The following is a 144,179-nucleotide window of genomic DNA, read 5'->3' as shown; positions in this document are numbered from 1 at the left end:
AGGTTAGTTCAGTTCTACTATTAGTTTAAACTAAAATTTAAACAACATATTCTTGTATGTTCTAAAGCATAACTAGGTTAGGATTTTTTAGTTAAATTCATACCAGTTCATGCTATGAAGAAGATGGAAGTTAGGGTTTTCTTTTTTAGTTAAAATAATAACTAGTTCATGCGATGAAGTACATAGATGCTTTAAATCTGTAACTTTGAATGCATAGATGTAGCCATGTGTGTTGAAATTATAAGTAATTCTTGCGACACAACTATGATGATTTGGTTTTGCTTGGTGGAACTGTAAATATAATTATATTTGGAATATAACCATTTAAATTCCTGCTTACACTTGCATGTACATATTTGGCCCAACTGCTTTAGTTACATAATCTGAAATGTATATATTTATTTGAGTTATCTTTGATAATGTTGGCTTGTTTGATTATGTGTAAATGTAGATGGGGACTGACTATAGTGAGACTCTGAATATGAATAAAAAGGATGCACCGGTCATTGATGTTGATGATGAAAACTCGAAGGAACCGTTCGATAGTGTTGATGAGCAAACCGTGGATCAAGAGAAAAATGAGGGTGGTACTAAACGATCAAATGTGTGGGATCATTTTACATTTGATAAGAGTGCTAAAAAATAAAAGTGTCATTATTGTAAGAAGCTTATTAAGGCTGGTACAAAAGCAAATGGTACGAGTGCTATGTGGACTCATTTGAAGCAAGCATGTAGTAAATCACCAATTTACAAAAAAGATAGATAATAAGAAACAATCTAAGTTAGCTTTTAAGCCTAAAAGTATGGGGGAAGATAGTGGTAGTTTGGCTTCTCACACTTTTAGCCAAGAAAAATGTAGAAAGCTTCTTGCTCGAATGTGCATAAAAGATAACCTTCCATTTAGTGTGGTTGATGATGAGGGACTTAGAGAATTTGTGTGGGAGTTGAATCCATTGTTTAAGTTTCCTTCTAGATGGACGGTTGCGAGAGATTGTTTGTCAACATATGAAGAAGAGAAAAAGAAACTAAAACATCTTTTAAGAGATCAAACTGTATCTCTTACCACCGACACATGAACATCGGTTCAAAATTTTAATTATATGTGTCTTACTGCACATTGGGTCGATGAAAATTGGGTTTTAAGGAAGAAAATTCTGAACTTTTGTCAGATATCAAATCATAAGGGTGAGACGATAGAAAAATTAGTTTATCATTGCTTGCGAAAATGGGGTATTGACAGGGTTTTCACGGTAACCGTAGATAATGCTTCATCAAATGATGGAGCAATTAAGTATTTAAAAAAATATGCTTAAGGGTCCTCATTCTGTGCTAGATTGCAAGTATTTGCATTTAAGATGCAATGCTCACATTATAAATTTGGTTGTAAAGGATGGTTTAGAAGAACAAGTTGATTCGATAGCTCGAATTCGAAATGCGGTAAGGTATTTGAGATCATCTTCTTCTAGGTTTCAAACCTTTAAAGATTCCGTTAAGAAAGAAAAGATTGAGTGTAAAAGGAAACCATGTCTTGATGTAGAAACTCGATGGAATTCAACATTTCTAATGTTGGAAACGGCGCTTAAATTTTCAAAAGCATTTGATAGGTATATCTTATTGTTGTTCATAATTATATTTATTTAAATTCATACTAATATGTTATGTTTTTTTGTCAATAGGATTCAAGATGTGGATTTCAGTTATAGATCATATTTTCATAATGAAGTTGCGGATGAAGAGACGAGTACAAGAAAGCGAAAAAAGAGTGATAAAGTTTTGGGGGCACCCGATAGAGAAGATTGGGAGAATGCGAGGTAATTTATATTATTTTTATTATATTAGTATATATATTGAGTTTGGATGTGATATATATTATTGGTTTGTTCTAATAGGCTATTTATGGAGTTTTTGAGGATCTTTTTTAATGTGACAAAGAAGATTTCGGGGTCTAAATATGTGTCAGCAAATTTGTTATTTGTTGAGATTTGCAAAATGCATTCAAGTATAACAAAAATGTCTTTAAGTGTTGATAAGAAGGAGAGAGATATGGGTGTGTCTATGAAAACAAAATTTGACAAATATTGGGACAATTTAGACAATATGAACTTCTTGTTGTACGTGGCACCGGTTCTCGACCCTCGAAATAAGATGTCTTATCTTGGTTATTCACTAAGTTTGATATATGGCAAAGGTTCCCCAAAAATCAAGCAAGTCACGGTTCAAGTGAAGGAAATATTATTGGAGTTGTACTATCATTATAAGTTAAAAATAGACAAAGCAAAGGACCGAAAGAATGCATCGTCTTCCACATCTAATTTAGTTGATGATTATGATTATTTAGAAGATGGTTATAAAAAGTATTTGGAAGAGGAAGAAGGTGGAGAAGGGGTTGATGATAATGATGTGGAAATATATTTGCGTGATGGGACGGAAAGTAGAGACGAAGAACTTGATGTTTTAGGTTGGTGGAAGATAAATTCGGTAAAATTTCCTATTCTCTCTCAAATCGCTAAGCATGTTTTGGGAATCTCAATGTCAACCGTTGCATCCGAATCGGCCTTTAGTACCGGTGGTAGGGTCATTGATAAATATAGGAGCTCTCTTACTTCTAAGACCGCCGAGGCGTTGATTTGTGCACAAGATTGGATACGGTCTACACCAACGGATTTGCAAGATTCTCACATGCATGGTCAACAATTGGAGACTTTCATCGAAAATTTGGAGAAATTAGATTTGGTAATAATGTTCCTTATTTTTATCTTTGTGATGTGACTTAAATATTTACATCAATATATGTGTTATTTTGTAGATGTTATGCCCGGAAACAAAACACCAAAAGGATTTACTGTTGAAGATGATGAAGACGATGAAGATTGGGACTAGATGATGAAGATTGGGACTACAACTTTGTGTGCTTATGATTAAGAATTTTGTTGAATTATAACTCTAGCCACTTTGTTGCATGTAAAACTTTAGCAACTTACTTTTGACTAGGACTAATGATGAAGATTTGCATGTATGTTTCTACTAGACACTAGATGATGTGTACTTTTGGTTTTTGATGAATAGAATATGCGTGTGTAGCTATATAATTTTACAAGCTTTATATTCATTATTTTGTATTTTTTTCAAGCTTTATATACATTGGATAATTAACCGAAACTAACCGAAACCGACCCATAACCAACGGTTAACCGAACAACGGTTAATCGACTATCGGTTACGGTTATGGTTAACACTTTTCAATTAACCGAACCCTCGGTTAACCGCTCATCGGTTAACCGAACCCACGGTTAACCGCCTTTGCACACCCCTACCGGTACCGAATACACCGGTTCAGTACCGGTATTTACCGGTGTTTTACACGTAAATATCGGTACCGGTACCGAAAAATAGAGAAAGTGGGTACCGCTACCGAATATACCCGGTACAGTTCGGTACGGTACCAAAAACTCATCCCTACGTGTGTGTATATATTGCGACAGGTTTTATCCAATGATGTTAAAAGACAAACAAAAATTATAATATATTAGTTGAAAACAAAAAGCAAATGAAATAAAAATAAAAAACACCTATTTTAATAATTATTTTTCAAAACACCTATTTTGATAAATATTTTTTTCACTAACACTAGTTTAGGAAAAAAAAAAACTCGTTTTTTAACTTGGTTTTTCATTCATCAATTTCAGATTTACATAATAAGAGGGTCTATATGTACTTTATAGGAAATAGAAGGTCAACATAAAAATTGAGATCTTTTTCTTCTAGCTGACAGTTTTGTCCTGATTAATTTAAGATTTACACTTTACATGATAATCTGCAAAACGTGTATATCCAACCCTACAACTCCAGTCCCGTCAGTTTTAGATATTTTGAAAAGCGTGAGATATTATCACGTTACATGATAATAGAGTGTGTTTTTTTGAAAGACTGAGATATTTTTGAATTTTTCTTCTACTTTCTTCTTTTGGAAAACAAAAGTATCCGAAAATATATTATGATATTCTCCAATACTCCATTATTTGGGCCCCCAACTACTTACCAGCCACAAATAAATTCTATTGGTTAATAAACAAACCACATATGTCATATGCATCCAAAACGTTTATAAGTACCCACATAAGCATCCATAAACTTGCATGGCTATCCGTACACACAGCAACTCCACAAATGATATTAACAACCCTCACACTCATGCTCCTACTGCCGGAAGCCGACACCCGATGTATCATGGTATCAGATGCAGGCTTAAGACTGGAAAATGGGTTTCTGAAATTCGGGTTCCACACACGTCCACCCGCATTTGGTTGGGGACGTATCCCACACCAGAGATGGCGGCTGCGGCTTACGATGCGGCTGCATTGACTCTCAAAGGATCTCATGCATTACTAAACTTTCCCGACTCAGTTCTGACTGATCCTCTTCCTGAGTGTCCCTCTGCTGATGACATATGTGCGGTAGCTGCACGCGCAGCAGCTGCTCGACGACATCCGTCAAATAAGGAGGAGACTGGAAGCAGTACACGTGGAGAATTTATGGACCATAAGGAGGAGACTGGAAGAAGTACACGTGGAGAATTTATGGACCATGACGCAGTATTCGACATGCCAAATATGTTATCCGACATGGCGGAGGGAATGCTGCTGAGCCCACCGAGAATGAACTCTATCCCGCCACATGAGAATCAGTACGAAGATTGCTACGGTGGATGGAATCTATGGGACTACTGAAGATAAGCACAATATCAGAAGCTATGCATGAATTAAGCTCTGAATATTTGTGCAAAGATATATTTGTAAGATGTTGTATTTTCGGATTTTCATTGGTGCATGCAACTCAATAGCTAGGTTGTATCCAACATGTATTTGATGTCTATTATTATTATATTAATTTATTTATATATATAAACAAGAGCACCCGTTGATTGAGTATTGATTAATGTCGATCGGTTTAATTTTCTCCTCCAGTCTACCAAATTCGTCCTCCACTCTTTTTTGATTTTGAGTCGGCTCATCAGGCCACATTCGAGCTCAAGTTTTCAGTTCAATCGAGTATGACATGTTGGCTCGTTTAAGATACAAGCCAAGTTTGAGCTAGCCCTAGCAAGGTTCGGTTTGAGCTCTTGACACAAAAGTAATTTTCTTAAGAAAATATATAGGTGACGTATGATTGATTAAAAAAATAATTTTTATAACACTTTTCAACTGAATTATTTAACCCCAAAGTGGGTACAAGTGGGTGACGTGTGAAGAACCGTCCAAATAACCCATTCACATCAAATCACGAACTCAAACGTCGTTAAGTTTCCGTTATGTTACTATTCACAACAATGAGATATCTCAAACGCCGTTAAGTTTCCATTATGTTACTATTAGAAGCATAGTTGTAAAACAAGGTCTCGAAGGCCGAGTACTCACTACAAGGTAAGCTCTGAGGCGCGAGTACTCATTGTTTGTGCCAATTACTTCCCAAGTACTCTCCACCTAAGCCGGGTACCTCCCGGGTGTTCTTGATTCCGTCTAGGGAGTGCCTAGACTTTTGCAACTATGATTAGAAGACTTAAAAAACTATCATACTAATAAAAAAAAGTTACATTAGAGTGAAACTGAAGCGTATATGAAGAAGATTGGTTGGAAATTTTTGTGAAAAAGGATTTTAGAAGGGTGAGGGTATTGGTACATCCCCCAAAAGTAATGACACACCCCCCCTAGCAGCCCTATATAAGGCAATGAGGGTTGTATAGGGGTTGAGTGCATTAATTATGTCAGAAAAAGTAAAGTTATACAACCCTCATTGCCCTATGAGCTGTGTATTAAAAAGGTGGTAGTTGGAGCATTAAACCTTATACGCATCTCATTGCCCAATACGCCTCAAACTAATGCCAATCATTGGGTGTCAGCCAATGATTACCAATGATTGGGGTGTAAGTGACTTTATTTTGATAGGGTATTTGTATGGTGAAGTGGTGAAATATTAAGAAAATTAATTTTTTTTTATAAAATGTTGTTATAAAATATTTTGTTAGTATTATAAAAACTTTATATTTTTATAAAATGAATTGTGTATATTTTTAAGAAAAAAATGTGCATGTTTTTTTATATTGTAAAAAAAAAAAAAAACCACCACAGCCGACCACCATCACCATCACCACAGCCGACTCACCACAATCACCACCACCACCACCACAGCCGACACACCACCACCACCACCACAACCGACCCACCACCACAACCACAGCCGACACACCATCACCACCACTGCCACCAACATAGCCGACCCACCACCACCACCCTAGCAGACTAACCACCACCACAAGCACCCCAGCCGGCCCACCACCACCACCATAGCCGGCCCACCACCACCACAGCCGGCCCACCACCACCACCACAACCGACCCACCACTACCACCACAACCGACCCACCACCATCACCACCACCACCACCACCACAGCCGACACACCACCACCACCACAACCGACCCACCACCACCACAACCGACACACCATCACCACCACTGCAACCAACATAGCCGACCCACCACCACCACCCTAGTAGATCCACCACCACCACTGCCGACACCACCACCACCACCACAGCCGACCCACCACCATCACCACCACAGCCGACACACCACCACCTCCACAACCGACCCACCACCACCACACCACCACAGCCGACACACCATCACCACCACTGCCACCAACATAGCCGACCCACCACCACCACCCTAGCAGACCCACCACCACCACAAGCACCCCAGCCGGCCCACCACCACCACCACCACCACCATAGCCGACCCACCACCACCACCATAGTCGACCCACCACCATCACCACAGCCGACCCACCACCATCACCACCACTACCACCACAGCCGACACACCACCACCACCACCACACCCGACCCACCACCACCACCACTGCCGACACACCACCACCACCACTGCCACCAACATAGCCGACCCACCACCACCACCATAGCCGACCCACCACCACCACAACCACCCTAGCCGGCCCACCACCACCACCATAGCCGGTCGACCACCACCACCACCATAGCCGACCCACCACCACCACTACCACAACCGACCCACCACCACCACCACCACAACCACCCCAGCCGACCCACCACCACCACCATAGCCGACTCACCACCATCACCACAGCCGACCCACCACCACCACCACCAAAGCAGACCTACCACCATCACCACCACCATAGCCGGCCCACCACCACCACCACCACAACTGGCCCACCACCACCACCACAACCACCCCAGCCGACCCACCACCACCACCACCATAGCCGACCAACCACCACCACCCCAGCCGACCCACCACAATAACCACCACAGCCGACACACCACCACCTCCACAACCGACCCACCACCACCACCACAGCCGACACACCATCACCACCACTGCTACCAACATAGCCAACCCACCACCACCACCCTAGCAGACCCACCACCACCACAAGCACCCCAGCCGGCCCACCACCACCACCATAGCCGGCCACCACAACCACCCCAGCCGGCCCACCACCACCACCATAGCCGGAGCCGACCCACCACCACCACTACCACAACCGACCCACCACCACCACCACCACAACCACCCCAGCCGACCCACCACCACCACCATAGCCGACTCACCACCATCACCACAGCCGACCCACCACCACCACCAAAGCAGACCTACCACCATCACCACCACCATAGCCGGCCCACCACCACCACCACCACAACCGGCCCACCACCACCACCACAACCACCCCAGCCGACCCACCACCACCACCACCATAGCCGACCAACCACCACCACCCCAGCCGACTCACCACAATCACCACCACAGCCGACACACCACCACCTCCACAACCGACCCACCACCACCACCACAGCCGACACACCATCACCAGCACTGCCACCAACATAGCCGACCCACCACCACCACCCTAGCAGACCCACCACCACCACAAGCACCCCAGCCGGCCCACCACCACCACCATAGCCGGCCCACCACAACCACCCCAGCCGGCCCACCACCACCACCATAGCCGGAGCCGACCCACCACCACCACTACCACAACCGACCCACCACCACCACCACCACAACCACCCCAGCCGACCCACCACCACCACCATAGCCGACTCACCACCATCACCACAGCCGACCCACCACCACCACCACCAAAGCAGACCTACCACCATCACCACCACCATAGCCGGCCCACCACCACCACCACAACCGGCCCACCACCACCACCACAACCACCCCAGCCGACCCACCACCACCACCACCATAGCCGACCAACCACCACCACCCCAGCCGAACCACCACAATCACCACCACATCCGACACACCACCACCTCCACAACCGACCCACCACCACCACCACAGCCGACACACCATCACCACCACTGCCACCAACAACCGACCCACCACCACCACCACCACCACAGCCGACACACCACCACTGCCACCAACATAGCCGACCCACCACCATCACTACCACCCTAGCCGACCCACCACCAAGACAATCGAGATTATCATGACATATGACATAGTGAAAAATTAATAAAATCTAAGAAAAGATACATTAATCTTATGTATTTCGGGTCGTTCCTAACGAACTACTTAATAATACCATTATACCACACAACAAGACATCAATAAACATTTTAGAGTAAATTGCCATTTTAGTCCCTGAGTTTTGTGCAAATTTGCCAGTTTAGTCCAAATAGTTTTTTTTTTTTTTTGCATCTGGGTCTCTGACTTTTACATTTTGTTGCCATTTTGATCATTTTGCCTAACTCCATCCATAAACCCCATCTGTAACCAGGGGTATTTTGGGGATTTCCTTAAAAAATGTTTTCAGTTGCCATTTTGATCCAATTACAAAAAATCAAAAAAATTCCAAAAAATCAAAAAAATTCCAAAAAATTAAAAAAATTCCAAAAAATTCAAAAAAATCTAAAAATAAAAAAAATTCAAAAAAATTCAAAAAAAATCTAAAAAATTCAAAAAAATCATAAAAATTCAAAAAAATCAAAAAAATTCAAAAATCATTAAATGTTTCGGCACGAACCGTTTCGACCCTTACCGTTTCGAACCGAACAGCTTCGACCCGTACCGTATCGAACCGAACCGTTTTGACGCGAACCGTTTTGAACCCGTACCGTATCGAACGTATCGAACCGAACCGTTTCGATGCGAACAGTTTCGAACCCGTACCGTATCGAACTGAACCGTTTCGACCCAAACCGTTTCTAGCCGAACCGTTTCGACGCGAACCGTTTCTAGCCGAACCGTTTCGACGCGAACCGTTTCGAACCGAACCGTTTCGACCCGTACCGTATCGAACCGAACCGTTTCGACGCGAACCGTTTCGACGCGAACCGTTTCGAACCGAATCGTTTTGACCCGTACCGTTTCGAACCGTACCGTTTCGAACCGTACCGTTTCGACGCGAACCGTTTCGACACGAATCGTTTCGACCCGTACCGTTTCGACCCGTACCGTTTCGACCCGTACCGTTTCGAACCCGTACCGTACCGGGTCGAAACGGTTCGTTTCGAAACGGTTCGCGTCGAAACGGTTCGCGTCGAAACGGTTCGGTTCGATACGGTACGGGTCGAAACGGTTCGGTTCGAAACGGTTCACGTCGAAACGGTTCGGCTAGAAACGGTTCGGTTCGAAACGGTTCAGTTCGATACGGTACGGGTTCGAAACGGTTCGCGTCGAAACGGTTCGGTTCGATACGGTACGGTTCGATACGGTACGGGTTCAAAACGGTTCGCGTCAAAACGGTTCGGTTCGATATGGTACGGGTCGAAAGGGTTCGTGCCGAAACATTTAATGATTTTTGGATTTTTTTAGAATTTTTTTTTATTTTAATAACTTGATAAAAAAAATTAAACTATATTAATATAACACATCACTAGAGAAAGCACATGTCTAAACTCTAAACACACCTTTTACCCTCAGTGAGAAAGCACACCACATGGATCTCAATCCCAAACCCCTCATCCACCATCCATTCAAACCCCTCATCCAACAGTTTAAAATAACTTTAAAAACACAAAATCCTTAAACACAAAATAACCTCTCAAACAAGCACACCCCAAGATCCCTGCCCCCACCCTTTTTGCTTCAGTTCAACCACCAGAATCACCCACATCTCCATCATCGGCGACCACCGTAGGCGGCAGTGGCGTGGTGGAGTTTGTCGGCGAAAGAGAGAGGGAGAGAGAAGTGATGTCAGATCTGATGGCCGGAAGAAAACGACGGTGGTTGTTGGCCATCTACTCAGCCGCCAACCACAAAATCTGAAGTGTTTTTGGAGGTTTTTTTGGTGGTGGTGATTGAAGAGAGGGGGGATTTGTTGAATTTGTTTGAAATCTGAATTGGTTTTGGAGGTTTTTTGGGGATGAAAATGGAGGGTTCTTGATTAACAGAAATGGGGTTTTAATGGAGGATTATTTATTGATGAAGATGAATAAAATTTGGTCCTAACTGGTATTACCCCCTTTTCTTTTCTTCAATTAACTTTCAAAATCTTGTTTTCCCTTTAAATTGCAACGAATGCCGCTGGCTTTTGCAAATATAATCATCAAAGAATGTAAATTTGAAATATATTATTCTTGATTGGTGTATGTGACTGCTACCCATGATTTTGTGGTTTTCTTGATTCAAGACTTCAACTTTCTGGGGTTTCCTGCGGATGATTAAATAAATATTTCATTTTTCTTTGATGGGTATTTCTCATTTTTAGTAATCTGCACATAATTCAGTTTTTGATTTATTTACTTTTTTACCTCTGATAATTTAGGGTGTGAATAAAATATGGTGGAGAAAGGTGAGTAACATTGTAGACTTCTAGTTGAGGATGATAAATGGTGGTGCCAGTTTTGTGCCCACGTAATGTATCGGCTTCAATTGACCTGTGGTGGTGGTTGTTGAAGAGAGAGAGGGTGTGTGAGAGAGAAAGGGGGAGAGATAGCTGAGAAAAAGAATAAAGGGTATATATATATATATATATATATTAAAAAGCATGAAATGACCATAATGCCCTCATGTCACTAGATTTAACTCAAAATTTTAACCTAGTTAGTGCTAAAGGACCTATGGTGTAACAAATTTTATAATACTAATTGAAAAAAATGGTGGCGTTTTATAATAACACTTGATAAAAAAATGTTGAAGTTTTATAATACTAATTAAAAAAAATGGTGACGTTTTACAATAACACTTGATAAAAAAAATGTAGAAGTTTTATAATACTAATTAAAAAAAATGGTGACGTTTTATACTAAGAGTTGATAAAAAATGTAGAAGTTTTATAATACTAATTTAAAAAAAGTTGACGTTTTATACTAACACTTGATAAAAAATGTAGAAGTTTTATAATATTAATTATAAAAAATATTGACGTTTTATAATAATAATTAACTAATAAAAATGTTGCCATTTTTCTAAATATATTAAATAAAAATGACATTTATATACCTTCCTTTTATAACAATAAATAATAATAAATATAAATGTTTATATTTTTTTTATTTTAATAACAATTTAAAAAAATATATATAAAGTTTTTTTTAAATAATATTTCATCCCAATGAAAACCCACACATCCCCCCAATTTTATTCCACACAAAAGAGCCAATGATTGGGCAATCATTGGCTGACATCCAATCATTGACAATTAATAGGATGTGTGAAAAAGTAACCAAAAAGTAAACGTATAGGGCAATGAGGGGCTTATCAGGTGGGTCCATTTTCAGGCGTATAGGGCAATGAGGGGTGTATAGGGTTAGGGTATGTGTGGATAAATTAAGGGGATGTGTGGATAACCAGACCCTTTTAGAATATTCAGGTATTTATAGTTTTAATTTAATTAAACTATTAATTTTTTAATTCAAATTATGTGGTTAAAATAGTCGTTGGAGGGCCATGGGTCCAGTCTCATTCGTCTGGCCCGTATCGCAAAAAGGGTGGGACAACGACCTCATGTCAACTCCCAGGCCCCGTTTCCACACTCATGTCACATCACATATATTTGAAATCCACATATATGGTGATCAATTTAATATAAGGGTGTCCGGAGTGGTGCGGGAAAAGGGAGTGGCAAAGGGTTTTGTCACGCGGCAACACCGTCGCCGATCCTTTTGCCGCTGCGGTTTCATTGTCGTTCGGTGAGGGATTGCTGCTGCGGTGAAGGGAGGAAGGAGAGAGAGGGGTGTGTGTGGTGGGGTCCATGCCATCTATCAACCAATCACACCTTTTTTTTAAGTACCATTGTCAACACTTTTCAGCAAAGTTTAAACACTTTTCACTGATTGACGTGGTGCACTCTGATTGGTTGATTTTTTAGTTTGCCACTCTCAAGTGTTTAACCACTCCTTACACCCTAAGGTAGCGTTTGGTATGAAGGAATGAAAGGTGGAATGGAATGGATCATTCTGATGGAATGAAAATAAACATGTTTGGTTATCATTGGTAATGGAATGGAGCATTCCAATGGAATGTAACTCCTTCCAAATATAACAATTTCCATTCCTTGGTATGTAGGTGTTTTTTTTCCATTCCTTCAATGAATGGAAAGAAATATGTTATTATTATTATTATTATTATACTTTTATTTGTATTTATATTTATATTTATTAATATTCATACTAATATTAATATATATGAAAAATCTATTATTAATTTTTTATCATTAATATATTATTATTATTATTATTATTATTATTATTATTATTATTATTATTGAGTCAATTATATTTTTGTCGCTTTAATACAGTTGTGTTTACTTTATTTTTTTTTTGTTTATCAAATTGTACAAAATAATGATTCATTCTATTCATATATGAGTAACCAAACATCACAATGGAATGGAATGATCCATTTCATTCCGTTGTCCATTCCATTACCTCGTCCATTCCATTCTCTCATCTATTCCATTACCCCATACCAAACAGACCCTATATGCATTAGTTAGTCCCATACATCATTTATTCATCGCTATCCCTGGCAAACCAAGTACCAAGGGCAAAAAACTCGGGTTCAATAACTGAAACCGGCTATTAATCAAGACCGGTTCGTTACCGATATATGAGAAACTGGTTTAGTATGAGCTTTAGAGTGACAACCGGTTTGTAGCTATTTTTTAACTAGTTAACATACATACAAAAAATTAAAATGTATTCACGATTTTTTTATGTTTCTTAAACGAAATTATGCTTTGTGAATTCTAAAGTTTTAATAAAAAATAAAAAAGAACTTTATGAGTTTATTATATATTTAATTGATTTTTTTAATTAAAAAAATAGTTAGGCTATGGGGTATGGGGGCTATGGATTGGAACTTTATTTTCATATAGGACCATTAATTAAATGGTACATCACCCCCTCCTTGATTGATGGTGGTTTCCATGGGGGCTACGATTACCACGACTGCTGTGCGTGTAGTGTAATATATTTTAGATGTATATTTAAGCCCTTTTTTACACTTTTAGCCAAGTTTTAAATTTATAAAACACGATATTTACTAACACTAAACACACATATGGGCAAGTGCACCCATCGTGGACGTAGTATAGTGTTGGTAAGATACCGAGGTCGTCCAAGGACACAGGAGCTTTTAGTACCGGTTTATCCTCAACGTCTAACCAAATCAAAATGTTAGAAAAGATTTTTTTAAACTAAGAAAATAAAAACTAACTAAATGCTGAAAAACAAAATAAAAATAAAAACAGATAGACAAGATGAATCACTTGGATCCGACTCGTGTATTAGTATACCCTTTGATTATTTTCGCACTTTTGCACTTGTTTAAGAGATTATCTTAGTTATTGTAGTATGCTCCTCTTTTGAAGGCGACGTTACCCTCAACCCAGTAGTTTGAGTCAGCAAGGATACAATCCTAAAGGGTCGGATTATTGAAAGATAATGAATTAAGTTATTAATGCAAATTATGGTAGGCCCCTCTTTTGGAGGTGACGTTATCCTCGACTAAGTAGTCTGAGTCAGCAGGGATACAGTCCTAAATAGCCGGGTTATAGTATTAATAGTAGTTAACTTATGAGGGGGTCAAAGAGTTTGGATCCCCGCCATCCAATACCTATGGGTATTGAAGGAGATCCTACTAAATTTGACTCAGGTCCCTTGCAGGACCTCTAAACGCTGAACAAGGGCAAGACCCTTACCACACCGTTCCCTTAACCCCCGACCAGGTAGCCAACATACCTCCATATAGACCGTGGAGATATGAATGGTGAAAATCTTTTATTTTATATAGACAGTAAAATAATGCCAAGACACCACGGACAAACAATAAGGAAAGAGCACCTTCAACATAAGCAACTAGTTATTAAAGTTATTAATACAAAACCAAATAAAAAGTGCAAAAGATTAAAAATAAAAAGTATTATACTAAACACTTGTCTTCACCAATTGATGTAAGAGACTTAGGCAAACATGGCCTTGATTGTCAAGAACTCTTACGATCAATCTTGGATCCCGAGACGACTCACACACTCTATGATGGACAATGGATGATGGTGTTATGGTGGTGGTGGGTGGTGGATGAAATGTGAGAGAGGTGGTGTGCCAAGGAATGAGTTGCAATGAAACCAAGCACTCCTATTTATAGGCTGAACAGAAGGCTGGGCACGGCCCCGTGTCCGCTGGACACGGCCCCGTGCCCGTCTGACACACTCTCTCTTCATTAATTGTAATTCGCAATTACAATTAATGCGCCTGTTGTACTTTCGCCACGCCCCCGTGTTCACTGGGCACGGCCCCGTGGTGGGCAATAGAAGCTTCTATAGGTTTGTCTTTTCTGCTGCTTCTTGGGCACGGCCCCATGCTGGCTGAGCACGGGGCGTGTTCAGTCTTCTGCCTTCTCTATTTTGCTTGGGCGGATGCTGTTGAGGGGTCGGGCAATCCACTTATGTTCCGTTCTTGTATTTATGTTAGATTTAGCTGTCTTTTTGCTTCTTTTGTGAATTTGAGCTCATTTAATCCTGAAAATACAAAAGGAAGACAAAAACACTCTTTTTCCAACATTAGTACTTAAAAAGGGTTAGTTTTATGCCTCATTTGATGTAATTTATATGTTGCATTTTACACACATCAAATACCCCCACACTTGAATTTTTGCTTGTCCTCAAGCAAAACTCTTTAATACGTGGCTTACACTCCCATAGAGATAATGGTTTTGAAAGAAAAAGGGTTAGTCCTAATCCCTCCATCATTTACTTACTTGGGTTTAAGTTGGTAAGGACCGGGAATGAATCGTCGTGGCAAGTTCTAGAGTCGTAAGAACCAAGCAGTTATTCACACAAGAAACGAAAAATGAGCATTTAGTCTAAAGATGTATATTTGTATGCTCAATCAAGGCTCAAAACTCACTTTTTGTGGGAATGGGTTTTTCTATGTGATCAAGTATATATAATCGAATTTTAACTAAGCTTGTCATGCCGTTTCATAATTTTCTTATGTTAGTTCTTTTTATCACGACGCTCTCGGTTGTAAATTTGTAAAAATATAACCTTATTAATCTTAGAATTCCCAACTTAAACTTTAGACAAGTAAAAAAAATTTTTTTGGGGTGATTAGCGGTTCCAATAGAGTTTTGTGTAAGGCTTGTTATTAGGACTTGCAAAATTTCAAGGTTTTAGCATCCCCACCCCCCCCCCCCACACTTAAATTACACATTTTCCTCAATGTGTCCCAAAAATAAATTTTTAGGTTGATTAGATGTGTAATATGGTGTTAAAAAGCAAAAATTAATGTTACTGGCAGCCTGGACACGGCCCCGTGGGGACCGGACACGGCCCCGTGGTCAGGTTCCAGTAACGATAATTAAGAAAAAGAAACAGAAGCCTGGACACGGGGGCGTGTCTGGTGAACACGGCCCGTGTCCAGTTACCTGAACTGGGCATTTTTCTGCAGGGGGTTCAGCACGGGGCCGTGTTGGCTGGGCACGGCCCGTGTTGAACCTACTGTGACGGAGAAATTGTCGACGTGTGGCCTTATTCTTGTGCATGGGTCCATGTTTCTCATTTCCCTTATCATCCTTTACCACCATGAGTGTGTTTTATTTCTGCAAATTAAAACTAAAAGATTAAACTAAGCTAAGGATAGTTCCGCGGAGTGCCTCCGTGGTGCGCCACGTTTATAAGGGTCCTTGGCTAGACCCAAAGTGAGGTTATATATTTTCTGAGTGGGATGTTTTGCATCCCATGTTGCACCGTCGGAGAGTGGCATCCAAACTCGAATCAATAACCTTCATGTAGTTGACCGGGTCATCGTCCTCTATTCTCCTCCCAACCCCGAACTTTACTTCATCATCTCCGTACCTTAAGGTGAGCGTTCCGTCATTCATGTCTGCCACGGCTTGTGCGGTGGCTAGAAATGGTCTCCCTAGTATGAGGGGGACTTCAGTGTCTTCTTCCATATCAAGTATAACAAAGTCGGCCGGGTAGACAAATTTGTTTACCTTTACTAGGACATTTTCGATGACACCTTGTGGGAATTTGACGGATCGATCAGCAAGTTGTATGCTCATTTTTGTAGGACTCGTTGTTCCTAGGCCGAGTCTTTTGAACATTGATGAGGGCATGAGGTTAATGCTAGCCCCAAGGTCGGCTAGTGCATTACGAACGGGGGAGTCCCCGATCAAGCAAGGAATTGTGAAGCTTCCGGGATCGATTTTCTTTTGGGGGAGTTTGTTGAGTACGAGGGCAGAGCATTCTTCGCCTAAGTTAACTAATTGCAACGTTTCAATTTTCTTTTTATGAGTGAGGAAGTCCCTCATGAACTTAGAATATTTAGGCATTTGGGTTAGGACATCAATAAAAGGAATGTTGACATGCAATTGTTTTAGTAGACTTTCGATTTTGCGAATTGCTCATTGGTCTTTTGACGAATTAACCTACCGGGGTACGGAACTGGAGGAGCTTTGATAGGCTCTGATGATGGAGGGGGGTCCCTTTGTTGCAGAGGTGGTGGTGTAGTCTCCTCGGTCGGTGGTGGCGCTTCCGCAGGCCCCACGGTACGGTTTCGTAATGTGATGAGATGAACTTGCGCTTTTGGGTTTGTTTCGGTATTGCTTGGTAATGCGCCTGGTGGTCTCTCGGAAAAATTTTGGGCTAGTTGACTTAATTGTTTTTCTATGTTTTGAATACTAGCTTGTTGATTTCTAAAATTTGATTCTAATTGTAGAAACCTTTCCGAGTTTTTCTTTTCAGTGTCGGAGATGAGGCGAGATACGGTATCTTCAAGCCTTTCTCGTCCACCTTGTTGTTGAGTGAAATTTTGTGACTCATTTATTGGTTGTTGAAAGTTTGTTCGTTGGTTTTGTTGGTAACTACTATTGCCGGGTTCTCTCCAACCAAGGTTAGGATGATTCCGCCATCCTTGGTTGTAAGTGCCCGTTGGAGGACCCGACGGCCTAGGTCTATTGTCAATGTAGCTTACCGACTCTTGTTGATCGTCCGTTTCTTTCATACAACTCCAATTTTCATGTGGCCCACCACACCCTTCACAAGCCATAACCGAGACCGTTTTTGTCATTTCCAATTTTTTTATTTTTGAAGAAAGGGTCTCGATTTGGGGCTTGTAAGGAAGTGTTTTCATCAACCTTATGGGCGCCCGGGGCAATAGATTTATTGCCTCGGGGAGTGTGCCACTGGAAATTGGTTTGAGCAATTTCCTCAATTTGGTTATATATTTCGTGTGGGCGGCGATTACCTAAAAGTCCCCTGGAGCTAGAGTCAAGTGTCTGCCTTGTGTGTGGCAACAACCCATTATAGAAAGTGGATACTTGTTGCCATATCGCAAGGCCGTGATGTGGACACTTTCGCAATAACTCCTTGAACCTTTCCCAAGTTTCATATAAGGATTCCCCGTCCTCTTGTGAATATGTATTAATTTCAGTCATTAATTTAGCCGTTTTAGCGGGAGGGAAATACTTATATAGAAATTTTTGGGCTAGTTCATCCCAGGTGTTTACCGATCCAGTTGGGAGGGCGTTAAGCCAAGCTTTTGCTCGGTCTTTTAGTGAGAAAGGAAACATTCGAAGGTGGATGGCGTCATTTGATGCTCCATTGATCCGAAAAGTATCACATATTTCTAAGAAGCTAGTAATATGTAGATGGGGATCCTCGTCCGCAAGCCCATGGAAGGTTCCGGAGTTTTGGAGCATTTGTATCAAATGCGGCCGAAGTTCGAAGTTATTGGCTTCAACATTCGGTGCATTGATAGCGGCGCCGAGGTTACCTATGGTGGGTCGTAGATAATCCATGAGAGTACGTTGATCCGCCATTAGGGGTGGATTTCCCGAAACTTTCTCTTGGTTTTTGGCTTTTAGTCTTTTTCTGAGAAAGCGTTCGGGTTCTTCTAGAGGTTCTTTTATGTCCTTATTAGAACTGGAGCTCATACACTACGAAGGGGTGGCGTCTGGTTTCAAGTCCTGCAATAAAAACAAAAAAGAATGCTGGTCAAAAGGTTCACCACGACCCCGTGCTCAGTGAACACGGCCCGTGGTCGGAGTTACAGTGAGTGTTTTCCAGATCCCAGTTACTGGAGAGTTGGACACGGCCCCGTGTTGCACCGACACGACCCCGTGGTCAGCCTTCTGTAACTTGGAAAACTAAAAACTGCCAGTAACAACGCTGGGCACGGCCCATGTCCGACCAGGCACGGCCCGTGCTGAGTTCTGCAGAAGCTGAAAAACTAAGAAAATCCGAAAAAATTAAAAAGAAAAATAAAAATATGATTAGGCCGTTGATTCCTAACTTTCTTAAAATCCTTGTGTCCCCGGCAACGGCGCCAAAAACTTGATGTGCGTGTAGTGTAATATATTTTAGATGTATATTTAAGCCCTTTTTACACTTTTAGCCAAGTTTTAAATTTATAAAACACGATATTTACTAACACTAAACACACATATGGGCAAGTGCACCCATCGTGGACGTAGTATAGTGTTGGTAAGATACCGAGGTGGTCCAAGGACACAAGAGCTTTTAGTACCGGTTTATCCTCAACGTCTAACCAAATCAAAATGTTAGAAAAGATTTTTTAAACTTAGAAAATAAAAACTAACTAAATGCTGAAAAATAAAATAAAAATAAAAACAGATAGACAAGATGAATCACTTGGATCCGACTCGTGTATTAGGATAACCTTTGATTATTTTCGCACTTTTGCACTTGTTTAAGAGATTATCTTAGTTATTGTAGTAGGCTCCTCTTTTGAAGGCGACGTTACCCTCAACCCAGTAGTTTGAGTCAGCAAGGATACAATCCTAAAGGGTCGGATTATTGAAAGATAATGAATTAAGTTATTAATGCAAATTATGGTAGGCCCCTCTTTTGGAGGTGACGTTATCCTCGACTAAGTAGTCTGAGTCAGCAGGGATACAGTCCTAAATAGCCGGGTTATAGTATTAATAGTAGTTAACTTATGAGGGGGTCAAAGAGTTTGGATCCCCGCCATCCAATACCTATGGGTATTGAAGGAGATCCTACTAAATTTGACTCAGGTCCCTTGCAGGACCTCTAAACGCTGAACAAGGGCAAGACCCTTACCACACCGTTCCCTTAACCCCCGACCAGGTAGCCAACATACCTCCATATAGACCGTGGAGATATGAATGGTGAAAATCTTTTATTTTATATAGACAGTAAAATAATGCCAAGACACCACGGACAAACAATAAGGAAAGAGCACCTTCAACATAAGCAACTAGTTATTAAAGTTATTAATACAAAACCAAATAAAAAGTGCAAAAGATTAAAAATAAAAAGTATTATACTAAACACTTGTCTTCACCAAGTGATGTAAGAGACTTAGGCAAACATGGCCTTGATTGTCAAGAACTCTTACGATCAATCTTGGATCCCGAGACGACTCACACACTCTATGATGGACAATGGATGATGGTGGTGGATGATGGTGTTATGGTGGTGGTGGGTGGTGGATGAAGTGTGAGAGAGGTGGTGTGCCAAGGGATGAGTTGCAATGAAACCAAACACTCCTATGTATAGGCTGAACAGAAGGCTGGGCACGGCCCCGTGTCCGCTGGACACGGCCCCGTGCCCGTCTGACACTCTCTCTCTTCATTAATTGTAATTCGCAATTACAATTAATGCGCTTGCTGTACTTTCGCCACGCCCCCGTGTTCACTGAGCACAGCCCCGTGGTGGGCAATAGAAGCTTCTATAGGTTTGTCTTTTCTGCTGCTTCTTGGGCACGGCCCCGTGCTGGCTGAGCACGGGGCGTGTTCAGTCTTCTGCCTTCTCTATTTTGCTTGGGAGGATGCTGTTGAGGGGTCGGGCAATCCACTTATGTTCCTTTCTTGTATTTATGTTAGATTTAGCTGTCTTTTTGCTTCTTTTGTGAATTTGAGCTCATTTAATCCTGAAAATACAAAAGGAAGACAAAAACACTCTTTTTCCAGCATTAGTACTTAAAAAGGGTTAGTTTTATGCCTCATTTGATGTAATTTATATGTTGCATTTTACACACATTAACGACCCTCCAATTTGATAATTTTAAGACAAAAATAAATTAAAAAAATAAAGGGGATAGTGGTTTGGATCATGACCACACCCTTAGGGTAGTGGTTTTAAATAGTGGATTAAAGATGGATGACATGACGCCTATGTGGAGGGTCATGAGGGTCATGACCATACCCTATAGTGTCACACCCCAATTTTCCACGTGTCACCGGTGGGCCCGGTGGGGAGTATAGTGACGTAGTTGGCGTCATCATAGACAAACAACACAATATAATAATGCACAGCGGAAGCAAAAGATAAATATATTACATTCCGAATATAAGTAATGTCAAAGTATTACAACGGAAGGTAAAGGATCCACAGGCGGATCAATAATAGAAAATTGTTCAATAGACTTTAGGCATCTAGGACTTGCAAGATTCCTTAGTGACGCCCTGAGCTCCCAGCCAATTATGCATAGTACCTGTCATTTAACCTTTTGGAAAAATACGTCAGTTTACACTGGTAAATACAATTAACTGACTCATTTTGGAAAAAGAGTTTGAAAAGTGATTTGAGTGCAAACGGCACAAAATATCTTGACACATTGATTAAAATGCACAGAGGCAAAATTAATCTTTATACTTGGGACAATTTTATTAATAAAAATCTTGTATCCGATTTACATGGTTGTCCAACATTTAGGGCCGGTGATTATACAATACAAGCCGGACAAGATTAATCGACACACCACAAATATAATCTCACAAGAAGATAATCTCACGAGTGAGTATACGTTATACATATGCAACAGGAGGTGTTCTGTCTACACCTTGTGCTTACGTCGTGGCCATTCACTTTTTAAAATGAGCCAAGGATATCCAGGACACGGTCATTAACCCCCAATGTTATTTGTTATCAATCAACACAGATTAAAACGGGATTATGCAATTTAATCATCTCCGATTAAACAGTTTCTACACCCGACCAAGCGGTATTTTTATAATACCGTATCCCAAGCCCGTATAAGGGAAAATAAGTTAAAATGTATTTACCTGAGCTAGCTCCTGTCTTAAATAGCAAGAATAATAACTCAGCCGTATTCCTAAGTAAGCGTAGGTACAATTTACCGGAAAGCTCTAGTCTGGAACGATGGTATAAATAACCAATTAGGATACTAACGGGTCTTTAATTAAGCCTAAGCTTAGACCGGTTAGTTTTAAGGAAATATATGGTTCAAGCGCACGATTAAGCGAAAGACCGGATAGAACGTGATCTAGTCCCGACAAGTTTGAATACTTGTATAATATGGGTATACTAAATACATTCTGGATTTTGAGACAAGAATGATAACGTTTGACCCGTTTCGGTCAATTTACGCAAACTAGTTACGTAAACCGAACCGAATGCAAAAAGGCGTTACGGGTAGCCAAAAGAGTCAAATGCAAGTTCCCTGAGATAGTATGCTTTAAATATGACATAATATCAGTAAGTTGTGTTCTATTATGCCCCGAATAAATTTAAACCCAATTTATGCCTTAGAAGGGCATTTTGGTCATTTAAAAGTTTATAAAAGAGTCAAATTAGAAATCTGAGTTTCGGGTCTGGTTTATACAGAAAATATACTTAATTTAACATGTTATAACAGTAGGGTATGACCCATATACCAAACTTAACATTTAAAATCAAACTATGCACCGTAGGGGTATTTTAGTAATTTCACAAGGGCTAAAAATGCCAAAACTGGAAATCTGAGTTCATATACTCATACTTACTGTTATTATATGAAAATATACTAATTACATCACTAGGTATAAGTCTTATATGTTTAAAATGGGTATAACGCTTACTATGCGTTAAAAACGCTTAAAAATGCGATTTAACGCCGTTTCCGGGTTTTCAAAGGAAAGCTGAGATTTTTATATTTCCAGAATACTTAAAATAACTTATTTAACATATAAAATCAGTAGGAAAAGGTTTCGGGTCAAAAGGATGTGTAAAACTCATTTTATGGCTAAAACGATCAAAACCGACATAAGCCGAAATAACTAAGCGATCTAAGATACGATCAGCCAAAAATTAAATAAAAATCATCTAAAATCCCAAAATATTATATAACATCAGTTGGTAAAAAGTTTTGTATCAAAACGTGGCCAGAAATAGGTTATACACGAAAAGGGCCGTTTATGTAACTTTAAGATATAGTTTTACGCTAATGGCCATAACTCAAAATCTGGACCACCAACTGATCCGAAATTTTCGGTGCAAGTTTATATATTAGAAATAAAGATTTCTACTCTTTCACTTTTCCAAAAATCACGTTTTATCTCAAAAAGGGCAAAATAGTCAACTTTATGTATAAATCGGAAACATGCATTTGAATCGGCTAAGTATAGACTCAATCAACAAAATTCCAGAAAGTTTTACCAAAATAAAAATGGTCAAAAATACTTTCCAATACAGATCTCGAACATGCATGTGTGAATCCGAATCGATAGTCTACGAGATAATCGTTTTACAAGACTTTCGGTTCCGATTCGTGTCTATACTATAGATTGTCGAGTTGATGATGGTAAAACACATTCTTATATGTATTACAAGTTATTTATGATGATCAATCAGATTGCATGTCTAATATATTAACATTCAAGCTTATTTTTGCAAAAATCACTTCTGTTGACTTTTTAGAAACATGTTTGACTCGACAATTAGCATGCATATAGTGGGATTCAGATAGTACCCTTTAGAGGGTTTGTTTCCCACATAAATACCAACATATATCAGGTTTCAATTCGAGAAATGACTGAAAGAAATCCGTTTAATCAGAAAGTCAAAGCTTATGAACAAACAGTTTGACTTTTAGCAATAATCAAAGCAAGAACGGATTAGAGAACGAATTGGAAGCTTACAAAGGTCCTATAGGTGCTTAGAGAACACTAGGATGTTGCCTTGATGATCAGAAATGCTCCAGAAATGCTTGAGAGAGTTTTGCAAGTTGAGAGTGTTCTTGATCACAAAAGGAAATGCCAAGAAATGGGGTTTTGATCTGATTTAAAGATGGATTCAGAGGTTTGAGGATAGGTTACTATTGCCATAGGCATGCAAGGGTGTTTATTGGAGCTTTTGGAGGTGCCATGAGCTGTTACCAACTTCAAATTCGGACCAGAAATGCAAAATTCGCGAATTTATGTTACTGGGGGTCTCACGCGGCCCGCTTGGGGTGCCAGGCGGGCCGCCTGGCTTTGTCTGATCCCCAAAACTTTGTTAAATGTTGCAGTTTGGTCCCTGCACTTTGGTTACGAGGTTTTGGCCACTTTTCTTGACTCGTAAACCCCCAAACTTGGTTTTTAAGAACCTTAGGACATTTACCAACATGGTAATGTCCTCGGATAACTTTGCGCTCAACCGAAAAGCCACGAAATTCGACGTTGACGCTTTTAGTCCCTTAAGTACGGTTTTGGCCATAACTTTCTCATACGTTGACGAAACTTCACGAAATTTTTACCACATATTCTAGTGAGTATATTTTAGCATCTCAACGCTTCGGGTCTGCCAAAAGTTCACTCAGAGGTATAAATTCAACATGTTGACACTTTTGGCCCCTATAGTTTGCAATACTTCACTTTTGGGCAATTTCCGTGTCGTATGAACCATGAACCATCCGTTTAAGGTTATAAACATTATGTGGGGTTATCATAGAGCCTATTTATCCATTGTTGACACTTTAGACCCTTACGTTCCATAGTTTTCACTGTTTGTCACTTTTAGTCCCTCTAAAGTATGTTTTCACATACCGGACCCTTATGACACGTGTCAAGACATTATTGGACGAAATTTTTCGAGGTGTTACATCCTCACCCCCTTAAAAGAAATCTCGTCCCCGAGATTTACTGAAATAAATGGGGATATTTTCTTTTATCGTGGATTCCACTTCCCACGTATATTCGGGTCCTCTACGGGCATCCCATTTGACCTTAACAATAGACACATGCTTCCTTCGAAGCTTCTTCACCTGTCGATCCTCAATCGACAAAGGTTTTTCCACAAACTTTAGACTCTCACTATGTGTATATCTGTATGCGGTATAACCAGTGATTCGTCAGCGAAACACTTCTTCAAATTACAGATGTGGAACACATTATGAATAGCGCTAAGTTCTTCAGGCAAGTTTAACTTGTAAGCAACTTCCCCGACACGTTCGACAAATCTCGAAAGGTCCTTCGTATCTCGGGCTCAACTTGCCTTTCTTACCAAATCGCATCACACCTTTCCAAGGTGATACCTTAAGTAACACTTTTTCACCTACTTCGACGTGACAATCTTTGCGCCTTGGATCCGCATTCGATACGGGTTTATCATTATATCACAAGTCTTCCAGCCGTTATGTGATAGTGCTTCTTGGCTTATTGGCGATACATATCCCTTAATCCTTAGGGTGTAATACATTGCGAGTTCCACCAAGCTCCTTAAATAAGCTTTTAGCTCATAAGTTATATGATCTATGATACATTCGATTCCTTCGAATGATTTTTATATATAATCAGAGTTTAACTAGCCTGATACTTATTAATTTGGCACACCCTTCCAGAGTGATGTCTTTGATGAACCTTATTTCTTAACAAGGACTTAGGAGGGTTGCTATTTTCATAATTCTTTGATTTTTCTGCCAAAACTGGCAATCTTACAAATGATCATAGATTTGCCCGATCTTATTCGTTGTTTCCAAGGCAACTATCAGACCGGATGATTGGACGCATCAATCTTCTATTTAACAATAGATAATCACATCCCATCTGAGCAAGGTCTCCAAAGGAGCAGCCTTGATACTTATACATCAATTATTATAGAAAGCTTATCTCGAATGAGAAATGGTTATTCTACCCATTACTTAAAACTAATCTTAAGGGATAGTTAATTCTCACAGTTAGTCGAACAATCGACGATCCTGGGCAGCTGATGGAAATTCTTAATTGTTGCCTAATTTGGGTTGTGGTATTCAATGCATAAGCAGAATGAACCTTCTTTCTTAGTTAACAATACCGATTTCTTCAGGATATCGAGTTTGGCTATATGAATTCTTTATTTTAAAACTTACTTATTTGGGGTTTCGATTCTTCGAATGATGGTACTAGCTAACTTGAAGGTTTCATAATAGAATAACCCGAAATGGGATATAGATCTTAACTCAACTTGCCTCTCAAGAGGTGAACATGGTAATTCTTATAAGGAAGCTAATTATGACATATAAAGATGTCAGAGATTTCCGTACTCTCAGGCTTTGGCTCATCTATCGCTGTCGGTGTCAGATAAATGACACATTCCCTTTACCATTGCAAAGATGCCCTAAGTAGAGATACTTATAAGGACATTTTTATATAGGATATCTTCTTTGAACACTACTAGTCGACTTTAGTACAATATGACTATTGGGATATCTTCGGGGATCCCATGCATTAAACCTCCATACTGATCAGGCATGGAAGCAATCTATGGGACGCACTAGGATACGCAAATCCTCATATGGCACTCTTATCAAACATAGTTTGGCATTCGCAGACGATAGAAAACAATGAGAAAATAATAAAATAAAATAAAATAAATAATATATATTGTCGTACTCTTTCTGGGGAAGAGTACTCCAAATTCTTATGAAAGGATTTTCTCCGTGGATGGGGGAGAGGTCATTAAAGATTCCATTGGTAACTTATACCTCATATTTAATATATGGAGTCCTTATGAAGAGTTTTAAAAATTTGATATACTTATAGTTCACGAAGGATTTACTGGTATCCGAACCAAAAATAAAACTCTTAGCATTTAAATTACTAATAAAACGACAAGGAATTGTACCTGATGTCATTATTTATGGGCCAGCTTAGGCATCTTAGGCGCTTTCAATTTTTTTGGCTTTACCTCCTCCGCCGCATTTCCTTTGACATTTTTAGGGCACGTAGTCCTGATGTGGCCTTTCTCATTACAGCCAAAACAAACTGCATTCTTCATGTCCTTACAGTCCAATGCTTTATGTCCCTTAGACTTGCAGATCCCACAAGCCCTAGGCTGTGATTTGGATCTTAGTTTGAACCTGCATTTCCCATAATGGCGCTTCTTGCAGGTCTCACATACTGGTTTCTTGTCAGACTTTTGTTTGTTCTTTTTCTTAGAACTCTGGGAGTTATCTACCTCCCTTTTCCTTTTTAGTTCATCCTTTGCATCCGAGGCATGAACGAGATCCTCCTTAAGAGTAAGGAAATGTGGTCCTAGATAAAACTTGGACCGAGCAGCATGGGGCTCCTTTAACTTTTTCACAGCCTTCTTCACAGCTTTTCCAACGGCTGCGTCTATCATATTTTGAAGAACATCTTTGGAAATTCTAAGGTTTACAATTTCAGCATCATTAGCATGCGTCGCGTCATTAATGGCGCGATTTACTGTTATCTTACCCGAGTTTGCCATACTCGATATTGGTTCCTAATACCAATAAAACAATTTCTTAGTTGAAATCCAACAACTGCTATTTTTCTCTCTGATGGCCTTAATATATATACTAACCATGGTGTCAATCACCTATACAGGCTATTATAGCACTAACATTCTTAATGAACGTTATTTAAAATATATTAATATCACTTAGCCTAGGTCGCAAAAAGACCATCAATGGCATTAAAGGTTTGGACCTAGTCCATTACCTTTTTGACAGAGGATCAAAACGTCACATCTCTCTTTATTATATTAAAGAATTTAGGTAGCTTGAAAGCTTGCCATAGGAATATCAGAAAAGAGTGATTCCTATTTAGATATAAATATCCATCTAAGGTTTGTTGAAGCATTTTCTAAAGTATCATCGGCCAGTTCCTTCTTCGTATAAGATGACCGAAGTCCTACTAAGACGGAGACAACAGTTCTCAACAGTGATCGTTCATTATTGAATCACATGTGTCATTATCAATTAAATTTCTGCATAAACTGCTTGATAAGGAAAAGTACCTGCTATATAGTTATCCTTCCTGGCATTCATCCGGAAGACTCATGCATTTGTTTTCCTGGCCTCTCAGGCTTCTTTATAAGCTTTGGGCAGTTGGTTTTGATGTGCCCTTCCTCGTTACAGTTGTAGCATGTGGCGTTCTTTAACCCCTTGCAATCTAAGGTTTTGTGGCCTTTGGTCTTGCAAATTCCACACAATTTAGCGCGTGGGTCTATTGTACATTTTCCTAAATGCTGCTTTTTGCAGTTATTGCATTTGGGTCTGTTATCAGACTGACTCGAGTTCTTCCTCAACTCGGAATCTTTCCCATGCTCCGAGCTTCCCTTCTTTTTCTTGTTCGTTTGATGAGAGTTTTCCTCCTCTCTTTCTCTTCTTCTCTCGCCAGAAGCCTTAACAGACTTAAGTCTGATTGCATCTAAGGTGAGAGATAAGGATAAGTCCACCGCGGACCTATATGTGGTTGGCCTAGATGCTTTAACATTCCCTTTTATCTCTGGTGCTAGGCCTCCAATGAAACGCGCTATGCGTTTAGGTTCAGGGGTGACTAAATAAGGAACTAGGCGGGACATAGTGTTGAAACTTGTCACATATGCCGGACAATTCAAATTTTCCATGACCAAAGTCAAGAAGTCTGATTCTATCTTTTCTACTTCATGCTGAGGGCAATAGTTTTCCTTGACTAAAGCAACAAATTGGCCCCAAGATAAGTTGTAGAGTAGAACTTTCCCCGTGGCTTGGAGCAATGATCTCCACCATGCCAACGCTTCTCCTTTAAATGATTGTGAAACAAATTTCACAACATCTTGCTCCGCACAACCGCTGATGTCAACAACAGCGTCCATCTCATCGAGCCATGTCATGCAATCGATGGCCCCATTTTCTCCTGTAAAGTCTCTGGGCTTGCAGGAGACAAAATATTTATATGAACAGGTCTTAACTGGTGCCTTTTGATGAAACACAACTTGTCTAGACGGAATACTCCTTTGATTTGACAAGTCATGATCATCGTCCCCCCTTGACTCATATGTTTTAGGAGGGGGCTCACTACGAGCCATAGATAGAGTCTTGGAGTGGGTATCATTTGATTCATCATTCTGTCGATCAAGAGCTCGAGTAACAGCATAATCTATCATTGCCTGCAGTTCTGCTCCAGTTACACTAATTCTGGTAGTATCATTGCTCTCCTTCAAACGACTGTTAGCTTCATCTAATCCAGCCATGTAGCTTGATTGCTACATAATTATTAACAATGATTTATTTAGAGATTGCTATGGAATCATCATCTTTGACGATTTATCAACCATGGTAATATAAACCATATTGGTTATCTTGTTAGTTATATTTAACTAGTATTTTCCATTATAATTTATCCTAGTTATAAAACATTAAGGATATTAAAGTGGCGCATAAGGCCTAGTCACAAGGACAGTTCTAAATTTTGGTAAGCCATGATTTCAGAGAATCGAGGCATTTAAGGTTCGAATCACGTTCATTACCTTCTCTTGACAGGGAGTTGTAGACTTCAACTGTCTTTTGTCCTTTAGGATAATAGGCATAGCCCGTGGGCGTTCCCCTCTTGAGGGATGGTTATAATATGATCATCTTCTCAGATGCTATTAGTCGAGATCGTATGGATCCTACCGACTATTATGCTTGGACCTGGTCCAACACTTTTAGACAGGAGGTCAGAGACCACCACTGTCGTTGTCTTATCGGACAACAAGTTTAGCCCGGAGGCACTTCATCACTATCGGATGTTTATATTGTGATCATCTTATAGGATGACACAAGCCATGATTTCTAAATCACTAGGCTAGATAATAAAATTGGAAGAATCCAATATAAGTTTGATTGTTGTGATTTATCGAATCACATTTGTCAGGAGTGCTAACACGTTCTTAGGCGTTAACAAGGATCTGAATCCCTTGGGTAGGTTTCACCATCTTGGCCGCGTAGGCTAGATTTCACCTTTAAGATTCTTTTTTTTAAAAATACCTACTGGTAGGGAAGGAAGGATATTTATTTTATTCAGGATTTTATCATAAATCCTAATTTTTTAAGTTAATAATAGCACAAATGGCCTAGTCGCGTAGACAAGTTAATTTATAAGCCATGATCGTCTAGGATCGAGGCATTTAGTAATAGCACAAAAGGCTTAGTCACGCGGACAAGTTTAATTTATAAGCCATGATCGTCTGGGATCGAGGCATTTAGTAATAGCACAAAAGGCTTAGTCACGCGGACAAGTTTAATTTATAAGCCATGATCGTCTGGGATCGAGGCATTTAGTAATAGCACAAAAGGCTTAGTCACGCGGACAAGTTTAATTTATAAGCCATGATCGTCTGGGATCAAGGCATTTAGGTGTGAATCAAAGTTCATTACCTTTTCTTGACAGGGAGTCATAGACCACCACTGCCTTCTGTCTTATATGACAAGTAGTATGGCCCGTAGGCGCTACATCACTATTGGATGTTTAATGAGTTTGGCCCGCAGGCATTACATCACTAATGGATGTTTAATAAGTTTGGCCCGTAGGCACTACATCACTAATGGATGTTTTAAATAAGTTTGGCCCGTAGGCATTAAAGATAATTATGTCCTTATAAGGACTAATAAGGAAAACGATTTTCAGTAAAAGGAGTTTCTTCTTCATCTTATTTCTGAATGCTTTCTCCTTGGATGTTCGTTCCATTTTAGCCGCGGTACGAGACTCAGCATCTCGGGCTCCGGTGTGGAGAACTCCTATTACGGCTTCTTCGCTTGGCGACGTATCCTATATAAAAATAATAGGAAGCAGTAAATTCCAGATTAGAATCGGGAGTATTCCTATGTTAAGTCTAGACTCAGAAGATTTAGGAATGTGCAATTGTGTCATTGAGATTAAACACAAAAGCTAGTGTTTAATTCACTCAATGTTGGCTCTGATACCAACCTGTCACACCCCAATTTTCCACGTGTCACCGGTGGGCCCGGTGGGGAGTATAGTGACGTAGTTGGCGTCATCATAGACAAACAACACAATATAATAATGCACAGCGGAAGCAAAAGATAAATATATTACATTCCGAATATAAGTAATGTCAAAGTATTACAACGGAAGGTAAAGGATCCACAGGCGGATCAATAATAGAAAATTGTTCAATAGACTTTAGGCATCTAGGACTTGCAAGATTCCTTAGTGACGCCCTGAGCTCCCAGCCAATTATGCATAGTACCTGTCACTTAACCTTTTGGAAAAATACGTCAGTTTACACTGGTAAATACAATTAACTGACTCATTTTGGAAAACGAGTTTGAAAAGTGATTTGAGTGCAAACGGCACAAAATATCTTGACACATTGATTAAAATGCACAGAGGCAAAATTAATCTTTATACTTGGGACAATTTTATTAATAAAAATCTTGTATCCGATTTACATGGTTGTCCAACATTTAGGGCCGGTGATTATACAATACAAGCCGGACAAGATTAATCGACACACCACAAATATAATCTCACAAGAAGATAATCTCACGAGTGAGTATACGTTATACATATGCAACAGGAGGTGTTCTGTCTACACCTTGTGCTTACGTCGTGGCCATTCACTTCTTAAAATGAGCCAAGGATATCCAGGACACGGTCATTAACCCCCAATGTTATTTGTTATCAATCAACACAGATTAAAACGGGATTATGCAATTTAATCATCTCCGATTAAACAGTTCCTACACCCGACCAAGCGGTATTTTTATAATACCGTATCCCAAGCCCGTATAAGGGAAAATAAGTTAAAATGTATTTACCTGAGCTAGCTCCTGTCTTAAATAGCAAGAATAATAACTCAGCCGTATTCCTAAGTAAGCGTAGGTACAATTTACCGGAAAGCTCTAGTCTGGAACGATGGTATAAATAACCAATTAGGATACTAACGGGTCTTTAATTAAGCCTAAGCTTAGACCGGTTAGTTTTAAGGAAATATATGGTTCAAGCGCACGATTAAGCGAAAGACCGGATAGAACGTGATCTAGTCCCGACAAGTTTGAATACTTGTATAATATGGGTATACTAAATACATTCTGGATTTTGAGACAAGAATGATAACGTTTGACCCGTTTCGGTCAATTTACGCAAACTAGTTACGTAAACCGAACCGAACGCAAAAAGGCGTTACGGGTAGCCAAAAGAGTCAAATGCAAGTTCCCTGAGATAGTATGCTTTAAATATGACATAATATCAGTAAGTTGTGTTCTATTATGCCCCGAATAAATTTAAACCCAATTTATGCCTTAGAAGGGCATTTTGGTCATTTAAAAGTTTATAAAAGAGTCAAATTAGAAATCTGAGTTTCGGGTCTGGTTTATACAGAAAATATACTTAATTTAACATGTTATAACAGTAGGGTATGACCCATATACCAAACTTAACATTTAAAATCAAACTATGCACCGTAGGGGTATTTTAGTAATTTCACAAGGGCTAAAAATGCCAAAACTGGAAATCTGAGTTCATATACTCATACTTACTGTTATTATATGAAAATATACTAATTACATCACTAGGTATAAGTCTTATATGTTTAAAATGGGTATAACGCTTACTATGCGTTAAAAACGCTTAAAAATGCGATTTAACGCCGTTTCCGGGTTTTCAAAGGAAAGCTGAGATTTTTATATTTCCAGAATACTTAAAATAACTTATTTAACATATAAAATCAGTAGGAAAAGGTTTCGGGTCAAAAGGATGTGTAAAACTCATTTTATGGCTTAAACGGTCAAAACCGACATAAGCCGAAATAACTAAGCGATCTAAGATACGATCAGCCAAAAATTAAATAAAAATCATCTAAAATCCCAAAATATTATATAACATCAGTTGGTAAAAAGTTTTGTATCAAAACGTGGCCAGAAATAGGTTATACACGAAAAGGGCCGTTTATGTAACTTTAAGATATAGTTTTACGCTAATGGCCATAACTCAAAATCTGGACCACCAACTGATCCGAAATTTTCGGTGCAAGTTTATATATTAGAAATAAAGATTTCTACTCTTTCACTTTTCCAAAAATCACGTTTTATCTCAAAAAGGGCAAAATAGTCAACTTTATGTATAAATCGGAAACATGCATTTGAATCGGCTAAGTATAGACTCAATCAACAAAATTCCAGAAAGTTTTACCAAAATAAAAATGGTCAAAAATACTTTCCAATACAGATCTCGAACATGCATGTGTGAATCTGAATCGATAGTCTACGAGATAATCGTTTTACAAGACTTTCGGTTCCGATTCGTGTCTATACTATAGATTGTCGAGTTGATGATGGTAAAACACATTCTTATATGTATTACAAGTTATTTATGATGATCAATCAGATTGCATGTCTAATATATTAACATTCAAGCTTATTTTTGCAAAAATCACTTCTGTTGACTTTTTAGAAACATGTTTGACTCGACAATTAGCATGCATATAGTGGGATTCAGATAGTACCCTTTAGAGGGTTTGTTTCCCACATAAATACCAACATATATCAGGTTTCAATTCGAGAAATGACTGAAAGAAATCCGTTTAATCAGAAAGTCAAAGCTTATGAACAAACAGTTTGACTTTTAGCAATAATCAAAGCAAGAACGGATTAGAGAACGAATTGGAAGCTTACAAAGGTCCTATAGGTGCTTAGAGAACACTAGGATGTTGCCTTGATGATCAGAAATGCTCCAGAAATGCTTGAGAGAGTTTTGCAAGTTGAGAGTGTTCTTGATCACAAAAGGAAATGCCAAGAAATGGGGTTTTGATCTGATTTAAAGATGGATTCAGAGGTTTGAGGATAGGTTACTATTGCCATAGGCATGCAAGGGTGTTTATTGGAGCTTTTGGAGGTGCCATGAGCTGTTACCAACTTCAAATTCGGACCAGAAATGCAAAATTCGCGAATTTATGTTACTGGGGGTCTCACGCGGCCCGCTTGGGGTGCCAGGCGGGCCGCCTGGCTTTGTCTGATCCCCAAAACTTTGTTAAATGTTGCAGTTTGGTCCCTGCACTTTGGTTACGAGGTTTTGGCCACTTTTCTTGACTCGTAAACCCCCGAACTTGGTTTTTAAGAACCTTAGGACATTTACCAACATGGTAATGTCCTCGGATAACTTTGCGCTCAACCGAAAAGCCACGAAATTCGACGTTGACGCTTTTAGTCCCTTAAGTACGGTTTTGGCCATAACTTTCTCATACGTTGACGAAACTTCACGAAATTTTTACCACATATTCTAGTGAGTATATTTTAGCATCTCAACGCTTCGGGTCTGCCAAAAGTTCACTCAGAGGTATAAATTCAACATGTTGACACTTTTGGCCCCTATAGTTTGCAATACTTCACTTTTGGGCAATTTCCGTGTCGTATGAACCATGAACCATCCGTTTAAGGTTATAAACATTATGTGGGGTTATCATAGAGCCTATTTATCCATTGTTGACACTTTGGACCCTTACGTTCCATAGTTTTCACTGTTTGTCACTTTTAGTCCCTCTAAAGTATGTTTTCACATACCGGACCCTTATGACACGTGTCAAGACATTATTGGACGAAATTTTTCGAGGTGTTACATATAGCCTTATAGAATGGGTTAAGCGGTTGGTTAATAACCAATTCGAAACAGTTATTGACCTAACTAGTTTTGACCAAGTTGACCAATAACCAATTCGATTAATAGCCGGTAAAAAAAACCCAGTTAACCGGTTATTCTCATCACATATTGGATCACTTTAGGAATTGGGCCTTAAAATCCTTGCAAAGTGGGCTGGTATAGCCTAGAATGGAGGGACATAAGTGTCAGGTAGAAATAAACAAAGAAAGGGTCGGTTACTTCTTTTCATTCTCACCACCGCTGTTGTTCATCACAAATTAGGTTTTTTTTTTACTGTAAGTTATTTTATCAGTTATTGACTTTTCTTCTTCCCCACCACTTTAGCCTGTTTTTTTATTGATATTTACTCCTTTGCTCTGGAAATCCAGTTGATTATGTTTTGAGTCAAATAAAACTGAAATAGGACCACATATTTGTTATGCATGTTGATGAATATTTATATATGATAAATGTAATGTCTGGAGTATCATTGTTGTTGTTATTGATATTATATGAATATTAATGTTACTTGTCTAGTTGTCTTCAGTGTTTTATGTTGCTGATCATGTGTAAATCTTTTTTTTTTTTTTTTTGCGCATGGTATTAAATTTATCATATGACTTAGTTTTTCATGGTATTAAATTTATTATATGACTTAGTTGTGCATGGTATTAAATTTAATGGAACTATATCTCCTTTGGTGTGGTCTTGACCATCAACCGATATTCAATGATTTTGTAGCCTTATAAGCTTAACCTTGTATTGTGTAACAATCTCTAGAAAAACACTTCCACATCTTTTATCTACTTCTTCATCACTTAAGAGCTTTAGTCTGGTAAGTAATTTCTTACTCATTCTCTTGGGCTTTCTAAACATATCTGAATATAGTAAGTTGTTGCAGTTTATGCTTGAAGAACATATTGTGGGGCATGAAAAATTCACCATGATTGAGCTATTCGAGTGTTTACCTGTGATTGAACATCTGACTATTTGGAGCGAGATCATTTGGTAATATTTATCCACCTTTCTATAACATAAAGATTTTTATTTATTTATTCTTTTTTTAAACATTGGTTGTTGATAACTGTTTTGGTTTATATATGGTTTAAGTAGTTTGTTCCAGACTTGGTTCCACAGGAGCTTCCAACCTCACCAATCCACCTCAAATACTTTTGTTTCAAACAAATGTCATGACGGCTATGGATTGACTTTTCTTACTGTTTATATCAAAAACTCCCCAAACTTGGAGAAAATTGAGCTAGAGGTAAAATGTATACGTCTGGTTGTATCTATTCTGTTTTTTTATTCACATGCGAAAATACACCCACACAAAAAATAACGACTTTTCTTGTAGATTGATACAAATCATTATCTTTGTAATGAGATAGACTACGACTCCGATGCGTATGAAGAATATCATTTAGATGTTTGGCCATGTTCATCTCATCAAGATATTGTTTTACGTAGTATGGAAGAGGTTTTAAAAAAAAACCGTAAAGACGCATGAATTCTTAAAAAAATGTAAAATTTGGTCTAAGTGTTCAAGAAATGAGCTATATATCCTGCATGCTATGACGAAAGTTCATTTCAGTAGTAATCTAATTGGACCTCATGTTTGAAATTCTTTTGGTAAGACATCTCGATATCCATTTAAAAGAAGACTACGTGCATCTTCACCAGTAAAATTTTGTTCCCTCATTTTAAATTTAGTATAAAAGGTGATTCACGGGTCAAAGAAGCCATTATTCGAGTATTACCTGGATAAGCCATGGAGAAATATGGTAAATCTTAACAAAAAGGCGGCTGAGAAGTGCTATGCTAAGTCATTGTTAAATTCAAAAAGGCAGCTGAGAAGTGCTATGCTAATATTATAGGTGCCTATTCTTAGGGTAAACTTGTAGTTGAGGATACATGATATTGGTTTTACATTCCCTGGGAAGCAAGACATGAATGATACTAACTGACGTGTACATGCAAACACAAAGGATGTTTATTGACTTTGTACTGAACCCAACGAGCCAAGGGTTTGATATATTAGTGTGGATTAAAAAAGTTGTTAAGGCAAGCTACAATCAAAATTTTAGGAGAACTCACATTATCCTTCACCCTTGAATTTTAAAGGGAAGTAATATAAGGATACAAATGATCACATGAGGTAAGTAATCTAACCTTGTCTTTGATCTATAAGTTCACTCATATATAGTTAGATGTTGACACAAGATTGTGAATAGTCTAAACTCCTATGGTTAATAAGGTTTCGAGGACGAAAGGGGGGAAGATTTGTCACATCCTATTTTGGGTGAGATTTATTTAAAAAGAAAATGACATGATTTGTTAAAACTTATAAAACATAAGTGTTTCATGGATGGGGTTTTGAAAAATTTGAGGTGCATGAGGGGCATAATATAACAACTAGTGTATAATAATACTCTATACCTGGCATTCTAAAAGGGAGGCCACGTATTTACACAAATTCCATCAGCCATATATTTTCTGGTCTGGAAATCACAAAATTGTGTACCATATGGAGTTTCACGATGACTTGTCTTGCTCATCTACTAGTACTATCTTAAAATACAAAGTCAATGGAAACTCCACCGGCTTTGCCTCCCCCTCCCCCCATACTTTTACGATGTTGTAATTTTAGCCCATTGACTTTGGTACCTTCAAAGTTTCATGACAAATTTAGTCCTTAAACTACTACTCCATTTTACAAATAGTTTGCTTTTGATACCCCAACTTTGTGGTAGTTTCCTTTTCAGCCCCAACTTTGTTATTGTTTCCTTCTTACCCCAAAAAGTTATCAAATTTTATCTTTACCCTTTCTTAGCCCCTTAAGTTTAGGAAATGCAATTTTTAACCACTTAACTTTTTATGAACTTTGTAAATGCCACTTTGACCTCCTCAATAGTTTTTGGTTTGACGATATAAATTCGAGTTAGTCGGGTCGCGTATAATACGTTATGATTGTACGATATAAATTCGATTTACGTTACGTTTTGATCCAATCGCAATTCAACTATAGGATACATTGAGTTCAATCGGATACGTCAAAACGTGCGTTTTCTGATGATTTAAATTTATCGTGACAATTAAGTCACTCTTTTGTATTATAGACTTTTATTTTTCTTTTTACTTATACCTATAAAAAAAATTATGTGTGAGACATAAATTATTAATTTCATGTTCACCAAAATTTTACATTTTAAACGAACTAGGTTTAAAGAAGTTTGCCGTGTTGCGGCGAATTTCTTTTGTTATTTAGTGTGTGTTTACATGTGTTTTGAAATCACTACGAGTGTGTTGTGAACGGAACTGCTGACAATAATAAAAGAAAATGTAGAAAAAAACACTAAAAGATAACCGAAAGAAAATCAACCAAAAAAGTTGTATGATAACGATGTTGTTCGTATAGAACCCGTGCTCAGAGATGAGCAAATTGTTCTGGGTACCGGTACCAAATTTGTCGAACCGAAAGATCTTAAGTACCAATTCGGTACCGACTTTTGGCGTTCCTGGTACCGATTCACCACCGTTTTTTACCTTCATATACCGGTACCGTAACCGGTATTTTCGGTATCAGTACGGATTCTGTATCGGTTGGCACCGAGCTCATCCCTACCCCTGAAACAAAAAAAAGAAAAGTTGAAGAAAATCAACAAAAAAAGTTGTACGATACCGTTGTTCGTACGGTAACCAACTGGGGTAGCCCAGTTGGCCACCGACACCCACCTCTTCTTACAGGTACCGGGTTCGAGTCTTGGGAGTGGCATATGTCGCCCAGGGTAACAACTTGGCATGGGGAAGTCACCGCGGAGCTAGCTTGGTCGGGTAGCGGCTCCCGGAGTGAGATCACTCCGGCGGTTGGGAGGACCGTGCACTATCCCCCCCCCACTGTAACCGTGATCAGGGATGAGCAAATGGTACCGGGTAGCAGCATTGAATTTCCCGAACAAAAAGATTTCCAATATCAATTCAGACCAATTTTTGGCGTTTTCTGTATTAGTGACGTTTTTTACCTTCATGTACTGATACCGAACAGGACCGTACCGGTATTTTCGATACCAGTACTGGTTCGATACCGGTTGACATCAAGTTTATCCCAACCCCTGATATTAAAAAAAAGATTAAAGTTAAAAAGTAAAGAAAATAACTATTATTATAATATGAAAATAATAAAAGTATTAAAAAAAATATATATCATTATAATATTAAAATCACTATTCATTTCAATTCGTTTATTAACTAGTTGACGCCCCGTCCGTGTTGCGGGGCGATGGCCGAATAATTCTCAATCAATTAAAAAAATACTATTATAGTTTTGTTAGGAAAGAAAACTAAAACGATGACAAGACCGTAGTTCTGAGCTCAGAGCAAAACTGTAGTTTGTCAGGATTAATGAGCGAGTGTTAGGCAGCTCCTTGACATGGAAAAAAATTAAATCCAGTCAACCAATTAAAAATACACTTTTATAGTTTTGCTAAAAAAAACTAAAACGATAGCAATACTGTAATTTAAACTGAGGGCAAAGTTGTATTTGTTGACTTGGGTAAAATCGTAACTTGCCAAAAATTAAAGTGATGGCAATACTTTAAATTTGAACCAGAGACAAAATCGTAATATAACTATGCACTAAGGATAAAATCGTAATTTTAAGCTGGGGATAAAACTATATTTTTAATTTGAACTCGGGCAAAATCCAAATTTTGAAATGAGAGCAAAATCGTAATTTGAATTGGGGGGCAAAAACATACTTTTATTTTGAACCAGACAAAAACATAATTTTAAACATAAGGCGAAATCATAATTTTTGAAAGGGGCGAAAATGCGAAATCGTCATTTTTAGTTTGGGGCAAAAGCAAAAATTTATTTTGGACTTGGGCCAAAATTGTAATTGTAATCTGGGGATAAAATCATAATTTTGAACCGATGACAAAATCGTAATTTTGAGCGAGGGACAAAAACGTAATTTTATTTTGAAGTGTGGGCGAAAACGTAATTCTATTTTAAATTAAGGACAAAACCATAATTTAAAAATGAATATAAAGTAATAAAACGGATGGGCAAATAGGAAAGTGTCACACAGCTGTATAGCACTATTCCCCTAAGTTTCTTTTGTAGTTTGGCACTATTCCCCTAATTTTTTTTGTATATGTAGGAAATATATAGTAAAGTAATATATAGTAATAATTAATAGGGACAATCCATTTTACGGAAAAAAAATGATGATGTGGACCAAAGGGGTTAATTTAAAAAATATATATAATATGAAATTTTGATTTATCATAGCATTTACATTTACTTGTTTATGTAACCTAACTACCTAAGACACAATTCATATTTGATTTTATATAACGAGTTAAAGTTAAATATTCTTTTATAATATTGCTATATTATTTAATTCAACTTCAGCTAATAGACGAAATAAGAGGAAAATCACCTAAATAGTCATGTGGGCCAAACTTTTTTTTCTAATACGGAATGGAAATTAGCCTTCATCAAAGTAGTTATATTAGCTGTTATATTAGGTCCGCCGGTTGAGACGGCTAGGATTTAACCTACACCATGGTGATACGACTATGATTTAGCCTACACTTTTTGCGAGGAGATTAAGACGACTAAGGTTACACTTTTTGTGAGGCAACTGAGACGGCTAAGCCTATGGTTTTGGTGATAGCGCTAGCTAAGCACACGCTTTTGGAGGCTTAGCCCTGCTTTTGGTGTCGGCTAGGCTCGACCTGTTTTGTTGGGGACGACTAAATTTTTATGTCTATATTGAAATAAAAATCTGGTCAACATGACTATTTAGGTAATTTTCACGAACTAATACTTGCCTCCAATTTGAATTTAACAACTCCTGTAAAACCTTTATCACCAAAGCTGAAATTGACTAAAAGACCTTTAGCCATAAGGCCTGCTATTGTTTGAATGTATCATATGTGATCAAATTTGCGCCAAGTGTTTGAAGAAACAAAAAGGAAAAAGACTGGTGGTCCAAAAGGGTAGTAAAGTAAATCACATGCAAAGCAAGGGCACTTAATTTATTCATTCACAATGACTATATAGAAGGTCCATTCAATGGTTGTTTTCATGCACACTCAAATACTTTGGTGATAGTTTTGTATTGCAGAGAAATGGTTTCAAAGGTGGAGGGAGTGATGAAGAAGAGGCAACAATGGAAGAAAAGTCAAGATCAGAAAAATAAAAATTGTCTGAAACAGACATTAATGCAATGCAACAAAAGCAACACACCCAAGTTCAAAAGAAACGCGTCTTGTTTTGAAGATGATGGTGTTTCATCCGCTATATTGTTGCTAGCATGCATCGTCTGTCGCTCGTCTACATATCTGAAATCGTTTTAAATTTTATATATTGTTCTTTGGCTATTTTCTTGTTAGCTTTAATTGTGTCACCGGTCTTTCTAATTATGGTCCAACGGTTTCAAGTCTATACTTTACAATGTTTGAATACCTTAACAACGTCAATGTAAGGCTATTTGGTATATTTTAACGCCCTTTAACTACATGTAGGCACCGCATCATCTACGTGATCCTCTTTCACCTTCATAACACATCAAGGAAATGGTTTAACCCTATTAACTCCCCTTAAAATTAATTAAAATACATATATATAACATGTTGTTGTGTGTGTACAAATTTTGCAATGCTTGATTCTCTCCCTCTCTCTCCTAGTTAACATCTTAACATTTGAAGTTTTTAATGCCTCTTAAAACCCTCCAGGAGCGGTTTAACAAATGTTAACGGATGCCAACTAAGATTAACACCAATGGATGTTAGAGTATACCAGGTGGCCTAATGTTTTGTTTGAGATATTGCACATGACTCTAAATAATGAAAACCGCATAAGAGATTGTGTATTATTGGTAACTATTTATAAGAGTACAGCAAGGATATTTACAAAGGTAACATAATAAAATAATATCTCCTAATTATGATAAAAAAATAATATAATAAACCTATAGAACAACGAAAACCGTTATATATAGGAGTTATGACTTCTACAAAGAAAATATAATTTTGTATTAGTATAAAATTTACAAATGAAACATAATCATATAATAATACTATCAGGGTGCCTGCGCGCGATGTAACGGGGACGGCACTTTGTATTGTGGTACTCATTTCTGCTAGTTTTCTTAATCGTATAATATTTATTGTAGCATCATTGTTGTGGATATACGTCATAAACAAAGTCATCGGTTAGTCCAATTCATTGTGGTGTGTATGGTTCAATTGGTTTGGTTGTTATCCGCAACTTAAGCCGAAACCAAAGTTATCGTTTAGTCTGTTTTATTTGGTTTATTCGGTTGTTTATAATGAGGGTTTTTAGTTTGCTTTGTTTAATAGCCAAAACCAAATATGGGCTAAAACTTTTGCTTATATTTCAATGAAATGAAGGTATAAAATATGAAATACATAAACTGGAGACATAAAAGCTAAAACTATATGAAAATATGAATGGTTCGGTTTGGTTTGGTTTGGTTAATCTTGACGAGGGTACAAAAAAAATTGATAACCGATTGGCTCGCACACATCATTTTAACCCTTTTATTTGTCAAAGACGTGGTAACCACCTAGGCGTAGGGTTAAATGGTTACCTGTCATCGCCGACAATGCTAGAACCAAAATACGTACACCAAAAAAACCTTTACAAACAATTAACAACCCAAATAACTAGGGTCTTAATATTCACACCTCTCTCTAACAAAGAAAGAATACGTTTTTTTTTTCCGATATTATTTTCTGGCTGAGAAATATGTTATACACATTAAGACATCGTAACAATAACATACAAATTTAAATACTACTAATTTGCAACCCAAGTTACAATACCAAAGCCGCAACAAACAAAGCATGCAACTCGAATGGCCATAATAACAACATGTTAACACACGGTGTTAAGTAATCAAATAGAGTGAAGCTAAGATGGTTCAGGAGCTTAACATGGCTGCATTAACTAATGCCATGCCAAGTGTATAATAACATCATTGCGCTTGTATCTCTGAGACGAGCGTGTAGCCATCATCACTGAGATATAGACCAACAAAGCAACATTTTTAGACAATCATAGTAACTTCTCGGACGAAACCGTTCCTTTCATTGTCATGGCAGATAGGTTTGCTTTACATCAAAAGCATTAGACAATCAAGCACTAGAAGGATATACAATGCAACCGAACCAAATAGGTCTTCAACAAACCAAACAAACCCTCTCATACCCAAAGTAAATACAAAAACAACATAACACAAACCAACAATGCAAGAAGTACAAGTAGGCAATGCCTACATGGGTGTCACACCCCTATTTTCCACGTGTCACCGGTGGGCCCGATGGGGAGTATCGTGACGTAGTTGATGTCATCATAGTCAACAACACAACATATAAATGCACAGCGGAAGCAAAAGATAGATTTATTTCAATTGAACAAATTGTAATGTTTAAGTATCACAAAACAGTCGAAACAGATCCACAGGCGGATCAAATAAAAAGGAGATTGTTCAACAGACTTTGACATCTAAAGCTTGCGAGACTTGGGTATTGATGCCTGGAGTAGCCAGCCTATTTCGTCTAGTACCTGCACTTAGCCTTTTTGGAAAATACGTCAGTTTGCACTGGTAAATACAACTTAACTGACTCATTTTGAAAAGAGTTTGAAAATTGATTTAAATGCACTTCGGCAAAAATATTTTTATAACTTGGGACAATTATTCAAAATAATCTCGTATACAGTTTTACTCATTTGTCGTCCATTAGGGTCGGTTTGTAGGGCCGGACTTAAGTTAACTGACACGCCACAGGTATAATGCCCTCAAGGTCGATTCCTTATAGTGGGATACCAGTTTTTACATAATGCAGCTGTCAGGTGTACGCCTACACCCCGTGCTTAGGTCGTGGCCATTTCATGAATGATGCCAAGGATATCCGGGACATGGTCATTTAACCCCCAAGGGCCATACACCAAATAATACATATCAAACAGGTTATGTAAATACATCAATCACAATACGATTTAAATGACTACATACACCCGACCAAGCGGTACTTTTATAGTATCGTATCCCAAGCCCGTATAGGGAAAATAAGTTAAGGGTATTTACCTGAGCAATGTATAAATCAAATACAGCAAGTGCACGTATCTTTTACTGGGCTCCTAATCTGGAACGAAGGTTTTTAATAACCTATTAGAATCCTAACGGGTCTTTAATTAAGCTTAGACTTAGACCGGTTAGTTTTCAAAAGGAAGACACGGTCCATAACGCATGATAAAGCGAAGACCGGTTTAGAATGTGATTTTGACCCGACAAGCTTGCATGCTTGTTTAATATGGGTAACTTAAACACATTCTGAATTTTGAGATGAAAACGATATGGTTTAACCCGTTTCGGCTAATATATGCAACTAGTCACAAAAGCCGATCCGAACGCGAAAAGTGCGTAACGAGTAACCACAAGAGTCATATACAAGTTTCCTAAGTTAACATGCCTTAAATATGTTGTGACATCAGTAAGATATCTTCTATTATGCCCCAAATGGATTTAAACTCAAATTACGCCACGTAGGGGTATTTTGGTCATTTAAAAGATTATAAAAGAGTTTAAATATAATTCTGAGTTTCGGGTCTGATGAAATCAGTAAAAATACTTAATTTACTAGGTTATATCAGTAGGGTATAACCTATATGTGAAATTTATCGTTTCTAACCATACTATGCTCCGAAGGGCATTTTGGTAATTTCACTTAAGGTTTAAAGGTCAAATCTGGAAATCTGTGTTCAAAACTTCTACTTACTGGAAATTAACTTAAAACATCAGTAGGTATTAAGTCTTATATGTCTAATATGGTTTTGATACATACTATGCGTTTAAAACGCTTAAAAAACGCTTAAAATGGCGATTTTGAGCTATTTCCGGGTTCTTATAGGAAAGCTGATATTTTTACTATTCCAGAAGGCTTAAAATATTCTACTTATCATATTAGATCAGTAGAAAAAGGTTTGGTGCCAAAAGGTTTGGTAAAACTCATTTTATGGCTTAAAAGGGCAAAACCGACAACTACCGAATTAAGCTTAGAACTCTAGGTTACGATCAGCCTAAAAATAAATAAAAATCTCCAAAAATCCCAAAATATTATTTTACATCAGTAGGTATAAGGTTTGGCATCAAAAATTGGGTTTAGATAGGCTATATGCTAATTACGCCTTTTAATTACTAAAAAGCTTTCTAATTACGCTATTGAGCGTAACTCTTAATCTAGACCTCAAACTGATGTCAAATTCTAGGTACGAGTTTATAAATCGGTACCAAAGGTTTCTACTCTTTTACATTTTCAAAATTCATGTTTTAAGATCATAAGGGCATAATAGTCAACATTTAGGCGATTAACGGAAACATGCATATAAATTGGATAACTAATGAACCAAGTTGTATAATCACAGAGGGTTATACTTATAGGTAACTTGGTCCTAATAAGGCTCTAAGGCATTCCTAAATCATGCACAAACGGGTCAGAACTGAAAGTCAAAGCATAAGTCAAACTATGCGACTTTCGGTCCCGAACCGAGCCTAAACTGAAAATTGTCGAGTTGAACATGTTTAGACATGTTCTTACATTAATTACCAAGTTATATTAATGTCAAAACAGGTTGCATATCTTCTACATTGCTAATTATGCATTTATCTGAAAATTAGCTTTCTGTTGACTTTTTATAATCAAGTTTGACTCGACAATTGACCTAATTAGAGTGGAAATCAGAGGGTGACCTTTTAGGGGTTTAATGCCCACATAATTACCAACTCATAGGTACTTTCATAATGAAATTTGACTGGAGCAATTAAGATTAATGACGAAGTCAAATCTTAATTACGACGGTTTGACTTTACGCTAATAAACTAAGTAAAACTGAATTAAAGGAGGTTAAGCATACTTACAATAGTCCTAAGCACAACTAAGAATCACTAGGAAGGATGCTTGAGCTCCAGGAACCTCCAAGAAATGAGTTGTGATGGTTACAAGTGAATGAGCAAATGAAAACCCAAATTCAAAGCCTTTATATAGGTTTCTTGGATCAATTTGATCATGCCAAACAAGTCTAGGATTGTTATGGGATCATTCCAAGTGTCCCTAGGCTCCATAAAACCATCAAACAAGCTCCAGGTATCAAAAACAACCTTCCTAAGTCGGTTAAACCGGCTGTACAGGCAGCTGTCATGAATTTCTGCATCTGGCACCCTGACGCGGCCCGCGTAAGGATCCATAAGGATCTTACGCGCCCCGCCTGAGGTACTCTGATCCGGTTACAAAGTTTCAATAATTGTAGTTTTGGTCCCTGGTCCTTCCAAACTTGATTTTAAGGTGGTTTCTTGCACTATAAACCCCAAACTTGACTTTTAAGGACCCCAAGTCATAAACCAACTTTGTTTAGTCCCCGGTTATTCATACGTTCACCGAAAAGTCCTAAATTTCGATATTGACGCTTTTAATCCCTCGTATACGAATATTGTCATAACTTTCTCATACTTGATCGAAACCTTGTGAAATTTTTATCACACATTCTAGTGAGTATAATTTATCATTACAAAGCTTCGGGTCTGCTAAAAGATCACTCAGAGGTATACTTTAAACATGTTGACACATTTAGCCCCTGTAGTTTGTAATTCCTCACTTTCTTTCACAATTAGCTTCGTATGATCCATGATTTATTCGTTTAAGGATATAAACATCATATATGGTTATTGAAAGATATATTTATCCGTTGTTGACATTTTGAACCCTTATATTCACATACTTTCCTCGTTTGTCAACTTTAGTCCTTCATACGAAATCTTGCACACGTTCAGAGCTTATGACACGTGTCAATACATTATTGGACATGAATTTTCGAGGTGTTACAATGGGTTGCTAATTAGTAACAGGTTCTCGGATGATACATCATCCTTGTCGAAGTAGCAACAACAACCAACATCACAACAGCATGAAAAACATTTAGCCAAAAAATAAAGGGCCACAATGGACTACAATCAAACCAACTACCATGTTAACATCCATCAAATCGAATGAAACATTAAGTTCATCTTCATTGACACAACAACACCCAACATCACTGTCTATGCAGTCAATAGCGTGCTATAGCGGTGCTGTAGCATTGATATAGCGCTTAGCGTACATACTGTAACGCTCCGCTTTTTCGTAACTTTCCTTAATTAGAAAGCTTGTCTTATAATTCTTTTTTTGGAAGTTGGTTCCTCTTTTAATCGTATTTCATTTTATTGTTGCAAAAACCGAGGCTTTAATTGTAATAAAACCCATTGTTTTATCCCAAAATTTGACCTTATGTATTCGTTACACTTATACGTCTTGATTCGTTATACGTTTGAAACCTTGTTCTTGATTCTTGTAAACATATAATAGACTTTCGAATACATATCAAACATACGAAATTTATATGTTTTCACGCATGTTTATACGTCATTAATACTTATTTATACTTAATCTTACTGTTTATAATTGTTCTTATGTTAAAGTTACACAAAACCCCCTCATATTATGCCTTTCATGCTTAAAATACACTAAAACTTATCAAAACAAACATGAGGGTCCTATTTTTCCAAAAATCAAAATCATTTTCCAAAACTTGAGCCCGTCGCGTCGCGCGACGGGAGAACTTCCTTAGGGACGCGTCGCGCGACGGGAGAACTTCTAGCTCGTGGGTTGGTCAATTTTGTGTTTCTTGATGTGTTTTCTTCATTAATAACCCACCTAACTCACCTTAATCTTCAACTATAAAACACACCTCAATCCCACACTTTTTCCACTTTACAAACACCTCAAATCCTTCCTAATACACTCTCAAATAGCTAAGAATTCTCAGATTCTGGACAGAAAGTTCAAGGCCTTTTAAGTGAGTTCTAACTCACTTTTACTTCACTCTTCTACATGTTTCTTTCATCTTAACACTTGGAACACCTCTAGGAGTGTTTTCATAGGTTTTCCATGGAAAACCAAAGATGGAACATCACCACATTGAGGTTAAAAGTGTAAGAACTTTCTGTTTTGAATAAAAACTTATTAGAACATACTTTAAACTTGTGTTTTTCTTCTACAAACCTATGTCCTTATGCCACTAATCAAGTCTATGACTAATGTGCTTAAAAACAAGGCTGTTATATACAAATTCAGAGGTGTTTTACTCCTCTAAACTTTCTATTTTGGAAGGGTTTTCAACCCACAAGTGTTGAACAAGACTTGAGCTTGTGTAGTGTGATTACTTAGAAAGCTTCGGCTATCCTACTTTCAATCCACACCTCATTTGATGATTTCCCCTTAGTATAGTGTGTATATTTCATTTCTAGTTCATTCATGACCATTCTTGTTGTCTTATGACAACTTGTGCATTGGTGAATATACAAAAGAGGTTTTAAAATGGAAGATTATCCTCCTACCTCCTTCCATGACTTATATGAGATTCTTGTAATACTTGTTGGACTAAACTTATATAATATACCATATAGAATATATATATAATAACTGAACCCTTGATGATAATCAAGTGATTATTCGTCATGGTACTAAGTTACATCATCTAGATACATAGTTCCTCGTTACGATTCTAATGGGTACTTTAACCCATTAAAACATTCTAACCCCTATAGGTTTCATAGTGTCAAAAACGAGTATAAAGTGCTAGATGATTATTTTCTCGTATACATACTTTTGGTGTATTTTACATACCTAAATCCCGACTCTAAATATTCCTTGAACTCCAATCCGAACACATTCAACCTCCTAATCTTAGTAACTCATCAACACTTGGATAATCGGAAGACTTAGCAATTTTGTGAGTATACTTGACCCATTTTACCGTTTTCACACTTTTTGGGTGTAACATGTTTATATACAAAACACACTAACATACATATTCTTATGCAACTATACAAACAACAATCTAATACATGCTTACTATTTGTTATGCTTAATTCGTGTTTTCTGTGTTTTCTGGGTGATTCTTAGGTGATGAACTAGTCATTAACTTCGATCAAGCCTCCCTTAACATGTATAGCGCTATAGGAGTAACGCACCACCCGTGAACGAGAGGTCATGTTAAGTTAATCATTCTTTATACTTGTGTTAATCTTTGGTTTGACTTGTTTGTTCACATGCCAGTTTATACGTTAATCTTGATAACTAGGTTTGCCATGTGGATTGTTCACTACCATTTTTATACTTATATGCTACTACACTAAACTTGTATACTCGCCAATACTTTTGTATTCAACTACGCTTTTAAAACATGTTGCCGGTTATGACGATATTGAGGATGCATGAAACATATTAGGATGCCTAGAAACACATTAGACTTTAAATCCATGTTGTAATTCTGTTATTTCAAATTGTTGTAATTGTATTTCCTTTTTATGTTGTACTTGAATCCTTATAGTAATAAAATGAAATTCATTATTTAAATACTTGTCACAAATTTTAGTGCTATGTGTAATGAGTAATCTATTTCGTCTCACTCTAATGTTTCCGCCATCGGTTGGGTGTGACACATACGAATCTATAGAGGTCCAAATAGCGGTTCCTTATAGCGGTCCTACTATTAGCGGTGCTAAATCCCGCTATTAGACCGCTATTTTGAAACCCGTATAGCGGTCGTAGCACTGCTTTTAGCGGTTTTTCTTATTTCAGCCCAAAAGTAAGGTAAAGCCCACATTAATCAACTTTTTGTTTATAAATAAACCCAAAAGTAAAGGCCCAAACCCAAAATTAAACCTAAAATGAGACCAAAAGTCTTCATTTGCTAGTTCTTTATCAGTTCATCATTCAACAAAATTAAACCTAAATCTTCAAATCGTTGGACTTCCTCAGTTCATGTTTTGAATTTTGATATTAGTACTAATATTTTGCATGATAATATGATATTACTATAAATTTTGATATTATTATTAATATTTTTTAATATATATAAAAAAATATGCATGATATAAAAATTACCGCTATACCACCGCTATAACTTATATATCATATAGCGGACCTTGACCACTATTTGATTTTGGACCACTATAACTGCATAGATCACCGTTAAAAATATCCTCAAAGGATCATAAAAATATCGAAAGGGATATTCACTTCCGAAAACAAACTTCTCTCAAATGAAACTGAAATTTCATCTTCATCGACATCAAGATTACAATTTCATCTATAACAGAGAAATACAATTCATGTCTTACGAAAACATCAACAACAGTAACAAAAAAAAAAAAAAAAAAAAAAAAAAAACAGAACATAAAGAACAATCAAACAGCAAGAAGGCCAATCACCACTAAATATACATTGATAAAGAGACTTGAAAGGTCATGCCTGAGTAACAGGATCATGCAATCTTCGACTGTTTGGTAATTAGTACAACCAACAAAAATTCACAAATAACATCGCGAACAACATTACCTTCAAACAGAGAAGAAAGCAACTACAAAAAGTATGCGAGAAAGAGACAGACAGTGGAAGTTGAGTGGAACTGTCGATCACCGTTCATAGGTGTCTTGTGGGAGCAGAGAAAAGGCGGAGCAAATGGGTCTCCCCAAAACCCAACCAAACCCTTTTATACCTGAAATCACTACAAACAACATTACACAAAGTACCACACAATAAAGCAAATAAAAACCAATTATGTAAGAGATACAAGTACGCAATGCCTACAAGGATTGCTAATTAATATTATTTAAATTAAATTTAAATGACTAGGATATAATCAAGTTGGTACATATTACTTATTCAACATGTTATTCAATATGATTTCTTTCTTGAAGCCAACAAATTATGAAGGTTCATGTCGAACTCTACGATATAAGATTTTAGGTTTTCGTTTTTGAATTTTTAATTTGTAGATTTTAGAACTTTAATTTAGGTTATTTTGCCTTTTTATTTAACACCGTTTTTTTTTATATTGTTATATTTTGCGATCCATTGTGTCTTTGTACCATTCCTATATTTAGAAGACTTTGTATGATAATTTTACGCATAGTATATATCGAGTCTACCTTGTAACTCACTAGTTTGTAATCTTGTACTTGCAAAAATTTTATAATTGTTTGGACAAAAAGTGTTTTGGGTAGAGCGGACATAATATATAAAGTAAGATTAGGCCAAAAATTAACCATTTAGACCCAATTTCCTATTGATTCCTTGCCTAGGGTATGTTTGGCAAAAGTAGCTTGTGGTTGGAAGCTGGTAGCTGTAGCTGTAGCTGTAGCTCTAGCTGGTAGCTGGTGGTTGTAATTTTTTAGATATATTTAGGTGTTTGACAGAGTAGCTGGAGCTTTTAATAAAATGTATAAAATGACCAAAATGGACAAAAGAAAAAAAAAACATAACTAAAAAAGTTCATATCTTTAGAGGTTACAATAGTCATTTTTTCTCTAAAAGCTTGTAACTCCTTCTAAACGCTACTAGTAGGAGCGTTCAATCAAAAGCTTCAAGTTTCTAACCTAAAAGTTTCAAGCTCCTCCAACAAATAAAGTTTTTTATTGAGTATGAGATTTTTCTTAAAAATTTAAAGCTAAAAGCTCAACTCTATGCAAAACATACCCTAGGGAGATTGGTACAATGTAAAGGTGGCACAAGAGGGATATCAGACTGATTCAACCTTATGATAGCCGACCGATGGAGATGGCACTAAATATGTTTTTATATGTAAAAAAATTATAGGAAGAAAACAAACATAGTATTATTCTGTGCAGACCGAGGTAACAACAATGCATTTAAGCTTTGTTTGCTAATAGAAAACCTAGGCCAATGATTGCAGCCGTTATCGCCTAAATATTCAAAACGGGCAGAATAAGAAACATGTTGCTGCATAGAGGGAAACCATTACGTATATCATATCATTTAAGACTATTTCTAGCTATATGAATTGTATCAAACATTTTCCTTTGTCAATATATATTGTTTAATAAAAGTCCATTAGAATATTCTTGATCCATTGTTTATAACGAAATAACTATACAGAGAAAATATCATGAAAATAAAATTGATGTTATCACCTTAATAGTGACAGCATGGTTACGGGAATTACCTCAAGACGATTTATCCGCTATTGTTCCGTATCAACAGCACCGCCACTGTTAATGTTCTATCTAATGCCCACAAGTTCAACATGTCATCGCTACCGTAACTGTCAACAGCAATGCTGCTACAAAATTGTCAGCGCCACCAAAAAGGCGAAAACTTCAATATCACCATCACAGCACCACCACTAGGTGTCACTCAAACATAAGTCCTTAGCTCTTAAATGATCCAGACAAACAATTTCTTGTTATGCATTTAATTTTATATCATTATATGAAAACAAAAGCCTTAACTCTACAATATCTTTAGTTGTTTGTCTTAAGGTAAAAGGAATATATATGAACTTCAAAAGATAATTAAAAGGTAGTCTGAATAGAAAAAAAAAATCCAGGATTCAAGGGGAAACTGTACGTTTCATGAGTTTTAATACCATATCTTCTTGACATATTGCAGGAGCAACACTGAGGGAAAAATAGGTACAGGCCAAGCAGAAAACACCTGAAAATATGCATCGTTCTTGTTTACATAGGGACGACCCAACAGATAACAACGCCTTTTTGTTGATATCCATTTGGTCATTTTCACACACATTACGTCGTATTAGGGATCTCAGGAGTTTTACAAAGTTGATAGTTGTGTATTTTATTTATTAGATTAATTTCATCAGTTTTTGGATTTCATTGACCGATTTATGCTTTATATGCCAAATACATACATTAAAGCAATAACACCACCCTGGTTTTATAATACTTTTGAACTAATGGAAGAAGGAGTTAACAATGTTCAGGTTTCATTCCTAACATTTTGGAGGATGTCCTCTTGCTTAACTATTTTACTCGTTAAGTAAACTAATTATAGGAAGAAAACTAAATACAAATACGCCTAAATGACTTAGGGGCTGTTTGGTAGCCTCTTAATGACCATTCAGATGCTATCTCTTAATGGTTTAAAACCTCTGAATGAATAAGAGGTAACTTCATGTCTGAATGGTTAAGAGGTAACCTCTGAATGGTAAATCATCACATGTCAAATTCTTCTACCTTCTCATTGGTAAAATTCTTAATGGTTCCATTAAGAGGTAGCCTCTTAATGACCATTCAGAGGCTACCAAACAGCCCCTTATTTAGTTTTCTTTTATAAGTTCTTGATGTATTTTGGGTTGCGGCGCAGCTTGTTGCCCGTTCACCTGTCATTCTTATGTAATTTTTCTTTCGTTAATGAAAACTAAAGCAATATATTCTTAGACAATTTTTTTCAGGATTCTTGTCATTTTCATATTAAACCACTTCTGTAACAAAAACATATACAACCATACAGCCTGCTATTAACAAATCCAACTATATAAATGATTTCAATACTAAGGATTACATATAGATGATGTTAATCAGTTCTTTCAATATCTAATGGGAAAACACTTTAGGGATCTTGACATACTTGACAATCAAGTAGTAGTTAGAGATGAAGAAGAAGCCATCTTGATCGGTTCCCGTTTAGGGTGAGCAGTTAGGATGGAGAGGGATAATAACAGATTGTAGTGAGGGGGACCGTAAACTTTTGGTGTGTATTTTAGGGTTCCCAATAACCTGTATTTATATGCTTCACCCGGAAACCCTAATTAACTAGTATGGGCCTTTATGTCCATCAAATAAAGCCCAGTTAATTTTATAGGGATACTAAGGTAAATATTGATCGGGTTATTAGATAAATGATCAATAAGGGCACCATAAATTATTTATTAATAATTTACGCTAACAGATGAAATCAAGAAAGCTAACCTTTTATTTCTTATTTTTTTACACACAAGAAGCATGTCCTGGTCATTGAACATCTTAGAAAATATATATAACAGGTGAATGATTTCTGTTGGAACCTTAAAAAAAGTCCACATCAGATATAGATAGTCCTAAAACACAGCTGTGAATGATTTAAATGGTTATGTGGCTACTTGATACTTGACAGTAATTTTATCCTGACCAAAGAAGTTAAATTTACCAAAAAAACAAAACCGTCGATCACAGGGTAGCTCAAAGGTACATCGGTTACTAGAAACATATACTGTTAGTAACGCACCAAGTTACCAATGAAGTGGGAAAATGCTGAGCTTAGTTTAAACCTTAAAGAACGCTTTCGGGTCCAAGATTAGTATTTTCACTATTTCCTAGAAAAACAACAGTAGAATTAAACTTTATCATATAAAACTTGAAAAATATTTGGAAATTAAGAAAATGGACAAAAAATCATAGACCTAGGAAACAAGAACAATGTATTTAGTTCTTTATATGCTTGAATCACTGGCTTATGGTTCTTTCAGAGCTATATATGATAAAAGAAAAAATAGCTCGAAATGAGTCATCGTTTTTTCATGCATCCACTTTCTAGTGACCAAAGATGGAATAATCTAAAAGCCGGTGTCAATGGAGTTGATTCAAGATTTAAACTTTGTGGTACAAAGAGAAAGGCAGAGGGATCGTTTCATACGGGTACTCCTACATTTTTGGAAAATCCATTCTGTGCCCATGACAATGTTCACGCACATACCAACGTTAAAGAAACAAACTTTGGTCAAGATCTTTCAATGTCTCCGTTTTACGACCAATGTTATTCATCTGTTTTAGACAATCCCGCCTCTTCCCCTTCGAACCTACTTAAACTTTCTAACAATCCCTTTGGTCAAAGAAAGATGCAACGGACACTGAGCATGCCTCAAACCACTGTGGGTGATAACAGTCTGTTAGATGGAGTAGATGTGACCATCCGTCGTGTTAACAGTACCAATAGCTTTCCCAAGCTTCGGTTTAGGGACCACGTCTGGACTTACACCCAAAGGTACTTAGCTGCAGAAGCAATCGAAGATGCAATCTTGGAAACCGGACCCACAAAACATGAGGGAAATGTGGATGGGATGCATCTTGTTCAGTTACTAATCTCATGTGCTGAAGCCGTTGCGTGTCGTGATAAAGCACATGCTTCAAATTTATTAGTCGAGCTTCGAGCCAATGCACTTGTTTTCGGTTCATCTTTCCAGAGGGTGGCATCTTGCTTTATGCAGGCACTCACAGACCGGATAGCGTTGGTGAAACCCCTTGGGGCGGTTGGATTGGTGACCCCAGCACCAAACTTAAATTCCATTGGCTCGGAGAAAAAGGAAGAGGCTTTACGACTAGTTTATGAAGTTTGTCCTCATATTCAGTTTGGTCATTTTGTTGCTAACTTAACAATATTGGAAGCCTTTGAGGGAGAGAAGTTTGTTCATGTTGTTGACCTTGGGATGACTCTTGGTTTGCCACATGGACGTCAATGGCGTAGCTTGTTAGAGAGCCTGGCTAACCATCACGGCCAGTCTTTGCGCCGCATCAGGATCACTGCAGTTGGACCATGTGTTAACCGCTTCCATATCATCGGAGACGAGCTGGAGGCTTATGCGCACGAACTTGGCATAAACTTGGAATTTTCACATGTGGAAAGCAGCTTGGAAACCCTTAAGCCCGAAGACATTAAAACTTATGAAAACGAAGTTTTAGTAGTAAACAGCATTCTCCAACTTCACTGCGTGGTGAAAGAGAGCCGGGGTGCTCTAAACTCGGTTTTAAAAATAATCCACGAATTGTCCCCAAAAGTTTTAGTCCTTGTTGAGCAGGATTCGAGCCATAACGGGCCTTTCTTCCTGGGGAGGTTTATGGAAGCACTGTATTATTACTCAGCCATATTTGATGCCCTTGATGCAATGCTGCCTAAATATGACACTAGAAGAGCAAAAGTTGAACAGTTTTACTTTGCCGAAGAAATCAAGAATATTGTCAGTTGTGAGGGGCCAAGCAGGGTGGAAAGGCATGAGAGGTTGGACCAATGGCGGAGGAGGATGAGCCGGGCAGGGTTCCAGGCTGCACCGGTTAAGTTGGTGGCTCAGGCTAAGCAATGGCTGGCTGAGCTCAAAGTTTGTGAAGGCTATACAATTGTGGAAGAAAAGGGTTCATTGGTGCTTGGATGGAAATCAAAGCCCATTGTGGCTGCTTCTTGCTGGAAATGTTAAATTTTCTTTCCTATTTGAATGGTTACAATGTAACCTTCAGTTAGCGCCAATTTTAGCGTGTGAGGGCATTGCTGTTGTGAGTATGAGATGAATAAAGATTCTGAGTGTGGATGTGTCCTGAGTGTTGGGAAAAATAAAATCTGGTACGAACATGTTCCATGAAAGTGTGACCATGAACAGATGAAATAAACTAGTTATTGATTTGGTGTGTAAAATAACTGGAATTTTATAGCATTACATGGTAAAGAATTTGGATTGGCTTTAATGAAACAACATTATCATTCAAAATCCGACATAATCACAATAACGATCAAGCTCTATTAAGAAAGTCATATTCAAGGTCATACTTCAAACAGGTGATGGTGGATCAACTATACATCCCTCTTGGAGTTCAGGATCATGCGAAGGCGATGTATTTGCAGAAAAACCATAATCCTCGGTTTCCATTGCACTGTCATCAGACGAAACTATCTTGTTAGTTCTAGAAGCCCTGTATCTTGAAAACATGTCAATAACCGACAAGTTTCCACGTGGTTCCTCTTTTGAAATGTTCATAGATTGACTACCACCCGAGCCAATAAACGAGCCTGTGGAAGCACAATCAGCAGCATCCACAGTCATATTAGATGAAACAGTAGACACTAATGGACTCGTGCTTGTGTTTGTCGCTTCCTCAGGAACTGAACTTAGATCAAGCTGAGAACCTTGTTGTAGCTTCAGCAGTGTCTTCTCTATACAACACAAAATTGGCATATATATTATTATTATTATATAAAACCAATCAGACAAACAAGCATCTAACTAAAACACTTAAGAGTTTCAAACAACTAATTTAAAGATTACTGAGCAATTCTTTCAACTTAAAAACACTCTTGAAATAGCATTTCCTTCAAATTGCAGCCAACATTTGACATCATTAATTCAGGCTATTCAGCTTCGACTCGCTAGCAAAGCCCACAAAGATCATAATCATACATATTCTAGAACAAATCTAAGAATTTTATACGAAAGAAAAAGGTAACAACATCATACATATGCATCAATAATAATAATAATATCAGAAACTAAGGATATATAAATTGAAATGATGGTGAGAAGAAGAAGAAGAGAGTACCGTAGATGGAGAGAGAATCGTCTTTGAGAAGCTTTGAAGGAGTCCTCTCCATTTCTAGAACTTCCAGAGAGCTCAGAGAGCATGTCCGCATCCTCCCCAACATCCTTTCTCTCTCTCTCTCTCTCTCTCTATCTGCGTAAAATGATCTTCAGGTGTTTTAGAGAGAGAGAGAGATGGATTGGCGGCAAATGTTTTTCGATACTCAGATTAGAAATTTGAAAGCGGGAAAAAAAACACATCTGGAATCGATTGAATTTTTCTAGGGCTACTTGTTTCCGTTTTCCCCCTTTCTTCTTATTTAAAGAAGATTGCATGTTTAGTCCCTCAACTATATATTGATGACCAGGTATGGTTCATAAATTCTCTCTTTAAGTCTTAACAAGTCGATTGCATTACATAATTGTTTTTGTATAGAGAAGTGTACACTTGTGCATGTACTTATTAAGGCGATTTGGTATACGTCTCTGGCATGTTGTAGGAGAGTGAGATGGGTGATGATGTGGCTGGAACAGGATACAAAAGATACCGCTAAACAAAAAAAGAAATTGAGGTTATTACAAGATGATGCAGAGATGGGAGCTGATGTGGATGTCGGGGAACCCCACAGGTATAACACTTGGTCTTGCCTTTGGATGTGATGCATAAAAGATTATATAACCCTGTACCTCACATTCTTTGAAGCTCTCGTTATAATTGTCAAATAATACGCATAATTGTTGTCCTGAGATGTTGGTTCAGCGGTCAATGGGCTTGCCCTCCCTAGTGGGGAAGCAGGTTTATTTCTCGTTTGGGCCATTTTCGAGGGGCATCTGGGTGAAGGGATGAACGAGGGCTTTAATCCCGGGTTCGAACCTAACAGGGGGCGAGGATTTACGGATTTTATCCGGTTCCCACGCATCAGGGGCAATGGTCTCATGGTGGTTGAGGAGTCGATCTTGGACATAGCCCCAAACAGGGTGGGTTTACACGTGAGATTCTTTGCCGCTCAAAAAATATACGTATAATTGCTCCTTATAGATCTATATTTAGAATTAATGAGCACCCCAAGTTCAAAAGAGCATAACTCGGAATAATTACCACGATAAGACATCATGACAAGAGAGAAATATTGTATGAAGTGTAGGATTACTATACGAAGTGTATGAAACAAGCTCAACCATTGATCTCTCAAGATCAATGGCTCAAGACTAGGTAGTGGCATTTTCGTAAATATAAGGTTCAAACAATTGAAGAAACAAATAGAGAAAGGGTATTCTGGTCCTTTCTCACTTGTACTCTTTTCCCCATTGATTTTCAAACGACTCTAACTTTTTTATACGTTAATATTTTAAAAAAAAAAAAATTACACCGTATTAATAAGCATTTCATTTTCTTTAATTCGAACAACCTATTGCTATAGTTTTTCTTTAAAAAAATTACTTGATTTGAATACGCATTACATGATTTTGAATACCCAGCGCATGACTATGTGATTTTGAATACCCAACACATGACTACGTTTTAAATACCCATTACTGGATTACGTGGTTTCATTATAGTATGTGAAAACACACTAAGTGATTACGTAACAATAGTTGACTATTTATTATTACGTGACTACGTGATTTTGAATACCCATTTCGTGATTACGTGATTTCATTATACCATATTTTATGTGAAGTTACACTGAGTGATTATGTTATAAGTATAATTGTAATAACATTAGTCATAACAAATCATATTGAATTGGTAATCACATAATGGTTTGTGTAGAATGTGTAATTACGTAATAGGGTATTCAAAATCTCGTAGTCATGTGTTGGATATTCAAAATCACGTAATGAACTAATGGGTATTCAAAATTATGTAATTTTTTTAGGAAAACTATAACAATAGGCTACTTGAATTAAAGGGAATGAAATGCTCATTCATCCGGTGTATTTTTTTTAAATATTAATATATGAAAAAGTTATAGCCGTTTGAGAATTAAGAAGAAAGTTGTTTCAAGTTAGAAAGAACTAAATTACCCTCCAAGCCAATGCCACTTGTCCTCTATCCTTTCTCTAATTACCAGCACAGTTTTTTTATAACAGGATTAAACTATAATTTTTATTATATCTATCTTCTTTTATGACATTCATTATTTAAAAATGAAAGTGAATTATTGGAAAATTTCACATAATTATACACGTAAGAAAATTCAATGGTTAAGTATAAATTTCTTATTTTCTTTTTTCACCATCCCAAAGTTTTTACAAGAACAAATAATATACCAAAACTGTTCATAAAATATATAAATATCTAATTGCATATGCTTTTTATTAACTAAAACTATAATCAAATGTTTTTTAACAATTCCCAATGCATAAAATATAAGTTACTGCGAAATCAAAACTGGAGAAAACATAGACTGAATAATCTGTAACTATGGTTGTCGGAGAAACAAGAAAGAGGCGGTTTCCGGCTACTTGCTCCACCCCGATGATCTTCTGGAAAACCTACGTCTACGACGGTTTCTAGACTTAAAATCCTCATCTGAAACAACAGAAGAAAGGTTAAACATCTGATAAACACATGCATTAAAGACTAGACTTACCTTTTAGCCTGCCTGAAAAATATAAAGCTTCCTCGGCAAGAGGTCGCCATTCCTCAGCACACGAGTAGTTGACCCCAAGACCGACACTAAGCCCTCTTAACAAGTGCACTGTGCGTAGAACCGAAAACAATTCCTCTGGGAACGCCTAATCAACAGATAGTTAAGTTATGATTCAGGAACGTGTTAATTTGGGTTGTTGCTTGTCTCTAACTGGTCAAATAAAATTTTTAGACAACATAGAAACTGGTCAAAGGGTCAAAACAACTTAAAAGTCATCCAAAGTATATATTCAATAATTTAACAAACAAACATGGACCTGAACAGCAATTTTCTTTATCGAAGAATCCTCTGCAAAAGGCTGCAATACCGTGACGCCAGGTGGCAGCTTTGTGTCAAACATAACTTGTGCTAACTTAAACAATTCTGTTCGTTCATCCTCACACAGACTCAAGGTATCAATCCCGAGCTCCCTGACATTATTATCAATGTACAAAAAAAAAAAAAAAAAAAAAAAAAAAAACTGTTTTATTTATAAATGGCTAACACAGATATGATAGTTTTTATGCATGCTTACCTAAGGCCCTCGGACGCCCTAATTTGATCATTATCGGCGATAGCAAGAACCAAATTAGCATAACCGAGCCTCAAGGGGTTAGGAAGTTCTTTGACTTGACCATAGTCAAGCAACGCCACCTAAGCAAATATTCAGCCTGGTGAAAAATGTAATATAAAACACGTAAACATGTATTAATCATGTTTTGTTTTTTAAGTACCTCTGAGTGTTTACAAATGAGAATATTTCCCGGGTGGGGGTCTGCATGAAAAAAACCACTCTTGAGTATCATTTGACCATACGCAAGGGTCAAACTTTTTAGGATGTTCCTGCATTTAAAGATGGTACGTTTTAGAGAAAAGACATAGGTGTGTTTTAGACAATTAAAAGTCATGAAACTGGAATAAGAAATGAATTTTTTTAGGCGTAGAACTTAGAAAATAGAAATTTCATACTCTCGGGTCAATGGAGCTTACTGCTTTGCTGCTGCTGCAACCTTACCGTCGGGATTTATTCCTCTTTTTATGATTTCATCTTTCAGGTTCAGGATCGGGATTCCATCTATATATTCCATCGCCAACACCCTCCTACGCAAATTACAAAGTAAATTGTCAGAAGTCGAATAATTTGATATATACGCAACCAAGATGAATAATTCAACACACGCACGCAGGTTTTATCATAGATGGAAGTTGCATATAATTATTTCAATCAACATAAAATTTTCCATCTTTTTGAATTTAAGATAAATAATAAAAATTCATAAGATATATAATTAAGTGTAGGGGTGTAAACAAGCCCAAAGGCTCGAGAGCTACTCGTTATCGGCTCGGTTAAAGGCTCGAACGAGCCGAGCTTTAACGAGCCCGAGTCCGAGCTCAAGCCTGAATTAGAGCTCGTTTAGTTATCGAGCCCGAGCTCGAGCCTGAAGTACAAAGCTCGTTTAGGCTCGCGAGCCTAAACGAGCCCAAACAAAAATTTATTTATTTTTTAAATAATATAATAATAGCGATTATAACATTGCTCGAGCCGAGCATTGGCGCGTTTAAGCGATATTGAAGCTAGCTCAGCTTGAGCCGAGCATTTAGCTCGTTTGAGGTTGTTCTCAAAATAGCTCGAGCCGAGTTGAGCCGGGCTCGAGCTTTGGGTTTGACTTGCGAGCCGAGCTCGAGCTCAAATAAGTAGGCTCGAATCGAGCCGATCTCGAGCTCGAGCTTCATAAAACCATGACGAGCCGAGCGCGAGCCTAGTCGAGCTCGGGCTCGGCCCGGCTCGTTTACACCCCTAATTAAGTGTATAAAAACCATAAGATGTTGTGACAAGATCTGTTTCTGGAAAACTGTGAGGCTTAAAGAGTGTTATTTTCTGTAGTTAATGACAAAAAAAAGATGATAATAATACTCACCTAGAGACCACATCCTTGATCACCCGTGGCACTTTAACAACGGTCTTTTTGTTATTTTCACTCAAAAAACTTCTTATTCTATCCATAGCTTCTGCTTCTCTTGTAAAGTCGAATTCATACACTATCTTGAATGGAAAGAATGAACATAACATTATTATCCACGCATATACACAACAACCTTTCAAATCGCTAATACTCATGACGAATTGATGATGCAAAAATTTTAGAAGAGTTACAAAGGTTCCAACTTCGAAGCTCAAAATACCGTAGAAATTGCATAATGGTTGAAACAAAACACCTAAAGTAAGTGTTTGACGAATTTCACCTGTTTTTCCATTTCTTTGCACACGGAGTACAAATCAAACTTGATATCTGTTTTTTGTACGTATAGTGCAAAAGCTTGTAAATTCCTAAGATCCGTCATCATCAAATCTTGAACTCCAGGATGTTGCACCTGTAGAAAGATAAATAATTAGAACATAAAAAAAAATTGTTAGCGCTGCAAAGGAACTATAAAATTAACCGTACCTTCACTACAACGTCTTTTTTATCACCTTTCAGCCTAGCTCGATGAACCTAGATAAAATATGTAACAAATGTGAGCAAAAATGTTGTTATAAAAGATCAAATTCGGCATAAACTTGTGGATAATATTATAATAAACATGAAAGTTACCAACTTGATGTACCTGTGCAATTGAAGCAGAGCCAATAGGATCCCAATCAAATCTTTCAAACATGTCATCAACGGTTTTACCCAACTCATTTTCGAGAATAAGGCGCACTACGTTAGACGGGGTTCCCGGGGCTTGATCGCACAAGGTTACTAATCTCCTCACCCATGCAGCCGGGGCCAAATCGGGCTTCCCAATAACTTGAGCTACCTAACCGAAACCCCAATTCACATAAAAACTCGACCATTTTTATAGTGAAACAAGATTATGACCCCCCCCCCCACCCACCCAAAGCTCATCAAACAAAAAACACAGGAAAAAGTATATCTATAATTAAAACAACAATAAAGATTCGGTCTTTACGACTTTACCACCCAATTCGTTCATAGTACAACATATATTGGAAAACACCCACATTGAGATCCATCATTAAAACCAGAATAAAGAACATTGCCCATTAACTAGAAAGAAAAAGTGTAATCATAACAGTAAAGGTTCATACAAATTCAGAATAACCCATTTTAATTTATATCTTAATGAATCACAAAAGGACATAAAGATTAAAACCCAATATAGGAAACATGAAAACTTTGAAATTAGGCTAATAAAGATTCAACCTTTTCATAAAAAACATGGTCAAAATTCTACAACCAACTAAAGCCCATAAAAAGGCATTAAGAATTGGGAAAATTACGAAATTGTCTTTTGACCAACATGGTTTTCAATTTTGTCACTCTCATGCGTCCTTGGAAGGACCTCTGAGCACGGGAGTGGTCCGCGACGCACGGGAGTGGTCTGTCGGTCTGTCCGAAGAGTCAGCCAAAATGGGAGTGGTCTGCCGACACACGGGAGTGGTCGGCCGACGCAGGGGAGTGGTCCGCGACGCACGGGAGTGGTCCGTCGGTCTGTCCGAAGAGTCAGCCAAAATGGGAGTGGTCCGCTGACGCACGGGAGTGGTCTGTCGGACACGTGTAAGCTCTAGGGACATGGACGCATCAACATAACATGCGGACTCTTCCCGTGCTGAGTGGTCCAAGGACGCAGGAGGGTGACAAAATTGAAAACCCTCTTGGTCAACCAACAATTTCGTAATTTTCCCTTAAGAATTCTACCTAACAAAAAAACTGAAATGAAACCAACCTTGAGAAAGAATCCACCCATGTCATAACACATGGAATAAATTTTATCAGCAGCATCTTCATGTTGTCTCTCCCACATTGCCTCTGCTTTCTCCACATCTTTTTCAAAACTAACCCTAAGTTGAAACACCTAAAAACACACACAGAGATACCCAATTTAAAAAAAAAAAAAAAATGATTAAAGACCCAAATTGATGCAATAATGATTAGGTATTTTGATTACTAACACACCTTATAACCTGTGTAGATATCAGCAGCCCTAGCCCAGAACTGGAGGGATCTTTGCAAAGGTCTTAATTGAATGGATATCTTTTCTTGAAATTCTTTGAGATCAATTGAAGGCATTCTTCCTGCACTGTTGTTTGAATTACGGGTTCTTCAATCTTCAAGATGAAAGCATGAACTTGGGGTTTGCTTCTTTTTCAAGTGAAGATGGTCAACTTTCTGTCATGATATTGTATTCTTGGTATTTCTGGCGTGAAAAATATATTCACCTTGTAGACATGTGCAAATTTGGCTTTTGGAAGATCTCTTTCGTTAACAACTATGCCATTTTTGTCAAGATATTTCCTATACATACAAAAACCAAATGGATTTATATTTGTTTTAAAATTATGGTTTTGTCCTTAATTTAAAATATTTGTCCGGTTTTGCCCTCACTTCAAAATAAAATTATGTTTTTGTCCCTTGCTCAAAATTACGATTTTGCCATCGGTTCAAAATTATGATTTTATCCCTAGATTACAATTATATTTTTGGCCCCAGTTCAAAATAAATTTTTGCTTTTCTCCCAAACTAAAACTGATGATTTTGCATTTTTTCCCCGTTTCAAAAATTATGATTTCACCTTCAGTTTAAAATTATGTTATTGCCCGGTTAAAAAAAAAAGTATGCTTTTGCCCCCAAATTCAAAATTACGATTTTGCCCTCAGTTCAAATTAAAAATATAGTTTTGTCCCCAGTGTAAAATTACGATTTTGTCCTTAGTGCAAAATTATATTACAATTTTGTCTCTGCTTTAAATTTATGGTATTGCCATCACTTTAACTTTTGGCAAATTACGATTTTACCAAAATCAACAAATACAACTTTGCCCTCAGTTCAAATTACAGTATTGCTATCGTTTTAGTTTTTTTAGCAAAACTATAAAAGTGTTTTTTCTAATTGGTTGACTGGATTTAATTTTTTTCCATGTCAATGAGCTGCCTAACACTCGCCCATTAATCCTGACAAACTACAGTTTTGCCCTGAGCTCAGAACTACGGTCTTGTCATCGTTTTAGTTTTTTTTCCTAACAAAACTATAATAGTGTTTTTTAATTGATTGAGAATTATTCAGCCATCGCCCCGCAACGCGGGCGGGGCATCAACTAGTTCAACTAAAAAGATGGAAGCATACGTAGCGGCGTCGTCAAGTAAAATAGATTTGAGCAAACTATAATTATAATTTTAGTGTATGTGGTTTACACCCGTTCTTGTATACAAATCCTATTTGAAAAAAAAAGAAAAAAAAAACCCGACCATTTCAATCTCTATGGCTGTCAATTGCAATCAATCAAGTCCCTGTTAAATGCACGTTTAAATTCCTACAAAAAGACTATAATACCTCCACAAGTTTCATTACCATATTAGTCTATGCCCGTTTAGTTCACATATTTGATAGATAAATTTACGAAAATGGTCAAGAAAATGTTTGACTTACCAAAATGGCCAGTTCATGCGTCGGTGGAATGGGGCATCCCCCCTCTTATGCCCCTTAATTCTTTTAAATGGATGCGTGCATGGATGAAGCAGCAAGTACAAAAATGGGATGCATGGGATGAGTCGCAGCTGCATGCAGGGGCGAAGGATAAGGTATGTTCGGGGGGCGCCCGACCCCCCGAACTTTTCGATGCGTAGTGTTATGAATAGTACTTTCGTATAGGTATATACGTTGTCGCCCCCCGGTTTCGCGAAAATTGGGGGGGGGGGGCGTGGCTTCGCAAATGGCTGCATGGGATGAGTCACGGACGCATAGAATAATGGGATGAGTCACGGACGCATGGGATGCCTCAAACGGACGCATGAGATGATGGGATGAGTCATGGACGCATGGGATGCCTCAAAGCTCCTAAAAGTAAATTTTATGAGTCACGGACGCATGGGACGCATGATGTCACTAAGACACGTGTCACTTCTACGTTGGCGGATGCATGAATGACCCTGCAGACGCATAAGCTCTCTCGTAATCAGTGATGCCCTGTTCCACCGACGCATGAGCTAGCCATTTTGGTAAGTCAAACATATTCTTGGCTATTTTCGTAAATTTCTCTATTTGATATTCCCTTCAAATTCAAAGGTATTTGCTAATATAGCAAATTTCAACCTAAAGCAATTAGTTAACCACAAGTGTTATTAGTAATAACAGTACTCAACAGTTTAATAGGGTTTATTACCAAATCAGAGTAACCAAAATTAATGGGTTTTGACTTTAACATGTTGAACTGGTTTGACTTCTAAAATCAGAAATGGTTTTTTGACCTCCGTGTAGTCAAATTAGTAATAATACATTTCTGGTCTCTGTTTAGTCAATTTCCAAACACCTTTTTGCACTTGGTGCAACTGAGTTTATACTTGTGGTTTTGACCTTTGTTTAGTCAAACATGTTTAAACACTTAAAGACAAACATGTTTGAATTCTGCAATTGACCAGGAAAAAACACAGGTTATCTAAGCAGAACATCTGTTACATGTTCATTCCAATGTCCAAAAGCAATTACAGTTAAAGGCAGACATGTTAGACTATCTCATGTTCATTCCAAGGTCTAAAACCAAAAGCTGTCAAAATAAACAAACATCCAATTCATGTTATCTATTGTTAAAACACGGGCTATCTAAGCAAAACTTTCAATTCATGGTCAAACATGAGTATCTCAAGTTCATTCCCTGGTCAAAACAACCATCTAAGTCATGCTTGATCAGTTTAGACTATCTCAGGTACATTTCATGGTCTAACTAAATATGCATCACTCAATTTAAACAACAATAAGCATAGTTAAATACCACATTCATTCATCACTGTTAAATATCATTAGTCATACATCATTGTCACATACCAAAACATGGGTCACCTCTAATCATTAATCCCACATACCCAAAATTTGATCAACCCAAAGCAACTCATTTTAACTATTCTAGGTAACCTAATGTCAGTTAATTAATTAAATATTAATAAATAGGTAACACTGATCATCAACAAAAAACCAATAAATGACCACCACCATAATCTTCACAGTCAACGACGAAAACAAAGCACTACCTGGAAGCCCCTTCCCATCCTCATCAAGACCCGGTATTGGATCCTGATGTGATGTCTGGTCACCTGGACCCTTATTCCAACTACAATTCCATGAAAAACATACTACATTTCAGATTTTATACAAGACACGACTCACGAAATCAAAGTTTAAAACCAAAATTGACACAATGTCGTACCGATAACATGGAAAGTAATGAGAATAACAACGTATTGCCTCATTCTGTCGACATTCGGACTTGATTTTAGGGTTGGATGGTCGGAGCTGTGATGTCGTCGGAGGTGTTCTTCAAAAGGGCAGGGTTTTGGGGAAATAAGGATCGAAATTTTGCTTATGAGAGAAATTTAAGGATTAAAAAGGTGTACAAGGGTCAGATTTGGGTGAAATTACCAACCTGCCTTTCACACCGTTAAGCAAATGGACGATCAACTAACGAAAGTTTGAACTAAGGACTGGATTGATTGCAATTGACAACCACTGGGATTGGAATGGTCGTTTTTTTCTCAAATAGGGTCTGTATGTGAGAACATGTGTAAACCATATGGACAGAAATTGTACTCTACTCAATAGATATTTTTTCTTCGTTTAAGAATAGTGAAATCTTTATAATTCACCTTACAGGAAAGTACACTATCTCCAATGTTACAGACGTTTTTAGGTGCTCTTAGACTCTTAGTTATCACATAATATTTTTAGAAATCCTTAAAAGTGGAAAGCCTCAAATTCTTCAAGTGTACAAATATCCTTACTCTCCTTAATTTCCACATAATCACCTACTCGTTACACAAAATAATTAAATAAAACTTTTCTATTTTTTACTTTTGGCCCACCTCAACGCATGAACCGACACAAACTCATACCCTTGTGCAAGGGCATCTCACCTAAGGGCTTCTTAGGATGTATAAGCTCCAATGGTAAGGCCTCCAAGGACTTGATCTCCAAGGCCAATTGAAGATAGTCTTATGAGCATTTATCATTAAAAGCAATAGACATAAACACAAACCAATCAGAGAAACTATTCTTGACCATTAAAAGGTAACAAATATTACATTACAAAAGAAGAAGATAGTGAAACTGCTATTACAAAGTTTTCTTAAATTTGGGGAAAATAGAAAGAGAAAAAGCTTAAACGCTTAAAGATCGATAACACGGGAAAGCTTTTGAATCCGATTCAACAAGAAGTCACCTTGCTTAATGGTTGCTTGATACAGAGCGTTCTTTGCATCCGGGCGATTGGTTTCTAGCACACCCGCTACTTTATCAATCTTGCAATGAAGCTTCCCTGCTGCAATGAATCTCGAGAGTTCCCTGTTTCCACCAAAAATTTAGAAAATTTTTATTTCATTAATTTTGATATGTGATTATTAAAATAGTATTATTCCGATCAAATCTAAATCTTTGAGTAAGCCGGTTTAGAAGGTTACATGCGTTGAAAAAAAAAACTTTTTAACTTACAGGTCAATGAAGTCAACTGTCACACCAAATGCCTTTGCCATTGCTTCAATGGTGACACTCTTATAAGACTCCAAGAACTGAGAATAGACAACAGTCCTAATCTCTCTCATGTAAAAACGGAAGTGTGGATGCAAGTAACGGTCCAACTTAATATGCTCCGTGATGCCAGCTGTAAATCATTGAAGATTAAATATATTAACCACAGCATTACACGTGGATGACGCCAAATGGCTTATTAAGCATGAAAATGTATAAGATTAACTAACCAAAAGCAGAGAAGAATGACTTATATTGACACTCGTACAAAGAGTTCAAGAATTCTGACAAGTATGGAATTTTGCTTATTACTGTCAGAATCTCAGGGGCATCCACAACCTGCACAGTAAGTAAAACTTCATTTCTTTAGAATTTCACATGCGTTTGATGAATATATAACTAATAGGCATGTTTATATACTGGTTACCTTTTGCTTTAGGGAAACTCGATCCAACGAAATAATGCTAGCAAGAACAGTGTAGAATATAAAAGTGTCATACGGGAAAATTTCGTAAGTAGTGAATGTTGATATTGAATCAAGAAACAAATCAGCAGCTTTCTTGAAGTTGCGAGTGGACATGCAGTATAAGCCTTCATACACTTTCAGTCTGTTTTTCCTTTCCCAATCACCTCCTTCCTCAAACAAGCTGTCATCAGAGATATAGATATAGTTATGATATAAAGGCAAAATAATAAAACAGAAGAGAAAAATGCCTGGATAGTCCCTGTGGTTTGACCAAATTTCACCTTTAGTCCCCAACTTTTTGAAATTACATGTATAATTCTTGTGGTTTGCTCAATTGTTACTCAGATAGTCCCTAGAGTGGGTGACGGTTAGTTTGTCCAGTTAAGTGTGTGTGAAATATCAGTTTTACTCTTATTGTTAAAATAAAAACAAAAAGAAATAATACAAAAGGTAGTTGGCCCACTTCTCTTTTGATTAAAATAAAAAATGTTAAAGAGAACAAATCTACATAGAATTTCAGAAAACTCAAATCAAAAAAACGTTAAAGGGTTTTTTGTCATTTCACACCCACTTAACTAACAAAACTAACCTCCATCCACTTCAGTTCAGGGACTATCTGAATAACAACTAGCCAAACCATGGGGAACAAGAGTGCAATTTTAGAAAGTTGCGGACTAATAGTGAAATTGGGGCAAACCACAGGGACTATCCGGACATTTTTCTCAAAATAGAATAAATAAAATGATTCAGCTCACTTTTTTGCTTTGTCGATACTTCTTGATACAAGATCAAAATCCATGTAGAAGAAGGCCATTTGTAGTGTGTAAAATACTAAGTCCATTCTTTGGCCCACCGCAACTGTTTTACCTTCTGTGATTTTGAGTTGTTCTAGTGCTTTCTCCTGGTTGCATTTAAAAGTAAAATATATGACACAAACTTACACACTGGAGCTATTAGTGTATAAAATTTAGTGATTGAAACAGACATATTATTGTTCTAAATTATAAATGGTGTACCTTGTCAGCAATGCGGATGTAGAACAAAGATTTTGCCAAATGAGCTTCTCGAACTTCACTTTCTCCTAAATTTTCTTCAGCATCAGCTATTCTAAAGATTACAAGAAGAAAATAAAAGGTTGTTAATTTTAACTAAATCAATTACAATGGAGGGGGAACCCTTAATATATACAAGAAAGAAACCAGAATCCAAACTTGGGCCTGTGCACTGAATACAAAGAAACCAAAAAATACTATATTAATAACTAAATTTAACACCCCTCCTCAAGTTGGAGCATAGATTTATCGTGCCCAACTTGTTACAAATAAAAATTAGACACATGACCACGGCCCCTCCTAACTAGAACATCATTGATGAGGTTGCATCTTGAGCTTTGATACTTGGTTATTTCATCCAATGATACACAATACTGGAACGAAAAACAAGTCGTTTCATCAGGTTACAGGTCAGAAACTGGAACAGGAAACCTGAACAGGACAAGGACAGGTTTCGTTTAAGAACAAGAACATGGACCGAAACAGGTTTCTTGTAGGAACAAGAATGGTGACTTGAACAAAAACAGGTAAGTCGTGATTAAAACAGTGAACAACGGCTTCTAAAACAAGAACAGTAAGCTCTAACCGGAGCAGTGAACAATGACTTCTGAAACAGGAACAGGAAACATGATCAGGAATATGGGACAGGAGCAGGGAATCGGAACAAGAACTGGAAAACAGGAAGTCCGGACAGAAACTGTCCGCTGAACAGTACTCGTAAACAGTTACAACGAACAGCAACAATAAACAGGGACAAGAAATCTGGATATTGAGTTTCAGTTCTGGAAAACGGCAGCGGCTAGGGTTTGTACCGAGAGCTTTTATATACTTGCTATAGGTTTCTAGCATCATTTATGATTTTGCCCGATATTTAAACACAAATAAGCTTTATATATGTTTTAATATTGAAATTACAAGCATGTACAAGTGTACAACCTGGAAAGCATGTTGTACAACAACCTGCTGATAATATGAAAAATTCATAAGGCGCGAGCCTCGGGGTCACTTTTTTGCTAAAAAAGGTGCCTCGGTGCACTTTGTGTAAAACATGGGCCTCATGTAGGCTTGAAGCGATGAGGTATGCGCCTTGCACCCAGTTGTGCCTCGGCGCGCTTTTTTAAACCCGAAATATTATTAATCAAAGCATGCCAACTAAAGAATTACTATATTCTCATAGCAATATAGATGTGTAAACAAACAAACGTAGGTAAAACCCCCTCCATAGCAAAGCTATTGGTAGGGTCTTGGGAGAGTAGGATGGGGGCAAACCATTCCTCTATCCCCGTATCCCGAAAGATAAAGAGGTTGCTCCCGCTGAGGCGCCCCCCACTCCATAAACCTTTTGTTGACATAAAGTATAAACATATATGATAATGAATCGTGTGAAACACAGCAAGCCCCCGTATACAAGATCCAAGTACAATACAAGCGGGCAGAATGACCACATGGTTCCATATCATAACAAGTTATGCAAGAAAAAAAACTGAAGGAGGCAGCCTCATGCTAGACTAGATGCGAATCTTGTTCATTCAGTTTTCTTTTTGAATTTGCTTTAAAAGCAAACTTTAATACATGAATTCAGTGCTCCTAAATATACATTCCACTAGTTTCATATGTTATCCTGTAACTTGATAAATCCCCACCCAATACATGATTAAAAAAAAAAATCTGAGATGCTAGAGCCTAGAGTGTAGACAATACATAAAGCCAGCTAAATTTCCCCCCAAAGTGACTCAATTATAGTTCATTATGATCAAACCCGGTAGTCGCTATGCATTATTATATCACATTAGACTGTTTGTTTATTGTTTCAACCTGTTCAAGTATATCCACTGCACAATTCAAATTTAAAAAAAAAAAAAAAAAAAACATAAGCTTACTTTTCGTCTAGTTTTTTGAGCTCTTCGGCAATCTTAACACGCATCGAGTCGAGAACTTTCTGGTCGAGCTCCAAAACCGAATTGGCAGCTAGGGTTTCGTACAACGGTGCCATATCTAGCAAATCAAACATTCGCACACACATTAAGCTAATTTTGAAACAAATGAATGAGATTGAAAGGAATATGGTGGAGGTGATTACCGTCGGCGAGGACGGTGGAGATGACTTCTTCACGGAGGCGGACCTTTTGGATGTCGTCAACGTCGGAATGAGTAAGAAGGAATAGCTTGTTAGCAAGCACTAAGTGAGGTTGCTGTGTGCCTTCTGTACCTTCCATGGTTTCCGTTTGCTGTTTCTGTTGATCGGAACGATTTGAGTTTCTTCTTCACTTGGCTTGCACAAGGAGAAACCGGATGATCCCTGTATTTATCAGGGTGAGTTGCACTTTATGCCCTTTTACTTTGGTACGTTGCATATTTAGTCCCTACGCTTCCATGAAATGACCTATTTTACGAAAGTTATAAATATGGTTTTCACTGTTCACTTTAGGGTAAGGGGTGGCGTAGAGCAAAGCGTGCGGCGAGAAGGTACTTGCGCCAACTAGGGGTGTGCAAAGTCGGTTAACCGTGGATTCAGTTAACCGATGGTCAGTTAACCGAGGGTTCGGTTAATTTAAAAGTATTAACTATAATCATAACCGATAATTGGTTAACCGTTGTTCGGTTAACCATTTGTTATGGATCGGTTTCGGTTAATTATCCAATGTATATAAAACTTTAGGGCTGTAAACAAGCCGAGTCGAGTCGAGCTTGACCCAGCTCGAGCTCGGCTCGAACTCAATTTGTTACACCCTAACACGCTTTAACTGAAAAGACGTAGCGGAAAATACATGCCATCAAATTTCTTTCATTATGAACGTCTTAACTTACTTGAGGTTCATTTTAAGGTGACACATTTACAATGAATACATCAATTGATCTCATTTATGAAATAGAAACATAAACTATGTTTACCAAATTAGTTATTCAAACATTCCCGTACAATCTAACTTGTGACTCGGTCTTCGATCTCCACACCTCAGTGATCTTCCGTGACTCGTACAACCTACACTTACCATACAAAATTCAAACGATAGTACACATTATGAACGTAACAAGATTCATACACTTTTACTTTCTATTCCGATATTCCTTTGCACTTAGGCATTTCCGTCTGAGTATCCATTTCCCAGTGAGACTTTAACATTGTACCTGCATTATTCTTCATTCTCAAGGTACACTATTACTAGCATCAATACTCAATCGTATTGAAAACATATGAGCATACGTAATTACCTACTGGCATACGGTTATACATGCATACTGGCATCCACATATATATACGTTCACACCTACACTCGTATGCACCTCCACACTTAAATACATAATACTTACGCCCATACATATCTACTTGCGTACGCACCTACACCATTACCTACATATATACCTTCCTACGTACAGATCTACATACTTACACCCATTCTCAAAACGAAACATAACTATACACGTGCATACATTCACTAGTGAAATCTATACATACATACTTACATACATACATACATACATACATACATACATACATACATACATACATACATACATACATACATACATACATACATACATACATACATACATACATACATACATACATACATACATACATACATACATACATACATACATACATACATACATACATACATACATACATACATACATACATACATACATACATACATACATACATACATACATACATACATACATACATACATACATACATACATACATACATACATACATACATACATACATACCCACGTACATAATTCATTACCCCGCATACTCGCTTACATACCCCGTTCTTATTCGCACATCTTAAACGCTTTTAAAATATCTATCGGGTATGTTTCGGATCTTAAAAATGAGTTTCATACTCATCCGTAACTTACCAAGCCATTTGGTAGGGTTTAAGGAACATTATAAAACTTAACGAGGCTTGGAATGGGTTCACGGGGTTCGAATTCGAAGAAAAACGAAGAAATTACATAAACAATACTTTTACACCTGACCTCCACCGTAAGCTACGGTGGCTACCGTAGCTTACGGTGGCCCCAAAAGCTTACGGTAGAAATAGTCTGCCTTACGGCAGAATTAAATGTCCAGCACCCACCGTAGCTTACGGTGGGCACCGTAAGCTACGGTGATGCCCAGTTCAGCCTTTGTTTTTAATACTAAAACTCGCATAACTTACTCGTTTTTGATCCGTTTTACCCGATTCTTTTTCCTACGCGACCGTAATTTAATTCTCCATCACATGGAGTGAAAATCCAATATTTGGACTACCTAACCTTATGACTCTTATGCCTTCGGCTTATTTCCCTTTTTCCAAATTTTGACCCGTTCTTGCATATCTCAACATAACTTGTTTCTAATTGTCCGTAAAACCTTTCCCTGTATTTTAGACTAAGAATCCTTGCCCCGGGTCCGTAATCTTTACGAATTTCATTACCGCTACCTTACTTATACATAATTATTCGACCCGTTTAAACCCATCAATTTACCTTAATACTTTCATCCTTACATAATATCCCCACAATCATGAACATGAAAATTCTACGTGCATACTAAGAAGTGAGTCGGAAGTCACTTACCTTGTGCATCCGTGTTCGTGACCGCTTCCCTGCCTCATCTTGACCCGTTAGCCTTCCATGCTTAGTCCACGCTTGTGTGTTTCCTATTCTTTCATGTCGTCATGCATGACAATGTTAGTATTCATGCTCATTCATATTAACACACATTTTCCAACTCTTATCTATATTGACTTTCACTAACACGCATACGACATGATTTGTCAACCACATTGTTCAATATCTTCGAGTTCCAAATTCATTACCACACATAACACATAATCAATTCTCACATACTTATACTTTCATAATTCTACATTTGACAACCACTTCCTGTAAGAATCAACTTAACATAATCGTAACATCATCCTTTGCTAATGAGGTCATATGATATATATATATATATATATATTTAGTACATGTTCACTTTTGACCGTAATTAAGGGATTAGTAGACCACATAGCAAACCTTACCCGTTCGAACACAATGTACAAGCTCCTAATGCATAAATTTGACCAACATATACCTTCAACCCGAATTCATATACAAGTTTCATCTAAAGCACATTTTTCAAGTTAGTAACTACTATTTTCACCACAATCGCTTTCTATACATGTAAACTTACAACTTGCATACAATTTCACTTTCTACTTCACCTAGTCATTTTGTCAAACACTTGGCGTGCGTACTAACATTTAAGCACATTGTACAAGCAATTTAAGCATGTTCTCCCCATATTCACCTCATGAATCCTTTCATTCAAACAAGATTACATTATCACCTACATCATATTACTATCAAAACTTAATACATAACACATGCATCAACATAATCAAAATCATCACTATACACATGTTTGATTCTAAACATCATTAACATAAGTAAATCATCAATTTACATCACATTATCTAAAACCCACTTTACTACTACATTATTAATCACTTACTAGTGATCTAAACTTAAGTTCTTCATAATATCACCATGCCTTTGGTGTATGTACTACCTTCTAAACATAAAGTACAACTAGTTCATGCACAATCTCCTAATCTCATACACAATTCATCAAATTCCACTTCCTAATCAACACGAATCATTCATGCATAAACATCAAACATACTAGTATTACATTTCTTTTAATTCCTCTAACAAGAACCCATCATGCAAATCAAAATACATCAATATTAAGCAAAATTGGACATTGATGATTCACCCATGTCATCATCTTCATCATAACAAATGGGTTTCATCCAAAAACATCGAATTTACCTAAATCATGCATAACCCATGTCCAATATGATGATTCTAACACACACCCATTCTCAATTTCATACAAATTCACGATTTTCATCAAAACCCACTTCGTGAAAGATCACCAATCTAACTTCTAAGACATACCTTATGATCCCCTTGTGACGGTGATCATTATTCCATGTTTATTTGCGAATTTGAGCCTTGAATCATCCCTTGATTTGAAGCTTTTGAAGAATTAGGGCTTGGCTCCTATGGAGCCCCTTCTGATCGTTCCAGAACACACACGAGATGTGTGTGTTTGTGTGTGGTTTTTATTAATTTAAAATGTAACTTTCCCCTTGTTCATCTTTGGTCCCTCAAGTTTATACCTTTGCTTGTTTTGCTAAACATTTGACTAGGTATAATAACCTAGTTATTACATTCTATTTTATTAGACATGGGGTCTTACTAACAATTTTAATAATTCGAGTTTTGGGGCGTTACACAATTCGAGCTGGCTCGGCTCGAGCTCGAATTTCAAATCGAGCTGAGATTTGAGGCTCGAGCTCGACTTGATTAAAATTCGAGCTGGCTCGGATCGGCTCGATCTAGCTTGAACTAACAAAGAACCGCAAAATTTACTACTTAAAAAGCCCTAAAAATGAATCTCTTCATAGACTTAGGGCCATAATTGCAATTTAATTTAACCAAAAGACTAAATATGCAATTATAAATAGTTAGTTTACTTTGTACATTGTCTTTACCTTCTTTTATAGGGGAGATGCTCCATTGATTTTTGTCTTCTGAGCGACGTGGGACAAAAAAAATGAAAGATGTAAACCTTATCGAGCCGGATCACGAGCTCACGAGCCGAGCCAGGCCAAGCTCGAGCTCGGCTCGTTTACAGACCGAGCCGAGCCGAGCTGGCTCGTTTACAATCGAGCCAATTTCGAGCCAAGCTTTTTTCGAACTTTTTTCGAGCGAGTTTCGAGCGAGCAGCGAGCCACGAGTTTTTTGAACACCCCTATAAAACTTGCGAAATTATATAGATACCACATGCATTTTGGTATAAAACTTGAAAAATTATATAGATACCACATGCATTTCGGTTAATTTAAAAGTATTGACTATAATCATAACCGATAATTGGTTAACCGTTGTTCGGTTAACCATTTGTTATGGATCGGTTTCGGTTAATTATCCAACGTATATAAAACTTGCAAAATTATATAGATACCACATGCATTTTCGGTAATAAAACAAACACTAATAGTTATGCGGCAAGAAAGTACCTACCAGAACAATGCTCCACCTATGCTATATCTCCACCTATCCGATATCCCCTCGTGGGAAAGATGGGCAATATGGTGCATTGATGATGTATCATATACTCTTTAACGAAAAAAAATGTGTGTGGATGGCGTTTTCCATGGGTGTAGTTTAGCTAAACACCCTAAAAATACATTTATTCTTAAAACGTGGCCATCTATTAAAAAAACTCTAATTAATCTCATTTCCTACTTCTATATTTGTTTAATTAATAAAAAAATGCTTATTTATTCCTTTTTATTAGTTCTTCTCTTTCTTCACACACAACTATTTTCAGAAAAATACAATCAATTATGAAACCGGTATTACCAAAACTCATCCTATGTATGACCCATACTCAATAAAAACATGCCATATCCTAAGAAGAAGTATGTTTGCTCATCTAATACAAAATTAATTTTCCATAACCTAGCAGTTTAGAGGTATTGTGTTTATCTCTAGGTTTAAATCTTTGTAAGCACAAATTTAGATAATATTCAAGTGTCAAAAACTTATATCCAAGAAAAAGTATAACAAAAATAAAGCTGATGGACTCAGCTGTAGATAAAGCTAAACATTCTTCATAGAGTTCATTACTCGAACAGTCATATGCTTCGCCCATATTGCAATTTTGATTCTCAACTTTTCGATATTACACAGATGCTCCTGATGATATTCATTATATAACACTACTCGCCGACGCCAACAGTGGCGTCTCTGAGAACTCATATATCATGTTCGAGCTCAAAAAATGTGCCCTTATACCTTAACGATAAACAATGCAGTTACAAAAATGAAAAAATCGTAGTATTCGATAAACAATGCAATTACGAAAAAATGAGAAAATTATAATATTCGAATGAGTTACGTACCGTAATAACTAATAAGCTAATAGCTAACCAATGATTTGTGCAACTCTCCTTGTATTCTTCATAGCAAATTGGTGAATCAACTCTTCACAATTTATATTATCTAAGACTTCGTTTCACTTAGTAATGGGCTCAATTAACCTAGTAGGCTAAATTCTAAAGTCTAAACCATAAAAAAATGATTTGTAAACAAGCCTTACTTAAAATTGGTATGAGTTTACTATTTTTAAAAAAATAACATGTATATATCGGATTTTTTTTTAAATATATGCCCCTCGAAATCATGGGCCCTGTGCGGAAGTCATCCCAGCACACTATCTAAGCCTCCCTTGGACGCCAATAAGCTTTAGTTTTCAAGTAAGTGGTATGTGAAATGACCAAAATAGCCTTTAATCATTTAAAAGAATAATAAATTACTTAAAATTATACAAATAAATATCCCAAAGTTTAGGTCAAACTAAAATTCATCATATAAAAACCTCAACGAAACCCTCGCACATGAACTCAACACTCTGTTCTTCTCAGCTGTCGTGCCGTCGTTAACTATCACCAGAACCGAAACCGTTTTCCGTCGCGTAAACAAACAATCGTCAAGAATGGGTAAAAAAACGAAGAAGCCCGGAAAGGGGAAGGAGAAAACGGAGAGAAAAACAGCCAAAGCAGAGGAGAAAAAAGCCCGCAGAGAGTCCAAGAAAGTCTCACCTGAAGACGACATTGATGCCATTCTGGTTCTCTCCTTAAACACATATTACTGTTAATTAAACATTTTTTTTCCACTTCTGTTTTTATACTTACCAAATTTATGTTTTTGAGGGTTTAGTTAAGCATTCAGAAGGAAGAAGCTAAGAAAAAAGAAATTCATGTTGAAGAAAACGCGCCTCGGCCGTCTCCGCGGTCCAATTGCTCGGTATATTACTCAATTTTGTATTCGTATTTGAATTAGACAATTAGTAAGGATGTGCTGTGAATGTAGGATTGACTAGGGGTGTTGTGTTGTGCAGTTGAATATTAATCCTTTGAAGGAAACTGAAATGATACTGTATGGTGGTGAATTCTACAATGGTACCAAGGTCTGTATAGCTAATTGTCTTGGTTTTAAATTGCGTAATGCACTCCGATGCGGTTGGTCCAAAAATGTGATGCGTGATGCTCCATGCGATGTGTGCGCTCTTTATAAAAAATATTAAAAAAATTATTTATACATTATAAAAGCATACTCAAAGTAAAACAAATGACGTAATAAGAAGATAAAGGTTGTGCTTTTTGGTTCAAATCAAGCATACTAATGGGCTGTTTGTTTAGTTCTTAATGAGGCTCTTAATGATTCAGATCTCTTACTGGTTCAACACTTAATGGTTCAGACTGTTTGTTTCGTGACAGACGTTGAACAATTCAGACATTTGCCTCTGAATGGTTAAGCATTATACTGAGTCTGAATGGTTAAGACCTCTTATCTGAATTAGTCAGACATTTGTCTCTGAACGGTTAAGCATTATACTGGCTCTTAATGGTTCATACCTCTTGCTGGTTCAGCACTTAATGGTTCAGACATGGTTCAGCACTTACCCATTCAAAAGTTGCCAAGCAGCCGATATTAATTATTGAAAAAACCGAACCCGGTTCATAAAATCTGGAAAAAAAAAAAACTCAGGAAACAATGTTGTGTGCATCAGAGCGCATTATGCGAAACGCTTGCAATATTCTCACATCACGTAAATGCGACACATCAGCTGTGGTGATGCGCTTTCATCAGCGTATCACGCATTATGCGCGCATTTTAAAACCAAGATAGCTGCTATTATGTTATACATGTTATACTTCATCTTGTTTTCGAAATTGTGATGGGGCTTACTTCGAGAGTGTTTCACAGACGTACGTTTATGGGGATCTTTATCGGTATGATGTGAACAAGGGAGATTGGAAGCTTGTATCTAGCCCTAACAGTCCACCTCCTCGCAGTGCTCACCAGGCTGTTACATGGAAGAATTATTTATATATTTTCGGTAATTAGAGTTTTGCATAATTTGCATAGTAAAAGTACTAACTGCATTCTTAAAATGAGTTACGAATCGACTTTGATAAAGAACTGTATTTAAACAAGAAACTGTATCTATAAAGTAACAATTTTTTTATTGGTCATTAGGTGGTGAATTTACTTCTCCTAATCAAGAGCGTTTCCATCACTACAAGGTAGAATAATTATGTCCTCGAATGCGTTATTTTCTGTTGATGTATATTATTTGAGTTTTTCTTATGTGTGGAGTGTTATATTTTTCTGTTAGTACAGGACTTTTGGATGTTGGATTTGAAAACAAATCAATGGGAACAGTTGAACTATAAAGGTTGTCCCAGTCCACGTTCTGGTCATCGGATGGTATGTTACTAGTTATTTGGGTTGTACGTTGTTCGTAGTGCTTGCGGTTTCTGGTTTCCAGTGTGCAACTAAATTTATGCCTTATTTGTAGGTTTTGTATAAGCACAAACTTGTTGTTTTTGGTGGATTCTATGATACTCTCCGAGAAGTGAGGTCGGTATCTTTATTTCTTATATTTGTTACTTTATTTCTTATAGAGTGAATTTCAAGAATTGTACTTTATCTTTATACCCATTTTCAGACGCTGTCCTTTATGTTCAAAGTTGACGAGTTTTGTCCTTTATGTTTTCATATCATACACGTTTTGTCCTTTAGGCCTAACCCAGTTAGTTTTTTTAGTTAAATTTGGTCATGTGCTTTGCACATGAGGGCATTTTTGTCAATTCAAAAGTTGTAGAAGCTTTGAGCTGTAAATCTGCCGTTGAACTTACCTTTGAATTGACAAAAATGCCCTCATGTGCAAAGCAAATGACCAAATTTAACTGAAAAAACTAACTAGGTTAGGCCTAAAGGACAAAACGTGTATGATATGAAAACATAAAGGATAAAACTCGTCAATTTTGAACATAAAGGACAGCGCCTGAAAATTGATATAAAGATAAAGGACAATCCTTGAAATTCACTCTTTCTTATATTATTTTGACTTTTTGCACTTAAGCTTCAACATCTGATCCTTCTATTTGTTACTTTGTTTACTTTTGCAGATACTTCAATGATTTGTATGTCTTTGATTTGGATACTTTTAAGGTAAAATAGTGAACAAATAGGCAGTTTATTCACTGTTTGGTGAATCAATCAACTAAAACAAGTTCATTGTGTTGCTGCAGTGGCAAGAGATAAAACCGACACCTGGATGCTTATGGCCTAGTGCTCGGAGTGGTTTCCAACTCTTTGTTCACCAAGACGATGTGAGTTAAATACTGGGTTTTAAAAAGCGCGCCCTAGGCGCGCCTAGGCGCAAGGCGCAACAAGGCGCAGGGTCTTGGGCTTTTTTGCTTCTCGCCTTGTGTTTTTACAGGAAGCGCCAAAAAAGCGCATTTTTGATGTTTTTTTGTGGGCTTTTTGGCCTGAGGCGCGCGCCTCATGTACCCTAGGCATTTTACTGCATAAAAATGTTGTACCTTGGGTTTTTTGACTTGTACATGTAATTAAAATGGTATAAAAGCCTTACTTATAGCTATATTTTGGTTAAAGGAAGCTAAAAACCTATGGGATATGTATGGGATATATATAAAAAAATATATAAACATCTTGCGCCTCGGGTACGAAAAGCCCACCGCTTTTGCGCTTTGCGCTTCGCGCCTCAATTTTAGACCTTGTCGCTTTTGTCCGCCTCTCGCTTTTTAAAACCAAGGTTAAATATATTTACAATTACAGATATATGTCATTTCTTGTGTTTATTAAATTTTTATTGTTGATCGTAGATTTATTTATATGGTGGCTATTCGAAAGAGATATCTTCTGATAAAAACAGCTCGGAGAAAGGGATTGTTCATTCAGACATGTGGGTGCTTGACCCTAAGACTTGGGTTTGGAACAAGGTATTTAACTAGTTATGCTTCTTTCATTTTTAATTTATGTAATTATATAACTTATATTTATATTGCATCCGTTTAAGCTTTCCTCAACATTCGGTTTCAGGTTAAGAAAGGTGGGATGCCACCTGGACCTCGTGCTGGTTTCTCTATGTGTGTACACAAAAACCGGGCCGTGCTATATGGGGGAGTTGTGGACATGGAGACTGAAGGTTGACATTCTATTTAATCTTTTTTTTTTCTGTACAATGGTTGTTTCTTAACCACTAATTAGTTTTATTTGTATTATAAGCCTAAAACTAATTTCTGGTTTTGTACTGCTCTTTCATATTCTATTTCGGCTTACTTTTGGCTTTTTTCTTTGCCTGTTAATTGGCTCAAATTGCATGTGCAGGTGATGTGTTAATGAGCTTGTTCTTGAATGAACTTTATGGTTTTCAATTAGACATCCATCGATGGTAAATCTTGCATATTCTTATCATTTTTCTATACAAACATAAAGTTTAAAGATTTTGCTAATCTGCTATCGTTAATATTTAGGTACCCTTTGGAGCTGAGAAAGGAGAAATCAACTAAAGATAAGGTAGTTTTTCGCAAAAGTTAAGTTGCCTTTAGGTTTGTGTTGTTTACCTCATTAGTTATAAGATTATTTCTAGTGTTAATTAATTCAAGCTTGTGTGTTATATTTACTTTTTTACTTAAGATTCAGAAGTGTAAATTCATCTGTATACTGATAAAAACGGTTTTCTAAACTATATTTGCAGATAAAAAAGATTAAAAATGAAGAGACTCATGCTCCTTCTGACACTAGTGATGATCCTATGGAGGTAGTTACCAATGATGAAGATGAAAATATGGACTGTGACATTGACGATATCTCGTCTAGTATGGAGAAAAACATCAGGGTTAATGGTGCTGAGGTGGCGGTCAAATCCAATTCAAAGACCCACGATTCAAACTCAAAAGTGTTGACCCCGTGTTCCACTTTGGAAGAGGTAGATTAAAATTTAAAAAAAAAATATTCATGTTTATTTTTCCCTTTTTTAACTTTTTTTTGTCGGAAGTTCAGGTAGTGAAACCTTGTGGGCGTATAAATGCCAGCATGGTAGTGGGAAAAGATACACTGTATATCTATGGCGGCATGATGGAAATACGAGATCAAGAAATCACACTTGATGATTTGTATGCACTTAATCTCAGCAAACTTGATGAATGGAAATGCCTTATACCGGTTTGTTACACACTCTTCAAGTTTGTGCCCATGAAGTTAGATGATCTTTAAAATAATTTTACTTCTCGTTATGTTGTATAGGCATCTGAGTCTGAGTGGGTTGAAGCATCAGAGGATGATGAAGAAGACGACGATGATGATGATGATGAAGACAGTGAAGACGAAAACGAGGAGAAAGATGATAGTGACGAAGATGACGATGAGGAAGATGATGATGATATGGAGGTACCTCAATTATTATATTGATATATGGTCATCTAGATTTTTAATATATATATAAATAGGCAAATAGCATTTATGTTTTTTTTAGATTAAGATCCTCTCACTTGTGTTGTCATATTGTTCATATTGTGAGTGAGATGAAATAGCGGTTCTTTATTTTAAATAAAAGCAGGCCCTTTTTATGTTTTCTCGTTGGTTCTTCAACATGATCAACATGAGGGGATCCTTATCTTTTTTTTTAATCATTTTTTTTATCTTTTTTTTTTTTTTTTTTTTTGCATTTTATCTGTTTGAAGGCTCAAAATGATGGTGTGTTGGGAGATGCTGTTGCAATAATAAAAGGTGAAGGAAAAAAGCTTAGAAGGAAGGAAAAAAGGGCTAGAATCGAGCAAATTAGGGCCAGTCTTGGTCTTTCCGACTCCCAGAGAACTCCAATGGTACGTTTTCTAATCGTATTGCACAATTTTTGTTTTGTTTTTTTTTTTTTTTTTTTTTTTTTTTGACAGATAAAGTGTTTCATGTCAACCTGACCCAATACGTTTCAACCAGTTAAGAGTCTATTTTGACAATTACCCAACCTACCCCCTTTGACACCTCTAGCTCAATTTTGACTCTTTGTTTCACATTAGTTCAAACTAATTATTGATTGACTTGTTATTCTTAAAGCCTGGGGAAGCTCTGAAAGACTTTTATAAGCGGACAAACGGTTATTGGCAAATGGCCGCATATGAACATACTGCACACACAGGAAAGGTTTGTTAAATTTTTTCTTAAACCCAAGTTAGTTTTCTGTTGACCTTTCTTTCAGTTTTGATCATGATTTAGTTGCCTTTTTTTCGTTTTCATTACAGGAACTCCGTAAGGATGGTTTTGATCTTGCTGAATCTCGGTACAAAGAGCTGAAGCCCATCCTAGACGAGGTACCCTCTTTTCTTGAGAAGATTTTTTTGTTCGGTTTGGGGGTGGGGTAAAAAATGAAATAATGTTAGTTGAAATTATTTTTTTTTGTTTGAAACCAATCTTCAAAAGAGTTCCTCTTGTTGTGTACAATGTAGCTGGCGATTCTAGAGGCGGAGCAGAAAGCCGAAGAAGCTGAAGGTCCTGAAACTAGTAATTCAAGAAAGAAAGGCACCAAGAAAAACAAACATCTGGGCTCAAAGTAGTCTTTGAAAGTTCAAAGTTGGCTCGATAGTTAACTCAAAGCCAAAGTGGCTCACTCGCCCAGGCACTAATGATGGCTTGATGGGATTAGCAATTGGCCTGGTGCTGGTTCGATCTGCGGAGGTTGTTTGTATTTTAGCTTTTCTTTTTTGAGGCTGGTGTTAGTTCCCTTCATCTGCAATTTGAAAGTAACCAGATATTTAAAATCCTCCTGTGAAAGACTGGAGATTTTGTATTACCTGCTTGAATATATATAGTATTTGTTAAAGTTTAATCCTATATGTTGAGCCCCAAAAAAGATGCAAAATAATATTAAGTTTGAATATATGTGTTGGTAAAGTCATTGAAGTTAAGGTGTTGCTCCCCTTGAGGTCAAGGGTTTGAGCTCTGCCGAAGGCGGATTTGGTGTAATTTAAGTTAAAAAAAATGATACACGATGTTTGATGATCACATTTGGTTCCTCAAATTTTTTTACCCCCTTGACTTTCTAATAAGTGTCCGTATAAATTCAACTACGTATACGTTTTATGTCACGTGAGTCACTTGGTGTTATAAATTTGTAATTTTATTTTATGTTTTTTTCCGGATTTGGTCGTCGTTCGGTTGCTACTTAGCATGGTTTTACGCCCTCCCTACAACGTTGGTATCATGACTTTACGCCCCCTCACCGCAACGCGCGCGCGCGGGGGGGGGGGGGGGGAGGGGGGGCAGGGGGCAACGACTAGTTATAATCAATTGAAAAACATGTGAACACTTCAACCTCAATCACTAGTTACTTTAAATAAACCACAAACACGCCACTGTATGATGAAAATGACAAACACGAAACATGACATTTTGGACAAAAAGGACGAGAAACAGAAAACCCTAAACGGAACTTCTAGAAAAACGAGTTGGGTCAAAATTGTCGTAAAGTAAGGTTTAGACGGCCTGGTCTAAGCGCGGTTTGTTGTAATAATGGCAGAGGAGTCGTGTTTGGAAATACTTGCGTCACCCCATGAAAAATGTGTCTTGACTTGCCACCGAATATCAACACATCACCTGATTGCAACAAAACTTTGTCTAACTTGTCTTTGTTTCTTGTATAGCCATACAAGAATTCTGCAGTGTCACCAATGGAGATAGAAACCACAGGCAATCCTCTTCGAAGGCTATCAGAGCTCTCATCGCGATCCTACGTTCAAACAAAAATACACAGAAATTAACTCTAGTATTTCAAATCATTTACCTACAAAATGGGTCAGTCACATATATATAGGTGTGTGTGTGTGTGTATGTAAAACTAACCTGATGAAGGCCAAGTCGACCGTAGACTGGTGAATAAAAATTGACTATACATATATCAGGGCACATTGAAGGAAGTCCTTTCATACGTTTTTGAGCATTTTGAACTGAAGTTTTAGCGAATGAAATAAGTTCGTATGGAAGCGGTGGTGCTTTAGAACCATCACTTCTATAACATTCCTTATACTTTGTTACAGGATCCCAGTTTCGACCAAAACACATCATTTGTAGTCGAAGTTTAGCTCCACTTTGGTGACTAGGCTCGTAAAACCCCCCGGGGCCCGCACCATGCTTTTGACATATATTCACTATATCAACCTAAAAAATTAGATCCGGGTCAAAAGAATTCAACTATTACAATCCAAACATGTAAATCAATTTCTGATGCAAGCATTGTTCTTGAAAAACACATACAATTAGCAAAAAAAACAAAGGGAAAATCACGAAAATGACCCTTTGACCAACCACTTTACGAAAATAAACACTGAACGCGTCAAGAACAGCCGCATTCGCAGAAAACAATGTACTTTTTGCGTCTGGGTCTTTGCGTCAGAGAATGTGCTATTGGTTTTCGCGCCTACTTTTTTCTTTTTCCATCACAATTTTTAAAAGATCCTAACTTTTTCTTACGTAATATTTTTTTTTTATAAAAAATACACCAAATTAAAGATAATAAAATTCTCTTTAATATGGTGTAAACTTTAAAAAATATGACGTGTGAAAAGGTTATGTTTGTTTAAAAATCGTGGTAAAAATCGTCGACGACACATGCCGACTTCTTATTCGCCAGGATTGATGAGGCAGCCACACACGAAGCATGTTCATTTTCGTAATTTTGACCGGTCGGGTCAACTTACCATTTTCGTGATTTTTTCCCAAAAACAAATACCTGATCTTTGAGACTGATGTAGTTCTTCAAGAGAATCACTCCGGATCCAAGTATTTCATAAGAAGTCGAACAATTTCTCTTCGAAGTGCTTTGACACACCGAATCTGTGCTAAAACAGGGGCAGCAAATTAAACTAAACGGTTGTGATTCATCGGAACCTTTAGCACAAGGAGTGTTGTGACACTGCTTAAATTTTCCAATTAAAGAGCCATGAAATGCATCCTGTATGTATAAAAAAACAATGTTATAATAATATATTTAACAGTAGGGTACGTAAAAACTGATTTTAATCATGTTAAAAGCATATAGTAATTTTCATGACTCATAAACTGATGTAATGAACCGTAAGACTCACCCTTCCACACCAAAATGATGAAGATTCAATGGGTTTAAATAATCGGTAGAAACTGGAATGATTAATCGTCATTCAGATGAAAGAATTCTGCAGTACACTCCTAGAAAATATAGGTTTTACTGAACTTTACAAAGATAAAACGGGTTTTGGGTATTACCCGTGAGATCGTAACCGATATAAATCAATCCATGTTACCTAGTGAGCCTAATCTCAAGCCCAACATATTTGCCCAAATGGCCGCTTATGAATTGAAGATACTGGAAGGCCTCTACTGTTCGTGTTGTGGGTTGGCCGTTGGGGTGTAAAACCGGCGTTATTAGTGTGGGTTGCGTAAAATGGTGCTAATCGAGCGATGACCAAAACAGGATTAAAACGTAAATAAAAAACTGAATTTATAACACCAATTGACTTACTAAAAACTTATATCAAATAAGGATGAAAACGTATTATATTTGACCTAACGCATTTACTAAAACAATTACATATGTAAACAACTTGTATTTATAGCATCACATACATAGAAAAAAAAAACTAAGATTCTAAAGAGTAAAAATGACATTTTAACAAAATTTAAAAAGTTGGACTATTAATATCAATATTAAAGATTAAGGTACACAAAAAAGAAAAAAATGACAAAATAACACTATTCATTGCTATATTGTCAATTGTCAATTAATATATACTAAGATTTCCCAATCGCACGTTCCGCAGGGAATCCGCATACGAATCAAACAATAAAGATCAATATAAAGCTTGTAAAATATAAATGTGTAAAACAACAAAAGGCCGCATACAAATCAAACGATAAAGATCAATATAAAGCTTGTAAAATATAAATGTGTAAACAAAACACCATAAAATATAGAAAATTTATTATAGTGGGGGGGGGGGTAATGAAATTTAATGAAAACGTGTTTAGTAAAAATATATAGAAAATTTAACACAAAAATTGTTTAACATACATATTTAATACATAGAAAAAAGTATTTGAGTACAAAATCATGAATTATTTATGTTATATAAAAAAAATACATGCCTAGATTACATGTTTTTTTTTTATGAATGGTTAACGGTTCACTCCCCTTAAGAAATTCGCCCGCACTGCGGGTTCGAATCCCAGGCCCCCCCTAAGGTCCAGCCGCACTGGAATTACCCAATATTGATACCAGAGTAGACTCGAACCTGCACCCATCCAGAAGAAACCCCCAAGGGGGAAAACTCCTGACCTCATCCCAACCACTTGTGGATCAAATAGAAAAACATAAACTTTTGATGACATAAATAAAAAGGAAAAAGTGTTATTGTAGCTAACATAATGTTATTTAATATGTATTATAATATAATATAATATAATATAATAATATAATTAGTCTTAATTTCTACCAACGCTAGGGGGTGTGAAACGGTGTGAACCAAACAACGGCCAAAACCAGGAAAAAACGTATAACAAAAACAATAATCTCTAATACAAAATGACTCACTTGACGTTAACCGTAGACAAAATCGAATTTATAACGACAAACGTTTTTGCAGTTTAGAGGTTGTATAATAACTTTATTAAAGCTTACCAAACACTATCTAAGCATCACCTCTGTTTCGCCACCATCAATCCGCCATAACACCACCCCAACTCCATCGCTGTAGACTACCGCCTCACTAGTTTAAAGATAAAAATCAACAATACGGCCAAAGGTTGTCCGATTGCTCACTCACCTCCACTTCAAAGTAAAATCCACCTCGAATCTAGTTTTGTGACCATAGACGAAAAAAGTAAGTGTTTACAACGGGTATTTGTAATTTTAGCTTAATACTTGATTGCGAAATCGTGTTTTATACATGTCGTGTACTCGATTAGTAACTACTTGTCGAGTATTGAACATACCCATTAGGGGGTGGGGGTGGTCACTAGTGATAGAATTCCATCACTCACAATATCTAATCATGTTCCGCCATGTCAGCAACCATTTTTCCATCACGTCATCTAACTCTACACCGGTCTTATACCCGTAAATATATTTTTTTTTTAAATCAATATCATTTCCAAATTCCAAATATCCTCTTTACCTTTGTTTTCATCCCTAAAAACTGTCCATCTGTCCTTAACATTTTGACAACACCAGAAGGGTAAAAATGTCATTTACTCATAATAAATAACAAAGGCTCCCCTCAGGCCCTCACGGGCGTCAACATTTCCAACTATCATCAAATGGAGTCGCTGAACTAGAACGCAGTCAAAGTGTTATTATTTCCAACTACTCCCACCCTGTTTTCAAATTACCACAACTTTTGCTTCAAATTCGCCTCTTCAACCCCCAATCCTTTTTTTCTAAAATAAATTATTATAGCATATATTCGACACCCACAAACCAACACCCATTATTTGTCTGTATCAATTCTCATTCTAGAAATTTTCGCCCTTAGTTTCTTTTTTTTTTTTTTTTGGATTCGAAGAAAAAGGAGGGCGTGTTTAAAGAGTGATCATAGATAGTTTTGTTGGTTACTGGGACTTTTGATTTATGATGGATAACTATTATTATCATCAGCTTGCATCGTGTCCTTCTTATATCGATTCACTAAAGGTTCTTGAAGTTGATATACAGTTTGCTAATATGCTGTAAGTCCTCTTATCTTCTTCTGCTTCTGCATGTATGTCTTTTTACAGTTTTTTTGCTTGATTAAGGTTGTTTCATTGATTTTTTTAAATGGAATGTGAACATGAGGATTTGATTTTTTATTTTTTTGTATATGCTGCTTTTTAGTCGACATTTTGATAAATTGTTTATTTTGGGGTTTTTTTTTATGATTTTGTTGCAAAAAATTATGTCAATTATGTAATTACAAAGTAGTTTGTTTGACTTTAGAATACCTTTTTGAGAGGGTATTAGTTCAATTATGTAATGCAGCTGCAAGATCAATATTTGAATTTGAGATTATCATATAAGTTATTATTTATACTACCACTGTTTATATAGTTTGACTTTGCTGGGCCAACCCAAGAGATTGAAACAGAAATTTGACATGAGTTTGGTCAGATTGTAAAGATTTAAATTGGTTGATGATTTAGTAGCATTTAACATAGAGTGAATTTCAAGGATTGTCCTTTATCTTTATACTCATTTTCAGGCGCTGTCCTTTATGTTCAAAATTGACGAGTTTTGTCCTTTATGTTTTCATATCATACATGTTTTGTCCTTTAGGCCTAACTCAGTTAGTTTTTTCAGTTAATTTTGGTCATATGCTTTACACATGAGGGCATTTTTGTCAATTAAAAGGTAAGTTCAACGGCAGATTTATAGCTCAAAGCTTCTGCAACCTTTGAATTGAAAAAAATGCCCTTATGTGCAAAGCACATGACCAAATTTAACTGAAAAAAACTAACTTGGTTAGGCCTAAAGGACAAAACGTGTATGATATGAAAACATAAAGGACAAAACTCGTCAATTTTGAACATAAAGGACAACGCCTGAAAATGAGTATAAAGATAAAGGACAATCTTTGAAATTCACTCTTTAACATATAACCTTTTTAGTTTTTTTTTTTTTTTTTCCTTCTATATGTTGAAGTAAATTCATGTATGCCATCGATTTTAAATACACTGTTTGACCAAAAGTCAACATCTTATTCAGTTTTTAACTTGAAGAGAAACAGTTAACTAGTGACTGATTTTATATCGAGGTGGTAAATTTTGAGCGGGTTAGGGAAGAGCTAAAATTGGGTTCGGGTCAAAACGCACAAATTCTATAAAGTTTTGTACTATTTACGCCCATTTTCCAGGGTTCAAAACTATAGTGAAATCTTTGTATGGTCTACCTTGTGGATGAATATTTTGTCACAATGCATTGTTTGCAGGGCTGCGTCTATACCAAGGGATAAAAGTGGTGCTTTCATCCGTATGGAGATGGGTTACAGTGACATGGCATATATCTTATCGTTTTTACTGCAGTGGATAAATTCCCCATGTTCATGTTTGCTTCAAACCTGCTTAAATTTCTGCTATGTGGTTGTACACAAGGTTAGCATAACAGCATTGTCAACTATGTAGAACTACAGGCGGGAAAATGGGTTTGGGTAAACGGTAGGGTTGTCCCGAAACACTTTTGTTTTATCATTTAGTTTTTATAATAAGTAGCGAGTATGTTAAACATGAATACATGGTTACAAGAGTTATGTTATTTCAGTAGTAATCTATTTTTTTTTTTTTGAATAAAAGTTTTTCGGAGGTTTTAGGTAGTAAAAATACATTTAGGTGTCTTTCGAAAGAAACATGATTCGAAAGTCCGAATTAAAGAAAAAACATGATTCGAAAGTCCGAATTAACCTGTTCATAGCCAAGCAAAAGATGAACAACCTTTTTGATTCATTGTGATGTTGGTAAGTGATCTTAAATTCGGTTGTCTTTTAGGTATCGCCAGATGAAAGGCCAAAGCTTACTTCACGTGGTAGGAAGGCATCCATTAGAGAGTTCTACGGTATGAAATATTATAATTTTAAAAACAATTCTTTCTCGAGTAGGATTTGTAGCGAGATGAAAAAATGATGGTTTTCTTTTCATGTCAAATAAATTGCAGATGTGATACTACCATCTCTCAAGCGTCTGCGCACAAACCCGTTAGAGCTCGATATCAATGAAGACGATCCTGAATCTTTTGGCACATATCCCATGAAGAAAGCTGAAAAAAAGACAAAAAGTTCAGAACTTGATATGGAAAGAGAAGATGAATGTGGTATCTGTTTAGAGCCCTGCACCAAGATGGTGCTACCTGATTGTTGTCATGCAATGTGCATCAATTGCTACCATGACTGGTAAGTTGTATATATTTCGGCTGGCTTTTCTTGATTTTTAGGCTATGCAGTTAATATGGTTATCGGTTCCCATGTAAAATATCGGTACCTATATTACGGGCTATGGAGTTAATGCGGTAAAATATCGGATATCGGTCAAGGACTGATATTTGAAATATAGGTTATCTCGGTGAGATATCGGTGGGATATCGGTAATTTTAATATAACGCAGAATTTATATATATAGCAATTTAACACCAATAATTCAGTGATATATCAGTGATATATAGGTTATATCGGTGATATATCGGTTATATTGGTCAAATATCGGTGATATATCGGTTTTATCGGTCAAATATTGCTGATAATATCGGTACCGATATTTTACTAAGGGACCGATATGACCAATATAACCGATATATCACCGATATTAACTGCATAGATTACCGGCGATATTGACCCATATATCACCGATTTTTCCGATATCAATACCTTTCTTCTTAGTTCTACCATTCGTCTTTCTTCTTATTGTTGCTATTAGTGTTTTAAGTCTTAATTGTTAGTTTTCAGTGTTAAATGTTAGTGCTTTAAGTCTTAATCAGTTCCTACTTGCTACAATTGTCTGGGTCTTGCAAGTTGCAAAAGGTTAATTTGTTAATGGTAGGACTGTAGGAGAGTGTACTGAATTGTTAGGGTTAAATTGCTATATATATATAAATTATGCATGATATTAAAATTACCAATGTCCTATATCTCAAATATCGGTCCTTGACCGATATCTGATTTTTTTTTTTTACCGCATTAAGTGCATAAATTTTAGGCTAAAATTCAAGATTTGTACAGGAACGTGAGGTCGGTTTCCTGTCCTTTCTGTCGCGGCAGCTTGAAGAGAGTCAACTCCGGTGATTTATGGGTTCTACCGTGTAGAGGAGATGTGGTTGACCAAAAAACGGTGTCAAAGGAGGACAAGAAACGCTTCTACAATTACATAAACAAGCTTCCTAAAGACATCCCTGATGCTCTATTCTTAGTATACAATGACTACTTAATTTAACTATTTAATGGTAACGTTTTATTGTATATTAGCAAGTTTAAGGCAAGTATTTGCAGTCGATTTCTGCAAATGTATGTAAATTTTTCCGGTGTAGAACTTGATCACCTTTACAACAGAGAATGTGTCTTCTGAAGCTCCCATATTAATGTCAATGTATCATGTCATTCTTATGTTTTCAGTTTTTACCATCTGTCACACTGAAATGTACTATTTTGACTTTTGAAAGTCAACCCTCACCCTTGATTATTGTCATTACAACCAGTAAATTGCCCCGTGGTGTTTCGAAAAAAATTTACGTCAAAACGTAGAACAAATGAAAGCGTACATAAAAATAAGCACGAAAACGTATTATATTTGACCCTACTCATTTCCAGAAAAATAAAAATAAAATTTACCTCAAAACATAGACCAACCGAAAACGTACATAGTAATAAGCATAAGAACATATTATATTTGACCCAACTCATTTACGGTAATTTATACCCACATGTACATATAATTTATATCCACATGTACATAAAGATAAACACGAAAACTCGATGTCTTTAGATAATTAAAGGGTTGTAAGTGTCAATGCTGAAAGTTGAAGGGTAAAGGTATAAAAGTCACCGCTCACGCAAAGTTGGTAATTATAGTATATATAATATAATATAATATGGCATTCATGATGCTCAAGAACCAAACGTAATCATTGCCCTGAAAAACACTGATACATAAATCCTACATACGTTATTCGCTAAGAGTCTAAGACCATAGTCGCAGACTCGAGAAAACGCAAATCCTACATACGCTATTCGCTAAGAGTCTAAGACCATAGTCGCAGACTCGAGAAAACACATTGAACAACGAAAACTAGGAAACATGCTCATGGTAATCTAGCCGGAGTATTGTTTACTGCTAAACAGTGACCCAAGCGGCGGATGAGTGAACCCGCCCTTTAGAAACGAGTCAGCAACCACCTTATACATAGCCTCGGTTAGGTGAACTCCATCCCAGTTGATATACTGAGAAGGGTTTGAACACGAGCTCGCAGACTGGGACCCACAAGTAGCAAGGACATCGAAGTTGTATGGTGCGCCACTTGACCCACAACACACATTATAAAGCTCCTTGAAGCCTAGTTTAGGCGCGTTCTTGATAATGGAACGGTAAGCGTTCCAGTAATCAGCGTAAATGATGACGGTTTCCGGGTACTTTTGCCGGAGGTCTCGGATTTTGGTTTGGAGGATGGTGTTGTGGTCGTAGCTTTGCTTGTTGAGGCTACCGACGCAGCCCATGTCATCGCGGTCTGACTCGGACGCTAGCGACATGGAGAGGGTTAAGCAGCCGGTTGTCGGAAGGCCTTCCACAACCATGTATTTTGCACCTTTGTCAAGCAATGCCTAGCAAAACAGAATGTTCAGAATTATATACAACTTTGATGCATGATGTACATTATTGTGTCACACCATATAGAGTACATGTACAAGTCAATAATTCGGCGGTACAAAATTTAATGCATACTGAACAAATTATTGTCTCCGTATCTTTGTTTGTAATTTTTTTTTCTAACTGACGAACACACCTCTAAATTCTCCTCATAAAAATCCACCTATTACATTCTTTTCATCATTTCTACTTTCTAATTACACTAAAAAATACTACATTTTTTCTTTCTTTTTAATTAAATAATATATATTATACCTTTATTATTGTCTTTTCTCTCTCCTTTACTCACAGCCTCTTTCAAAATATATTAAAAATTATTAACGGTGCACAACGTCTTCTCAAATATACATATAAACAGTAACATTTTCTCTCCACTTACAATCACTTTTTATAATATAAATAACACTCACTGGAAGGATTGTGAATGGTTTTACTCACTTTGTGAACAAGGCGGACCCAAGCTTTGGCTTGGGTGGGCGGGCGCCCATTGAAAAAAAAAATTAGTGTATTTTCGAGGTAAAAATCCCGGTTGCACCCCTTGAAAATTTGGTTGTTCGTTTCCACCCCCAGAAAATAATTCCTGGATCCGTCACTGTTTGTGAGACTTCAACTAGTATCACCTTGATGGGGGCAAACACCAGGTACGCTAGGCTAAGAAGGCATCAGCAAAAGTAAACTGTATTGCTAGTGATTTGTTTGAGACCTTCACAAACGTTAAGCTAGCCCTCCCAAGACGAACGACCCATTAACGTTGTATTGTATGGATCCATCCGTGGATGTTTTTGATAGATGTTTGCGTGTTGACAGACGTGCCCACTCGTACATGTGTAGACAGACGTGCAAGTGGGCGGCCACATTTATTTATTTCTTATATAAAAGTTAAGCTATGTTTAGTATTTTTTTTTTTTTTGGGAATATGTCATAGAATAGTAACCAAGTTTCAAAAGTGTTCTAATTAAGCAGTTTTTTTAAGAAATTGTGTACTATGTAAAATTAAGCAGTTTTTTTAAGAAATTATATAAAAGTTAAGCTATGTTTAGTATATTTTTTTAAGAAACTGTGTACTATGTAAAATTAAGCAGTTTTTTTAAGAAATTGAATGATTTTAAGAATTATTTTGATAAATTTTAATAAAAATTTAGAGGGAATATGTCATAGAATAGTAACCAAGTTTCAAAAGTGTTCTAATTAGGCCACTCGTATCGTTTTTGTCCCAATTAGATTACTTAACATTCAAATAGAGTCATGTCATTTTTTCTATGTGTCAAGAAAAAAATGAAGAATAAGATGTTAGGGTCAGATTATTTTAATATATGAAATTATATTTATTAAAAATAAAAACACTTTAATTACACTAAAAATTTAAAAAACAAGTTACAATTCACGTCATCACTCAAAGTTAGCATCAAATAAAAGGGAAAAAAGAAACAAAAATCCACATCACCATGGTTACTTATGAAATGGATGAAAAAACCCTTAACTTTAATGAAAAATGAATGTTGAGTGACCTGATTGGAACACTTTTGAAACTTGAGTGACCTAATTGGAACACTTTTAGAACTTGGTTACTATTCTACAAAGTTACCCCAAATTTAGAATATATATACTTTTCGTTCATTAATATTTTAAAGCTAGTTTATTTATAATATATCAAAAGTTAAATAGTAGAAACCATATATTACAATTACCTCTAGAAATCCATTGACACTACGAATAGAAAGCTGTTGAATTGTTTTACTTTCAACGTTAGATCCAACGGTGTACGCATAATCATTGGCTCCAATTTCACCCACCCAAATCAATGCATTATCAAACACCGCCTTGCATTCGTTAGGAGTTAACTTTGCACTTTTACACTTTTGCCCCTCCAAGTCTTTGTTAAACCAAGCAAGTTGAGTTTGTAAAGACTGACGTTGTATGTCAAGAGTAAGGTTATTTTTGACAAAGAACGAGTATGGTATGGCCGTTGACCCTGCAACAGCATAGTTGACCCCGTACGAGGTGTCAGCTTTGGGGTTGTGGTAGGGTGGCAAGTAGGGTAAAGAGAGTGATTCGGCTACGAAGTCGATGACTAGACGGCCATCGGAGTATCGGTTGGTGGGGTGGTGGAAGAATGTGGTGCCGTATGGCGGGTTGGAGACGTAGGTGAAGGCGTTTGGGCCGCTGTTGGATGCGGTGTTTCCAGTGTCCGTGTAAGAGTCGCCGAATGCGTAGATTTTGTTAAATGGTCGTCGGGTGGCGGTGGAGGCGGTGGTGGTAAGGAGGAGGAGGATGGTGGTGGTGGCAACAAATGTGGTGGTGGAAGGTGGCATGGTTGATATGGCCCTTTGTAGAGGTTTTGGTGGCTATATATAGGGATGAGATTGGTACAGTTATCTGTATCGGTATTGAATTTGAACAAAACTGAGTACCAAATACCGTACCGAATATATTGGTACGGTATGGGTATTACGGTACGGTACCCGTTTTGCGATCACTTTGTTTTTATTTTAGTTTTTGAGCACTCGTGTGGGTACTAATAGGTAAAATTGGCATGAATACCGATATATTACGAGTACCAAATAGGTAAAAATAATACGAGTACAAATGCGATACGAGTATCAAATAGGTAAAATCAATAAAAGTACCATAAATACTATAATACGAAATAAAACATAATATAAAAAAAACTTTTAAAGTATATATAAATTTCGATACCAAGTACCCTTTTTTACTTGTACCCATACCAATACCAAAAGTACCTAATACCAAAATCAATAAAACTGAGTATCACTACATGTATCGAATACCTAAAATTAGTATGGGTACGTATACAGTACGGATACGGGTACGCATATTTAGGAAAACATGCCCATCCCTAGGTATATATATAGTTTAAAACTTGTGAATGACTTAAGTATCCTTTTGGTATATGAATTATATTATTATACATGATAAATCTATATCTATATATAATAAAATTCAAACTGAATGAACACTGGTCATTTATTATTAAATTAGAATTTTAGAATTAGAATTATTTAAGATGAGCAAATGGTATCGGGTATAGGTACTGGTCTCAAATTTATCAAACCGGTGTATTTTTGGTACCTGTTCTGCACAGGTATTCACCGGTTTTTACCTTCAAATACCGGTGCCGTACCAGTACCGACCGGTACCGAACCGTACCATACTAGGTATATTCGGTACCGGTACCCACTTTTGGGGATTTCGGTAACAGTATTTTCGGTACCGGTTGGTACCGAACTCATCAAATCCTGTAGCAACGCAACAATGCAAGTAATTGCACCGTTTAGATTACTTTTCATACACACAGTAAGTAAACTATATTTCGTTTGAATGAAGTTTTATAACACAACAACTTATTTTGCTTTCTTTTTTGTCTTTTTCTGTAATGAATGAATTGTAGCATGTAAAATTAATTTGGATATTTAGAATATTGATGAGCAAATCGTATCAAATCCTATAAACGAACCGGTATCGTATCGGTACCAAATTTACTATACCAAATCATTTTCGGTACCAATTTGGTACCCACCTTTTGGCGTTTTCAGAATCGTTACTCTCGGTTCGACACCGGTCTAGCACCATATCTGTATTTATTGATTTTTACCTTCAAATACCATACCGTATTGTACCGAGCATTTTTGGTGCCGGTACCTAATTTCGATGATTTTCCAGATCGGTACTTTCGCTGCCGTTACCGGTGCCGAGCTCATCCATATTTTAACGTGTTAGTACTGTAATAACTAAATTGAAAACAACCGAATTTCCAACGTGTAGGACGTGTGGGTCCTATTATTATATATTAGGTTATTTAAAATCATTTTATGACCGAGTGACCATCCTTACCACATCATTTTATTTACGTTTTGATATTGGGTATCTGTTTGCTGTTGTTGCACGCCTTTTGTAGTCATTAGGTCCCGCCGCAACGCGCGGGCGGAAAATAACTAGTTAATAAAAACGAAGTGTTACATGTAATAATGGAGGAAGAGGTGAAGAATGATGGGTAATGGGTAATAAATATTTTTAGGTGGAGTTGAAGAATTCGGTTATAAAGCTTTGAATGTTGTGGGATGGAAAGCAGCTGACCACCAACTTATGCGGTGATGATTAAATAATTTACTTATTTTTCGTATATTGTACGTGACACCGCTATATTGGGTGGTTAATATTGTCTCGATGTTTAATGTAAAACTTTGATCACCTTTACGTGAAAAATAAAAAAAATGAACCATTTACAAATAATAAAGAATAATGAACCATTTTGAGGAGTGTATGGTGTTGGATCTCAACATGACGGGATCCTCAATTGGTTGGCAAAAAGAGTTGGGTCTATTCGTGCGATAAAAGTGTGATCAGAAAATCAAAGTTAAGAATCGTACCTAATTGTGTAGATGAGCCATCTCGAGGCCGAAATCGAGCCTAAAAATAAGTTATTTACGTAAACGAGCTCGAGGTTAAACTTATTTAACAAACGAGCGCATTTACATATATTATTTTTATTTGATATATTAAATTCTATTTCTATATTTATAAAATAGTTATAATTAAATAAAAAGTTTTGATAAAATAATTAAATGATATATATTATGTTTATATGTAAGATTATAACTAACTAGAAATTATAAAATAATATATAATAATGGAAAAATTACAAGTTTTGTCCTTTATCTTAATACCACTTATCAGACGGTGTCCTTTTTAATGAATTTTGACAAGTTTTGCCCTTTACAACGAATTTTGTTGCACGTTTTGTCATTTAGGTTTAACCCAGTTAGATTTTCTTGTTAAATCTTGTCACCCAAGGGTATTTTAGTCTTTTTACCCATTTATTTAATATTATTTAAAAGAATAAAACAAAATATTTTAGGGTTGACTCTTGAAATAAATGGGTAAAAAGACTAAAATACCCTTGGGTGAACAAATTTAACAAGAAAATCTAACTGAGTTAAGCTTAAAAAACAAAACGTGTAACAAAATCCTTGTAAAGGGCAAAACTTGTCAAAATTCGTTAAAAAGGACACCGCCTGATAAGTGGTATTAAGATAAAGGACAAAACTTGTAATTTTTCCTATAATAAATGAGCCGAACCTGAAAAACTATTCACAAGCCAAGCTCTAGCTCGAGCTCAGTTCGTTTACACCCTAATTGCCCTGAGGGTCAAGCAGGTTACGTTTCTTAACATGGCTGGGCTGGTCGACCCGCAATTACTTTTTTATCCTGTTTTAATGGTTTTTATAAGATTACAAACATAATATTATACAATATTGATCTAAGTTGTTGAACAAAACGATTTAGGAGGTTTCTTAACTTGTTTTTATTAAAGATAGACTTTTGGCAAATGGCAACCTTCAACCTGCTTGACGTTCTCCTATTAGTTTAAGTGATTTGACCCATTGGACTAGTTTGATCCATACATAAATAAATGGGCCAGACTTACCACCTTTTGTTTTAACAGTTAAACCTATTATTTAGACATCCACCTTACTTTAACTGGAAAATATTATAAAAAATAAGAATATTAGAATGGCATTTTTTTGTCATTTGATTACTATCTGAACTTTTTGCTTAAAGGCGGTACTGTTTTTTTTTATGTATTACAAAACTAACAAGAGTTGATATGCATTTTATTAACAACCATTGTACTTACAACTACATTATTTTGGTTTATATATATTTATTGTAACTTTTTGAATATTCATCACAGCAACAATATGATGAGAACTGAGAAGAACATCCGTAGGCGAGTATATCATGCGCTAAACAAGTCTGAACGATATCGAAGAACTAAAGGTCTCATTTATTTCTTTTTACTCAATAAATGTAGAGGTGGTAAAATGAATGGGTCGGGTTATGGGTCAAAGGCAAAGCACCTTTTGTCTAAACTTTTGTTTTTATAATAAACAATTAGTTGTGTAACTTTTTTGCTGATTTTCCTGCAATTTTTTTAGCAAAAAAATGGATTAGTCCAAAAATTTTTTATATTCTGTCACATATGCGTTGCAATTTTTTTAGATTTTTCGTTACAAAAGCTTTACAATATTTTTAGATATTTCATTACAAATGCATTGCATTTTTTAAAATATTCCGTTGCAAATGCGTCACAAAACTCTACTAAATGTAGAGCTTAAAACACCTGGGTAGATTGGAATAGCTGGAGGCTTTTTGCTTTGTAATTGATTGTTGTTGTGTTGTTTGTTGCCTCCCCTGTATAGTTTTTTGCTAGTAGGGGTTTTGGCATGTTTAATGAAATTTTCAGTTCCAGTTAAAAGTAATATTTCATATGACATACATGATACATGTAAACATATCAAGACCAACTCCTTGGTTGGATCAACAGGTAGATATTAAGAACTAGTGGGGTTGGTCCGAGTGATGCGGTGATGTTTTCTATGTGTATATTTACAGCCTGTTCTATAATTCGGCCAAGCAGCATGACTCCAGTGTGTTTTCGGAAGATGAGTATAGTTTGTAGTCAAGATAAGTATAGATGTGTTTATTTTTAGTTGCTTAAAAGTTCCATGTTAATAGGAGTTAGAGTATATTTAGCCTTGGTTAACAATTTAACACTAAATTATCGAGTTGTTTGTTTTTATGTTCGGTGTATTTGTCTAATATTCAAGGGGGTTGTGCCCAGTGGCGGATCTAGAAAGTTCGTATAGGGGCAACATTTCAAAGAAAAGGGGTAACGAAATCGAAAAAAAGTCAAAATTTTCCAAAATTTACAGTACCGCCGGAGCATTAAGGGGTAGCGGAGGCTACCCCTTATTACATAGTAAGTCCGCCCCTGGCTGTGCCAACATGGAGATGGTCTTTCCACACTCGTTTATACACACAGTCAGTTATAGGTGTTGCATACATTTGGACAACGTTCAACATAACCATTCAATCTCCATTACCGATATTTCAACTTGGTGGCAAGTACAAATAGGAGTCATACGCTACATTATTTTAGAAATAAGTCCACCTGCATTGAAAGCTAATCAAATCCCTTGAATAGGATTGAACAACAGTGATAACACATGAGATTCAGTAATATAAGGATGACCATGCCCATCTCCGTCATTGTACATGAATTGTGTCATCCTTGGTATGTTTGTAGCACACTCGATAAACTCCTTTGAAAACTGAGAATAACCATGGGCTCGTTCTTTGTTGAGTTTCTTCCACGTCTCCAGGATTAAACCTTTGATGTACATTCTTGCCTCTTCTTCGGTTGCGCCATTGTCATGCATGTAACACTGGATTGATTTTGGAGTATCCCCTCTTGCAATTTCCTCCTTCAAGTAACAAGAAAAGGATCACCTTATTTAGTTTGTATCATCGGCGTGTGAAACATTTTCATTATAAATAAGTTTTTTATTCGAAAAGACCTACGAATAATGCGTTAATTAAATGAATATAAAGCAATACGAAATATACAATCCAGTGTGTCAGTGTGTGCAATGGCGGAACCATAACTTTTTAGCCAATATTACAACTAGGGGGTCTAAGTTAGGATTGTGTACTCTTGACCCTCTTGGTTCGCCCCTAAGTGTGTATATATTAAATTAATAAAACGACATACCGAGGATGTCCCCAAGTCATTAGCAAGTCGGAAGATCATTGACGAGTAGCGAATTATATTCCCAGCGCTTTCCACGCATCGCATCATCTCTTCATTTGAACTAAATGATGTTAAACAAATAACATTCTTGAGTATTATCGGACCCCCAATAGATATATAAGCATTCGCCAAGTACTCTTGGAGTGTTGGTTTATATCCAGTGTGGTACCAGCGTGCTTCTACCATGTATGTCTTGATATAATCCGCCCACTACAAGCAAAATAATTAGATCATGTTATAACTCGAATTAAATTACAATGTTATAATGATCATAGGAATTAAGACCAAATATGTTTTATAGTTAAAAGAAGATGGTATAAATATAATTACTGCTTTCTTAAGATACGGAAGAGCAAAGAATCCTGTCTCTGTAAGTATGCTATACGAGATCTCATTTACGGCGTTGTAGAATCCCAGGAAGCATATCCTCATATAATCTGGAAGGTCTTTGATCGCATTCACATCCCATCTACAAATCAGAAGACACGACGCGTGACATGTCGCTAGATATTATTATAAACGCGTGTGGTGATGGTAGTTAATAATAAAAATGTAATTCGTGCATAGGTAAGAAGAGTATATATTAGCAGCATTAACCTGTCAATAATATCAGTGAATCGTTCAAGTTCATCCAAAGTCCCATAGACATCATAAACATCATCGATAGTTGTAATGAGGGAGTTAACCATTGTGAGTATTCTCCTTTCAAGACTAGACTTTGGTTGGTAGCTAAAACCAAGAGACCACATAAAGTGCTCCACCAATCGATCTCGAGCAAAGCTTAATTTCTCATCCCATCTTGTATTCTTCCACCACCTACCCATATGCATCGTTACAAAAAAAATAAAAAAAATATTTAACTAAAATTTAATAAACGAACGCATGAAACACCAACCCGACCCATTTAACTAAAAATATATCAAAGTGCCTAGTACCTTGCTAGTTCTAATAAAATGCCGTTTATGGTCGTTCAAAACAAAAGTATAAAGGAGGAATGAATGATACCGTGACGAGTGTTTTAGATCTTCAAGGTGGATCGCTTGGCTCATATCAAAATCCAGTTTCGCTAGCTCGGATAATATGGGATTAGAGCCAATTCTTTTTTCGTATATATCAATATACCATTTGGCCTCTACCCTTGGGACTCTCCAATGCAATGGAAACTCCAAAGCATGGCTTACTAATGACCCTACACCTTCATTTATGTTTCCCATGTTTTCTTTGAGATATTTGGTTGTCAAGTCTCTAGCTTCGTCTAAAATGCTTTCATCCTCGAAACAAAGATAAGAAGCCTCATACAAGTTAAGCACACTCACCATATCTTCCATTACTTCTGGCTTGGCATTTTGAATCTTGTCCTTAAAGTTGATAAAAATCTCTACATATAAAACAATTAAACAACAATAAGTTACTAAATTTTTTTTCATATCCCTACGTTTCGGGTTATGACGTTATGTGTTCGGGTCAGCTATTCGATTTAGGTCGAGTCAGACAATAATAACTCCAAATAAAACTAAATAATTTTCATTCGTTCAAAAAGGACTCGCTCTTACACATAAAAAAAAAAAAACTAAATTTGAACCCGTAAGTTTCATTAATATAAAAAACTAGTTTCGGATTTTATTTAAAGTAGGGGCAGGGAATTTTTATGCAAAATAACTAGCGAAAGCGGACCTATATAATTTTAAAAATTTCAAACGAAAAATCAGAAAAATTAACCGAAATATTTGCAGGGGCCGGTGCACCCCCTGCCCCTTAAAAGCTACGCCCTTGCAATAGATATATTAAGTTTGCATGTAGACAATGATAAAAATAATAAGTTTATGTCATACTTATAAATGTGTACAAAACATGCACATTTTGAGTTCTATACGTTTGCATTGCTAGAATATATATACCAACAACAAAAGAGAAGAATTAATTTATTTATAATATTACCTTGAGGAACTTGATAACCATGTTGTCTAAGGATTCGAAAGCCAAGTGCTTTAAGGTTCAAACTCATGCTATCCCACTTTGCTTGAGTTTCGAAATAACTGGCATAAATCATAGCCAATACATCACTTATTTCATTCTCAAAATGATAAGCAATTCCGAGTCTTTGCAAATCATCAATCAGCTCGAGGGTGTTCGATACATTTCCCACTTGGCGTCGGATTACCATCTTAACCGTGTCCTTTAACGCATCCGCTCGTGCCATATAATCTTCTCCCTGCATTTATACAAGTTAAATCTTGAACATGATTAACCTAGAAGGCTAGAAGTTATATTAATCAACAGGAAAAACGACAGTCATACGGTGTAATTACTAGAGAGTGACTGAATGTGATCAAATGACCACAATGTTGGGTCATAGTTTGCTGATCGTCTAACCACCACGGGTTCAGCGGTGGTGACCGACGTTGATGATGATTGCGATGCATATAGTGGCTTCGAAATGTTAAAACCGCAACTTGGGGCCATAGAACTCTTGTAACCGAGAATAGGGCAGGCAAGCAAGCACATTGAAGAAGCCATTGAAAATGAGAAAGAAGCAAGTTTGTGATTGTCTATGCGACTATGCATGTGTTGTGGCTTGTCTTTATATACACACACTTACACCATTTGTCCATATTGATATTAGTTTGTTAACATTAATTAAATTCTATGGATATGGATAATGTTGGTGGCAGTTATTTATTTATGCAATTACTTTTGAATCATATTTCCATTAATATTTTGTTATTAAACATTTAAGGTTAAGGAAATTTGACAAAAAAAAAAACTTCTAATTTTTTTTTATTAACTTTGAGCTTTTTTTTGTCAAATGTGTTAACAAAATCCTTTAGATATTAATATACGGTTTATAAGTTTATAATAAAACTATTTCTATATATATATTTCTCTTGTATTAAAAAATATCGTGTATGAGGTTCAGAAAATAAAAAACAATTGTACTATATTTTTTAACGGCAAATTTAGATCACTGACGGACCACTAGAGTATCATCGTGCCCCTAGCGGAATCACCCGATCATATCCATCTCCACTAGGCATAATGCTCATGCACCAATTCAGGAAGAAACTCATGAATATGGAACCCCCCCCCCTCCCCCGGTGTGGGAATCGAACCCAAGACCTATTGGTCTTAAAGTCTTATTTCACCCCCAAGATACCACCCGATCATATACATCTCCACTAGGCATAATCAGTGGCAAAGCTTTAGATTTTCTACTGGTGGGTCAAAAACGTATATACCAAAAATTTCTATAAAACCGGGGGGTCAAAAACGTACATACCCAAAAATTTCTATACGAAAACTACATGCTCTCAACTACTGAGCGAAAAGTTCGGGGGGTCGGCCGCCCCCTCCCACTCCCACAAAGCTACGCCCTTGGTCATAATGTCTATACACCAATTCAGAAGGAAACCCAATAAATACGGACCCCCTTTGTAGAAATTGAACCAAGACCTATTGATCTTAAAGTTTTATCCTATCCCCAAAACAAATATCACTATGTTATGGAGCCATAGACAATTGTAGTATATGTTTTAAGACAAATTTTTAATTATTTATGAAATTTGAATTATATTTTAAATGAATTAATGGAGTGTTGATTTTAACTGTTGCACAACTGTATGATTGCCATGCAATGGTTACAGAATCTGCTTGTCATGCAGTGGTTGCATGTGGTCAAAGAGTGTCTTGAGAAATCACTACTACAAAAAGTGATCATTCCTATTTTGAGTGACTATTTTGAGTGGCTCAATACCCTAAAGCCTACTTAAACTTAAATGCTCAAAAAAGCCTTCTTCATTATTTTTCCCAGCAAGACAAATAAATTCACCCACAAAAGAGCTATTATTCTCCTGACTTTTTACCTTTTTATATGTTTCTTTATTATTCTTAAGTTTTAATGTTAATGTTAATTAAATAAATGATGCGGTAGTGATAGGGTGATTGGGGAAAAGATTTAGTGTTCCTTGTGACTCGGGTTCGACTCCCAATCTTTCCATTATTTTCTGCGGCCTCCAGGTGAAGGGCGAATACGGGTGGTGCCAGTTTGTCTTGGATGGGAGGAGAGGTTTTACCGATTATTCCACTGTTGTGTCTTCGGACGGGTGGAGGTCGGGTTTTCACGCATCTGGGAGAGAGGGACTGGCGGCGGTCGAGTAATCGACCTTGGCCATAACGCTTGGTGTCACGGTGGTTGACACGTCGTTACTTTTCGTTCAAAAAACATCAATAAAAGATGTTCTATGTTTATCTTTAATTTTTTTTATCCGTATTTATCGTTCTATGTTTTTCTTTAATTTTATTTATCCGTATTTATGATGAAGCTAACTTTTTTTTGAACGACAAATTTAGATCACTGACGGACCACTAGAGTATCATCGTGTCACTAGCGAAACCACCTGATCATATCCATATCCACTAGGCAATAGTATATACCTATACACCAATTAATGAGGAAACCCAATAAATTTGGGAAAAACGAATGTAAACTCGGGTCGGCCTGTCGGACCGGTCCGGCCGGGAGCTGAAGCATCACAGGGTCGGTTCTTGCATTTAACCTGTTTCAACATCGATCCGGAGGTCGGGTCGGGATCCGGGCGGTCGGGCCGGCGGTTCGTCTAGTTAAGGTCGAGCCGGGGTTGTTTTTTAATTAAAAAATGCCATAAATGATCTCGTATATGTGCATTACAACTTACGTCTACAAAAGAATGAACCGCTTGGAGTGTTTTTGAGATAATCCACACCAAAAGAAGGAACCGCTTGGAGCATCAAAGGCTAAGTGATCTCTATATTTTATATATATTTTTATATAATTTATGACATAATCCGGGTCTTAAATCCGGTTGAACCGGTCGGACCGGTCCGACCTTTGGCCTCGTAAGGCGATCAGGTCGACCTCCGGTCCGGTCCTAAAAACATTGGGAAAAAAACCCTTTGTGGGAATCGAACTCATGACCTGATGATCATAAGCTTTATCCCACCACCAATATGTCACTAGGCTATAATGCTAACTAAAAAGATCATCGTTTCATTTTGTTTAGTTGAAATTTTAATTAGTAAAAACGTACATCACATGGCAATTTTCGGTTGCAAATATCAGTTTTGCGTTGCGAGTGAACACTACAATATAAATTAATTTTCTAGATTTACAATTCTTTTGTTTAAAATATACTTAATTTTAATTATATTCTTATAACATTTAAGATACGATGTATTATAAAAGTTTGAGTATGTAATTTGTGATGTGCCTATTTACCTATGTTCCAATATTTTCTTTTTTGAAACCGAATATGAATGGTAATGTATAAGTAATCGAATTACAAGCATACATGTTATCAAACATACCTTACGTTTAGTTCTTTTTATATAGAGTAAATTACAAAAATCGTCCTTTATTGTATCACTTATTGCAAATTGTGTCCTTTGTCTTCAATAATTATAGAAAACGTACTCGATGTTTGCAAACCCTTGCAAGTTATGTCCTTTAGCCCTAACTCAGTTAATTTTTTGTAGTTAACTTTGACCAAATAGACCCCACATGAGGGTATTTTGGTCATTTTATTCTCATGTAGGGTCCATTTGGTCAAATTTAACCACAAAAATACTATCATGTGGGGTCCATTTGGTCAGATTTAACCACAAAAATTAACTGAGTTAGGGTTAAAGGACATAACTTGCAAGGGTTTGCAAACGTCGATTCTGTAGAGTAAACTGCCATTTTGGTCCCTGTGGTTTGGGCACTTTTGCCATTTTAGTCCAAATCTCAAACTTTTTAAATTTGGGTCCCTGTGGTTTCGTTTTTGTTGCCATTTTAGTCCAAAATTCAACAACCCTCATTTTTTAGTGTTCCAACATGTCTATTTTGTCTTTTTGTGTAGGGGCATTTTGATCATTTGGAATTATTATACAGTTATTATAATACATTAAATACCATCATCTTCTTCTTCAGACCAACTTCTTCTTCTTCACACCAGACCATCATCTTCTCCACCCCCACTGCACCAGCACCATCCCCACCAACTAAATTCAACCCTCTATCAACCAAATCCACCCAAAAATCCAAAATCAAAACCCTAAATTCAACCCTCTAACAACTGCAACCACCACCGCCTCCAACCAGAACCGCCACAGAACCATAACGTCACCGTCACCGTCTCCATCTCTCTCTCTCTCTCTCTCTCTCTCTCTCTCTCTCTCTCTCTCTCTCTTCCGATCTCTCTCTCTCTCTCTCTCTCGATTGAAGGGACCTGTGGATATCAACCATACCTGCGTTCAAATGGGTGGTCGATTGTTACCTGGTGAAAGATCGAACCTGCGTATAAAGGGGTGAGATCAGAACAGAAGTTTGCGCCTGAACCAATTCAGATCGGAACAACTCTCGCCGGAACTGCAGTGGCTCATCGGAACAGAAGTAGCAGCGATGGCGATTAAAAAAACGATTCTTTGAGTTGGCTCATTGGAACAGAAGTAACAACTCTCGCCGGAACTGCGGTGAAACGTCCGCAACCATCACCGACGCTCTGATTAACCACCACCGCTGCAAAAGCCAACAAACAAACAACCCCTGCCACCATCTCAGATATGCACCATATGTCTCTACCTTTCTTTCAGATCGGTGGTGGTAGGTTTAGGGTTTTCGAGTGGCGACGGTGGTGGCATTTAATGGGTACAGTGACGGTTGTGGTTGTTGACGGTGACGGTGGTGGGTGTGACTGACGGGAGTGATGATGGTGGTTGTTGATGATGTTCCGGTGATTATAGAGGAAATTGATGGTGGTTTGTGGGTGTCAAGACTTAGGTTTAGAGATATGAGAGAGAGAGAGAGAGATGAAATGGTGCATATCTGGGAGAGAGAGATGGGGATGGTTGACTGGTAGGTCTGTAGTTATTTGTAAAATGTAAATGACCATTTTGCCCCTAAGAATAAAGACAAAATAACCAGTTTTTAATAGTCAAATAGGAGGTAATTTGAATTTTGGACTAAAATGGCAACAAAAGTGAAACCAGAGGGACCCAGATTTAAAAAGTTTGAGATTTGGACTAAAATGGCAAAACTGCCCAAACCACAGGGACCAAAATGGCAGTTTACTCTTTTATGTAATTATTGAAGACAAAGGACACAGTTTGCAATAAGTGACATACATAAAGGACGAATTTTCTAATTTACTCTTTTATATAAAATGACACAATTTACCTTTTCCGTTATTCTAATAATATAATGTAACATTTTGTAAAAAAATCCGAATATACCCTTGCAGTATACTTATTTTAATCTATGTTTAATTAAAAGTTTTGTTCAAAATCCAGTGGGTCAAATATAATAGATCTTTTTGTTCTGTATCGTAATGAACCTGACTATTACTGTACGAACAACCTCGGAAGCAGTGCTCGTCTTCATTTTTATGGTTTGGCATAAAGGCATAAGGTTTGTTTCGATTTCGGCTAAACAATGTTGGAAGAGTTGTATTCTAAATAAAATGTATTTTTATACCGTAAGCTGTAGTGAGTGTCAATAACGTAATGGTGTCGTGACAAACCAAACCGACTATGCTCGAACAACATCGGTAGCAAGATGGTACTATCGGAACCACTACCAATATTTGTTTTTATGGTATTTGATTGACGTAAACACTAGATTGTTTTCTATACGGAACTAGTTGAGTGTTTTTCCTATTCATTGTTATTTGTTAAATTTATACTTGTGTTTTAATTGGACGAAACCTTAGGGATGAAAACTGCACTTTACTCTAAAAACTAACCCCCACATCGTCACTTTCTATTTGTTACACGACACCCGATAGTCGCTCGACGTTCGCTCGAAAAATGCTCGGATCGAAAGGCGCTTGTTCGACTTTGGCTCGGTTGAAAAAATCCTCGGTTCAGTTCGATTCGATTTGTAAACGAACCGAGCACGAGCAAAGGTCTGATCGGTTCGGTTCAGTTCGACTCGTGTAATCGGTGCATTTTAGACACGCGTTATTGAATATTTTATATGGTAAAAATGCAATGATATTTGTATAAAACATATTAGATTGAGTTGTTTTTATATTTAAAACATATTCGATTTGTAAACGAACCGAGCACGAGCAAAGGTCTGATCGGTTCGGTTCAGTTCGACTTGTGTAATCGGTGCATTTTAGACACACGTTATTGAATATTTTATATGGTAAAAATGCAATGATATTTGTATAAAACATATTAGATTGAGTTGTTTTTATATTTAATAGATATCAAGAGACTATGATCTAAAAAGATGAATTTATGAAAGAAAATTGATAAATGGAATAATGGAATAATGGTTGCATTAAAAGAAATTGTTGATCAAAACTCTTAAATACTCGTAGTGGTCGATGAGTAAGAAATTGTGGAGTTTAAAGATTATTGACTGTAATTAATGGTCATTAATTAATTAACTCAACATATATTATCTTGAAATGTTTTTTTTAGGTGTCGAGCATTAAAATGCTGAGTTAAATGGACATTACAAACTAATGCATCACATCATATCGATTTGGAGTGTTGGAGCGAATTAGAGAATAATTAAATTGTTCATTGCATCATAGTCTAGTAGCATTTGAAGTGGGATAAAGCTTTAGGGATTACAAGGTTCTTTGTTCGATTCTTACAAAGAGGTTTTTTCCAGATTTATTGAGTTTCTTCTAAATTGGTGTATAGGCATTGTTGCATAGTGGAGATGGATATAATCTGGTGACACGATGATAATCCAATAGTCTGTCATTGATCCAAATCTATATCTATACTATATAATAAAAGAAACCAATAAAGAGACACATGTCATTCATTGAAGCCATCAATTAAAAGATAATTATAAAATTAAATTTAATATAAATTTAAACAATTCGTATAGGAGATAATCTAACATTTTAAAATATTTATCAGATTTAACATTTTAAATAATAATAATTTCTCTAAATGAGTGGGTAATATTATAAAATAATTTAGTAAAATTAAAGATGCTATTTTGGATATTATAACGGAGCTATAGACAGAAAAAGGATGGATAAGTTGTTAGGGAAATATCATTAAGAATATAGAGATTAGAAATAACTTAGGTAAAATTAATTAATGTTAACGAGTCAAAAAAATCCTAGGAGGCAAATCATGTGAAAAATGATTACGTACACCAAGAAAAGTAGTCACCAGATATATTTTTTTTATTAAATTCATTTAACCTGTGTAATGAACGTGGTTTTTTAAAGATATAACATTTTTATTTTTTACCATACAAAATTACATTTATGCAACTCGTTTAATACACGGGGTTTTTAAAAGTATAACTTTTTTTATTATTATTTAGTATATAAAATTAGATTTATTCAATCCATATAATACATAGAGTTTATAAAAATTTAACTTTTTATTGTTCGATACATAAAATTACATGTGCTCAACCTGTATAACACATGAGATTCTTAAAAATGTAACTTTTTTCATTATTTAATATATAAAATTAAATTTACTCAACCCGTACAATACACGGGGTTTCTAAAAATACAATATTTTTTATCATTTATTATATAAAATTACATTTATTCAACCCATATAATAAACGAGATTTTTAATTATATATTGTTTTATTATTTGATAAATAAAATTATATTTATTCAACCCGTATAATAAACAAAATTTTTAAAAATATATATATATATATATATTATTTGTTATATAAAAATACATTTATTTAATCGGTGTAATACATCGGTTTCTAACCTAGTTTGCAATAAAAAAAAAGAGAATAATTAAAGTTGGTTGGAAGGATGGGAATAAGAAAAGAAATTAACAAGAGCAGCAGTTAACGAAAGAAAGAATAGAAAAAAAGGAAATAATTAAATGGGCTATGGACTAAACAACTAAAGAAAAGGGTGAAGGTTATTGGGCTTATTGTCGAATTTACATACCTACATTTCCAACATGGGGAATAGTGCCACGCATACCTACATTTCCAATATGGGGGAATAGTAACAGGCAGCTGTCTGGCACTCCCCCATTAGTCCAATTGTTTATTATTTTTTTTTCCATTTGAAAATTATCGTTTTGCCCCGGCTCAAAATAAAATTATGTTTTTGTCCCCATATCAGAATTATGATTTTGCTCTCAATTCAAAATTACGATTTTCGCTGGCACTCCCCCACTGGACCAACCAGTTTATTATTTGATATCCATTTTAAAATTACGTTTTTGCCCCTCTTTAAAATTACGATTTTCCCCCAGCTAAAAATAAATTACGCTTTTGTCCCCAGCTAAAAATTACGATTTTTCCCTCGATTCAAAATAAAATTATGGTTTTGCCCTTAGCTCAGAATTACCTTTTCGCCCCCAGTTCAAAATAAAATTTTGTTTTTGCCCCCAGCTAAAAATTACGATCTTGCCCTCTGTTCAAAACTGTGATGTTTCCCGTTTAAAAAAATTATAATTTCGCTCTCAGTTTAAAATTACGTTTTTTCCTCAGTTCAAAATAAAATTATGCTTTTGCCCCCAACTCAAAATTACGATTTTGCCCTCGGTTCAAAACAAAATTGTGGTTTTGACTCCAGCTTAAAATTACAATTGTGCCCTTAGTTTAAATTTATATTACGCTGTTACCCTAAGTTCAAAATTACGAATTTGCCCTTGTGAAAATTTACAATTTTGCCCCTGATTCAAATTTACTACCATCACTTTAACTTTTGGCAAATTACGAATTTACCCCAGTCAAAAAAATACAATTTTCCCTTAGTTAAAAATTACAGTATTGTCATTGTTTTAGAAATGTTTTGTTTTAATTGGTTGACTTGATTTAATTGGTTTTCGTGTCAATGACCCGCCTAACACTTGCTCATTATTCGGCCATCGCCCCGCAACGCGGGCGGGGCATCTACTAGTTGGAATAAAAGAGGACGAAAGACGATGGCAAAATTGGGTAGAATTGGGCTTATAAAGGGAAATCTTTTTGTTAAGTCGGTAGATATGGGAATATAAGCCGTATGACCTAACTAAGCCCACTATGGTCCACTAAGAAAAATCATGACTAATAAGACTCAGGGGCTGTTTGTTTACCTTTTAATGAAGCTCTTAATGGTTCAGACCTCTTACTGGTTCAGCAATGGTTCAGACTGTTTGTTTCACGGGCAGATGTCTGAATGGTTCAAACATTTGTCTCTGAATGGTTAAGACATCTAATATGAATTGGTCAGACATTTGTCTCTGAACGATTAAGCATTATATTGGCTCATAATGGTTCAGACGTCTTACTGGTTCAGCACTTAATAGTTCAGACCTCTTACTCGTTCAGCACTTAGTGTATGTTTGGCAAAAGCAGCTGGTGGTTGGAGGATGGTAGCTGGTGGCTGGTAGCTAGTAGTTGCAGCTTTTTAGATATATTTGGTGTTTGGCAGAGTAGCTGAAGCTTTTAATAAAATGTATAAAATGACCAAAATGGACATAACTAAAAATTTAAAAAGCTTGTGCATTAAAAAGTTTATTATCTTTAGAGGTTAAAATCGTCATTTTTTCCCTAAAAATTTGTAGCTCCTTCTAAACGCTACTAGTATGAGCGTTCAACCCAAAGCTTCAAGCTTCTAACCTAAAAGCTTCAACCACCTTTAACCAAAAAAGTCTTTTTATTTAGTATAAGTTTTTTCTTAAAAACTTAAAGCTACAAGCTCCTAAGATTGGAGGGTGTGGAGGGCTCCATCGTGCCACCTCAGCCATGTATAGTGCCACAGGGGCTCCATCACCACACCCAGGTTGTTAAGGAGGGGGCTCCATTGTTGTGGCTTCATCATGGTAGTGCCACTTTTGTTTTGATTAAGATGAAGGATTCGTTAAAGGTGGGGGGGGGGGGGGGCTATAGCTTGAAGGGGCTTTATCCCACACCCTTCAAGTTAAGGGTAGAGGCTTGTGTGATGTGACGTTTATAAAGCCCCTCCACACCCTCCAGCCTAAAAGCTCCATACCAAACATACACTTAACCATTCAGATGTTGCTAAACAGTCCGTTAACTATGGTCTCTTATCTGTCACTAAGGCTTACAAGACTCATAGAAAGTTACCATGACCATGGTTATTGTTTGGTTAAAAAGTAGTTTAACCATGATCAAACAAGATCAGTCATGGTCAAATTTCCTCAATCGTAATCGACTTGGTTGAAATAGACAAATCATAATAGAGTAAACAAACCGTATAGAAAATAAAAAAACAATACATTCATTATTTATAGAAGTATGTTATTTTATAATAGCTAACTATGTTTGTTTTATTATAACTTCTTATATTTATAACTAAAATATCTAAATATTTTAATAATGTGTAGTTTCTTTATATATGTTTTTTGTTTTTATTTCAGTCCATTAATCCACCCAAGTCGGTATTCTATCTATTATGTTAGGAGGAATTCAAATGGTGTTGACTGAAGAAACGCTCCTGGTACGTCACTAATCATTTTAGTTTAAGATAAACGAATTTTAATAATCTCAATATTAACCGTTGGCCGCAACGGTCCAACTTAAAATTTAACCAATGGTGATCCTACATTTTCACATAATGTAAACCAATGGACCTTTACTAATAGAAAAGGAAAATGAGAACAAAAAGAAATTAAGGTTCTGTTAGTAAAGGTCTATTGGTTTACAATATATGAAAATATGGGACCACCACTGATTATTTTTTAAGTTAAAACCGTTGCCGACTAGTAGTTAATACTTAATAGTTGCGATTATTAAAATTCATTATTCCTTTTGTTTATTCTAATTTTGTAAAGATATATGTTCTATTTGATTAACTATCTTGTAGCCATAAACCCTAGAGTTATGAATTTTTTTTTGACAAATGTGTTTTTTAACGTGTAGCTTTAGGTGTTGTAGGTTTAGCAGCATAGCTTGGCAGGTAAAAAAAAACATAACTGGGTAGAGTAGGTAAGGCTATGTGGTATGGTGATTATCCTCTCTTGGAGGATGATCCAAGACACAAAAACAATAGAAATGAAAGGATAATCCTACCCCACTAGTTTACTTTTTTTTTTTTTTTAAATCATCTACTTTTTTTAACATTTAACAAATAAAATAGAAAAATAACTTCATTAATATTAAAAAAAACATTACATAAACTTAAAAAAAAAATCCTAACTTTCATGCTTCTTCATGATGTCTTCTTGCATTTTCTTTAAAGTAGAGCGTTTTGGTTCGGGATAATTATCAACATCGATCGTCAATATCTCCCACTCTTTGAGCCGAACCTTATCATCGGCCACGCGTACATTTTCTCCCGCCACGCATACCCTTTCTTCGACCGTCCGTTCCTTCGCCTTCGCCTTTTGGGCCGTGACCTCCGTGTAAATTTAAAATTGCGCCATAAACGCCTCCATCTTCGAATCGCTAACCTTTTTCTTTTCTTTCTTTGAAGTCGCCACCCTCTTTGATTTGTCCCAGCCCGGGGGACGTTCCTCTTCCCTGATGGTGTACTCTTCTACGTCGAACTCAGCGTCGTCGTTTAAATTAATGTGATATCTCGTGTCCGAGCCGCCGGCGCTAAAACTACCGGTCTCCGAGGTTTTTTGACGTTTTGCCATCTCAACCTCATTCGGAATCGGCGCCCACTTTGGGGCCTTTCGCATAACTTCCCAAGCCCGAACGTGTGGGAACGCGGTTTTATGGTTCGTCTTGTATTTTTCCAATGCCGCTTTGAAGACATCCTTATAACAACCCTCCTAATTATTTTCGACACCCTAATATATTTAAAATATCCCCATATGTCCTAAAATACACCCCGTATGCGAAAACGGGCAACGAATACCATTAATTTAATAAAATAAAAATAAAAACAAGATTTAAAGGGCCGTCGCGGGGCGCGTAGCCTACAGCTACCTCCTACGCGGGGCGCGACAGTTGGTCATCAGGGCGACACCCTGAGCTGCCACGTGTCACCGTTCGTGTCGACCCTATAGTGCTGACCAGGCCAAGCTAGGCCCTACCAACCCTACTACGCGGGTCGCGTAGCCTTTGGCTACGTCTTACGCGGGCCGCGAGAGAAGTCGAAGAGGCACTATATAAGAAGGCCCTCAGCCTTCAGTTTTAGTTGCTCATTCCTTTCTTTCTCTCTCAAATTTCTATGTAGTATACTTTATACTCGGGCATAATACCCCCCTAAATAACCAAGTTCTGCTCCGTTGTAAGTATCATAACCACGGTTACGTATTAGATACGCTGTCCGATTGATCCAGGGTTCCGTAACGGCTGTCGAGGTTCTGCCCGACGTAGTCGTTGGAATGCCGTCTCGGGGAAGGTATTGCTAATGTAAATATTGTGTTATTATACTAACACGTATGCATTTGTGTATTTAATAGATAATCAACAGGAAACCCTAAAGAAAACCTAAGACAGCAATGTGAGTAATCCTCTTTTGTGTAAACCTTTTTGTGAGTAATCCTCTTTTGTGTAAACCTTTTTGTGAGTAATCTTCTTTTTGTAAACTGTTTTTACAAAACCTTAAATATTTTACATAGTGATTAGCAGTGATCGAGTCTTTGTAAGGTATGTTGGGGTTTTGAATATGTGGAACACGTTACCATTGGACAAAGAGTTAGCCAATGCGTAATATGACCCACCAGTCAGGATTGACAGTACTGAATAAGTAATTGTGTAGATATAAACATTGTAATCGCTCTCAATACTGTTAAATGATAAAACTCTTCTTGATTAAACTGGGATTCACTCACCAGTATTTCCCACTGACAAATGTTTTTAAACGCGTTTCAGGTAACAAAATGTGAAAGCCAACTAGAAGCCAGCTGGACAGCACTGAAGGCTTGGAAAAGTGGTTATAAAAGTTACCTAAATAAAGAAGATTTTTTATTTCAATAAAATGGGTTTACCCCTATAAAACAGTTTGTAATGAAAACATGGGTTTTATCCCAATAGATTTATTTATATAAAATGTGGTATTTCACTCTGATAACATATTTCCTAACTACGGTCCTAATATAATTTCCGCTGCCAAATTGATAAACACCGATACCACCAATACTGATTCTCGCGGCCGCCCGTTCCCAGGATAGATATGGGGCGGGTGATGAAACAGTGGTTAACCAAGAGAGGTTAATTCACTGGTCTCGTCAAGTAGAGTTAATCCCCTCTTTCCGAGGATCGGTGGCTAGACCGTCAGTTGGGTTGTCTCCTGCACAAGGAAAACACACCGTGACTCGTAACAAGGAGAAAGGGGTGGGGGTGCTCCTTGTTACCACTCTCCGGCGTGAGAATCAGTAATTTGCTTGAGAAGCAAAGTATGTGATAGTAGTTGTGAGAGAGTTGAGAAGAGATACCTCAAACTTGGTTTGAGATGGGTATTTATAGCCGAGGAGTGAAGGAGGGTAGTTGAGCGGTCAGACTGATGACGTGCCGCCCTTATGCAGGTGTGTCAGGCTTGTCGGCTGTGGAGGTGAAGCCACGTCCTACTGGGGTGTCAGTCTGTTGCTTACGTATGGGCTGACAGGCGACTGTCATTGGTGTCACTTGCTCTGTGGTGTCAGTCCCACTTGCCTCGTGGGCAGGATGCGGTGCTGCGCCGCATCCCTGCCTGCGGTAACTGCTGTTGTTTCCGCGTCCTCACTCTGGCGAAGGCTGCGGAATGCGGTGCTAGGCCGCATCGCCACTTGTGGTGACTGTTGCTGTTATCCAGATCCCTTGTCATGACGAAAATGTTCATAGGATGCGGTGCCAGGCCGCATCGCTATGTGTACACCCATTTTCATACACAAGGTAGGTCTTCTCATCACTTGACCGATTGGATTTGACCGCTATGTTCGCGCGTGCTCGCACGGATACAGATAAGTTCTTGCCGGTGGGGCTTTTTGATAAAGGTAAATGGTCACTCGCGGCCATGCTGGCGCGAGATCTAGGACGATACCCCTTCAGCGGGGGTTGCGACAGAAGGTGGTATCAAAGCTAAGCCACTGATTCAGCCACAGAAGTGTTCTGCTGACACCAAGATATTATTCAATATGTTAGGAAATAAATTTCGGAAATACGTGTATAATTGTATTTTATTATTGTTTGTTATTTGACTATTTGTTAGTTTACAGTATGAGCGACCAAGGACCTTTCGACGCGTATCTTCAGTTGTCCAGCTCGCCTAGAAGCGAAGGCACCTCTTCACAGCCTGCCCTCTCAGGGTATTCAGCTGATAATGAAGACAAGATATTCGTGTTTAAGGCTCATTCTGAAGAGCCATTCCCTCCTAAAAAGAGAGGATGGTTCAGTAGAGGAGCGCATGAACGTAGGAAAAGAATGAAAAAGTTGCAACAACAGAGAGCCCTAGCAGCCGCTAAAAGAGAGACCGATGCCCACACACAGGATATGCTTAATAGGAGTTTAGCCAATTTCCATATCCTAGCAACCCACAGCTGCCGACCCTAACCTGGAGCAACTGATAGCACCCCAACCATTACCATTGTTCCCTACCCAGCCAATGGAAATAGAAAACAACCCAGAAAACCAAGTCCAAATGCATGATTTCAACCCAGAAGATATACCTAGGATACCAGCACCTAATCCCTTAGACCCAGACTACGACCCGTGGCTAGATGAGCATAGGGATTACCAGCAGCGATACCCAAAACCCGAAGATGAACCCATGCCGAATCTAGCAGCCTACCCAGGTTTGGACCCTCTAGATCCCTACTATGATAACGATGAGTACATTAGGGAAATTTTAGAGAATCCATACCCGTACCAGGAACCCATGCCCAGTTCCCAAACCCAGTCCTAGCACCTGCACCCCCAATGAGTGCAGAAAATGTGCAAGAGCTCCGAACTTTCGGAGAATAGATTTTAGAAAGTAGCGAGAGGATGAGACAGGTTGGAGAGCGACTCGTCTGGAAGTACGACGAGCGCAATATGGAGTTCTGGATGAACCCATATCCATGATGATGGTGATCGTAATAATAATAATAATAATATAATAATAATAATATATGTATATATAATATGTGTGTATGAAAAAAAAGAGAAAAAAAAATCTCTATAATAGTTATTGATGTATAATAGTATTGTAATTTTAATTTCCAGTATTGGTTTGTATTAGATGCATATTATATTATAAGAAAGAGTAAGTCGCAATGCTCGACGTTTTTGATCATCATGCGTATCGTGTGATTGGTACTATTAAATATTATCTTGTGATATTAATACGTGGTAAATGTTTAAAATTCAGATGGACAACGAACTGAACCAAGAAAACCAGAATGATAATAACCAGAACGACAATAACCCGAACAACAATAACAATGGAAATTAAGTGGATAATAGTGCCATCCAACATATAGTGGCACAAGGAATCATAGATGCAGTGCCATTTATTATCCAAACTGTTAAGGAAGTTGATAATAAAAGTAACCATGACAGTAAGCGACCAATTGAACCAGAACCCAGCGTAAACAATGGAGCAGTACTTCAAGTGCCCATTCCTAAAAGAAGAAGAACCATGTCTTATGGTTGTTCTTACAAAGAATTCTGGTCCTGCAAACCAATAGAATTCTCGGGCAATGAAGGACCCATTGCAACTCTACGCTGGATAGAAAAGACTGAGGTTGTCTTAAAAATAAGCAAGTGTGCGGAAGAGGATAAGATAATGTTTGCTTCTAATCTGTTTAAGAACTCAGCCTTAGAAAGGTGGAACACTATCCTCCAGTCAAGGGGAAGTGATAGGGTTTACAATATGGAATGGGAAGAATTTAAGAACATGGTGGAAAGAAAATTCTGCCCTCCCAATGAAAAAGAACAGATAGCAAATAAGTTTTTAAACCTTAGAATGACTGGAGTGGATAGTAAGGGGTACACTACATTATTCTTTGAATATGCCAGAATAGTACCAACCCTTGCATCACCTGAACCTGTATTAATGTCCCATTACATCTGTGGATTAATCGGAGAGATTAGGCATGTAGTCAAGGCAGCTAGACCCCAGACCATAGAAGAAGCTGTAGAGCTAGCAAACACCTTGACAGATAAATTAGTGCGTACACGGGAAGAGGTTCAAAGGAAGTACCTAGCTCAAAGGCTTACCCAGGAATTCCGTTCTGGAAATTCCAACCGTGGAAAAAATGTAGGTTCTACTTCTGCACCTTACTGCAAGCATTGCAAAAGGAAGCATTCTGGAAGATGCTCCATATATTGTAACTTTTGCAAAATATCTAGGCACAAAGAAGAAGACAACAGGAAGAAACCTAACAACAGGATATTGTAACACCCCGAAAATATAAAACTTTATATTAGAATTATAAAGTATAAAATAAACAAAAATTAACTAACTAGGAATTTATAACCTAGTTAACTACAAGTCTTGAAGTAACTTATAATAGGGTTAAAACAACCAAACTATAAGTTAAACAAAAGTTGAGGGACCAAATTAATAAAAACTAAAACTTAAATGATCAAATAAGAAATAACTCACCAAACACACACATGTGTGTGTGCTGGGATCGATCAGAAGAGGAGGGCGACCAGGGGTTTCCTTCAAACCCTAAAATTCTCACAAAATTCACAAATTGAAGCCTCTAATCTGCTCTAAATCAAGTTTCAAACATAAATTAGTGATCACCTCGTTGCAGGGATCAAAAGGGATGCAAAATTGTGGTATTTTGTTGCATCTTGAATTCTAGGTTAAATGTGAAAAACGAAAATTTAGCTTGATTACTTGATGCATGGATGAAATTAGAAGCAACATGATGTTTAGAGATAAAACCCTAGATGAATTCTTGTAGAAATTTAGTATGATAATTCTAGAGATTTTAATCACTATTGTAGGTGATTATTGAGTTAGTAGAAACTAGATAAACACTAGGATTGTGAATACTATTCTAGTGAAAACTGAATTCATGTGTTAAAATTTTGTATTATTGATGTTGAAATTTAGTACGAATCGCCTAATCGAAGTAAATGTAGGTGAAACTAACATGTCAAGAACCTAGTAATGATTATGTAAGAATTTGACCCGCTAGGTGTTTGTTGAAACGCCTAAGTGAGGAATAAAATGTTTAGAATCGAATAAAAACGCAGATTTGAATATCATAATGAATTGTCCGTTATGGATTATGAAAGAGTTCTAAATTGATGATGAATGGAACTCTTTAGGTAAAGCATCCGGATCGTCAAGTGGACAAGCCGGAAGTGATACACGCTTGAAGGGCACACTTTGAAGGTACCGACTTATAGTTTCGCTACATTATGTTTTATTGTTGGTTTTACGTTGTTATATTGATAATTGGTAAACAAGAAAAACCGTTAAGTCACGGAAGTGAAAAAGTGCATTAGACAAGTAAAACGGGTTAAAACATAAGTTAGAAATAGAGTTTGGATGTGTCTAGCAATGGGGATACCCATTCGGCATCCAAACGGGTCAAAACAAGTTGTGTTACAAACATAGAAACTAATAGCCATCACTTTTGATTGGTTATGTATCAAACGTAGGTCGTGTAACGGACACGCAAATCCGTTGCCAAAAGCATGAGCCCTTGTAGAGGGATTATAGTTCAGAACATTCACTTGGAATTCGAAAGGCATGGTTAAATTCTTGAAAATAAGCATGATGGTTATTGCACAAGCAACCCTCGGGAGGGGAGCAAAAGCTCATACTTGGTAAACGTAGAAACGGGTGCATTGGCCTAAAGTTTATGTGATAATAATACATGTTATGGAACTTGTAAACAAATGGGTCAAATAAATAAGGGACAAATTATAGAACAATTGTTTTTGAAATAATATTTTATGCAAAACGTGTTGATAAACGCGTCCGTAATTAAATTACGGTCGCGTAGGAAAAAGAATCGGTTAAATCGGACTTACGGATCCAAAGTTATGACCACTTGAAGTTGAATATAGTGAAAATCCGGAGCTGGCATAAAATGCAGGTCCAGAAACTGGACCTGCTGGAAAACGTGTTCCCCCGCGCCACGCAACAGGGGTGAGTGAATCTGGCGCGACACGCGGGGCCACCCGCGCCACGCGAGGATCCTTCGCGACACGCGACAGGATGAAAAGTTAAATTTTATTTTATTTTTGATGGTTCGATACTAGAACTCGTTTATAAGCATTGTATATATGTCATATCTAACCTTTTAAGTGGTTTTGACTCTAGGTACTAATGGGGTCCTTCCGGATGGTGATCAAGCATGTTATAAGAACCAAACACAAATTTTGGATGCTTCCGTGTTAACTTAATCTTGTCTAGACAATGTTTTTGATGTAGATGATTTGCTAATCATGTAATCAATGTTTTAAACTAGTCGGTAGTTGTCTAGTAGGTGTTACTTAAGACTTCGCTTTTGTACTTATTATGAATATATACGGTCTTAAAACTTGAAACTTTTTGTAAACTCAAAATTTCAGTAAGAGATTCATGTAATATATTATTAAATCCCGTCCTCTTAACAAGAGTCTTACAAGTTGGTAATCAGAGCTCAAGGTTGTCAAGAAAGTGTTCGGTTCAAGCTTGATCAAGCATCCGGTAAGAGTTAATCGTATTAAGTAGATTTAGAGAATATAGAAATAAATCATGAACAAATATGCACGAAAAGAGTGTGTAAGCTCACTCAAACACAGGAAATGCATGAAACAAGAACGGTTGAATCAAGTTATGAACTTGATTAAATCAAAACAAGTAAATCATAAGTTATAAATGGAATGTTTAACAATTAATGTAAACATTTCAGTATTAGAGATGGCAGATGGAGGTAATGATAATGCGGTGCCAAGAGTCACCGAACAAATGAGAGAAGTGATTGCCGAAGAGGTTGGAAAGGCGATCGAAAATAGTTTGTCGGGCTTTATTGGTAAAATTCAAAACACGGTTCTATCAATAGTAGACGAGAGAATCAAGAAATTGGAAGATAATTCTAATCTAGCAAAGGAAAAGCCCGAAGGACGAAAGCCTTGTTCATACAAGGAATTCATGGCGTGTAAACCACCAATATATAATGGGGAGGTTGACCCAATAGTATGCCAACGATAGCTAAGTGATATTGAAGGGGTATTCGAGAGGACCCATTGTGATGAAGATGACTACGTAACCTATGGTACGGGTCAATAAGGGGTCAAGCGAAAGACTGGTGGGATAACAAAAAGAAAGAGATTGGAAGCGAAGCGGCTAAGGCCATGACATGGGAGGAGTTTAAGACGTCGTTTCTTAAACATCATAGTCCCAAGGCGGTCATTAATAGAATCAAGGAACAGTTCATGCAACTTAGGCACAAGGGCGAGACCATAGACAAGATTACGGCAACGTTTATGGATAAGATGAAGTTTTGCAATGAATTGGTGACGAATGAAGAACAAAAGATATACTACTACTATAACATGTTGAGCGCCGAGTATAGTGAGTTTATGACTCCTTCAAAATACGAGACCCTTACCAAGATCATAAATGTTGCTCGGGAACGGGAGTTGAACTAAAAAAGCAGGTTGAACGGGGTGAACGAAGGGCACATGATGTTAATCCAAGCCCTACCAAGAAAGCGCGAACAAACAAAACAGTGAAGAAATCGGATGCAAAAGGCGGGTCGCCAAGTTGCAAAATCTGCGGAAAGGGTCATAAGGGCGAATGCCGCTTCAAGGATAAACCTTGTCCCATATGTCGGAAGACGGGACATATGGCTACATCATGCCCGGAGAAAGTGACGGTTTGCTACAATTGTTATCGACCGGGTCACAAAAAGTCGGAATGCCCGGAGCTGGTTGGAAAGAAAGATGGGCAAGACCCGAAAGGTGAAGCCCCAAAAGCAGAGGCAAGATCTTTCCAATTGACTGTCGCAGAAGCAAAAGTTGAACCTGAAGTGGTCTCAGGTATATTTGCTGTAAACTCGATTCTTGCACGTGTATTATTTGATACGGGTGCGAATAAATCCTTTATTTCATATGGATTTATTCGACATCCTTCATTTGTTCTAACAAAATTACTTATGCCCTTAGAAGTAGAGATAGGTAATAACAAGAGTTTTATTGTTTGTGATGTATGTGAAAACTGTAAATTGAGCATTGATGACGAAGAATACACAATAGACTTGATCCCGATGTCGATGGGAGAATTCCAAGTGATCGTGGGGATGGATTGGTTGTCCCGATACCACGCGAAGGTGGTTTGTTTCCGAAAGGAAATAAAACTAACGTCTCCTAGCGGAAAGCACGTTACGATATACGGTGAAAAAGGGGGTAACCCGGTGGTATGCTCAATGCTAGAAGCCCACAAACTTATGAAACATGGGTGCAAGGCATATATGGTGTACGCAAGTGAGACGGAGGGTGAATCCCTAAAAATCGGAGATGTTCCGGTAGTATGTGATTATGAGGATGTGTTCCCGGAAGATTTACCGGGAATACCACCAGAACGAGAGGTAGAGTTTGGGATCGAATTGATTCCGGGCGCAAAACTTGGGGCCAAGGTGCCGTATCCGCTCGCGTCGTCGAAACTGCAAGAATTGATGTCTCATATCCAAGAATTGCTCGACAAGGGGTTTACCCGACCGAGTGTATCCCCGTGGGGCGCACCAGTTCTATTTGTGAAAAAGAAGGACGGTAGTATGCGCATGTGTATCGATTACCGAGAGTTAAACAAACTCACGGTGAAAAATCGATACCCACTCCCAAGAATTGATGAGTTGTTTGACCAGCTGCAAGGAGCGAGTTGGTTCTCAAAGATTGATCTCAGATCGAAATATCACCAATTGAAAGTCAAGGAGGAAGACGTACCGAAGACGGCCTTTCGTACGCCGTACGGGCATTATGAGTTCCTCGTAATGCCCTTTGGGTTGACTAATGCACCCGCGGCTTTCATGGACCTCATGAACCGCGTTTGCAAACCTATGTTGGATAAGTCGGTAATTGTATTTATCGATGACATTTTAGTGTATTCAAAGAATGAGGCTGAGCATGTTTACCATTTGCAAGAAGTGTTAGAGACACTCAGACGAGAAAAGTTGCATGCAAAATTCTCAAAGTGCGCCTTCTGGTTACGAGAGATGCAGTTTCTCGGGCATATCGTTATTGCCGACGAGGTACTAGTGGATCCGTCAAAAGTAGAAGCCGTGTCAAAATGGAACACTCCAAGGAATCCCTCGGAAATCCGAAGCTTTTTAGGGCTCGCGGGATATTATAGGAGGTTCATACAAGATTTCTCCAAAATTGCCTTACCGTTAACCAAAGTAACTCGCAAGGAGGAAAAATTTGTATGGGGCGTTGAACAAGAGAAAGCCTTCCAAACACTTAAAGAAAAGTTAACTCACGCTCCGATGTTAACATTACCGGAAGGGGATGACGACATGGTGGTTTATTCAGATGCGTCGCATTCGGGACTCGGATGTGTTTTAATGCAACGAGGCAAGGTCATAGCCTATGCCTCGAGGCAACTGAAGATTCATGAAAAGAAATACCCGACTCATGACTTGGAACTGGCAGCAGTGGTATTTGCCTTAAAAATATGGAGACATTACTTGTTTGGGGTAAAATGTACCATCTTTACTGACCATAAAAGTTTAAAATATTTCTTCGATCAGAAGGAATTAAACATGAGGCAGAGGCGATGGTTGGAAACGGTCAAGGATTACGATTGTGAAATACACTATCACCCCGGGAAAACCAATGTAGTCGCAGATGCATTGAGCCGAAAAGCAGATTATACCCCAATACGAGTACAATCAATGCAGTTGGTTGTGACCTCATGCTTACTAGAACGAATCCGAGAAGCGCAAGTTGAAGCAGTGAAGGTGGAAAATTGGAAAAAGGAAAGAATTATTGGCCAAGTTAAGGATCTCGAAGAAGGCAACCACGGTTTGAAAACACGTTTTAATAGAATTTGGGTTCCTAACACATGTGGAGTTAAAAAGCTTCTACTCGATGAATCTCACAAATCCCGTTATTCCATCCATCCGGAAGCGACCAAGATGTATAACGACTTGAAACAAAACTATTGGTGGCCCGGAATGAAAAGGGATGTAGTGAAATACGTAGAGAAATGCCTGACATGCCTGCAAGTCAAGGCGGAACACCAAAAACCATACGGTAAACTCCAACCGTTGGAAATTTCGGTTTGGAAATGGGAACATATTACAATGGACCTGTTAACCAAACTACCAAGGACAAACCGCGGATTTGATGCAGTATGGGTAGTTGTTGATAGACTGACAAAGAGTGCTCACTTTATTCCGATACGTGAGACTTATACGTCAGAAAAGATGTCGGAGGTTTACACTAATGAGATTGTGGCACGCCACGGAGTACCGGTATCCATCGTGTCTGATAGGGTTACCGTTTCACTTCAAATTTTTGGCGAGATTTCCAAGAGTAAATGGGAACAAAATTGTTCATTAGCACTGCGTACCATCCTCAGACGGATGGACAAAGCGAAAGAACGATACAAACCTTGGAAGATATGTTGAGGGCATGTATAATCGACTTTGGAGGCAGTTGGGATGTCTACCATGCTAGTATTGGGATGACACCATACGAAATGCTCTATGGTAGGAAATGTCGGACCCCAGTATGTTGGGGTGAAGTGGGTCCACGTGAACTCGCCCACCAAGATATAGTTCGAGCCACTAATGAAAAGATTGATGTGGTTCGGGCACACTTGAAAGCGGCTAAAGATAGACAAAAGTCGTATGCGGACAAAAGGAGGAGACCGATCGAGTTTCAGGTTGGCGACAAAGTCATGCTTACGGTATCCCCATGGAAGGGGGTTATCCGGTTTAGAAAGAGAGGAAAATTAAGCCCGAGATTTATTGAGCCGTTTACAATTGTCGAACGAGTAGGGAAGGTAGCATACCGCCTTGAACTACCGGAAGAATTAAGCAGAATTCATAGCACATTTCATGTGTCACATCTTCGGAAATGTTTAGCGGATGAAACAACCTATATCCACTATGATGACATCGAGGTGGATGATAGACTAAACTATATGGTGAAGCCCATTGCGATTTTGGATCGTAAGGTGAAAACCTTAAGGAATAAAGAGATCAATCAAGTAAAGGTTAAATGGGAACACAAGAAGGGTTCGGATACCACATGGGAATCCGAAGAGGAGATGCAACGGCTCTACCCTACATTATTTGGTACGTAATTCGGTTTCGGGGACGAAACCCTTTTTAAGGGGGGTGGACTTGTAACACCACGAAAATATAAAACTTTATATTAGAATTATAAAGTATAAAATAAACAAGAATTAACTAACTAGGAATTTATAACCTAGTTAACTACAAGTCTTGAAGTAACTTATAATAGGGTTAAAACAACCAAACTATAAGTTAAACAAAAGTTGAGGGACCAAATTAATAAAAACTAAAACTTAAATGATCAAATAAGAAATAACTCACCAAACACACACACATGTGTGTGCTGGGATCGATCAGAAGAGGAGGGCGACCAGAGGTTTCCTTCAAACCCTAAAATTCTCACAAAATCCACAAATTGAAGCCTCTAATCTGCTCTAAATCAAGTTTCAAACATAAATTAGTGATCACCTCGTTGCAGGGATCAAAAGGGATGCAAAATTGTGGTATTTTGTTGCATCTTGAATTCTAGGTTAAATGTGAAAAACGAAAATTTAGCTTGATTACTTGATGCATGGATGAAATTAGAAGCAACATGATGTTTAGGGATAAAACCCTAGATGAATTCTTGTAGAAATTTAGTATGATAATTCTAGAGATTTTAATCACCATTGTAGGTGATTATTGAGTTAGTAGAAACTAGATAAACACTAGGATTGTGAATACTATTCTAGTGAAAACTGAATTCATGTGTTAAAATTCAGTATTATTGATGTTGAAATTTAGTGCAAATCGCCTAATCGAAGTAAATGTAGGTGAAACTAACATGTCAAGAACCTAGTAATGATTATGTAAGAATTTGACCCGCTAGGTGTTTGTTGAAACGCCTAAGTGAGGAATAAAATGTTTAGAATCGAATAAAAACGCAGATTTGAATATCATAATGAATTTTTCGTTATGGATTATGAAAGAGTTCTAAATTGATGATGAATGGAACTCTTTAGGCAAAGCATCCGGATCGTCAAGTGGACAAGCCGGAAGTGATACACGCTTGAAGGGCACACTTTGAAGGTACCGACTTATAGTTTCGCTACATTATGTTTTATTGTTGGTTTTACGTTGTTATATTGATAATTGGTAAACAAGAAAAACCGTTAAGTCACGGAAGTGACAAAGTGCATTAGACAAGTAAAACGGGTTAAAACATGAGTTAGAAATAGAGTTTGGATGTGTCTAGCAATGGGGATACCCATTCGGCATCCAAACGGGTCAAAACAAGTTGTGTTACAAACATAGAAACTAATAGCCATCACTTTTGATTGGTTATGTATCAAACGTAGGTCGTGTAACGGACACGCAAATCCGTTGCCAAAAGCATGAGCCCTTGTAGAGGGATTATAGTTCGGAACATTCACTTGGAATGATTTTGAAAGGCATGGTTAAATTCTTGAAAATAAGCATGATGGTTATTGCACAAGCAACCCTCGGGAGGGGAGCAAAAGCTCATACTTGGTAAACGTAGAAACGGGTGCATTGGCCTAAAGTTTATGTGATAATAATACATGTTATGTAACTTGTAAACAACTGGTTCAAATAAATAAGAGACAAATTATAGAACAATTGTTTTTGAAATAATATTTTATGCAACACGTGTTGATAAACGCATCCGTAAATAAATTACGGTCGCGTAGGAACAAGAATCAGTTAAATCGGACTTACGGATCCAAAGTTATGACCATTTGAAGTTGAATATAGTGAAAATCCGGAGCTGGCAGAAAATGCAGGACCTGCTGGAAAACGTGTTCCCCCGCGCCACGCGACGGGGGTGAGTGAATCTGGCGCGACACGCGGGGCCACCCGCGCTGTAACAATCCTAGCTAAACTAACACCCTCGATTATTTTTCCCAACACCTAATATATTTTAAAATGTTCATATATGTCTTTAAATATACCCCGTATGTGAAAACCGAGCCCGAAATACAATATAGCACTTAAAAATAATTAAAAATAATAAAAATTAAGTTTAGGCGGGCCGCGTAAGCTTAAGCTTACACTTACGCGGGCCGCGCGAGATCAAAATGGTGGCACAGCCCGGTGATGACACGTGTCATCCATCGTGTTAAGTCTAGTCGATGATCCGGACGAGCTACGCTTTGACCGGGGTTTGACGCGGGCCGTGTAGCCCTTGTCTAAACTTTACGCGGGCCGCGTGAAAGTCAAATTCAGCCCCTATAAATAGAATGTATCGGATCTTCAGTCTGCTCGTTCATTTTCTTTTCCTCAATCTCAATTTCCGAATAGCGGGCATTATACCCGAGTCTAATACCCCCTAAATAGCGAGGTTCTGCTACGATGTAAGTATCATAACCCCTGGAGACGTATTAGATACTCTGCCCGATTGATCTAGGGTTCCGTAACGGCTGTCGTGGTTCTGCCTGACGTAGTCGTTGGAATGTCGTCTCGGGGAGGGTATTACTAATGTTAAAATGGGTTATTATACTAACACACGTGCATTTGTGTAATTTATAGATTATTCCCAGGAAATCCTTACTGAAAACCCTAAGACAGCAATGTGAATTGATCCACTTTTTGAAAACCTTTTATTTATTGTTTTTACAAAACCTTAAATACTTTTCCAAGCGAATAACAGTTATTGAGTATTTGTAAGAATACAATTATAGTGGGTATGTTGGGGTTTTGTATACAAAATTTGTTACCACCTGGTCAAGGAGTAACATTTCCACAAGTTGAGTACGACAGTACCACTGATATTAATTGTTATATCTTGGAAACAAATGTAATTGCGGATGCGCCCTCAATACTGTACACTGTGAAACGGTTTTACTTAAACTTGATTTAACTGGGATTCACTCACCAGTATTTCCCACTGACAAAATGTTTTTAAAAAGCGTTTCAGGTAACAAAATGTGAAAGTCAAATAGAAGCCAGCTGGACAACACTGAAGGCTTGGAAAAGTGGCCATAAAGTTACATAAAAGAAATAGATGTTTTTCTTAAATAAAATAGGATGTATCCCTATGAAATTGTGTGTACTGAAAACTTGGGTTTTACCCATGTGTTTAATGTTATAAAATGTGGTGGTTTACTCTGATAAAATATTTCCTAACTACCGTCCTGATGAAAATTTCCGCTGCCAAATTGGACAATAACGTGATACCACCGAAACTGGCTCGCGGCCCCCTGTTCCCGGAAACTAGGGATCGGGGGTTGCGACAGAAGGTGGTATCAGAGTTATGCCACTGATTCAGCCACAGAAGTGTTCTGCTGACATCAAAATTCAAAGTGTTAGGAAATAAATAACGGGAGTACGTGCATAACTGTATTTTCTTGTTATGTGTTATCTGACTATTTGTTAGTCTACAGTATGAGCGACCAAGGACCATCTGACACGTATCGTCAATTGTCTGGTTCGCCTAGCAGCGAAGGTGCCTCTTCTCGGCCTGCCCTCTCGGGGTACTCTGCTGATACAGAAGAAGGAATATTCGTATTTAAGGCTCAATCTGAAGAGCCATTTCCTCAGAAAAAGAGGGGATGGTTCAGTAGGGTAGCACACAAGCGTAGGAAGCGTATGAAAAAGTTACAAGACCAGAGAGCACTAGCCGCAACAAAGAGAGAAACCGATGCATATGCCCAGGATATGCTTAATAGGGGTATAGCTAATATCCATATCTTAGCAACCACTGCAGCTGACCCAAACCTGGAGCAAATGTTAGCACCCCAACCACAACTACCAATTCCTGATCAACCCATGGAAATAGAAAACCTTGGAAATCAAGTAGAAATTCATGATTTCAACCCGGAGGAGATACCTAGGGTACCTGCACCAAATCCCCTAGACCCAAATTACGACCCATGGTGGGACGACAACAGGGATTATGCGCAACATTACCCTATCCATGAAGATTTGCCTATGCCAAATCTAGGAGCCTACCCAGGGGTTAGATACTCTAGATCCCTATTTCGATAACGATGCATACATTAGGGAGATTTGAGAAAATCCTTACCCATATCAGGCCTCGTATCAGGAACCCGCACCCCAGATTCCGAACCCAGTCCTAGAACCTGCACCCCCAATGAGTGCAGAAAACGTACAAGAACTTAGAACTTTTGGTGAGGAAATTTTAGAAAGCAGTGAGAGAATGCGACAAGTAGGAGAGCGTCTCGTATGGAAATACGATGAACGCAATATGGATTTTTGGATGAATCCATATCCCTGAATCAATGGTGGAGACGGTAGAAATAATTATAATAATATAATAATATATGTGTGTATGTGTTTAAAAAAAACTACGGATGCCTATTACTAGTAGTGTAGTTTTGAATTTCAGTCGGTATTGTAATTTCTATTTCAGTACTGGTGTGTAATAGATGCATACTATATGAATAGAGTAAGTCGCAATGATCGACGCTTTTGACCAAAAGTGTGTGACACGTGATTGGCTATATTCAAATATTATTGATATTAATATTTGGTAAATGTTTAAAATTCAGATGGACAACGAAGTGAATCAGGAAAACCAGAATGATAATATTCAGAACGACAACCACTCGAATAATGATAATCTGAATCCGAACAACAATAACAATGGAAACCAAATGGATAATAGTGTCGTTTAACACATAGTGACACAAGGAATAATAGATGCAATGCCATTTATTATTCAAACGGTTCAAGAAGCGAATAATAAAAGTAAGCATAACAGTAAGCGACCAATTGAACCGGAACACAGCATAAACAATGGACCTATACTTCAGGTGCCCATTCCTAAAAGAAGAAGAACCATGCCATATGGTTGTTCTTACAAAGAATTCTGGTCCTGCAAACCAGTAGAATTCTCGGGCAATGAAGGACCCATTGCAGCTTTATGCTGGATAGAGAAGACTGAGGTTGTTCTGAAAATAAGCAAGTGTGCTGAAGAAGATAAGATAATGTTTGCTTCTAACCTGTTTAAGAACTCAGCCCTAGAATGGTGGAACACTATCCTCCAGTCAAGGGGAAGTGATAGGATTTATAACATGGAATGGGAAGAGTTCAAAAATATGGTAGAAAGGAAGTTCTGCCCTCCCAATGAAAAAGGGCAGATAGCAAATAAGTTTCTGAACCTTAGGATGACCGGGGTAGATAGTAAGGGGTACACTACTACATTCTTTGAATATGCTAGAATAGTGCCAACTCTTGCATCACCTGAACCAGTATTAATCTCCCATTACATCTGGGGATTAATTGGGGAGATTAGGCATGTAGTCAAGGCAGGTAGACCCCAAACCATAGAAGAAGCTGTAGAACTAGCCAATACCTTGACAAATGAGTTAATCCGTACTAGAGAAGAAGACCAGAGGAGAAACCTAACCCAAAGGCTTACCCAAGAATTCCGTTTTGGGAATTCCAACCGTAGGAATGTAGGTTCTACCTCTGCACCATACTGCAAAACCTGCAGAAAGAAGCATTTAGGAAAATGCTCCATTCACTGCAATTTCTGCAAGGCCCCAGGACACAAGGAAGAAGATTGCAAGAAGAAATCCAGTAATGGAATGTGTTTCAATTGCGGAGAAAAAGGTCACATCACGACAAATTGTCCGAAGTTAGCTCCATCTGCAAACAACAAGAACACTAAAAATGCTAGAGCATTTGTTCTGACTGCAGATGAAGCCAAGATGATCCCGGATGTCATAACTGGTATGTTTTTAGTTAATGATATTTTTGCTAAAGTGTTATTTGACTTTGGTGCAAACCAAAGTATTATCAATACTTCGTTTTGCAAACTTCTATATCAATCATTAACTAAACTACCACAAGAATGTCTAGTAGAGACAGCAAATGGAGAAACTGTTAGGATTTCTGAAATCTTGCAAGGAGCAAGAATAGAAATTTTTAATCAAAAATTTATTGCAAACATTTACCCAATGAATCTGGCAGGATTTAATGTCGTGTTAGGAATGGATTGGTTAATAGCCAATAAAGCTAATATTTTATGTGATCAAAAGTCAATCCAAGTAAATTCACCAAGGGGTGAAAAGATCACAATTAAAGGAGATAAACCATCTAGATCCACAAAATTCATCTCTGTGATGAAAAATGCAAGTTATATAAGAAAAGGATCTATAGTGTGTTTGATTTCTATAATCACTAACACTAAAGGAAAAGAATTAAAAGACATTCCAGTAGTGTCCCAGTTTTCAGATATATTTCCAGAAGAATTGCCAGGATTACCTCAAGACAGAGAAGTTGAATTCAGAATTCATCTGTTACCAGGGACAGCACCGATTGCCAAAGCACCTTATCGTTTGGCAGCCGCCGAAATGCAGGAATTGAAGAAGCAGTTAGACGAATTGTTGGAGAAATGATTTATACAGCCAAGCTCATCGCCATGGGGAGCACCAATTTTGTTTGTCAAAAAGAAGGACGGATCAATGCGTTTGTGCATTGATTACCGTTGAACAAGGTCACGATTAAGAACCGGTATCCATTACCAAGAATCGATGATCTGTTCGATCAACTGCAAGGAGCTCGATTTTTCTCTAAGATCGATTTAAGATCAGGATATCATCAATTAAAGGTACAGGAAGAGGACATTCCTAAGACCGCATTCAGAACAAGGTATGGCCATTATGAATTTACTGTCATGCCATTTGGTTTAACCAATGCCCCAGCCGCATTTATGGACATGATGAACCGAATATGTAAGCCATATTTGGATAAATTCATAATTGTCTTCATAGATGATATTCTAATTTACTCTAAGAATAAAAAGGAACTTGCAAAGCATTTGCACTTACTTTTAAGTCTATTAAGAAAAGAAAAGCTTTACGCTAAGTTTTCCAAGTGCGAGTTTTGGTTAGAACAGGTACAATTTCTTGGACACTTAGTCGATCATGAAGGAATTCATGTAGATCCAACAAAAATCGAAGCAATTACCAAATGGAAAGCCCCTGAATCACCAACCGAGGTTAGAAGTTTCTTAGGATTGGCCGGTTATTATAGAAGCTTTATTCAAGATTTTTCTAGAATAGTTATTCCTTTAACTAAGTTAACCTGTAAATCCATTAAGTTTGAATGGGGACCAAAACAAGAGGAAGCCTTTAGAACCCTTAAGCAAAGATTAACCCATGCACCCATACTAGCGTTACCAGAAGGAACTGAAGACTTTGTAGTCTATTGTGACGCTTCTAAGTTAGGTTATGGATGTGTATTAATGCAACGTCAAAAGGTTATAGCTTACGCCTCTAGACAGCTTAAGAATCATGAAGAGAATTATTCAACCCATGATCTAGAACTAGGAGCCATAATTTTTGCCCTTAAGATTTGGAGACATTATCTTTATGGTAATAAGTTTACCATATTCACATATCATAAAAGTTTAAGATATGTTTTCGGGCAAAAGGAGTTGAATATGAGACAAAGACGTTGGATGGAATTGCTTAGTGATTATGATTGTGATATCCAATATCATGAAGGAAAGGCAAATGTAGTGGTTGATGCTTTAAGTCGGAAGTATCATGAAAAGCCAAAAAGGATACGTTCTCTTAAATTAAATCTACAAGTAGATTTAAACGATCAGATCAGAAAAGCACAAGAATCAGTAATCAAGGAAGATACTGAAAAATTAAAAGGAATGATTAAAGAATTAGAACAAGGAATAGATGAAATTTGGAGATTCCATAAAAAGAGAATGTGGATACCTAAATTAGGAAACTTACGTCACCGTATATTAGAAGAAGCCCATAAGTCTAACTATACGATGCATCCAGGAAGTGATAAGATGTACCAGGATTTAAGGAAAAATTTCTGGTGGATAGGAATGAAAAAAGATATAGCAGCTTATGTTTCTAAATGTTTAACTTGTTCTCAAGTTAAAGCTGAACACCAGAAACCCTCAGGTTTGTTGCAACAATTAGAAATGCCAGTTTGGAAATGGGAATTGATAACAATGGATTTTGTTACCAAATTACCCAAAACAAGAAAAGGTAATGATACAATCTGGGTGATTGTAGATAGGCTAACCAAGTCAGCTCATTTCTTACCAATGAAGGAAACTTTCAGTATGGAACAGTTAGCCAAATTATATGTAAATGAAATTGTTTCATTACATGGAATACCTTTATCAATTGTTTCTGATAGGGATAGCCGTTTTACCTCTCATTTTTGGGCAAGTTTCCAAAAAGCAATGGGAACTAAGTTGAATCTAAGCACAGCTTACCATCCTCAAACAGACGGCCAAAGCGAAAGAACAATGCAGACAATGGAAGACATGCTTAGAGCTTGTGTAATTGATTTCGGAGGTAATTGGGATGATCACTTACCTTTAATAGAATTTTCTTATAATAACAGTTATCACACAAGTATCAATGCTGCACCATTCGAAGCACATTATGGACGAAAGTGCAGAACCCCAGTCTGTTGGGCAGAAATTGGGGAAAAGCAACTATCTGGACCTGAGATAGTGCAGTAAACAACCGATAAGATCATTCAAGTCAAGGAACGACTGAGAGCAACACGTGATCGACAGAAGAGCTACGCTGATAACAGACGTAAGCCGTTAGAATTCCAGGTGGGTGATAAATTATTGTTAAAAGTCTCTCCTTGGAAAGGAGTGGTAAGATTCATCAAACGAGGAAAGCTAAGTCCCAGGTATGTTGGACCTTTTGAGATTATTAGAAGAATAGGACCTGTAGCTTATCAGCTACAACTGCCAGAGGAAATGGCAGGAATACATGATGTATTTCATGTATCTAATCTCAAGAAATGCCTAGCTGATGAATCACTTGTAGTACCTCTTAAGGACATAGAGGTAAATGAACAACTTAAATTTGTAGAAAGTCCTCTACAGATTGAAGATAGAAAAGTTAAGAATCTCAAGCATAAGAGATTAGTTCTGGCAAAGTAAAGTGGGACTCCAAAAGAGGACCTGAGTACACATGGGAGCTTGAATCAGAAATGCAAAAGAAATATCCGCACTTGTTCCAGTAGATCTCGAGGACGAGCTCTAAAACAAGGTGGGGAGGATGTAACAATCCTAGCTAAACTAACACCCTCGATTATTTTTCCCAACACCTAATATATTTTAAAATATTCATATATGTCTTTAAATATACCCCGTATGTGAAAACCGAGCCTGAAATACAATATAGCATTTAAAAATAAGTAAAAATAAGAGAAATTAAGTTTAGGCGGGCCGCGTGAGATCAAAATGGTGGCACACCCGGTGATGACACGTGTCATCATCGTGTCAAGTCTAGTCAATGATCCGGACGAGCTACGCTTTGACCGGGGTTTGACGCGGGCCGCGTAGCCCTTGTCTAAACTTTACGCGGGCCGCGTGAAAGTCGAATTCAGCCCCTATAAATAGAATGCATCGGATCTTCAGTCTGCTCGTTCATTTTCTTTTCCTCAATCTCAATTTCTGAATAGTGGGCATTATACCCGAGTCTAATACCCCCTAAATAGCGAGGTTCTGCTACGATGTAAGTATCATAACCCCTGGAGACGTATTAGATACTCTGCCCGATTGATCTAGGGTTCCGTAACGGCTGTCGTGGTTCTACCCGACGTAGTCGTTGGAATGCCGTCTCGGGGAGGGTATTACTAATGTTAAAATGGGTTATTATACTAACACACGTGCATTTGTGTAATTTATAGATTATTCCCAGGAAATCCTTACTGAAAACCCTAAGACAGTAATGTGAGTTGATCCACTTTTTGAAAACCTTTTATTTATTGTTTTTACAAAACCTTAAATACTTTTCCATGCGAATAACAGTTATTGAGTATTTGTAAGAATACAATTATAGTGGGTATGTTGGGGTTTTGTATACAAAATTTGTTACCACCTGGTCAAGGAGTAACATTTCCACAAGTTGAGTACGACAGTACCACTGATGTTAATTGTTATATCTTGGAAACAAATGTAATTGTGGATGCGCCCTCAATACTGTACACTGTGAAATTGTTTTACTTAAACTTGATTTAACTGGGATTCACTCACCAGTATTTCCCACTGACAAAATGTTTTTAAAACGCGTTTCAGGTAATAAAACGTGAAAGTCAAATAGAAGCCAACTGGACAGCACTGAAGGCTTGGAAAAATGGCAATAAAGTTACCTAAAAGAAATAGATGATTTTCTTAAATAAAATAGGGTGTATCCCTATGAAATGGTGTGTACTGAAAACTTGGGTTTTACCCATGTGTTTAATGTTACAAAATGTGGTGGTTTACTCTGATAAAATATTTCCTAACTACGGTCCTGATGAAAATTTCCGCTGCCAAATTGGACAATAATGTGATACCACCGAAACTGGCTCGCGGCCGCCCGTTCCCGGGAACTAGGGATCGGGGGTTGCGACATGCGCCACGCGAGGATCCTTCGCGACACGCGACAGGATGAAAAGTTAAATTTTATTTTATTTTTGATGGTTCGAGACTAGAACTCGTTTATAAGCATTGTATATATGTCATATCTAACCTTTTAAGTGGTTTTGACTCTAGGTACTAATGGGGTCCTTCCGGATGGTGATCAAGCATGTTACAAGAACCGAACACAAATTTTGGATGCTTCCGCGTTAACTTAATCTTGTCTAGACAATGTTTTTGATGTAGATGATTTGCTAATCATGTAATCAATGTTTTAAACTAGTCGGTAATTGTCTAGTAGGTGTTACTTAAGACTTTGCTTTTGTACTTTTTATGAATATGTACGGTCTTAAAACTTGAAACTTTTTGTAAACTCAAAATTTCAGTAAGAGATTCATGTAATATATTATTAAATCCCGTCCTCTTAACAAGAGTCTTACAGATATGCTACAACTGCGGAGAACAAGGTCACATAAAACCAAACTGTCCGAAAATGGCTCCAGCTACAAACAATAAGACTACCAAAAATGCTAGAGCATTTGTTCTTACTACAGAAGAAGCCAAAATGATTCCGGACGTGATAGCCGGTACGTTTTTAGTTAATGATGTTTTTTCTAAAGTATTATTTGACTCTGGTGCAAACCAAAGTTTTATTAATACTTCATTTTGCAAACTTCTTAATCAACCATTAACTAAACTTCCACAAGAATGTCTAGTAGAGACAGCAAATGGAGAAAGCGTTAGAATTTCTGAAATCTTGCAAGGAGCAAGAATAGAATTTTTAAATCAAAAGTTTATTGCAAACCTTTACCCAATGAATCTGGCAGGATTTGATGTTGTGTTAGGAATGGATTGGTTAATAACCAATAAAGCCAGTATTTTATATGATCAAAAGTCAATCCAAGTAAATTCACCAAAGGGTGAAAAGATCACAATTAAAGGAGATAAGCCATCTAGATCCACGAAATTTATCTCTGTGATAAAAACAACAAGTTATATAAGAAAAAGATCTTTAGTATATTTGATTTCCATAATCACTAACATTAAAGGAAAAGAACTGAAAGATATTCCAGTAGTATCTCAGTTTCCAAACGTGTTTCCAGAAGAATTACCAGGACTACTGTCGGATAGAGAAGTTGAATTTAGAATCCACCTACTACCAGGGACAGCACCAACTGCCAAAGCACCTTATCGTTTGGCACCCGCAGAAATGCAGGAACTGAAGAAACAATTAGATGAACTGTTGGAGAAAGGATTCATACAGCCAAGTTCATCGCCATGGGGAGCACCGATTTTATTTGTTAAAAAGAAAGACGGATCTATGCGTATGTGTATTGATTACCGTGAATTGAACAAAGTCACGATTAAGAATCGGTATCCATTACCAAGAATCGATGACCTGTTCGATCAGTTGCAAGGAGCTCGATTTTTCTCTAAAATCGATTTAAGGTCAGGATATCATCAATTAAAGGTAAAGGAGGAGGATATTCCTAAGACCGTTTATAGAACAAGGTATGGCCATTATGAATTTACTGTCATGCCATTTGGTTTAACCAATGCCCCAGCCGCATTTATGGACATGATGAACCGAATATGTAGGCCATATTTGGATAAATTCATAATTATCTTTATAGATGATATTCTTATTTACTCTAAGAGTAAAGAGGAACATGCAAAGCATTTGCACGCACTTTTAAGTTTATTAAGGAAAGAAAAACTTTATGCAAAGTTTTCAAAGTGCGAATTTTGGTTAGAACAGTTACAGTTTCTTGGGCATTTAGTCAATCATGAAGGAATTCATGTGGATCCCACCAAGATCGAGGCGATTACCAGATGGAAAATCCCTGAGTCACCAACCGAGGTTAGAAGTTTCTTAGGATTAGCCAGTTATTATAGAAGATTTATTCGAGATTTTTCGAGAATAGCCATTCCCTTAACTAAGCTAACCTGTAAATCTGTTAAGTTTGAATGGGGACCAAAACAGGAAGAAACCTTTAGAATTCTTAAGCAAAGACTAACCAATGCACCCATACTAGCGTTACGAGAAGGAACTGAAGACTTTGTAGTCTATTGTGACGTTTCTAAGTTAGGTTATGGATGTGTATTGATGCAACGACAAAAGGTTATAGCTTACGCATCTAGACAACTTAAGAGTCATGAAGAGAATTATTCAACCCATGATTTGGAATTAGGAGCTATAATTTTTGCCCTCAAAATTTGGAGACATTACCTTTACGGTAGTAAGTTTACCATTTTCACCGATCATAAGAGTTTAAGGTATGTTTTTGTGCAAAAGGAACTGAATATGAGACAAAGGCGCTGGATGGAAATTCTTAGTGATTATGATTGCAACATCCAATATCATGCAGGAAAGGCCAATGTAGTAGTTGATGCTTTAAGTCGAAAGTATCATGAAAAGCCAAAAAGAATGCGTTCTCTTAAATTAAATCTACAGAAGATTTAAATGAACAGATTAGAAAAGCACAAGAATCAGTAATCAAGGACGATACTGAAAAGTTAAAAGGAATGAATAAAGAATTGGAACAAGGAACCGATGGAATTTGGAGATTCCATAAGAAAAGAATGTGGATACCTAAATTCGGAAACCTACGTCACCGTATACTAGAAGAAGCCCATAAGTCTAAGTATACGTGTAACGCCCAGCGTCCCTAAACTTTAGACACTTGGCAAGATCAGTCCCTGAACTCCTATTAATTGTCAGTTTTAGCCCCTGTAGTTAAGTGATGTTGATACTTTGAAACTTTGGCATGGATCTTATTGATATTAATGCTTGATACTATGATGCTTGATTCTTTATTCTAGATGCATGATTCTTGACACTTAAACTATGAGACTTGATACTTAATCTAGACACTTGATTCTTGATACTATGGATTCTTTATGTGGATTCTTAATACTTGATACTTGGACTATTAATTGTTGATGCTTGAGAAACTATGATTCCTGACTCTTGAGACTTAAATTGGTGCTGGACTCCTTAGACTCGTGAAACTTGATTCTTGGTTGAACGAGAGACTGGAGCCTTGTCACTGGCGGAATCTATGAAACTTTGAAACTTTTGGTTTGTAATGAAATCTAGATACTTCACATAAACTATACGCAACGCAACGCCGAACCTAACACGCAAAACGAATCAAAATCGGGAACGCACAAAAGATGGATTGGCCAGAGTGGCTGTCTGATTGGATTACCGTCCGATCGGATGACCACCCGATCGGATGACCATCCGATCGGATGACCACCCGAACGGGTCACCACCATATCCACTTGTACCGCCTCCACTTCACTTTCACACTATAAATAGACCTGTCACATCACCATTTTCAGTGATGTGACAGCTCTGCTCGACTCAGACGCCCAAACGCCTTTCTCCTCCACTTTCTTGCTGATTTCGGTATGTTTTAGGCTAGATTCTTGTACTTTCTTGATCTACACATCATTCTCTACGTGGTTCTCACTTGAAATCACACTTTTCACCATGAAATCTCTCGGATTTGAGTTCTTGAGAGTGATGTCATCATGGAGGTTTGTACAAACTGACATGCGATGTCATTCTAAGCGAGATCTAGCTCAGATCTAAGATGATTCATGCGTTTTACACTAAATCTAATCAAAATCTAAGTTAAATCTAGACTTTTTCCTATAAAACTTGAGTATCATCATCTTTTCTCAAAACTTTTACGCTATTTGGAGGGAACCGGGTCTACACTAACTGTAGATCAGATGAATAGTCTAGAGTTGGTGTTGATCTAAGTCCTTACCAGAAAAGACGAGCAAAACAGATCCCGACATAAATCCACTAGAAACAAATGACTGATCGAACAGGGGTGATTCCCACTCAATCGGAGTTTTGGTGCTAAAGGGTTTTACCTGTAACACCTTTGCTATTATTTTAGGGTTTCGTATTATTTACGTAAATAAACATGTAACTATAATAACATATACAGTGAAAAATACAGTTAAATTAAAACAGTTTCAGGTTTGAAACAATACAATGCAACATGTATAAATTCGTCGTTTTTAAATGACGACGAAACCATGTGCGGAAGCTTGTATCTTGATCATGTTCGGTTCTTCAATGAGCTTGATCTTCATCCGGGACATCTTCGCATTCACCTATGATCAAAACCAACTTAAAAGTTAGTTTCGATATTTAAATATTAGTATAATCAAGTTCTAGTATCGAACAATCAAAAACAAAATAAAATTTCGGAATTTAGTCTGTCGCGCCACGCGACATACTCCTCTTGATCTTTCACGTACCGCGAGCGCCCTCGCGTGTCGCGCCAGGATTACTGCTCCCTGTCGCGTGTCGCGGGGGAGATGATTTTCCAACAGTTTTGTTGCTGAAACCTGCATTTTTCCCAGCTATGGTTTTAATCGTAAAACGATCTTTAAAGTGTCATAACTTTTTATCTACAAGTCCGTTTTAGGTGATTCTTTTTCCTACGCGTCCATAATTAAATTACGGACCCGTTTATCACCTTGGTTTGCATAAAAATCTGATTTATCCAATGTTGGCTCATAAATCCTTTAGGTAATTATTCGACCCGTTTGGCATTATTATTTCACTACATGCTCTAAAAAGAAAATAGTTAATTCCTATCATTTTACCCATCCCGGGCTTGTCAAACCTTAACGTTTTCACTCCCATCCTAGAGTTTACGTAGGCGTTTACATTCACCGATTCATTTGTATCTATCTAAGCATTTAACCACAATTTACTTCTTAGTCTATTTTGACCTGCAAACGTTTTTGCCTATACTTTTTATATGTATCTAAGGGTTTCAAAATCAATAAACAGTTTCTAAACAAACTCTAATGGTCGTTTACCCGGTTCGCCCGTTAAGGGCTTTTTGGTCAATTCTAGTCTCTTATTTTACGACGAAAGACTCTCACCAATTATTGACCAAATTAGCACTTTTAACTACAACATAATTATATGTACATGGCTCGGATCAATACATTGACACGTTTTAATACCTTGTCTCAAAAATTTGCTAATTCATAGCAATGCTAATTCATAAGCCGCTTTATCCTGTAAGCATAAAATTCGACAAGTGCTTATTAGTCGATATTTGTCAAATGGTATCCACATTACCATTTGACCCGTTTTACTCTTTTTATTCATTAGGCTTACTTATAGTAACCGTTCAAAAACCCATTTTTATAATTAGCTTTTCATGGCTAATTTACCGTTCTATCTCTTTTACCATTTAACATGGTTTTTAACTTTCATATTAGTTCTGACCCGTATTATTTCGCGTCGGGAACCATATCTTGAATATTATCCTTATTGTATTTGAAACTTATAGGATGAACATTTATTTTACTAAAAGGTGTAAGTTTCACTTACCTTATATCCGGTCATGTCCTTTTTCCGCGTACTCGATCCGTTTGACCTGCTTCTTTCCCAAGTCTTCATCTAGCTTGTCTAGAGTCAAACTATCATCATCACAATTCGTAAGATGGTTAGATTAGTCATAACCGTTTATGACTATTCCATCCTACGGGTTTTATGTCGAATTTATCATTCGACCATATCAAAATTATCATTCGATCTAATCATTTGGTCGGTTTGACTTTTTAAAAGTCAATTGACTGATCAACATATTCAAATGCACATTTGGTTCATTGAACTCACTTAGGCATATTTCATCCGAACTCTTAATGAAATCAAATTTTACACACAACCAAGTAGACCGCGATTTCATTCAGGCATTTCATATCACTGAAAAATGGGTTGTTTTTGGTGACTTGTTTAACCTGTTTACAAGTCTTCAAAAATTGTGATTTTTTTATGTGGCGTGCCTCTCGGAGGGTTAGACCTTGTGTTAAAATTTCAAGATCTAGCTCTTTACCAAAAATTTGTAAAAATTCATTTACTAAGCTGCAATCAGATTCGTCACTTCTGACTGCAGCTTACGGAAAAATTCATTTAAAATTCCTCGTTTATCCGATTGACGAAATTCCAATTGGCGATTCTTTTAATCACTTAAAAATTTCTACAGTAAGAATTTGAGATCATAACTCAATTCCTAAATTGAGTTATGACATTCGTAATGGGCTACAAATTCTGCCAGAAAACGCAGCTCGAACCTTTGATACGGAAAAATTCATAAAACGCTCAATTTTCGTCGAAAAAATGCGATTCCAGTGGGGTTTTAAAGATATTTCCTGGAATTATATTTTAGACTCAAGAAACACATGTTTTTGTCATGTTTTGTTCAGGTTACAGCCAATACAAGTTGACTGTAAATTCTGATCAGGAGCTGTTTGAATTCAGCTTTCAATTTAAGCATGTTCTTGACATCATAACACTATTTTTAGCAATCAAAACCCTAAAAACATCTCATACATGAATTTAGTATCAACAAAAATCTGAATCTACTTGAGCTAAGCATGATTTTAACATATACTTGTCTTGGGTTTACTCCTAGACACTACTATGTTCCTATTTCATCCATATAACAATCATGCATCAGAAGTTTCTGAATTCTCTAAGTTCATCAGAATTTCAAGTAGAGATTTTCTATCAAATTTCACATACCTTATGACTCCCTTGCAATGGAGATCACCAATCTAGGCTCGGATTTCGTTTTGGAATTGATCTTGACCTTCAATTTGTGAATTTTTTGGGTGAGTTAGGGTTTTGAAGAAACCCGGTCGCCCCCTTCTGTGTTCTGGTCGATCCACACACCAGTGTGTGTTGGATTTTTCTTTTTTACTTTTTTTTATTAAATAAAACTTGTTTCCTCTTTAACGGTTTTGGTCCCTCAAGTTTAATTTTAATTATTAGGGACTAGAACTCCATATTTTATTTACTTATTTACACCTCATTAACTAGGTTAATTACTCCTAGTTAACTTAATAGGTTCGGGAAGCTATAACCCGTTATATTCTAAGTCCCGTTAACTCAGGCATTTTTATGTACTTTGTTTTCTCAAAGTATTTACCCTCTTTCCAATTAATATTAGGTTTATTTATTTAAATCATAATATTTACCGGGTTAATTTTTACCACTAACGGTATTTTACCCGCTCTTTGGTATTAACGGGGTTTAATTACCAAACTCGTTTTCGGGGTGTTACATTACCGTTGTCTCGATACTGTCGTGCCGTCACCTTTAATCTGGAAACTTGGAAATTTTACAAGCATGTTAAACAAGAATAAGGGTCGCTCGATCGAGCGGTAACCCAATCGAACAGCCGTCCGATCGGACAGCCACCCTGTCAGGGGACACTTGCTCTTTTACCTTGAAACTTTGATACATGGGAACTTACTTAAAATATTGGAAACTTAGATCAAGTGGTGTGGTCCGAGCGGACAGCCGTCCGAACGAAAGGCCACCCGATTAAAGAAACCAAGGCACTTAACATTTGGGTCAAGTGGCAATACGGTCGGACAGCCGCCCGATCGGAACAGCCACCTTGGTCCCTCGCATATGAATCTCACCCGAACGAGTGCCAACCCGATCGGATGGCCATCCGATCGGGCAGCCATTATCACCTCACATAACACAAGGGTCACCTGACCGACTGACCATCCGATCGGACAACCATCCGATCGGAGAGCCAGCCGATCCAGTGACTGGTTTGACACTTTATTCAACCTCGTTATTCTGCTCGACTCTTATCCTATTGTAATCCAATCAGGCTAGTCCTACAAAGAGCTCCCTTCGATCCAATAGCAGTTTATACTGTTAAACAATCGCTGTGAGTATACTCGATCCCTTTTTCTTTAAACTTTTGGGGTGTAACATGTATTCTATGAAGCTTTAACTTGAATCTCTGAAACTTATACTCTATCCTATGTGAGCATGAAACTTGTGATTTCTTGATTCTTGACTCTTTGTGCTATGTGACGTTTAATCCAGAGTGTGTAGTTCCGCCTTAACAATAGTAGCGCTATAGGAG

At 37.2% G+C, this 144,179-nt stretch overlaps 10 protein-coding genes, 2 long non-coding RNA genes and 1 other non-coding gene across 14 annotated transcripts; 5 read left to right on the top strand and 8 right to left on the bottom strand.

Annotated features, from left to right (window-relative positions):
* Positions 1-4,136: 4,136 nt before the first annotated feature.
* On the top strand, positions 4,137-4,727 carry LOC110876881 (ethylene-responsive transcription factor ERF024). The gene has a single exon (XM_022125039.2). It carries the CDS (start codon positions 4,137-4,139, stop codon positions 4,725-4,727), a length of 591 nt encoding a protein of 196 aa, XP_021980731.1.
* A 13,116-nt stretch (positions 4,728-17,843) lies between these two features.
* LOC118482376 lies at positions 17,844-17,950 on the top strand. Its single transcript, XR_004868417.1, has one exon. It is a non-coding gene; the product is annotated as a small nucleolar RNA R71 (small nucleolar RNA).
* Positions 17,951-49,418: 31,468 nt separating this feature from the next.
* Positions 49,419-52,103, bottom strand: LOC110879881. Its single transcript, XR_002559067.2, has 2 exons — positions 51,185-52,103; positions 49,419-49,717 (listed from the first exon to the last, which is right to left on the bottom strand). It is a non-coding gene; the product is annotated as an uncharacterized LOC110879881 (long non-coding RNA).
* Positions 52,104-53,535: 1,432 nt separating this feature from the next.
* LOC110879879 (GRAS family protein RAD1) lies at positions 53,536-55,371 on the top strand. The gene has a single exon (XM_022128412.2). It carries the CDS (start codon positions 53,540-53,542, stop codon positions 55,205-55,207), a length of 1,668 nt encoding a protein of 555 aa, XP_021984104.2. The 5' UTR covers positions 53,536-53,539; the 3' UTR covers positions 55,208-55,371.
* A 42-nt stretch (positions 55,372-55,413) lies between these two features.
* Positions 55,414-56,585, bottom strand: LOC110879880. Its single transcript, XM_022128413.2, has 2 exons — positions 56,322-56,585; positions 55,414-55,938 (listed from the first exon to the last, which is right to left on the bottom strand). The coding sequence occupies exons 1-2, from the start codon at positions 56,422-56,424 to the stop codon at positions 55,556-55,558; spliced, it is 486 nt and encodes a 161-aa protein (XP_021984105.1). The 5' UTR covers positions 56,425-56,585; the 3' UTR covers positions 55,414-55,555.
* A 1,985-nt stretch (positions 56,586-58,570) lies between these two features.
* Positions 58,571-63,219, bottom strand: LOC110879877 (protein ACTIVITY OF BC1 COMPLEX KINASE 8, chloroplastic). 2 transcript variants are annotated; one of them, XR_004868083.1, is made up of 12 exons: positions 62,898-63,219; positions 62,668-62,796; positions 61,543-61,737; positions 61,383-61,430; positions 61,180-61,308; positions 60,855-60,975; positions 59,905-60,036; positions 59,670-59,778; positions 59,471-59,589; positions 59,213-59,366; positions 58,897-59,041; positions 58,571-58,835 (listed from the first exon to the last, which is right to left on the bottom strand). XR_004868083.1 is itself a non-coding variant. In XM_022128411.2 (12 exons), the coding sequence occupies exons 1-12, from the start codon at positions 63,009-63,011 to the stop codon at positions 58,765-58,767; spliced, it is 1,449 nt and encodes a 482-aa protein (XP_021984103.1). In that variant the 5' UTR covers positions 63,012-63,219; the 3' UTR covers positions 58,571-58,764. The 2 variants fall into 2 exon arrangements, 1 of the variants encoding a protein (XP_021984103.1); XM_022128411.2 differs by having other exon boundaries at positions 59,926-60,036; positions 60,855-60,979.
* A 3,747-nt stretch (positions 63,220-66,966) lies between these two features.
* Positions 66,967-71,268, bottom strand: LOC110879876 (26S proteasome non-ATPase regulatory subunit 6 homolog). The gene is made up of 8 exons (XM_022128410.2): positions 71,050-71,268; positions 70,850-70,964; positions 68,934-69,024; positions 68,673-68,818; positions 67,879-68,098; positions 67,682-67,790; positions 67,416-67,584; positions 66,967-67,268 (listed from the first exon to the last, which is right to left on the bottom strand). The coding sequence occupies exons 1-8, from the start codon at positions 71,183-71,185 to the stop codon at positions 67,094-67,096; spliced, it is 1,161 nt and encodes a 386-aa protein (XP_021984102.1). The 5' UTR covers positions 71,186-71,268; the 3' UTR covers positions 66,967-67,093.
* Positions 71,269-75,052, bottom strand: LOC118482262. The gene is made up of 4 exons (XR_004868082.1): positions 74,915-75,052; positions 73,544-73,631; positions 71,862-71,952; positions 71,269-71,352 (listed from the first exon to the last, which is right to left on the bottom strand). It is a non-coding gene; the product is annotated as an uncharacterized LOC118482262 (long non-coding RNA).
* A 2,470-nt stretch (positions 75,053-77,522) lies between these two features.
* LOC110879873 (kelch domain-containing protein 4) lies at positions 77,523-83,728 on the top strand. Its single transcript, XM_022128406.2, has 20 exons — positions 77,523-77,654; positions 77,747-77,833; positions 77,928-77,996; positions 78,797-78,929; positions 79,070-79,116; positions 79,214-79,300; positions 79,392-79,453; positions 80,005-80,047; positions 80,128-80,208; positions 80,725-80,841; positions 80,942-81,047; positions 81,230-81,293; positions 81,376-81,418; positions 81,600-81,830; positions 81,905-82,066; positions 82,148-82,291; positions 82,585-82,725; positions 82,955-83,041; positions 83,140-83,208; positions 83,344-83,728. Exons 1-20 carry the CDS (start codon positions 77,523-77,525, stop codon positions 83,449-83,451), a joined length of 2,013 nt encoding a protein of 670 aa, XP_021984098.1. The 3' UTR covers positions 83,452-83,728.
* Positions 83,729-84,203: 475 nt separating this feature from the next.
* LOC110879874 (alpha-ketoglutarate-dependent dioxygenase AlkB) lies at positions 84,204-86,338 on the bottom strand. Its single transcript, XM_035977935.1, has 5 exons — positions 86,173-86,338; positions 85,978-86,064; positions 85,623-85,844; positions 84,737-85,051; positions 84,204-84,623 (listed from the first exon to the last, which is right to left on the bottom strand). The coding sequence occupies exons 2-5, from the start codon at positions 86,047-86,049 to the stop codon at positions 84,348-84,350; spliced, it is 885 nt and encodes a 294-aa protein (XP_035833828.1). The 5' UTR covers positions 86,050-86,064; positions 86,173-86,338; the 3' UTR covers positions 84,204-84,347.
* A 1,700-nt stretch (positions 86,339-88,038) lies between these two features.
* On the top strand, positions 88,039-91,983 carry LOC110879875 (E3 ubiquitin-protein ligase AIRP2). Its single transcript, XM_022128409.2, has 5 exons — positions 88,039-88,591; positions 89,827-89,989; positions 90,380-90,446; positions 90,546-90,780; positions 91,603-91,983. Exons 1-5 carry the CDS (start codon positions 88,494-88,496, stop codon positions 91,811-91,813), a joined length of 774 nt encoding a protein of 257 aa, XP_021984101.1. The 5' UTR covers positions 88,039-88,493; the 3' UTR covers positions 91,814-91,983.
* A 495-nt stretch (positions 91,984-92,478) lies between these two features.
* LOC110879872 (GDSL esterase/lipase At3g48460) lies at positions 92,479-95,732 on the bottom strand. Its single transcript, XM_022128405.2, has 2 exons — positions 94,930-95,732; positions 92,479-93,195 (listed from the first exon to the last, which is right to left on the bottom strand). The coding sequence occupies exons 1-2, from the start codon at positions 95,551-95,553 to the stop codon at positions 92,689-92,691; spliced, it is 1,131 nt and encodes a 376-aa protein (XP_021984097.1). The 5' UTR covers positions 95,554-95,732; the 3' UTR covers positions 92,479-92,688.
* Positions 95,733-100,119: 4,387 nt separating this feature from the next.
* LOC110876880 (R-linalool synthase QH5, chloroplastic) lies at positions 100,120-103,059 on the bottom strand. Its single transcript, XM_022125038.2, has 6 exons — positions 102,792-103,059; positions 101,859-102,231; positions 101,451-101,669; positions 101,184-101,322; positions 100,815-101,063; positions 100,120-100,527 (listed from the first exon to the last, which is right to left on the bottom strand). Exons 1-6 carry the CDS (start codon positions 103,051-103,053, stop codon positions 100,231-100,233), a joined length of 1,539 nt encoding a protein of 512 aa, XP_021980730.2. The 5' UTR covers positions 103,054-103,059; the 3' UTR covers positions 100,120-100,230.
* Between the last annotated feature and the right edge of the window lie 41,120 nt (positions 103,060-144,179).

The sequence above is a fragment of the Helianthus annuus genome, chromosome 9, assembly GCF_002127325.2.
Source record: "Helianthus annuus cultivar XRQ/B chromosome 9, HanXRQr2.0-SUNRISE, whole genome shotgun sequence".
Classification (NCBI taxonomy): domain Eukaryota; kingdom Viridiplantae; phylum Streptophyta; class Magnoliopsida; order Asterales; family Asteraceae; genus Helianthus; species Helianthus annuus.
The sequence above is the reverse complement of the archived record's forward strand: the minus strand, read 5'-3'. Positions and strand labels throughout refer to the sequence as shown.

Bases quoted from the DNA above. Each gene is read 5' to 3' on its own strand.
- LOC110879875 (XM_022128409.2), top strand. From the start codon at position 88,494: ATGATGGATAACTATTATTATCATCAGCTTGCATCGTGTCCTTCTTAT. The intron at 90,447-90,545 runs GTATGAAATATT...AATAAATTGCAG, and splicing joins ATCCATTAGAGAGTTCTACG to ATGTGATACTACCATCTCTC. The intron at 90,781-91,602 runs GTAAGTTGTATA...AGATTTGTACAG, and splicing joins ATCAATTGCTACCATGACTG to GAACGTGAGGTCGGTTTCCT.
- LOC110879873 (XM_022128406.2), top strand. From the start codon at position 77,523: ATGGGTAAAAAAACGAAGAAGCCCGGAAAGGGGAAGGAGAAAACGGAG. The intron at 81,048-81,229 runs GTTGACATTCTA...TTGCATGTGCAG, and splicing joins TGTGGACATGGAGACTGAAG to GTGATGTGTTAATGAGCTTG. The intron at 82,726-82,954 runs GTACGTTTTCTA...TTATTCTTAAAG, and splicing joins ACTCCCAGAGAACTCCAATG to CCTGGGGAAGCTCTGAAAGA.
- LOC110879879 (XM_022128412.2), top strand. From the start codon at position 53,540: ATGCATCCACTTTCTAGTGACCAAAGATGGAATAATCTAAAAGCCGGT.
- LOC110879872 (XM_022128405.2), bottom strand. From the start codon at position 95,553: ATGCCACCTTCCACCACCACATTTGTTGCCACCACCACCATCCTCCTC. The intron at 93,196-94,929 runs GTAATTGTAATA...CTGTTTTGCTAG, and splicing joins GTGTCAATGGATTTCTAGAG to GCATTGCTTGACAAAGGTGC.
- LOC110876881 (XM_022125039.2), top strand. From the start codon at position 4,137: ATGGCTATCCGTACACACAGCAACTCCACAAATGATATTAACAACCCT.
- LOC110876880 (XM_022125038.2), bottom strand. From the start codon at position 103,053: ATGGCACGAGCGGATGCGTTAAAGGACACGGTTAAGATGGTAATCCGA. The intron at 101,323-101,450 runs GTTAATGCTGCT...TCTGATTTGTAG, and splicing joins TTCACTGATATTATTGACAG to ATGGGATGTGAATGCGATCA. The intron at 101,064-101,183 runs GTAATTATATTT...TTTTGCTTGTAG, and splicing joins TTCCGTATCTTAAGAAAGCA to TGGGCGGATTATATCAAGAC.
- LOC110879874 (XM_035977935.1), bottom strand. From the start codon at position 86,049: ATGACGATTAATCATTCCAGTTTCTACCGATTATTTAAACCCATTGAA. The intron at 85,052-85,622 runs GTATTTGTTTTT...CTAATTTTTTAG, and splicing joins ACATCAGTCTCAAAGATCAG to GTTGATATAGTGAATATATG. The intron at 84,624-84,736 runs GTTAGTTTTACA...GTTTGAACGTAG, and splicing joins GTCGACTTGGCCTTCATCAG to GATCGCGATGAGAGCTCTGA.
- LOC110879877 (XM_022128411.2), bottom strand. From the start codon at position 63,011: ATGCCTTCAATTGATCTCAAAGAATTTCAAGAAAAGATATCCATTCAA. The intron at 59,779-59,925 runs GTAAGCTCCATT...CTTTAAATGCAG, and splicing joins GTTGCAGCAGCAGCAAAGCA to GAACATCCTAAAAAGTTTGA. The intron at 58,836-58,896 runs GTAAGTCTAGTC...CTGTTGTTTCAG, and splicing joins TTTTTCAGGCAGGCTAAAAG to ATGAGGATTTTAAGTCTAGA.
- LOC110879880 (XM_022128413.2), bottom strand. From the start codon at position 56,424: ATGTTGGGGAGGATGCGGACATGCTCTCTGAGCTCTCTGGAAGTTCTA. The intron at 55,939-56,321 runs GTACTCTCTTCT...TGTGTTGTATAG, and splicing joins CGATTCTCTCTCCATCTACG to AGAAGACACTGCTGAAGCTA.
- LOC110879876 (XM_022128410.2), bottom strand. From the start codon at position 71,185: ATGGAAGGTACAGAAGGCACACAGCAACCTCACTTAGTGCTTGCTAAC. The intron at 67,791-67,878 runs GTAACCAGTATA...CTTACTGTGCAG, and splicing joins GAGTTTCCCTAAAGCAAAAG to GTTGTGGATGCCCCTGAGAT. The intron at 67,269-67,415 runs GTAAGTTAAAAA...TGGTGGAAACAG, and splicing joins ACAGTTGACTTCATTGACCT to GGAACTCTCGAGATTCATTG.